The sequence below is a fragment of the Crinia signifera genome, chromosome 6, assembly GCF_055691185.1.
Source record: "Crinia signifera chromosome 6, ASM5569118v1, whole genome shotgun sequence".
NCBI classification, from domain to species: Eukaryota; Metazoa; Chordata; class Amphibia; order Anura; family Myobatrachidae; genus Crinia; species Crinia signifera.
In genome coordinates, this window is record NC_139222.1 from 49160115 (window position 1) to 49286198 (window position 126084).

At 46.0% G+C, this 126084-nt stretch overlaps 1 protein-coding gene across 1 annotated transcript; it reads left to right on the forward strand.

Annotated features, from left to right (window-relative positions):
• Positions 1 to 28137: 28137 nt before the first annotated feature.
• Positions 28138 to 119591, forward strand: TMEM72 (transmembrane protein 72). Its single transcript, XM_083145380.1, has 5 exons — positions 28138 to 28369; positions 75520 to 75586; positions 96860 to 96931; positions 116364 to 116503; positions 118388 to 119591. Exons 1-5 carry the CDS (start codon positions 28300 to 28302, stop codon positions 118861 to 118863), a joined length of 825 nt encoding a protein of 274 aa, XP_083001506.1. The 5' UTR covers positions 28138 to 28299; the 3' UTR covers positions 118864 to 119591.
• The last annotated feature ends 6493 nt before the right edge of the window (positions 119592 to 126084 follow it).

A 126084-nucleotide genomic window follows, 5' to 3' on the forward strand; every position in this document is an offset into this window, starting at 1 on the left:
TTGCAGGCTCCTGCCCGTCACGTGTTCCCGCTCCCGATGCTCTGCCTTCGGTACAAGGGGCTCTGGAGGTCCTCTTCCGGCCAGGAGCACACTAGTGCGGGCGCCGAAGCGTTGCCGCACTCCGTGGCTCCTCCGGTCTATCACCCGGCTCCTGCTCCCCTCTCCTTCGCGTGCGCCTCTCCTGGCGCGGCAGTGATGTCACCCCTGGCTGCTGTGTCCCGCTGCGCTCGTCCCGGCTATCTCCTGCTTCTCTGCTGAGCCGCGCGAAGGGGGAGAATTGCCTGTCACCCGGCGAGACTCCTCTGCTGCCGCACGGGTCTCCTTCCAGCCTGCGCACCCCCGCTCACCTCTCTCCTTCCTTCGCGCCAGTGTCCTTCTCCTGTCTCCTCCCTCCAGCCTGTCCATCCATCCTGGCGCGAAGCCCTGGGGAAATGTTAACCCCTGGCGCCCTGGAATGGGGATGCAGGTTATAGTTAACCCCCTAGCGTCCTGCATGGGGTTTAGGGGCACCACATTCACCCCCGCTTTTTCGGATGCGTGTCCCCGCGCATCATAACACAGCAGACAACTGTCCCTTTGCTCAAGGTACATATTTACAATGATAGTGCTTTGCAATTTACAATACTCATACAACAGGTTATAGGCAAAGATATCTAATTCTGGTACCGCCGGGGAAGTGTACCCCGAGTACTCCTTTCGGAGCGCCTTAGCTCAGGGGCCACCTCCACGGCCGCGCGAGGCGCGAGTAATTCAACTGGCGGCCTAGGCTGGGCTTGCCGTGGCATAGTGGACCAGCCCACCGCCATCAATAGCTCAAGAGGGTCAGTGGGCAGCGGAGGCAAGAGGACCGCTTCACTATTTGGCTCTTCATCCCCATCATCCTTTGATGCTTCTTTCAGCTTTTGATCCGGTCTTGGGTGGAGCCTGCGTTGACTTCGGTGGGCTGATACTGGGAGGAGCTTCGAGGTCTGGCTACCCGCCATCGTCAACATGGGTTCAACTGCGTACGAGTTCAGCCCCCGCTTGGGATCCACTTCGAATTGTGACCGCTTATTCTTCATTGGCTCACTCTGCACTCGACCCTGAGGACTCCGTTGGGGCGGATTTTTCGGGGGGTAATATCGTGTAAGGCTCCTGCGACTTGTGTAATTCCAACAGCGCTTTCTTCTTGCGGCATATTGGGTGCCTCTGACGGGGACTCCACCAGGGCCAGTGACGTCGGCTGCTCGGAGGCCCTTTCTTCCCTTGATGATGTTGAATTCCACCGTCTCTCCGGCCCCAAGACTTCGATAAGAATCTGTTGCATTTTTCTTCTCGATAGCTGTGAAGTGGACGAAGATATCCCTTTCTGCGTCAGCACAATTAATAAAACCGTATCCCCGTTGTACATGAAACCAGACCACTCTTCCCTGGTTCTTCATTCGGGTTGGAGGGTAACGATCCGATGTGGCAGGTAACTCGCTTGCACCTATATAGCATTGTCTGCCGTAACAAGCCTGCCCATCTTCGGGAGCTGGACCTACGCTTCCTGTCCTCCCCGAGGCTCGGCCCTTGACCTCGGGGCGTTGGGGTTTAAATCTTCGTCCTGGTGGCAACCTCTCTCTGTGTGTCCGGCCTCTTGGCTTTGGTGGTGCATCAGACGTCCCTGTCCCTCAAACTGGTCGGGAGGCTGCCATCCATACTCTCGGGGCGGTTCCCACCTACTTCGGGCCGGTCTTTGTCTTTCGGCTCTCCATTTTGGCTCTGAATAGTTCTGTGCCGACGAGCTCGCCATTCGGCGCATCTCCCTCTGCATCTCTGCCATCCCTACGGCCAACCCCTCCATTTGTTTCTGGAGTGTCTGCATCGCGTCCCTATCGGGCTGTTGGCCACCCTGTACCACCAAGTCGTGGGGCCATTTCACCTTCTCCGTGCCGCTGGCTGTGGCTCCTGTTGGTTTCACCCCTTCTCTGAAGCCAATCAGTTCCGGGTACTCTTCCTCCCTTCCTTTGGGGTTACCGACGATGGCGAGGGCAGCCGTCTTAAAGTCCCGGAAGGTCTTGTCTGGCATCTGTGACTTCAGCAATCGCAGTTGAACCTTAACGTTCTCTTGGGACGCTCCTTCAACGAATTGAATCGTTAGTGCTTCGTCAGCGTTTTGTACTTCCGCCGGGTCTACTGCCATGATGGCCTTTAGCGTCTCCTGCAGACTCAGGGCGTAGTCCCGTAGGGACTCATTTGGCTGCTGCTTGCGGGCGTACAGTTTCATCTTCAGCTCAGGAATGTTCATCGTTTCGAACATGGTGAAGATTTTCTTCAGCATGTCCGTCGCACTTTTTCTCTCTTCCATCGGCCATGAGGCCACTTCTCTGCGTGCCGACCCCGTTAGCTGTCCCATCAGGATTTCCACCTTCTGCTGCTCGCTAGGGTTATACATCCGGAACGTGGATTCGATGTTGTTCCTGAAGTCTGCAAACAAGGTCTTCTGTAGCTGGTCATCGTCTCCACTATAGGTCGGGAGCCACGGGGCCCCGAAGTAGTATAGCAGGGTTATGGCCGCAGCCGGTGTTGTGTCTTGGACGTCCTGTTGTTCTTGGTTTTGCGGGTTTGCCTGCTGCACCGCTTCTCCGCCTTGTTGCTGCTCCATCTTTCACCAAGTTGTCGCTCTCCTGATGCACCCGGATCCTGTTCGTGACGCCAAAAGAGATGTGGTGGCCGGTGTACGAAGGGAACGGGTTCCCCTTACCTTGCCTCTTCAGGGTGACTCAGGTTCGTCCGCTTCTCTGTTATCCGGTGGATCGAAGGGGGACACTTCAATGATGGAGGACACGTTCTGCAGTACAACTCAGGTTTATTATGGGATAAAGACGACCGGTGCCCACTGACCCTCACGGCACAGCAGTGGATAAGGGCTAAGGCACGTTGGTAAACAATAGACAATCGCAAACAGTTATCCTGACAATCTGTAATTCTCAGGTACAACAACAAAGAAGGATAAGGCTCTACTAAGGCACATAATTACCTATCAGCCTAAGTGACGACAATCACAGGTAACTTCAACAAATTGCATATGAGCCCAATAGGTTTTGAAGGCTTCACGTGTTAACGGTACCGTAGCGGCGCTCTGGGCCAAACACCCCTACTTTCCTCTTACTACTGGGTCGAGTCGATATGGTACCGCCAACACTGAAGGCTACCTTTTAAATATTCGCGCATCACATCTTACACAGACAGGTCACATCAACAGTGATAACAGTAAGCAATAATTTATATAACTGGTGCACCAGTGTACCTCCTAACTATGAACCTGAGGTGACGTCACCTTAACTGTAACTTAGTCCCGGACAACTTGTGCACAGGGCGTTGGGAGGAAGATCAGACCTGCCGAGGATCCGGTATCAACACTGGCTTCTATATCCTTTAGGGCAAAGGGCCGTTAACAGGGAGTCGGTTAAACAAGATCCATGAAAAAGTTACGCTTGCTAGCAAAAGAGGGGGTAATCCTTGGCTGGCCACAATATGGCGCTGTCCTCTTACAAACTGGAGGATTCCTGTTACCACGTGTGTCCTGAACAAAGTACAGGGTCTGTTATGGGCAGTCAGCCCAGATAGGATGTCCTGGGAACCCTGATGTCTCTCCTGCGCAGGGGAGTATCCAATGCTGGCAGGCAAAGACAAAGTTGTACTTGGGGCACGCTCCCCTACTGGGCTGGGGACATGTTACTGCCTGGCACTGTGGGGTTGATGAGTCGCAGTGTGGGCACAGGTGTGATTAGAGGGTGGCTGCGTGTAAGGGCCAGGCTGGGAGTCAGTACCTTTTTACCGGACACAGTTGCAGGCTCCTGCCCGTCACGTGTTCCCGCTCCCGATGCTCTGCCTTCGGTACAAGGGGCTCTGGAGGTCCTCTTCTTCCGGCCAGGAGCACACTAGTGCGGGCGCCGAAGCGTTGCCGCACTCCGTGGCTCCTCCGGTCTATCACCCGGCTCCTGCTCCCCTCTCCTTCGCGTGCGCCTCTCCTGGCGCGGCAGTGATGTCACCCCTGGCTGCTGTGTCCCGCTGCGCTCGTCCCGGCTATCTCCTGCTTCTCTGCTGAGCCGCGCGAAGGGGGAGAATTGCCTGTCACCCGGCGAGACTCCTCTGCTGCCGCACGGGTCTCCTTCCAGCCTGCGCACCCCCGCTCACCTCTCTCCTTCCTTCGCGCCAGTGTCCTTCTCCTGTCTCCTCCCTCCAGCCTGTCCATCCATCCTGGCGCGAAGCCCTGGGGAAATGTTAACCCCTGGCGCCCTGGAATGGGGATGCAGGTTATAGTTAACCCCCTAGCGTCCTGCATGGGGTTTAGGGGCACCACAGCAGTAATGCAGCTTACTTTCACAAAACATCTGGCTATTGTATCTGTATTTTATTCCTGTCCATAGTCACCTTCTGCATTTCTTAGTAGATCAAAAGGTGGGGATCATATGTTTGCACCTGGGCCCATAACTCGCATGTTCTGCCAATGGAGAGCACCATTTCAATTTTCACCTACCCGCTAAGAAGGGAGACTTACAGAAGCCGCTGTAAATAAAGCCTGTGATCTTTGTGTGGCTCACTGGAATTGGATATGGCACTGTAGATCTCAGCAATTTCTTTCTTGTGCATTGTTTACTTCATACTTGCCCACCTTTATAGTCTTCTCTTCGGAAGAAGCCCGGAGAGGAGACTCCCCAGATTTTCTGGGTGCGGGGCTTGTCAGTATTAAGCACCACCTTGTTAAGCCACGCCCCCAGCACTGTAAATGGCGTGATTCACAGCTCTGCGGTAAAGGTTTAGTACTAAATGATGCAATTTGCATCTATAAGCCCGGCCCAAAAGAGCCATGAATGTCGGTATTTTATCGGCAACTGCTGGTCAGTGCTGCCCACTGGTGGCACAGCGGGACAGTCTGCGAATATTGGGACAGTTGGGAGGTACTGTATGGTGAATGAGCCCAAATATTGTTCAAGCTCCATTCACATCACATACTTAATCCACCCTTCTGGGGGACCCGATTTTAGAGACCCTCCCGGCCATTCCGTATGACTTAATTTCTGCTGGATCTTGTTGCTTAACTCTTTGTGCAGTTTGTGCTGCAGGAACTTCAACCTAGCACCTCACAAGCTCATGTCCGCTTCCCTCCTCTCACATAGAAAAGAATGTGGCCCATGAAAAAATGGCTGGTGGGGGCACTATGATGACACTCGCTGCTTTAATATCCTTAGATGGATACCATTAAAATATAAACATATAAAATGATTGGATTGACTTCACAAAATGTATTATAAAAAATAGTAATATCAGTAATATCCCTTTCATGGGAGTGGAGCTCGCTTACTCTGTTCCTCCAGCATGGAGGAGTAAATCGCTGGCAATATGGATGATCTCCAGTGTGCCACTTGCAGATCGAGCATAAACAGAGACTTTGCCTTTACTCCACCTGCAGTACAGTATTTGGTATGCAGCTTTAAATGGCTTCGGGAGGTCTTAACCCCTTACCGCCGCAGCCTGTTTTTGCCTTCCTGACAGAGCCCTTTTTTTCAAATCTGACATGTATCACTTTATGTGGGGATAACTTTTTATTGCTTTTACTTATCCCAGTGATTTTGAGATTGTTTTCTCGTGACACATTGTACTTTAAGTTAGTGGTAAATTTTGGTCGATACAGTCTGTTTTTTTTGTGAAAAATACCAAAATGTCGTAAAAAAATTGAACATTTTGCAATTTGCAAAATGTTAAATTTTCTGCTTGTGAGACAAATAATCATACCACTCAAAATAGTTAATAACTAACAAAGACCATATGTCTACTTTATTTTACCATCATTATTTCAACCTCCTTTTAATTTTTTTGGACACTAGGGGGCAGCAGAGACAAAATTATACACAGAACACAGAAAACGCTGCAATTGGCTGTTCACATTTGAACAGCCAATCGCAGCGATCGCCGATGGGGGGGGCATCGCTGCCCCCCCTGGGCCACGAGGGAAGATGTCTGCTGTCAGGGACAGCAGCCATCGTCCCTCTGTCACCGCGTCTATAGACGCGGTGACACTTTAAAGTCATGACGTACATTTATGCCATGCGTCGGGAAGTACATCCCGACCATGACGTAAATGTACGTCAAATGTCGGGAAGGGGTTAATGGAAGGATTTCCCAGGGCTGGTTTTTGTAGTTGTCCACCTGATCGGTAACAGTAGGATGCAGTGCAATCTCTCCACAATGTTTTAAGTGGTTCACCTACGGTGCTTGAGTGTATATTTATGATCTGCATCTGGTTCAGTGTTTGATTTTATAATTTTTTATTACATTTTTTTGTGACGTCAATCCAATCGTTTTTATATGTTTATATATTAATGGCATCCATCTAAGGATATTAGCGCTGCCCTATTGTGTTTTCTCCTCTCACATAAGCTCTTTGCACTCAGGCTCCTACTTTTCAATTTCAGAGCGCCAACTTCACAGCTTTCTTTGCCGCCCCACCACCTTGCAAACATGCTGAGGCTTCTGTCTTCTCACAGCTCTGTGCTTTCCATATGCTTATTTTACTCCTACCCAGCTCCTTTTCCTTGGGCTTTCCAACTGCTGGTCAGTGCTGCCCACTGGTGGCACAGCGGGACAGTCTGCGAATATTGGGACAGTTGGGAGGTACTGTATGGTGAATGAGCCCAAATATTGTTCAAGCTCCATTCACATCACATACTTAATCCAAATCCTGGTTATCATTTGTCTTCTTTTGTGTGTTTGTCTTTATCTTTTACCCAAAACATTAAACTATATTTATGCAGGGCCAGATGGAGCTGCACCTCCAGGACTCCAAATAAAAATATGCAGATCATCATGGCAGCATTATGACCACTGGACAGACACCATCTGGCCACATGATTGGCCATATATCGTAAGTCTTAAAATTGCATTCCTACTTGACACATTTATGCAGTTTTTGTACTTTTATATATATTTAGGTAGACACTGGGGCTTATAGTGTCATTAGAGCAGCTCCTGACGATTCTATCGCCAATCGCCGTCCCTACCAGCCCACAGAATGGGGCGCATGCACAGGAGATGCACGCGTGCCCCATTCTCACGGAAGCCCTGCAGCCGTTACCCGCTCCCTGTCCGCCTCCCTGATCTCTCCCCTCTCCCTGCCCGTCTCCATGAAGCAGAGACGGCAAGGAAGCACCCGCTCCCCAACGCATAGCTGACGGGGACGCGCAAGCGAGTGAGCCGCTGCCTACCAGCCTACGCCGTTAGGGGGATCTGGAGATCAGGCAGGCTGGCTGATGGCAGGTCCATCGTAGGTCTTTCATGCCTACATGGAATTGACCTCATCTCCTCCGTTTCTCATAATAGGCCCCTGAACATTTTCAGCTCCAGGCCCATGAGGCCCTTATTCCAGCCCTGGATTTATGAGGAGTAAGATAGGATGGAAAGCAACCTTGCTAAAGATTACAGGAAAGCTGAGACGGATGGGAAGCACAAGGCTCACACACTTCAGAAACACAGTATTGTTTTCCTCAATGAGATTTTACCTTTCAGATGCCTTTGGGAGCAAAGAGGTTATGACAGGTTGATTGGCTGGGAAGTTTAGGAAAGTCACTGAGCCAGTTAATGCCATGTTAATGCTGCACTAACGTATTCTACATACCCCCAGGTGCATGTACAAGTGCTTGTGCTTTACTTAATTCTTTCCAGCCAGCAAACCTATTACTTCACAGGCGTGCCTATGAAAATCATGAGACCTTTTGCCCTTTCGGGAGAAACAAGTTATAATATGGGGGTTGTGAATGTCAACGGAATACATTCATTTGCTAAGCTACCTCTCAGTCACTGAAACTTTGGGATAAGCAGAAAGTTTTATGGTAAATTATTGGCCAATATGAAAGAGTAAATCAGTGGGATCAAACATTCTTGATTTAGGGCACCCTAAAGTATCAGCATTTTTATTCACGGCACACCGAAGATTTTTTAACTGATATATTTGAAAAAAAAAGAATTAAAATGTGCCTACCGGTCATCCATAAGGTTAGTTACAGTATGTGGCAGTGTACCACTGTGCTTCTGATTGTCTACATGTTTTATTACTGGCAGCCACTAGCACTGGATTTGATTATCTCTTTGACTATACATAATACATACATATATGTTATGAAATGTAATTAAAATAAGAGAGAGATAGTGTTAGTGAGGGAAAAGTGTTAATAGAATGTAAGGGCATGCCGCACTAAAGCCACCCAGCCCAACCAGTCCAGGCAGGGCCGTCTTAACAGCAGTGTGGGCCCCTGGGCAAAGCAATGTAGGACCTGGAGCAGTAACTTCTGCTAATTACTCCTTTACTGCACAGGTGGTGGGAGGTGCTGGGAACTTGGGGATCAGAGATCAGGAGCCAGAGCAATCCATTGACAAAAATATAAAACTGTACACCAGACGTTTGGAGCTGGAGCAGGGACCGGCTGCTGCAAGGCGGATATCTCTGGTTTTGGGCATGATAGAGACAAGCCGCTTATGTCGACAGAAAGGGGAGAGTCCAAGCTTTTGGAATATACTCTAAGAAAAACTCTAAGTCTAAGAGAGAACCTGAGAAATATGACTGGGAATTGCAATTAACAGGTCGGATGTGGACTGCTGCTTTGAAGTTGGATATCTCCAGTGCCCCAGGGCCGATTTTCAAAATTCTGGTATCCCTGGAAAAATGGTATCCTCAGCTATCAGGATAGGGATCTTATACACCTGGGGCCCCTAGGCAAGTGCCCATTAAGCCCATACGAATAGACGGCCCTGAGTCCAGGGGCACCGCACCCCACACCACTGTTACCCTAAATTGGGTCTACAATTAGTCAGCAAGGAGCCACATGATAATGGCTCCTTACTTGGTATATCTGAACTAAGATATCTGTAAGTATGAAAAGAGGGTTAGGGGGTAAAAAAAAAAAATTCAAATGATTCCAAAAACCACGGTTTTTGGAATAATTCGGATAATGGATGCACGGATACAGGATACTCAACCTGTATATATATATATATATATATATATATATATATGTCTGTTATGAAATATATACACTGCTCAAAAAAATAAAGGGAACACTTAAACAACACAATGTAACTCCAAGTCAATCACACTTCTGTGAAATCAAACTGTCCGCTTGGGAAGCAACAATGATTGACAATCAATTTTGCATGCTGTTGTGCACAGGGCTGGCGCCACCACTAGGCAGCTCTAGGCATTTGCCTAGGACGCCGGCACCTGGAGGGCGGCAGTTCGCCCCTCACCCCCAGCGAACTGTGTAAAAAACTTGCGGCCCCGGCGTCCCTGCAGTGCTGGGGCGGTCAGGGGTGTCCGTGCCGTAGGGGTACCTGCGGCGCCGTCATGTGTGTAAAGCTGGCTGCGGCCGGCGGGGTCCCTGTAGTGAAAAGAAAATAACTAGCGCTATGCGCGCTGCGGCGCGGAAAGCGCTAGTTATTTTCTATTCACTACAGGGACCCCGCCGGCCGCAGCCAGCTTTATACACATGACAGCACCACAGGTACTCCTACGGCACGGACACCCCTGACCGCCCCAGCACTGCAGGGACGCCGGGGCCGCAAGTTTTTTACACAGGTACCACCCACCCCCCCTCCCCCCGGCACCGGGGCACCCCCACCCCGACTCGCCTGGGGCGCTCCGGTGCCTTGCACCGGTCCTGGTTGTGCAAATGGAATAGACAACTGGTGGAAATTATAGGCAATTAGCAAGACACCCCCAATAAAGGAGTTATTCTGCAGGTGGTGACCACAGACCACTCCTCAGCTCCTATGCTTTCTGGCTGATGTTTTGGTCACTTTTGAAATCCAGTTGAGCACATCTGGGACATCATGTCTTGCTCCATCCGCCAATGCCACGTTGCACCACAGACTCTCCAGGAGTTGGCAGATGCTTTAGTCCAGGTCTGGGAGGAGATCCGTCACCTCATCAGGAGCATGCCCAGGCATTGTAGGGAGGTTATACAGGCATGTGGAGGCCACACACACTACTGAGCCTCATTTTGACTTGTTTTAAGGACATTACATCAAAGTTGGATCAGCCTGTAGTGTGTTTTTCCACTTTAATTTTGAGTGTGACTCCAAATCCAGACCTCCGTGGGTTAATAAATTTGATTTCCATTGATAATTTTTGTGTGATTTTGTTGTCAGCACATTCAACTATGTAAAGAACAACGTATTTAATACGATTATTTGGTACTTATATGTTAGTTGGGCACCCACTAAGCCATTTGCTTAGTTATCGTGTACCCATGCGGGGCACGCTACGCTCGCCATGCTTCGGGGTCGGTGGCTCGCTGCGCTCGCCACACTATATAATAACAACTCCATGCCGACATGGATAGTGGGGTTATGAGCATACTTACTATAGTGGCCGCCCAACTAACATATAAGTGCCGAATATTTCATTCATTCAGATCTAGGATGTGTTATGTTAGTGTTCCCTTTATTTTTTTGAGCAGTGTATATATATATATATATATATATATATATATACTGTATATATATATATATATATATATAGAGAGAGAGAGAGAGAGAGAGAACATATATATTTCAGAACTCAGCCACAGAAGCGATTTTGATGGATTTCATTTAATAAATGTAAACTTGCACGGGAGGTGAGGTGCCCCCTTGAGAGCAGGAGCCTGGTAGCAGATGACTCCATTGCCTCCAAGAGTTATTTCTGTGGTCAGTAGTCAATCCATCCGCAGCCCGCGTATGTAATGTACAGTATGCCTTAATAAATGCAGATTGAAGTGAAGCATTTACAAACAGCTGCCAGCACAAAGGCTGCAATGTAAAAAAACTCTGTCATGTGAGCAGTGAAAGCAAGATGAAAGCTATGTTACACCAGAATTGCTTATTAGCAAACATTGGCAGACACAGTACAGGCTTGTTATGTAAATACAGAGTGAATCCTGCGCAGCCTGGGGTGACAGTGTACAGTACTGATCGTTTTCCTCCTTATGATGCTAATCTAATGCTGTGACGGATAAAGCTCGTACTACCAGTAAGATAATTTAACAAAACTTTGAACTGTATCCGTCAATGATAGTTATAGCAGGAAATGTGATCAGCGTCAAACAGAAGAGAAGTTACATTTATAGAATGTAACCTTGTAAATCACAGTGCTCAATAACCTAAATAAAACCTGAGAGAAGAAAGTGAATCAAGAAGTGAAATATTTGAGCAAAGTGTTGAGTTATAAATTCAGTTGTATTGTTGTTAAGAATGGCTGTAAAGTTAGTGTCAGAGTTAGTCATAGGTCTGGGATATATCACGGAACATTTTATTTAGCACAGATGTCCCTTGGTGTCCTCCAAACACATACACAACATAAAGTTTTGTTTTTGCATACTGCAGTTAGACTGAATTCAACAAGGGCTGCCACCATTTACAGCACACACGTACTGTATGGCCCTAACGTGCATGACATTTTAAGGGGCCCGAGTCTAACGGTCCATACAAACTGCCAATTTTTCGCCCACTTCAGTGATTTTCCCTGGGGTGGACGGCTTTCCATAGTGGACTGCTATGGAAAGCCATCCACTCCCTCACTCATCTGCTTGTAATGCCAGCAGATGAGCGGCCGGGGGCAGCGATGATGCGGGAACGCACATCATCGCACACTGATCATCACTGCCCCGTACACACTGGGCGGCTTTCATGCTGAAAGTCGACCAGTGTATATGGGGCTTATGGAACAGACAGGTCTGAATGTGAATGTGTAGCAAACAGAATACAAGCGCAAGTATTCCCAGATGCGAGTATCCCCATAGATTGTGAGACGCACAGAGCTCTGAGACTATACTTGAATACATTTTTCTGTCCACGGTGCGGCTGTCATCATTAGCAGTAGACCTACACTTACCTCACACTTGTGCTAGATATTCATCTGCTATGGTGTAGACGGCAATACCACCTACATGCCACGACACTGCCGCGAGACATTACTATTATGTGCGTGTACCCAGAAAGTCCTATTCACCAAGATAAACACCTGAGATCCATTCAAATCATGAAATCGATCAGAGATACACAAAGATGCGTATATTTGCTAAAGAGTTCTGGGCATGGTCCCATAGTGACAAAAGCAGGAGATGTGGCTGATGATCGTGGGCACTCCCATAAAGCCACGCCCCCTTTCCTTTGAGGGCACACATACCTAACAGGAGTCCCAACTTACTTCACAATTTTTGGAGGTATGCCAAATGCAGGTCAAAACAAATACAGAATTTCAGCACAAGTGTATTGCTGTTATGGCTCATATACAGTCCTTTTACCACCATTACATGCTCTCCAAGGTTTAAACCAGGCATGTCCAACCTGCGGCCCTCCAGCTGTTGTGAAACTACACATCCCAGCATGCCTTGCCATAGTATTGCTATTAGGGAATGCTAAAACTATTGCAAGGCATGCTGGGATGTGTAGTTTCACAACAGCTGGAGGGCCGCAGGTTGGACATGCCTGGTTTAAACCATAAATTCCATTCTTACATCTTACATGTTCACTTGCCCTCCTGCCAATATCAAGATTAGTGACTGAGATAAAAGATCTAGGGGGAAATTTTATAGGATGAGAGATTCGGAAAGTGAGAGATTTGGTAAAAAATCACCAGTTTTTTTAAAGCGGCAATCATTTACACTGCAGAACCAGTTTGATTTTGACATGTAAATGATTGCCGTTTTAAAAAAACAAAACGGGAGATTTCTTACTAAATCTCTCATCCTATTAAATTTCACCACTAATGTTTTTGTGTGTGAAAATAACCTTTAATATACAGTATACTGCAGCATATTTCAAATGTATTTCCTTCATTTATGAGCTGGCCATACCCCCTGTGGCAAGGGGCCACACCCCTTAGACATTAGCCTGTACCAATGCATTCCCCCAGTGTCCCTTTCATGCACCTTTCTGTCTCTATGCCAATCCTACCTCGTCTCAACCATTTATAGTAGAAGCAAGAAACATTAATCTTCTTGTTCATCCGATTTGAAGATTGAAAGCTTTTCTATTCCAGCTGTTCCTCTCCGCATCAGCTTTTTTCCTTATATGATGTGTAAAAACAATTTGGCACTTTCCTTGTATTTATACTAATATTATGAGTTTTAATAAAGGCAAATGTTCCATGCTTTATGGACAGAATAAAATGGGACAATAATTAAAGTATTCGCTTGGCAGAGTGCTTCTTGTCTTACAGAAACTGCCATTGGTTCTTAAACAAGGCATTTCAAATGATGCGCTGGGAAGGAAATTAACTGACTTCAACTACAGTATGTTTAAGCATCATTGAAAAAAAACAATGGTACAGCAGGTGTTTGTAAGTACATATATATAGAGAGAGAGAGAGAATAGGTAACTACAAAAGGTGAATACAGAGTGATGCAGTAGTTGGGGAGTGGTGGCAGGGAGATATTAGCCTTCTTTAAAAAAAAAAAGATAAAAGTAGGAATAGAGGGGTGGGAAGAAGCATGAGGTAGGTATAGTATATAGATAACTAGCTGAGATACTCGGGTTTTGGTTGTGCAATTAGCATCACTTGAACTTTATCCATCTTTTGTTTTAAATATAAACGCTCGCCATGCTCATGGTGTGATCGGCATACACCTGTCTGTGGTGTGCTGGATCTGAGCACATTTTTTTTCTTAAACCTTATGTCCTCTACCCCCTTTATTTTATGCAAATCAGCCATATTTTACATCCCTGACACTTTGTCGTGGACGTATCCCTTTTTGGGACCCAGCCGGTGTTTGGATTGTGGTGTTAGTGGCTGTGAACCTAATACGGACCAAATGAATTTTCTCTACCCCTCTCTATGTTATGCAACTTTGCCATATGTTGCTTCCCTGGCCCACTTTTTGTAGTGGGAGTACCCCTTTTTGGTCCCATGGTGAGGTTGGGATTGGGGTCTAAGTGGCCATGAACCCAAATCTGAAACCAATCAATGTCCTCTATCCTCTGTATTTTGCATAGTGGCTGGACCCCTTTTTTGGCCACCAGGACCCCCATGGGGATTCAGTCGTATTCTTAATATGACTCAATGTAACTGGTTACAGCCGTATTTTTAAAGAAAAGCTGTCCTATTTCTGAATTCGTATTTAGCGGCCATATATACGGCCGCTAAAAACAAATTTGTATCACCAGGCTGCATGGATCAATCAAATCTGTGCAGGTTGCAGTGTAAAAAAAAATATAGAAAAATAAATAAATTATTTAAAAAAATGGCGTGGGGTCCCCCCAAGGCCATAACCAGCCCCAGGCTCAAAGAGCTGCTCCTGGCTTTAAACAATCATGGAACCAAACAAGTAGGGTTTCCCTGTATTTCTTAAAACCAGGCCCAAAGGCCAGTCCTGGTTCCTAATATAAGGGGCACAAAGGAGTAGGGGTCCCCCATATTTTGGGAACCAGCACCAGGCCCAACCAGCCAGCAGGGTAATGCTACAGCCAGGGGACACTGGTCCCGTGGCCAAAGCATTACCCCCTGACCGGTCAGCCTGAGCAGGGGGAGTGGGGACCCCCAATGAAGAAATCCCCCCTCCAGAACTTTCCTGCCCAGGCTGAAGCCTGGGGCTGTCCCAGGTATCCCTTAAGGTATAGTTAAATAAATACACAAACACACCAGATAAGTAAAACTTACATTATTAACTTACATACACAGCCCTTTCATACAGATTCATACGCTTCCCTATCTTGATAGTACATTGGTCTACTTCTCCGGTAGAAATCCACTGTGGGTACCTGTGGAGGGAAACCATACTTACATCCTCCTAGGCGTAGATCGCGTCCTCTTCGGTCCATGTAGGCATCCACTGTCTCGGCAAAATAACTACACACATTACCCAGAACGACCTGAGGAGAAGCCGCGGAATGTCTGTGTTAACATCCTGCAGCTCTTTCTCCAGTTGTTTTTCCTCCCACGGTTGTTCAAATCATCTAGCAGGTCTTGGCCTTGTTGAAAGGCAACTGCTTGACAAAGGAAGGCCGCACAAAGAGAATTGTGAGCAGCGGCTGAATCAGATGTGAATACTTCCAAGGAGTTCAACTGGTTCTCATGGTGGGCGACATCTGATTGGATCGAGGCAATTTCTGAACAAACTGTTTTGTGAAGCCTAGGTTCTAGCTGCTCAAAGTCCTGCTTCGTCGGCAATGAGCGGAGTAATTGCGATATTTGAAAGACACCTCCTGACTCCAAGACATGGGCTGGATCAAGGGAGTACTCTTCTGGCTGTGATGGAGAGCCTGAAGCAGGAGAGAGATTGGGAGTAGAAGGGACAGAGGCATCAGCAGTTGGTACTGTGCATGTCTGAGGCGGGAGAAACTGCTGCATATTTGACAGTGTTGAGGTAGACAAGTGCAGAGTAGAGTCGCCTTCTGAGACTTTCTCCCATCCATTTGGGAGGATTTCTTGCCTTTCACCATGAAAAAAGACCACACAGGAGCAATGACCACAGGTAAATGTAGAGTTATGTCTAGTAGTGAAATAGAGTGCAAAGCTGTCAATGCAGCCTTTGTCACATTCCCCCTAAAAAGCAGCAAGGTCAGCATCACGTAATTGTGGTGACATTTATAATTTAGAGTATCCAGACATTATACAGTCACAAAGTCGGAGCATCCAGGAAAGGGCAGAACAGACCAAAGTAAAATCGGAGGTGTGTAGGGTGCTGAGGATGGGAGAGGGAGAGGTGATGATCCCCTATGTTGTATAGATGAGGTGGTAGAGTATTATATTAGACTCTGGTGTCAATAAAGAAAGAGCTGTCTGTAGGGAATAAGCTCTGGAGAGGTACCTGTCTGGAGGTGCAGGAAGGATATGACCAGGGACCCGGATGAATCCTAGATGTCTAATTTTTGGTGTAGGCCACTGGGTGCATGCAGGTTTAACCCTGTGGGGGCTAATGTGTGTGATTTTTTTTTTCCCTGTGCGGACATTGTGGTTTTTTTCCACCTGTGTGGGCTATTGGTTTTTTCAATACAATGTGTGTGCGTCATATATATTCTATATATATATATATATATATATATATATATATATATATAAGGTACTTGTTTCCTAGCACGGCCACCACGATTTCTATTGTGGTGGTCGTGTCGGAAAAAATCGTGTCGGTCGCGTCGGGTGCATACCAAAACGCACACGGCGCGATGTACCCAATTTCTCCATAGGCTTCAATGTTAAATTATTTTAACATTGAAGCCTATGGAGAAATCGGGTCCATCGTGTCCATAGGCTTCAATGTTAAATTTTTTTAACATTGAAACTGAGTCTATTTAACATAGTAAAAAATGGTAAAAGGGCCAATATGGGCCATTTCTCATTGGGTATGGCCCCGTCATGTGTGTAAAAAATAATGGCCCCCATTGTGCCGCCACCCCCACGATTGACGCGAACCCGAAGCGTGGCGAGCGCAGCGAGCCCGCGAGGGGCGGCGGTGCGCGTCCTCCGACCTTTTCATTCCCCTACTATCCACGTCGGCGTGGAGTTGAGAATAGATTAGTGTGGCGAGCGCAGTGAGCCACCGAGCCCGAAGCGTGGCGAGCGCAGCGAGCCCCACGAGTGGACGCTGATACCTTCACAGATCCCTGCGTCCCCTCGCGGGCTTCACAGGTATCAGCGTCCCCTCGCGGGGCTCGCCACGCTTCGGGCTCGGTGGCTCGCTGCGCTCGCCACACTAATCTATTCTCAACTCCACGCCGACGTGGATAGTAGGGGAATGAAAAGGTCGGAGGACGCGCACCGCCGCCCCTCGCGGGCTCGCTGCGCTCACCACGCTTTGGGTTCGCGTTAATCGTGGGGGTGGCGGCCACAATGGGGGGCCATTATTTTTTACACACATGACGGGGCCATAGCCAATGAGAAATGGCCCTTATTCGGCCTTTTCCCATTTTTTACTATGTTAAATGGACTCAGTTTCAATGTTAAAATAATTTAACATTGAAGCCTATGGACAAATCGGGTCCATCGCATAGGCTTCAATGTTAAATATTTTAACATTGAAGCCTATGGGAAAATCGTGGGCATCGCGTCGCATCGTGTGCCTTAAAGTTAAGGCACACGATGCCCGCGATTGTGGCCGTGATAAGAAACAAGTACCATATATAAGATATGTGCCGTGACATGAGCTTTTACCAGGTGCCATGGCTCCGCACTACGCCTCTGACTATAGGCTTCACATGTAACATTAGATCTCAAACCCCTCCTTCCCCCTATTCCCATGGGCTTTAGATTTCCATGTGGTAAGAAATCACCCAAAGTGGCTTTAACCCGTACTTCCCAATGGTAAGAAATCACCCAGTGGCATCGTCCCCTTACCCATAGTTTCCATAGGTCCCTTTGCTTATATTAATATGGACACCAGTTATGCAACAAGAGATAATGAGTTTTCTTAAGACATCAAACAGGTTCTATGTTAACTTAATTTTATTCATTTAGCATAATATTTTATAGGTTTGATAACGGCTAAAGTTACATGCCAGCAAATACTACTGCAGAGGCAGATTGGAATTTAAACATACACACACACACACCGTACATACAGTGTATATTGATTTACAAGCGATACACTGTATAATCTATGATCTCTGGAGATGTGAGACCTTCCTCCTCCACTCTATTTTTCTGACAGGCTGTTGTATGTGTAAAATATGGTGGAGGAGTCTTCAAAAGATGGTGACCTTGAATAAGAGATGTATCATACTGTCTCTGTATTTACATTAAGATGTGAACAAAGACTGCAAAATGGATAGAAAGCAGAGTTTCCCCTGCACACTGTACTAAAAGAAACCCTTAAAGGGTGTACTGACTGGAGAAAGTGATGGAGCTTTCCAATAGCAGCATTTATGAAAACATAAATGTATCACACTCCTTTTTATACTTAGGGCAGTATTCAATGAGAAAAATTTGCCGTGTTTTATGGCGAGTTTGTGCTTTTCTCACGTTGGACGGAGACTTTTGCTCTCAAAAAGCGAGCAACCCTATTCAATGTGCACTTCTCGCCGTCTTTCTGAGTGATTTTCGCCGTGTCTCTCCGTGTAGCAATTCTCCATCTTTTCATGGAGAAGTGGAATGTGAACTTTTTAAATAAAAGGTTTTTTGTTTTAATTTTGGTGTCAAAAAATCAGGAATTTTATTCTGTGAAGGGGCATGTTATTTTTATTCATGTGCTTATAGCACATGAATATATATTTTAATTAAAAAAAATATATATATATTTTTTTTTTACTCAGAGCTGCCAGCAGGGGGCCGGGTGCCGAGCCGCTCATTAGATATTCATATATTCACTGCACCCGATCATTACATATGCATGATACCCGGTCCCCTGCTGGCTCTGGGGGGGGGGGGGCAGCTTGTGCTGCCTGGGTCCCGAGGAGCCCACCTCCCCCCACATACGTTCTGGGGCAGGCAGGGAGACTTCAATATCCCTGCCTGCCACCGTCCCACGGCTCCCTGCCGCGGACGCTCGTCCGCTGCAGGGGTTAAGATTCGCCGCGAGGGGCTACTCGCCCCTCCAACATTGAATACAAAGAGAGCGAGTGGCAGCCAGCCCTCCGGAACACAGCGAGTGTGCAGCGAATCCTAAACAGGATTCGCTGCACACGGCGAGATTTCTCATTGAATACTGCCCTCAATATAGGTCATCCCTAACCTGAAGAATAGCAGTGCAAAGTGAAATTGGTTCTGGGGGTCTGTTTTGTGGTTATCTCATTTCTTCAGCAGATTTGATCACAGTCTTTGTTGTGAAGGTATTTACTTACAAAACAGTATGTGACCTTTAATTTGGCATCAGGTATAATTTGTTGGCTATTTATGCAATCAACATGTTGTGCTTCTGTTGTGTTCTATCACGTGAAGCAACGTTCCTAGGTACAGGCCTAAATGTCTTGTTTCTCTGGTTAACAATTAAAGTAGAATATATTACCACTAATACATAAAATAATTGATGTGCTGAGGCACTTGTTTACAAGAAGAAGTAACCATACACAGATCGCAACATCAAATGTAAAGTAGAATTTGCATCTTAGTAAATTTCCCCTTAAGTGTTTTTCCCCAGCGTGTATGCACAGCAATGATTGCTAAAATCGCTGGGATGAAAATCGCTCAGTGCATACTGTGCGTGTGCTGTGAATGGCTTTCCACAGCAGGACTCTAGAAAGCCGTTCGGTCTGCTGGTAATACAAATAACTAGACAATGATAATACAAATGACAGTGGACAGGCACCCCTGTCTTTAATACAATGTATAAATGGTCAGTGTCAATGACCTTTCTGAGACCTGCAGCAAATGGGGGGGGGCAGGTTGCCACTTGCCCCCCAGGCGTGTATACGTTTAGGCATTTGGTGCCACAACCAGGAAGAGGGGCTGGCCAACATTCTGTTGTGCCTCCCAGCCACTAGCTATGCCCTGGCTATACACCATTCTACTGCTGGCCCAGGTACTGTCAGTGTCTGTGGTCACATTACGGTATAACTGCTGAGCCATCCACCAATCACCATCGTAGGAGTATCTAAGTACCAATTGGTGGATGAATGGTGCGATCTTCTAATCGGATTAAATGATACTGTGAGCATGCTGTCACTGAAAGGGAGTGCGTTACTGCAGCACAGGAGGTTTTCTCTTTCAATGGTCCTGGTGACACAGCTCAACACTGGGGATGTAGGAGGGTCCGAAGGAGCCAGGCACCTATCCTAAAGCTTTTAGAGGGTAGGCTCCTCCCCTACTGCATCCCGGACTCTTCAGTTCGTGTTAGGTGCCCACTGGAGTGGGTGCTATTCTAAAGGGCTGCCGGAGCAGCCGAAGGAGTAGAGTTAGTTAGGGTTTTTCATTATTTTATTAACTTTTACACTAGCTAGGTAGGCACAGTGTGAGGATTCTCATTAGTGAATCCTCACACTGCTAGCGCAGCAGGAGCTGACAGAAGCGCGTCCTGTCAGCTCACTGTGCACAAGGGAGACGCTGTCTGGCCTCCCTGTGCAGCGCTTACAGCTTCTTTTATGAAGCTGCCTGGGCTCCGGAGCGCTCTGAAACCGGCTTTACGCTAGGTGGGGATCATGGGGGACAGGCGCTCCGTGATGGCGGCGGCCATATTCTGCGGAGCTTACACACTGAGCTCCTGTTATGAGAGGACAGCAGTGTGTTACAGGCATGTTCCAAGTGGTCCCCATCCGAGGGGGAGATACTGGAACTAGGAGATCCTACTAAGGGAGCGGCTGTCTGGGGGTGGTTGGCGCCAAAAGTCACGGACCCCGCAGCAGCAGGGACTTGGTCTCTTCCCTCACTCTGTTTTGGCGCCATTCGAAACACTTGCAGCGGAGCTGAGCTGGCTTACAGATCCTGACAGAGTGTTTGGATTTCCTGGGCATCGTTTCCCCGCATCTGAAACCGACAGACAGATAAGTGGCTGGGTGCATTGACTCTGTATAAGCGCTGTTGTACATTGTATGCACTGTGTGGTTACTTTACATCATGTCTGAGCAACAAGCTGTGGTTTTGGGGGAGGGAGCCCTTAATACACTGAGAGCTTGTAATGTTTGTACACAAAAATTTGTACCTGAGCAGATGGCCAAGGGGGGTTTGTTTATTGCTTGCGCTGCTGTGAGACCCATGGGGAGTGAACCCCAGAGGGCAGAGCAGATTGAACCCGCGTGGGCTAGTGCCCTGGGCAGGTCGGTTAATGCTTTAGTGCAATTGCTGGACAGACAGGGTGATGCCTTGGTAGAATCTCAGAGACCTATGTCATCATCTCAGCAGTCCTCTGGCTCCTTGCCTCTTACCCAGGCAGATCCTGCCTTCATACAGGTGATGCAGGATACTGCAAAGGGGATCAACAGGTTTAGTGACTTGCTAGACAAAATTGATGTTGATGCTGTAGGGACCCCTAAAAGGTCTTACTCGGTGCCTTTATTGGTAGATGAAGAGGAAGGAGCATATGCAGACATTCCCTGGGAGCAGGGTGATGATTCTGAAGATTCCTCAGCCACAGGAGTGGAGGATTTGATTACAGCTGTTAAACAGGCTTTAAAACTTTCAGTGGAGGATAAAACTCCTGCTAAAGGTCTATTTAAACGGCAGCATAAGGAAGCTGTTACTTTTCCTTCTGATGAAGGTTTACAAGAATTGTTGGAAGGGGCTTGGAAAACCCCTGATAAAAGGTTGCAGATGCCAAAGAGATTCTTAAGTCTGTACCCCATGCCAGAGTCTCATGCGGAGCTCTGGGAAAAAGTGCCAGTAGTTGATGCTTCTGTGGCGCGTCTGTCAAAAGCTACTGTATTACCAGTGCAAGGGGGCGCAGCTTTTAAGGATCCTGTGGACAAAAAGCTGGAGGGTAATCTCAAAGCTATATTTGAAGGGGTGGGATTCACCCTACGTCCCCTTATTGCTTCAGCCTGGGTCTCTAAGGCCATGATTGAGTGGGCCAATGATTTATGCACCATTTTACATGCTGATCCTTGTGTGTTGTTGCTGGCGGAGAAGCTTAAGGCAGCTGCAGAGTATGTGTTGGAAGCGGAAGAGGAAGCTCTGAAAATGGCGACCAGAGTTTCCACAGTGTCTGTCAATGCCAGGAGAGTACTCTGGCTTAAGGCCTGGGAGGCAGATAATGAGTCTAAGAAGGCCTTAGAAACATTAGCTTTTAAAGGAAAGCTATTATTTGGATCTGAATTAGAAGAGATTATTAAGCAGGCCACGGGTGGCAAGAGTACCTTCCTGCCTGCCCCCGCAGCCAAGCAGACATCAAGATTTTCTGCTTTTAGGCCGTCCTTTCGGCCCTCCCCTAGAGGTGGTGCGTCCTTTTGAGGACAGTCATTTAGGGGAAAGTTTCAGTCCTCCAGGGGTAAGGCCCCAAAGTCAAAATTTGGTTCTTTTCACAAGAAACCTATCACCAAAGGAGAGGACAAACCCTCCGCATGACTGTCAGGGGATTTGCCAGGCAGTGATAAAGGTGGGGGGTCGTCTATCACAGTTCAAGGACGCCTGGGCTTCTCTAGACCAGGATTCCTGGGTGTTAGACATTATAACCCAGGGATACAGAATTCCCTTCAAAGGTCTTCCTCTGAGAAGATTCATTCCCACAGCTTTACCAAAGGAAGCTTGGCTCCGTACAGCTCTCTTAAGAGCAGCTCACTCTCTGTTAGAGAAGGGGGTGGTAATCCCGGTTCCCAGGGCAGAGTGGAAGAAAGGCTTTTATTCCACTCTGTTTCTGGTACCCAAACCAGACGGGTCTTTCAGACCAATACTGAATTTAAAGTCACTGAATGTCCATTTGTGGGTAGACCATTTCAAAATGGAGTCTCTACGGTCAGTGCTGCTAAGCCTGGACCAGGGAGAATTTTTGGCGTCCATGGATGTCCAGGACGCGTATCTTCATGTCCCTATACACCCAGAACATCAGGCCCTGTTGAGGTTTGCGATAGGAGACCTGCACTTACAGTTCCAGGCATTGCCCTTTGGTCTGGCCACAGCACCAAGGGTATTCACCAAAATAATATCTGTAATGGCGGCTGTGCTTTAGCGGAGGGGAATCACAGTGATAACTTATTTGGACGACCTGCTGTTCAAAGCAGAGTCAGCAGACAGGTTGCAGAGTCACTTGGCAGAAGCCATCAGTTTTTTGCAGGCTCACGGCTGACTGTTAAACTCACAAAAGTCTCAGTTGGTGCCGTCACAGAGACTCCAATTCTTGGGAGTCATTCTGGATACCCATCTACATCGGGTATTTTTACCGGAGGCAAAGGCCAGGGATCTGGTTGCCTTCGTCCAGGAGATTCTCAGCTCTCGGAGCACATCAGTGTGGAGGTGCCTCAAGCTGCTGGGGAAGATGGTGGCGTCTTTCGAGACGCTGCAGTTTGCCAGGTTCCACTCTCGGGTGTTCCAGTGGAACATTTTGACGGCTTGGTCAGGAAACACACAGACCATGAAGTCAGAACAGATAGTGCTGTCTTCGGAAACTCGAGCCTCCCTGAAATGGTGGACAGACGTGGATTCCCTTCAGTGGGGTCGGTCACTGCAGTCCTGGAGCTGGCTGGTAGTAACTACCGACGCCAGTCTCAGGGGCTGGGGGGCAGTAGTCTTGGACCTGCGGCTGCAGGGTTTGTGGACGCCAGAGGAGTCTGCTCTACCGATCAACATCTTGGAACTGAGAGCTGTCTGGAAGGTGATTTCTCTGGCGGGAGACAGGCTACAGAGACTCCCTTTAAGGATTCAGACCGACAACGCCACAGCTGTGGCGTATCTGAATCACCAGGGAGGCACACGCAGCAAACTGGCCATGTGGGAGGTGTCCAGAATCCTCCTGTGGGCGGAACAGAATGTTCCAGCAGTATCAGCTATATTCATACCAGGAGTGGAGAATATAGAGGCCGACTTCCTGAGCAGGGAGGAGCTGAAGGAAGGGGAATGGAGCCTAAATCCTCTAATATTTCATCAGATTACCTTGAAGTGGGGAACTCCGGATGTGGACCTGATGGCATCCAGGTTCAACCATCAGGTGCCCACATTTTATGCCAGGACAAGGGATCCACTGGCAGAAGCAGTGGATGCCATGACTATCCCCTGGGAGGGGAATCTTCTTTATGTTTTTCCGCCAGTTACAATGCTGGCGAGAGTGTTGAAAAGGATACAGGCCCAGGCAATCCCAGTGATCTTAGTGGCCCCAGATTGGCCAAGGAGGTCCTGGTACTCGAGGCTTTAGAGATTGTCTGTGGACTCGTGGCGTCTACCTCTGAGGTCAAACCTTCTAAGACAAGGACCGCTCAATCATCTGGATTCAGCTTGATTAAATTTGACGGCCTGGCTGTTGAGACCGCCATTCTAAGGAATAAAGGATTCTCAGAGGCAGTGGTTAACACCATGATAAAAGCCAGAAAGTCAGTGTCTTCGGCAAATTATTATAGGGTCTGGAAGACCTATATTCGATGGTGTGAGAGACGGAAGTCACATACATCACGTTTTAAATTGACAAAAATTATGGAATTTTTGCAGGATGGTTTTTCATCTGGGTTAAGCCTTCAATCTCTAAAGGTGCAGATCTCGGCCTTGTCCATTTACTTCCAGAAAAGGATTGCATTATTGCCGGAAGTACAGACCTTCCTACAGGGGGTGTCTCGGTTGAAACCTCCCTACAAACAACCAGTAGCACCTTGGGACTTATCGCTGGTTTTGGAATGCCTTCAGAAGGCACCTTTTGAACCATTAAGGTCGGCTGACCTTAAGTTTCTTACTTGGAAATTGGTATTTTTGTTGGCAGTGGCATCAGCGAAGAGGGTTTCAGAGTTGGGAGCATTGTCATGCAAGTCTCCCTTCCTGATATTTCACGATGATAGGGCGGTTCTTCGGACGGTACCCCAGTTTTTACCTAAAGTAGTCTCTGCTTTCCATCTAAATCAGGAGATAGTTCTGCCTGTGTTTCAACCCCCAGAGGGTTCTAGAAAAAGGGACAAATTGAGGAATTTGGATGTTGTGCGTGCCTTACGCATTTATGTGGACAGAGTTAAGAGTGTCAGAAAGACTGATACCTTGTTAGTGTTGTATGACATACACAAAATTGGTTGGCCTGCATCTAAGCAGACCATTGCTAGGTGGTTGCGCTCTGTTATAGCGTTTGCATACACTAAAGTTGGTGGGCCTGTTCCGGCCAGGATTAATGCGCATACCACCAGGTCGGTTGCCACCTCTTGGGCGGTTCGACATGGGGCAACAGCTGAGCAGGTTTGCAGGGCTGCCACTTGGTCATCTGTTCATACTTTTGCCAAATTCTATAGGTTCCATGAGTTCGCGTCGGAGGACGCATCATTCGGGCGAGCAGTAATGAGAGCTGCAGACCTGAGCGTACCCACCCAAAGGACCGGCTCTGGAACGTCCCAGTGTTGAGCTGTGTCACCAGGACCATTGAAAGAGAAAAAGGGATTTTTGTAAGAACTTACCGTTCGAATCCCTTTCTCTGATATGGTCCTGGTGACACAGCGATCCCTCCCTTACGCTGAGTAAGTATGCCAGGTTCATGATGTTTCATGTTATTTGGTTAAAAGTTATTGTTGAAGAATGTGCATATAATATGTGCAGGCGTTTGTACTGAGTTAATGTATTCCAGTGGCTTTGAAAGATTGAACTGAAGAGTCCGGGATGCAGTAGGGGAGGAGCCTACCCTCTAAAAGCTTTAGGATAGGTGCCTGGCTCCTTCGGACCCTCCTACATCCCCAGTGTTGAGCTGTGTCACCAGGACCATATCAGAGAAAGGGATTTGAACGGTAAGTTCTTACAAAAATCCCTTTTTCACTGCCCACAAGAGGGAGAAGACAGGACTGACGGCGGCTCTGCTGTGTCAGATGCCTACTCAGCAGCCCACGGGATGGCTCTGGGCGCATGTCTTCATATCATGTAGGCTGGATTTAATATTGGGATCCCATATAGGCTCTTTTAAAAAAATATTATTAACAGGGGAGGATCAGCATGTGCGATGTATGTAGAATATGGGTATGGAGGGTAGAATATGGGATCTGTATCTAGGATATAGGGGTGATGGATGTCAGGCATTGGAGGGCAATGTATGTATGATAATGGGGGAGCTGTATGTAGGGTAGTAGGAGAAATATATGTAGAGCAGTAAGCGAGGGAGATATATATATATATATATATATATATATATATACATATGGATGACAGGAGGTGGGGATGCCAGCTTTTAGGAATCCGACGCCAGCATCTCCATTCAGGGAAATCTGACAGGGGTCAGGTAGATATACCTGACCCCTGCCAATCAGAACTTGCGTACCGGAAGCCGGAGTCCTGCGTTGAATACGCCTGGGCTCCGGGACCTGCTTTGTTCAGAGTACTGAGTGCAGCGCAGCGGAGGCAGTTGGAGGGGGTTTGCAATGGGCAAAATGAGTTTTCCGGCCCTTCCACCCACCTATTGGCGGCCGTGCTCATGAGCTGGCCGAGGGTGAGACAGTCAGCAGTGCATTGAATGAAAAACCAGGGTGGGATCCCTCTTCATAGTACCTGATTCTGAGTTGCGTTGTGTCTTTTACCATACCTCCCAATATGACTCTCTCCAGGAGGGACAGAATGCTCTGTTCCTGGACTTCCCTCTCAAGGTATGATAACCATCGCCGGTGTTGACACACCTTTCTTATCACTTTACCTGTTTAGAACAGGTGATGGCAATAATAAATTAAGGGGGCAGTCCAGGAACAGATAAATGTGTTCTTCCTGGAATGGGTCCTGTTGGGAGGTATGCTTTTACTGCAGTTGTATCTGTGACTTTATACTAATTCCATTACAATTCCTTTCCCTGGTGTCATGGGTGGATTAAAGTTATAAAGTGGCTATGGAAATTTTCCAAATATTGACCCCCTTACATGCCCTCATTACCAGCCTGGCATCTTCTACCCTCAAACACACCCATGCCACTCTCTAAACAATAACACCAGCAGTTGTCACACGCTCCCCTCTCACAGGCAGCCCCACAGACATGTTGGCCAGTGGTGTAACTATAGCCCCGCAGCCCCCGCTGTGGCAGGAAGGCCAGAGCCGAATTTCCCATTAGGCACGTGAGGCACCGGCCTAGGGGTGGCACATGTTTGGGGGCGGCACTTGGATGCCTGTGATAGTAATGTCAGCCCAAAATGTACCAATAACTGCAAAATATCCACTGTACTGTACTATATTCCATCTTAAATAGAGTGTAAATGGATAGGACATGCAGATACTGCCCCTATAAACTGTCCTACTTAGTAAACATTATTGTTATGCCTAGGGGCGCCCTCATCCCTAAATCCGCCCCTGAGGAAGGCGCTGAGAGACTGTGGGCGCCGGTCTGTGGGGCTATAGTTACTACTAGTATGTGTCTGTCTGTGTGGCCGGGAGCAGGACATATCGGCAGCGCCCCCCCCCCCCCCCCCCCCCAGCCCAAATAAAGTTAAACACCTCCCGCCCAAGTAAAGTTAAACACCCCCCCTCCCAGGTCAAGTTAAACACCCCCCTTACCCCTCTGCATGCCGCCACCGCATTCAGGGTCCCGCAGCGCAGATCTTCTCCCAGCTCCGTCTCCAGAAAAATAACTATAAGAAAATGGCTGCCCCCTAATAGCAGACAGTTTTTAAGGATGCTAGAGGAGACCCGCGCCTCCTCTAGCATCCCAAAAAAACTGTCTGCTGTATGGGGGCAGCCATTTTCTGAATGCGGCGGCGGCATGCAGGTGTAAGGGGGGGGGTGTTTGACTTCACTTGGGAGGGGGGGGGGCGCAAATATTCTAGTTACGCCACTGGTGTTGGCCCATCTTGCCTGTGGCTTTTATTTCCTATCCACCCCTCTATAAGTTGTACAAAATCTTTCTAAAAACATCTAATGGGGCACTTTCAGCCCATTGTCTAAACAATCTGACTATAGCCCCTAGTGCCACCATCAGGCTAAGAAATGTCCAACTCCCAGTGAGAGCTCCATATCTACCTCACAGTTGATACCATAGCTCATAGGCTACAGGAGCAAATGCCATCTGAAAATGGTGTTAACCATCAGGAATAAGCTTCATGATTAAATGATCTAGACCTCACTATTCATTAAATATAATGGGTAATGTGGTATTTAGTGTTAATTTGTTGCTTCACTGCTATGATGTTTCTTATGGGGCGTACACACGGAGCGAGGTGAGCTCAGTAACATTGCTCAGCACACAGGGATGCACCAGTGATGTGTGCTGAGTGATCTGGCAGGGCCAGTGTTCTCCGGTGAGAACACTGATCTCACTAGATTGATACTGCGCATCGCTATGGCCCCTACACACGGGGAGATTTTGTGTCATTTTCTAACGATCTGGACAAATCTAATCAGATCACTTAGAAAATGACCCAAAATCGCTTCGTGTGTAGGCCACATTAGTCACCTTTGAGTGAGTCACCTTGCAGACACAAACAACAACCGAAAATAACATGTCAAAATAACTAAAGAGTTAAACACATACAGAATTAAGCCTTCCAGCGTCAAGGGGTTTAGATGCCTTAATCACATTTCTAGATTGTATTCAATGAGGGCACCCTCCCTGCAGCCTGGTGCAGGTAATTATTAAACAGAACAATGCCACTAGCCAGCACACACAGGGGGGCTGGAGTCATGGAATGTACTCAGGAGGTGAATGTAGCAGCAGGGACTGGATTTGTGTGGACAGGGCTTGTTGTACAGCCACAAACCCTGTGGAAATCTTGTTTTCAAAACATCCAGAGCACAACTTTCCTCAGCCTGTGGTGTCTGTGATGCTAAATTCCATGACAGAAGTGTGTCTCTAACCGAGGAATATCATGCAGAGCAAAGCAGGCTGGGTGGTGATAGAAGTCATCTCAAGGTTCCTAGGGGTAGCTACAACTGCAGGTAAGTGTCACATGTTTGCCTTGTTCTCACATGTACTTAGTGGCAAGGTGTAATCACTAAAGGTTGTGGTATAGAAATGAGAGTGAATGTTTTTAGCACACTTTCACATTGAATGAAAGTTCTCTGGTCCTGATAAGTCTCCTGGTAGGTCTAGAATGTGTCCAATACATGTTGTAGCTCCTTCTAGCCCCAAACATCAGCAATACAATGGGGCCATTTGGAGATTTGCAGATGATTGTAGAAATAAACCTGCACTGTATGGGTTTAGAAATCACAGATTATAAACAAAAAGTGACTGCAAACGGCAAATCTGGTCGGTTTTAACTTATAAGTTGGGGCCATAGATTGCTAGTATATGGTAATAATCAGCATATTTGCAGACCTTTCAAGATTGGCAAATCTGTATTTGCTGAATACTGTATGATCTGCAAATCACTGAAAACTATCTGTAGTGTATGGGCGCAAATCTTGCAATCATGGGTGAAATTGCAAAATCTTCAAATCATGGATTGCAGATTCCAGGTTTACAGTAAAGGCCCCCATACACTAGTGCAACTTCTGGGCTTGAAGTCGCATGCAATGTCCCTCAAACTCAATGGCATTATCGTGTTCGATGTGCCGCATGCAGACCTATTGCATACACTGTATCGTATGTGATCCCGTCATGGCCGTGGGATCTGAGAATGGTTATGGCAGCCATAGCGATCTCCGGCTCCGATGTGATGCGCACGTGGCCGCGCATCATATCGGAATCGGAGGTAAAACACATGTGATATGACACCTGATTTTTTGGCCCGATGCGTCAGAATCTGGTGAAAAGAGCACAAATCGCACTAATGAAGGTTTCCCTTCTGTTAGGGCAGACATATTAACCTTTTTTTTTACTAGTTAAAGTTAAGGTGCATACACACTGTACAATTTTTTTGACCAATTTCGGCCATTATAAACGAAAATATCTTTCAGTGCATTTGCGAAGAACGACAAATGATGATGTGCATACCCACCAGTTGTTCATCCAGGTTGGTCGTCAACTGTGCATGCAGCTCAATTTGGATATCTGTCAAAAAGAGCCCATAAACTGTTGCTAGATCTTTCGTCTGTCGTCAATATCTTTTGTCCAGTACACTGGGTTCAAGGGAAATGTCTTTCAACCAAATTGGTCCAAAAAATTGTATAGTGTGTATGCCCCTTTATTGTTGTGCGTTTGTTCTACTTGTTATTTATTGTAATTAAATTAATCTGAATCGTAATACAAAATGAAAAATGCAAAGCTTTTCAGAGACAAAAGCTGGAGTTAAGCATTAGCATTTCTGATAAGTTAAGCATTAGCATGTCACTTGCATTAACCATTTTGAATAAAAACACACATTTTTGATATAATAGGCTTTTTTTAAGAAGTCAAGGAATAATACAATAATTTTTTTTACTTATTTAAAAAAAAAAAAACATTTGGTTTTAAACCAGGCATGTCCAACGTTGGCCCTCCAGATGTTGTGAAACTAGACATCCCAGCATGCCTTGCCACAGTTTTGCGATTAGAGAATGCTAAAACTATTGCAAAGCATGCTGGGATGTGTAGTTTCAAAACATCTGGAGGGCCAACGTTGGACATGCCTGGTTTAAAACATGGTTTAAACCAGCCCACCCTGTAAAAAAGAGTGTTTTCACGCCCTTTTATCATTATTTTTGGATTGCGATAAATCTGCTCCTTTTATTTCTCGAAATATGGGTTTTTGGGGTATCCAGCAATATGCTGGTACACCTAGGTGGCGCTGCTTAGCCAAAAATAATTTACCCAGTCAGATGTCTGAATTAGATAGTATACATTTATTAAAAAACATAATTTCATAAATTAAAAAAGATTTCATATACAAACATGACATACAACATACAACATGTAACAATTGCTATCTTAGGCAAAGCTGGGTATGGTTTTAAAAGTCTATGTAGACAGAGGCTTAGGTTGGAAAATGGGTGTTCATTATAACACAGAGGCTTTTTTCATCATTATAGAGGCTATTATAGTTACCAGTCCATATGGCCATGTGCTTTGAATGTAATCTTTGCAGGGTTAGCTGTAAGGTCACAACTGGACTTCCTCCCTTTATCTGAGCCGAGTTGGAATTATTTGTAATCCTTATGGATGGTCTACCTCTTTGCAGAGGGACCGGCTCCAGGTGGTGTCCGTCCAGTTGATGAATCTGCTTGTATATTAAATTTTAGGGCTGAATACCACTGCAGCAGCGGCACTGGGCTGTTTTCCGGGCTTGACGCTTGGCTCCCAATACGCGTTTCTCCGCCTAATGTTATCTCAGCGGCTTTATCAGCTGGTGAAGCCGCTGAGATAACATTAGGCGGGCCAAATTATCCTATGGAAAAATCGGGTCAATTGAGGCATTGAACAGGAAAATCGGGTCAATTGAGACATTTAACATTGTTCCCTATGGGAAATCGCAGGCATCGCGTCGGTCGCGTCGCACCAGATTTTTTAGTGCATTCAATGCCCGCGATGGCCGCGATGGGCAACGTGATAAGTAAAGAGTACCCATGTTTGTATATGAAATATTTTTTAATTGATGAAATTATGTTTTTTAATAAATGTATACTATCTAATCCAGACATCTGACTGGGTAAATTATTTTTGGCTAAACAGCGCCACCTAGGTGTACCAGCATATTGCTGGATACCCCAAAAATCCATATTTCTTGATCCATAAGAGGTACACAATTCCTCTGAATAGGAGGCTACAGCTTGGCTAAAAAGGTTATCATCCTCATATATCTGTAGGAAAACCAGCGCTCTTGTAGTGACCCTAGTGGTCACAAAAGTATTGTTCCTTTTATTTCTCAACTGTGTAAAAATCAATTCACAATGAGCCACTAGAACAAAATGGCTGTAATTGGCATACCACATGATTGTGATCAGTATTGGTGACCAATAAAGTAAAATGTAAATATTTATTTTCATTTTCTATTAATTGTATCTGTGGCAGGATTGATAAAGCTTTGTGTGAAGTGTCATTGTGTAAAGTATAGGGCACATTTGTTAAACACCGTATAATGTACACTAAAAGATAAGCAAGAACATGAGATAAATGGTTTTGTTCAAAAGTCCTTTCATCTTTATATGAAAAACAGGGCCAAGTACTAATTTTAGGAAAATTGGTTCATTGTGACGGAAGAGCTAGGACCATGTGCTCCCTTTCATAGACAGGGCCACAATTATGAATGAAATGTTCCCAGATTATTTACTTGTTTATGGTATCTGTCTGCTGCTCCAAAGGTAATAGAAAAAGCAGGCAATTTCCTGCTAGAACATTTTGAGACAGTGCTTAGACAGGGGTGGCCAAACCTGTCCTCAAGATCTACCAACAGTGCATGTTTTCCAGGCAACCTGTGGATCTTTAGTAGGAATGAATGCAGCAGGTTTTAAAATGTGACAGTTAGTAATGACTACAGCTGTGCAGCAGCTAGGTAACCTGGAAAACGTGGACCGTTGGTAGATCTCGAGGACCGGTTTGGCCACCCCTGGCTTAGAACTTAGAATATAGTATTAAATGTATCAACTCATTCTGATTATTTAGAGCTAGCAATCATTCAGAGTGGGGAAGGATAGCACTGGATTATGCAGCACCCAGTGAGTTTATGTATTCCTAGCATGAGAGTTAAGCTGGGTACACATATGTACAATTTCATTTTTCTTGCGACCGTTCGATCGACCGAATACACGTTCGGCCGTCCGAAACATACGACCGATCTGCGCGTACACATATGTACAATTTTACTTGCGACGTCCGATGTACTCCCGTCCAAACAATCGCAAGAAAAAGATTGTACCACCGTACACACTCTCCCGTTCTGGCTATTCGCACGATAAAAATGTACACAACATTATCATAATGGGCTGGATTAAAAAAGCATACCAAAACGAGGCGTGATCACTGAACAAAGAATCGTTCGTGTAGTACAGTGAATAGAGCCGTGACTATTCAGATCCATTGCTAGCTGTGCAGGATATACGTACGTTCGTTCGTCTATCGGTGCATTTGGGCCTTTTTAATTATGAGCTTGAGGAGAAGGAAGGCTCGTGCGTGCATTTTGGCTGCTATGGCCATTAGATTGCAGGCTATTAAAAAAAGAAAAAGGACCAAGAATCGGAGCTGCTGGACCAGAGACTGGCTTCTGAGGAGAGACACCTTCTCCCACATGCCATTGCTACAGGAGATACGGGAGAACAATCCTGATGATTTCAGAAATTATCTCCGTATGGATGACGCTACCTTCATGGAGCTGCTGACACTGGTTACCCCTTTAATAGAGAGAGAGGACACCTATTTCAGGAGGCCTATTTCTGCAGAGCAGAGACTGGTGGCAACGCTGCGTTACCTGGCAACAGGCAGGACCCTTGCCGACCTGAGATTCACCACCGCAATATCATCTCAAGCGCTGGGGTTGATAATACCAGACACCTGTGATGCCATCGTCCAAGTTCTACAGGACAAATACATGAAGGTAAATATGGAAATTACATACATGTCCCCCATATGTATAGCTGTGCACATACCTGTACCCTATATGTATATCTTTACAATGCCTGTTAATTTAAACTTTTACACCAGTGGGTGGGGGGTCATTTTGATAAAGCGGGTAATAGCTTTGAGGCTGCAATGGGGGAGGGCTGATGGGTCTAAAATCAACCCAACAGATTATTAATACGCATATACTTTTATATTGCAGTTTCCATCGACCAAGGAGGAGTGGCAAAATATTGCACGTGATTTCCGTGATCTTTGGAATTTCCCTAATTGTGGTGGAGCTATCGATGGCAAACACGTCAGGATCATGCCCCCTGCAAAGAGTGGATCTTTTTATTATAACTATAAGGGGTTCTTCAGCATTGTTCTAATGGCCATCGCTAATGCTCGATACGAGTTTATATTTGTGGACATTGGGAAAAATGGTAGAGTTTCAGATGGAGGAGCCCTGGAGAATACCTTTTTCCACGACCAACTGAAAAAAAATGAACTGAATCTGCCAGAGCGGACTGAAAATGAGCACGGTTTAAACTTTGTTTTTGTGGCGGATGAGGCCTTTGCATTGCACCCTAATGTCCTTAAACCCTACCCACAAAGGGCACTGAACAGGGAACGGCGCATTTTTAACTATCGCCTGTCATGTGCCAGGCGAGTGGTTGAAAATGCGTTTGGGATTCTGAGTAATAAATTCAGAATTTTTCACAGTGCCATCAATCTGCGCCTAGATAAGATTGACAAAGTGGTGCTGGCCTGTTGTGTGCTGCACAACTACATGCGCAGAAAAGCGGTGCACACACAACAACTGGGGGCTACAGTGGACGACAGCCAAGTTGTTGACGAGCCTATTGGTCTGACAGCTTTGGCAAATAATTTAAACACCAGAAATGCATCAACGCAAGCAAAGTTGTCAAGAGACGAGTACTTGAATTATTTCAATGGTGTTGGGGCTGTGGAGTGGCAGAATGACATGATTGCTTGAAAATATACGTTTTTGTCATTGTAAATATATTGTTTTTTGGTGTGTACTAATCAATATTTTGCCAATAAAATTTGTATACTCACAGTTCTACACAAGTTGTCCTCTGCGTCTTCTTGCAGCAAGGAGGGGGAGGTGGAGGCCGAATCACGGCAAGTGAGTGGTAGTACTCAGGTGCCAGGCATTCCTGGAGGGCACAATGCCACGACACCTGGAGTGCAGACTGTACCCAGTACTGGTGTTTATGTACTAGCAAGTAGTTGCTCCACCACACCTATTTCTATGCCAATTTCTCCTGGTACTTTTGTACAGTCTCCAGGAGCAATACATGAAGGTAAATATTGAAACAACATGCATGTACCCCATATGTATATCTTTGCCCTATAGTCAACCTGCATGGTAAATGATATTTTCACACGGACACCAACTAGATTAGAGAATTTTTAATTTTTATATAAATTATTAACTTATAAACTTATAACAAATATAACATAAATAACAAGGAAATAAATAATAAAGAAATACTTAAACATAAAAATATTTAAACTATATTATTAAAACAATAATGCAATTAAATAAACTATATAAAATATTTACATCTGGTGGTAAACTTGTCCCACCCCATAATCCCCTGTATCCATCGGTGGTTGGGAGGGAGATGGACTTTCCACTAAACTCTGGAAGGGGCCACCAGGTGGACCTGGTGGGAGTGTATTTGCCAACGTTGCCGGTTGGTGCTGCCTTTGCCCAGTTGGTGGCTGGAAATGTTGGTAGTGCGGATATTGCACCGGGTGAAATACCGCTTGTTGGGGTTTAGGGGCAGGGCTGATGGGTTGAAATTCAACCCTAGGCAGAGGGGTCTCATCGGTGAGCCGTGTGTGCCGGGACAGAGTCCCCACACGGGCCCGGTACAGCGTTTCATAAAATATGCGCTCTACCTCCACCCTTGTAGCCGGGTCTAACTTTCTTAAATTGTCAGCCAATACACTCCCCACCCGGTCCGCATCATCCTCCTCCATGGTCATCAATCTGTTGGCAGACTCCAGGATCTTGGTGGTTGCCACGTCCGCAGCATCTGGAGTCTGCCTCGGCCTTTTGCGCCCTCTTCTTGATGGCGCTTCTGCTGGAGGTTGAGCGCTTGTTTGCGGTTCAGCGCTGGTCGTGGCGGTTGGTGTGGGGGTGGAGCAGAGGGCCGGTGAAGGCAGCTGTGATGCCACCTCCAGCGATGCCGAAGATTCCTCCTCGGCAAATAGCGATGGCTGTAACAAAACAAGATGACAATGATGTATCACTATCGATTTTTAAGACTTCCATATATTTTTATATCTACGCAGAAGAACGCAGCCCACACACCACCATGTTGCTGCCATGGATGAAAGTGAGCTAGTTGAAGAGGCGTTATGACTGGCATCTCTGGAAACTAATTATTTAGATACCAGACATACCAAATACTAATTTAAATACCAGAAATGCATCTATGCGTGCTAAATTAACCAGGGATGAATACATGCAGTATTTTATTGGTGTTGGCGCTGTGGATTGGCAGAATGATATTATTTCGTTAATTTTAGACAACAAAAAAATATTACAATAATCCGCGCCAGAAAGACTACAACAGTGTAGATACCAGGGATTACCAATGCCAACCAAAAGTTCCAAATACAAAAAATGTGGTAAATGCACTTGCGATGTCTGAATATTGATCACTGTGTTCTCAGGCGGATAACAGTATACCTCCACCACTGAGAAGAACCAGAATTAGGGCCACAGAGAAGGTCAAATTGACGATGTATAACCAAAAGGGGGGGTATCGCCCCCTGCAACTGACCTCTCTGTTGTGCCCAACAGAGAGGTCAGTTGCAGGGGGCGATACCCCCCCTTTTCATTTTACATGTTCACAATTTTTATACTGTACTTGCTGTTATATTTATCTGGTTTAAAAAAATTTTTTAAAATAAAATACGTCTACTTACTGTGCCGCAAATGGTGTCATCAGAAAGCTCTTGGTTGCACGCGGAGGTGGAGGGGGCAGGCTGGTTCCTTGTAGTGTTGCTGACCGAATCCCTGGGCAGCTCCTGGTCCACCGTGAAGGCCAGCAGGTCGTAGTACCACAGCCTGGGCACATAGACTTGGTCTGCCCCTGCCCCAGACCGCTTTGAGGACTCCACCTTATTTAGTTCCTTTTTAAATACGGTCCTCATATTAGCGATCCGAGTCCGGACCCACTCTACATTTGCTGTGGGGTAGTAGGTCTGGCTCACCCTCACCAGCTCCTCCAGAGCAGATAGCCTCTTCTGCCGATTGGAATGGTCTTTGGATTTGGTATTCCAGAGACAATTCTGATCCCTGTAGGCCTCAATGAAGTCCTTCATAAATTCGACATTTTTTTCTGCCATGGTTGAATTTCTGTTCCAAAAAAATAAAATAAAAAGGCATATTATTTTCTTGATACACAAAGCACACCATAAACCATTTAATGTACAGGTGTTCAGTCTGTGGGCCACTAGATATACTGTAGCTATAGTACAGGAGTTGAAACTCTGTGGGACATAGGATACACGGTCACTACAAGCCCCAGCATACCCATGGCCCACAGATTGAAGTCCCTGTCATAGAAAACTACACATTTTGTTTTAATACTCACCGAAAGAAATGTCGATAAATAGTCCGGAAAATTCGCAGCGCAGCTCCGATCACTCGAACAGCAACGACGGAATATTCTTTCGTGCTGAACGTGGCTTGAAACACAGTGATTGGATGAGCGCAGGAATCTCCGCCCCACTCACGTGCTTCGCGTCACACAGACACGGGACATCGAGGAGCCATGTCGGAGGGTCTGGCGCCACCGCATATGGGGGAGGCCAGTAAAGCACCTTTGTTTTCCAATTCAGCACTGATAACAACAGATAAAGAAATCGCTGAGAGACAGGACAACAAGGAGAAAAAAGTGACGCGCGCATCCGCCATGTCATCTGCAGAGGTGGAACTGATGGTCAAAATGCTGGATAGAAGGGACTACGATTGTTCGAGAAAAACATACCCCAAGACAAATTATAGAAAAGAAATTATTATGCAGCGTGTATGCAAGGAGATAAAGGAGAAGTTTGGGAAAAGAAGGTCCAAATACCAGCTACAAAAACGGTGGTCGGACCTGAAGCACAAGGAGCAGGCCAAGCTCAAGAAAATTCGTGGAATTATTAAAAGAAGTGAGTCCAATGCCCTAGGTGGCTTTATTAATATACTGTCTTGATCCATTACATTTTGTGTGTTTTGCTGACATGTTGCTTGTTTTTACTCAGAGGAAATCCAATCCAGGAGAAGACATGAGGAAGGCAGAGACAGGGCCTCCAACCTAAAAATAAAGAAGGAGAGTACAACAGGTAAGGTTTTGTACCAGCACACCAACAGAACAACACATGTTTTATACACACAACAAGGGGTAGTAATATGTCACTTTACCTTGTCACTATAGATGATATCCAGGCTGCGCAGCCGATGGAAGGGACCACAGAGGGCCACCAAGTGATTGCGATCACCAGCAGTGTAGATGGTGAGTGTATACTGCAAATCATCTTTATGGGATAGTGACGTATCATTTGTGGAAAGGTAAACATTTCTTTATCTGTACTTATTATAGATATCATCGAGATTTCAGATGTCAGTGCAGAGGGGGAGAAGAACACACCATCACCTGACACGTCCAGCGACGAAAGCACAATGCAAGAAAACATGACACAAGTCCATAAATGTCTACAAGAACTAAGCGGGAAAGTCCATACCGTAGCCCAAAAAATTACGAAAATCCAAAAAGGCGTAGCAGTAGTACACTCTTTATATGAAAAAATTTATAACGGTTTGCATTATAAAGTCAAAAAATAGTTTGTGTACTTTATTTAACTTTTTTCTCCTTCTTGTTTATTTGGAGGCCAGCAGCATGCACCTTAAAATGGTGCATGTCATGGCAAGCAGTCCCACGGCAGCAATGCATCACATGTGAGCAGGCCGGGATGTTCCCATGTGATGCGTTGCTGCCGTGGGCCCGCTTTCCACTACATACACCACCATGTTCAAATGTGTTTTTATGTTTTTTGGGTGGGTGGGCTTTCCTGCTAAACCTTCACACGTGGCACTTATGTCATGGCAAGCAGTCCCACGGCAGCAATGCATCACATGTGAGCAGGCCGGGATGTTCCCATGTGATGCGTTGCTGCCGTGGGCCCGCTTTCCACTACATACACCACCATGTTCAAATGTGTTTTTATGTTTTTTGGGTGGGTGGGCTTTCCTGCTAAACCTTCACACGTGGCACTTATGTCATGGCAAGCAGTCCCACGGCAGCAATGCATCACATGTGAGCAGGCCGGGATGTTCCCATGTGATGCGTTGCTGCCGTGGGCCCGCTTTCCACTACATACACCACCATGTTCAAATGTGTTTTTATGTTTTTTGGGTGGGTGGGCTTTCCTGCTAAACCTTCACACGTGGCACTTATGTCATGGCAAGCAGTCCCACGGCAGCAATGCATCACATGTGAGCAGGCCGGGATGTTCCCATGTGATGCGTTGCTGCCGTGGGCCCGCTTTCCACTACATACACCACCATGTTCAAATGTGTTTTTATGTTTTTTTGGGTGGGTGGGCTTTCCTGCTACACCTTCACACGTGGCACTTATGTCATGGCAAGCAGTCCCACGGCAGCAATGCATCACATGTGAGCAGGCCGGGATGTTCCCATGTGATGCGTTGCTGCCGTGGGCCCGCTTTCCACTACATACACCACCATGTTCAAATGTGTTTTTATGTTTTTTGGGTGGGTGGGCGTTCCTGCTACACCTTAACGCAAGCACCTGTATGTGATACTCTGTTCAGGTCCGACCACCCAAATAAACAAAGTGTTCACAGTATTTTTTGTCAGTATTTCTTAATAAATGTTAAGTGTTTATGCAGAACAATGAACATCACATATCTATCTATCTATCTATCTATCTATCTATCTTCTATAACTATATCTGTCAGGAATGCACACACAACGATTATTTATTTCAAAAGGAATGCACACACAACGAATATTCTTTAACAGCATGGCGCGGAAAGTACGGGGGAGAAGACTTCCTGTTGTTTACATGCTGCGCTGATGGAGGGATGACGCAGCTAGTCAACACCCACATGGGCGTGCTGCTTTTGGGAGGAATGATCGCAGGAACGGGCTGCATATCGATCGAATGTGCGTACACATGTCACTTTTCTTTCGATATGGAGCCGTCCTGTCGGAAGAATATTAAGCAGCAAAGAACCTGCGACCGACCGACCGTGGACGGCCAAGAGCGTTTTTGGCCGTTTATCGATCGCAACGAAGGGATCGGGACAGCGTACACATATATACAATCGAACGGCCGTTCGTCCGCAGATCGGAAGAACGGCCCGACGATTGTACATATGTGTACCCAGCTTTATACAGGAGGACAGACAATAATGGTTATATAAGGGCATCACTGGTGGTGATGATCCCAACATTTCTCTTATATTGTAATGAGAACATCTGGCTGATCAGGATACTGAGTAAAGATGAATAATTTATATTATACTACCTCTTTGAGAAACGTCATATTATAATCATCGTTATTATGTTTGGCACATCATTTCATTGTATTCATTATGTGAGAACCGTCTGCTTCTCTGACACCTGAAAAGTTAAAAATGTGCTACTGGGTCAGCAATGTGTTGAATGTAATGGTCCACCACCAAAATAAGTTCGGGGTCTGGTACTTGTGAGATCCTAGTCACAACACTTTGTGATATTCTGTTCCTTCTATTAAGCACTGTAGAACGCCGGAGAGGTGTACACCCACCATTGTCGGAGTGGCATGACTGGCAGGCCAAGATAGGCCATTACAAAGGCCCTTTCCCCTTGGCAGCCTAATAGAAATTATATAAGGACCTCATAGCGTGCTCCCGGTTGACTTCTGTGTCAACTTAACACCAGTACAAAAATGTCTCTTTCTATTATGTGCAGTGGTGTTCATACATAGCATGGAGCAGCCTTTGCAATACGCTTGTCTACATTTAAAAAAGCAATTCAGGGAGACTGTAAAAGCAACAAATATGTTAGTGCTGATTAGGGAGAATATTGTATTTCACGTCTGGGAGATGTATTAGACTCTTTAGGGAGACCACCAGTGTTCTGGCCATTATGGATTAGTGCAGGGCAGGGGGGGTGAGTGGATACTAATTACCCGGGCCCAGGCTTGCTGGAGGGGCCCTGGTCTGACCCCTCCCTTCCCCCTCCGTCCCTCCCAGGTAGCAACAGCAGCACACACTTCTACAGCATGTGCTGTGCTGATAGCATGCTCAGCATGAGCATCTCACTGACAGCGTGTGAGCTCATGCTGAGCCTACTGTCATCACAGCACATGCTGTAGGTGTGTGCTGCTGCTGAGTTTAGAGTTTTCTTTCACCCTCCTCTAAACATTTTGGGGGCGTGGCCTAAGTGCGGGAGGTGGCAACACCTCCCACACTTAGGCCACGCCCCCAACATTTTACCAGGGCCCAGCATTCCTCTCTACTGCCCTGGATAAGTGGTTTCTATCCCCGTAACGGAGGTTATGTGCAAGGTGATATTGCACCAGCCACATCAGCTACAATATGTAAATTGACAGTGAGGAGCTGATTGGCTGGTGCATCATCACCTTGCACATAATGGGCCTTATTTTGGTTCATTCTTTCTGTCAAAATCCTTCTTAGATGGACAAAACCATGTGCACTGCAGGGGGGGCAGATGTAACATGTGCAGAGAGAATTAGATTTGGGTGAGTTATTTTGTTTCTGTGCAGGGTAACTACTGGCTGCTTTATTTTTACACTGCAATATAGATCTCACTTTGAAGTAAAACCCCACCCAAATCTAATTCTCTCTGCACAAGTAACATCTGCCCCACCTGCAGTGCACATGGTTTTGTCCATCTAAGAAGGATTTTGTCAGAAAGAATGAACCAAAATAAGGCCCATAGTTATTTATGGGGATAGATACCACTTCTCAAAGCTTCATACATTTACCCCTCATGTCACATAACATATTTAGTTGCAGGCTGTCATTCATAAAGAAAGTGAAAGCATAATTGTACTTGTAACTGTATATCGAATTAGTTCAGTGTGATATATAACTTAGTTACGTAACAATTATACGGGTATACTCACCCTCATGGTGGAGCGAACCGAAGACGTTGGCTCCTGCAACCCCATCTTTTGCTGAGACATACAGTAGGGCCTTATTCTAGTTCACTCTTTCTGACAAAATCCTTCTGAAATGGACAAAACCATGTGCACTTGCAATGGGGGGGGGGGGGGGGGGCAGATGTAAAATGTGCAAAGAGACTTAGATTTGGGTGAATTATTTTGTTTCTGTGCAGGGTAAGTACTGGCTGCTTTATTTCTACACTGCAATATAGATCTCACTTTGAATTAAAACCCCACCCAAATCTAATGCTCTTTGCACAAGTAACATCTGCCCCACCTGCAGTGCACATGGTTTTGTCCATCTAAGAAGGATTTTGTCAGAAAGAGTGAACTAGAATAAGGCCCATAATGCTGGGCCTATCTGCACACACAGTGGAGGTAATTTCTTTGCATGAACAGAGGTATTGTGAGCCAGGTCAGAGTGGCTGTGGATGTAGGGGCAGCATGCTTTCAGCTCACTTATACTAGTCGGAGAAGTGGTAGGGCTTAGGGCAGACTGGCAGGGGAAAGGGATGTTTACACAGCGACAGGAGGCTAACAGACCAGTGGGGGTATACAGAGCAATGGTGGGGGGTACAGAAGCGGTGGCTGGAGAACAGAGTGGGGGCATTAGAGAGTCAGCACTGCAGAATGAAGTGACCTGGCATAAATAGGGAGTGGATAGAAAAAATGGCACCCCCTTGTGGAGGGAACTGAACACACGCAGTATGCACAGTTGCAGAAGCATCTTCTGGCAGTCCAGGGACCTACAGAAAGAAACCGCACAGTTCATTCTTACCAAACAAATATAACCCTTTATCTGCCAGAATTATTACATATAAATTATTACGTACATTTAATGACTGTAGCTTAGATCGTTTCTAAAAGATTTCAGTGATGAGGAAGGTTTATAGCCGTAAGGAACTATTTGTGATTGACTCATTGTGAATGCAACAGTTGTGCTGATAGTGGCTTTCTGTGTTAATCTGTTATAAAAAAAAAAAAGGGGTTTTGGGAAAAAAAAAACATTATTTATAAGCAAGGTGGGAAGTTGTATTTAATGAATTAGAGTATTTTTAAATACATGTATATTTCATATGGAAAATAAATGCATCTCCCACATCCCAACCACTTCCTGTTGAAGTAGGCAGGATGAGGAAGAGGTGGGGCCAATATGATGTGATAATTACATAATTTTAGCCTTAATCCTGCCCCTTGGACATGTGATTTGTGACATTATTATGTTGATGTGGCAAGGACCTAATTTTAGGAAGAGATACGTCCGGCCCCTGGAATTATCATCTAAAGCTCCTCCCCAGGTTTCTGGAGAGTAGGAACAAAAAGAGTGCAAACTATGGTTTAAAACAATGTGCAGTTGCAATAATGAACAAATCTTACCATGCAATTAACGGTGCTCTAGCTCTGCCCATATTTGCCAACCCAGGGAGGGGGCAGTTAGGTGGATGTTGTGGGAAGTATAACACAGCCAAGGGGCAGAGCAATGGCTTGGTGCAGCAATGACATCATCATGGCCCTGCCCCCTCTATATAGTGTCATAATTACGATCATTGTAAAGCAGGGCGCAGATTCACAATCAGGCTGCCCTGCCCGTCCACATTCTGACTGCAGGAGACAGCCTCAGGGGCTTCCAGGAGACCTGCCTACCTTTGTGAATCATCCGGAAGTTCCAAGATTGGGCAAGTAATCATCAGTCTTTGTAAAAGACACAGGTAGAATGCTATTGTATATTGTAAAACATGTTTCTAAATATACTGTTTTTGTATATATCTTATTAGGTAACATTATTTGAATAAATAACATAACATAGGATAATATGTTTTTGTTTATGCTTTTATTTTGAAATCAAGCATTTGGAAACCCATATGTACATACCGGCCAGCAGTGTCCCGCGGCGGGGGGAGGGGAGGGGGCTGTTGGGAGTCCCGCCCCTACTGTCGTCCGTGGGCAGCGAGAGGGGCTAGGGGCATAGCCAGCAGCTTACAGAGCTGCTGGGCATGCCCCCAGAGTGGCTCAAATGGGGCATGCCCTCGGCAGCTGTGCCGCGAGTACAGACCACGCCCCTCTTCACTAGGCCATGCCCCCCCAAAAAACGGTGCATGCCTGAGCACTCTCCTGCTGACCGGGATTCATATGTTGGGAGGTATGCATATGTAGATATCTTATGTTTGTCCCCCGACATTGGTCCTCCAATGCCCATCATCCATTCACTCTTCCTGGTCATTAACAGTACTGATGCTGTAAGCTGCATCTGCAGAGATCAAGGAATTATAGTGGTTTCAAGTGCTGGTGATGGAATGGCTCAGACCTCGATTACAGTTACCCACCCTCCCGCATCCAGCAGGAGGCTCCATTTTCAGTCATAAAACTCCTAATGCCCTGCATTGTACTCTAATCTGCTGTTTCTACCAAGGTTGCCAGTAAAGAGTTGCTTTGCTGTAGCTGCTCAGGAGTTCTTGCTGGCGACTCTCCTTACCCCTCCCTGTGGGAACCCCTGACAGGAGAGAGAGACAGTAGCACATGATGACACTTATCTGTACTGCGGTGCACTCATCCATTAAATGAATAACTTTATGTATTAATAGAAAGGAATATAATAGCTCTGGGACCATGTATAGCTGGACAGGACAGACAGATAGGCAGGATCATTTTATTTCGCTGATTTCAATACATTTCTATGGAGAACTACACGTCCTCAATTTGCTTGCAACGTGTTAGCACTATGCTTGAACAGACAACCGGAATACAGTAATACCCCTTTCAGACAGAAAAGTCTGAAAATCCCGGCAAATACACGGCATTTCAAATGCCGTGTCAATTTGCCGGGAGCAGCCTGACCCCCCTTCACACAGAAGAACAAAATTACCGGGTTGAAAATTTCTACCTGGTAATTTGCTGAATAATACCCCTTTCAGACAGAAAAGTCTGAAAATCCCGGCAAATACACGGCATTTCAAATGCAGTGTCAATTTGCCGGGAGCAGCCTGACCCCCCTTCACACAGAAGAACAAAATTACCGGGTTGAAAATTTCTACCTGGTAATTTGCTGAAAAACACGGGTAATTCTTCTGTGTGAAAGGGTCAACACGGGTCATAAATCCCGTGTCCTCGACCCTGGTCAATTCCCGGGTCGGAGACACGGGATTTACAAAACGGGTGTGCCCTTTCACACAGAAAAAGGACCCGTGTATTTAATGAAATTCCCGGGTGGAACTGCTTCACCCGGGTATTTCATTTTCTGTGTGAAAGGGGTATAACACGGGTATTTCTTCTGTGTGAAAGGGTCAACACGGGTCATAAATCCCGTGTCCTCGACCCTGGTCATTTCCCGGGTCGGAGACACGGGATTTACGACACGGGTGTGCCCTTTCACACAGAAAAAGGACCCGTGTATTTAATGAAATTCCCGGGTGGAACTGCTTCACCCGGGTATTTCATTTTCTGTGTGAAAGGGGTATTATTGAGTGATTTCAGGGAGTCCTACAGCATTTGGAGTAGAGCAGACCAACCTCATGGTTCTGCCCCCCTCTCAAGGAAAGTTAGTGGCCCCGAGCCTCGTGAGTATGTTCACCAAAAAATCTGTATTGCATCCTGTTCTGGCTTGTAAATGATGTGCCACAAAGTACTTTCTGCAAGCAGTGAGTCATGAGTTTTCCAGAAAGTCCTCCATTGTTACAAAATGTGTTCGTTCCAAATACTATTAATAATTTTGCTGCAATCAGTTTGTTTAACAGCAAAAAGGGTTAAAAGGCTACGAAGAACATTTCTGCAGAAGTAGAAAGCAAAGAGCTGATCCATTAATCCTTCAGTTTGAACTATGCAGACTCTTTAATCAGAGCAGGACAAAAGCTGGGGCTATAGATTATTCACCCTGGTGTGTGTGTTGGTTTAGCAGGTGGCATGTTCTGGGTAGGAAAATGCACATACTCGGCATAACTGAGAGCCCGTTTGTGAGGGGGTGTCACATTAGTCATGGGCTCTGTGCAGAATTTCATAGTCCACCGAACAGCTCCCACATTTATGTTATTAACCCTGTCTGGGACCCTGCAGAAGGTTGCACATTTTACATTTTAATGGGAACAGCTTGTTTAGATATAATGATCTTAACTTCTCTTCTGATGAATGAAGCATAGATAGCAAAGACTTGTAAAGGCATCTTCACCCAAAACTGTAAATGTAGCTTTTTAATATAAGCAAAAAAAAGAGCATGTGGGTGGATGTTTCCTACTCGCTTATTGAGTGGCATACATTGAAACAAAAACAGAAATGCAGTCTTTCCACATGCTTCTATAAAGGGAATGGTTGCAGCGCTCTGATTGGTGGATAGCTCCATCCATCTACAAGTCAGCATCACTGTATAGTTGTAGAGTGGGAGGAAGAAGCATAGCTGCTCATATTGGAGGTCATTCTGGTTGACACACAAAGCAGCGGAATTCGTTTTATTATTTTTAACGCTAAATGTTATTTAAATTTTAACGCTGCAAATATGTTGAGTGAGAGTTCCACCTCCCTCACCATAAATAGGAACAGTGCGTGCTGCAGGCACGCGGCAAAAGTTTACACCGTAATGCTTACTACATATTATGCCACACACCCTAATGCCTATTACACATTATGCCAAACACCATAATGCTTACTACACCTTATACCACACACTGATATGCCCATCACACATTATACCACCCTGTCGCCAGGCCTGCTGATAGGAGGCTATTCCTCTTATCCCATATTTCTTACTACCCTTTCTGTGAAGAAATGTTTACTTATATTTCTCCTTAACTTTCCTCCCTCCAGTTTAAGTGCAAGTCCTTGGGTTCTAATACGTATTTTCATTTGTAGACGTTTATCTCCTGGACCTTGGTAAAACCTTTGATATATTACATGCCCCCCTTACCCTTCTTTGCTCCAAACTATACATGTTAAGATATTTTAGAGCCAGATTTATCAAGCTTCAAAAAGTGATAAAATGGAGAGTGATAAGCAGCCAGCCGATCATCGTCAAGCCCAGCCTGTAACATGACAGGTAGGAGCTAATTGGCTGGTTGTTTATCACTCTACAATTTATCACATTTTGAAACTTGATACATCTGGCCCAGAGTCTTTCTGCATAAGTTGTTGTGATATAGGCCATGCACTGATTTAGTTGCCCTTCTTTGTACATTCTCTAATGTATTTATGTCCTTCTGCATATATGGACTGGGCACAGTTCTAGATGAGGCTGTACAAATGAGTTTTACAGTTGTATTATTACTTAATACATTATTAACTTATTTTTCCTGCTACTGATTCCTCTCCCTATGCAACCAAGCATCTGACTTGTCCTCGTTGCTTGCACTGACTCCCAGTCTATGAATCATTTTAAATAGTGATTCCTAAATCTTTTTGCTCGTCAGTGGCAGGGCCGTCTTTTCATATGGGCTTAATGGGCACTTGCCCAGGGGCCCTTAGGTGTATAGGGGCCCTATACTGATAGCTGAGAATCCCCTTTTTCCAGGGATACCAGAATTTTGAAAATCGGCCCTGGGGAACTGGAGATATCCAACTTCAAAGCAGCAGTCCACATCCGACCTGTTAATTGCAATTCCCAGTCATATTTCGCAGGTTCTCTCTAACTTAGAGTTTTTCTGAGAGTATATACCAAAAGCTGGGACTCTCCCCTTTCTGTCGACACTAGCGGCTTGCCTCTCATTCTCAGAACCAGAGATATCAGCCTTTCAGCAGCCAGTCCCTGCTCCAGCTCCAAACGTTTGGTGTACAGTTTTATATTTGGTACTTATTTCCTAGCACGGCGCCCGTCTCATGATTGTATGCCTTAAGTCAGTGGTTCGCAAACTGTGTGCCGTGGCTCCCTGGGGTGCCTCGGGACACTTGCAGGGGTGCCACAGGTTGGTGGTCCAGAACCAATTCAAATTATTTATGATCAATTATTTATGGACAAAACCAGTGCTGGTGGCTGCCAATCATAAAACATGTGTACAAACAGAAGCAAATCCTGCCCTTTACCACATAACTGACCCTAAGAAGCACATATAAACACAATCTACTTCATTTTATATATATTTTTTGGGGCTTAGGGGTGCCGTGGACAAATTCTTATACTCTAGGGTGCCGTGATTCGAAAAAGATTGGGAACCCCTGCCTTAAGTGTAAGGTACTTAAGGCATACAACCATGCAATGGACCCGATTTTCTGTCAATCACCTGCTAATTTGCCGGTGAAAGAGAAAATCACGTTGATCGCGTCCATTGCGGCCCATTATAATGGACCGCGATGCGACCGACGCGATCAACGCGATTTTCCCATAGAGAATAATGTTAAATTAGTTTTTCAAGTCAAAATCGGGTTGATCGCGTCGTTCGCGGGCCATTATAATGGGCCGCGATACGATCAACGCGATTTTACATAGGGGGCAATGGGAAATGGGCCAATATGGCCAATTTCTCATTGAGTATGGTTATAAAGTATGGTTAATGCCCCCCCATTGTTAACGCCACCCCACTATTGACATCAACCCGAAGCGTGGCGAGCGGCGACGGTACGCGTCCTCCGACCTTTACATACCCCCACTATCCACGTTGGCGTGGAGTTGATTTTATAAAGTGTGGCGAGCGCAGAGAGCCACTGAGCCCGAAGCGTGGCGAGCGTACGCGTATACCTGTGAAGTTATGGGCGTCCCCTCGCCGGGCTCTCTGCGCTCGCCACGCTTCTGGCTCAGTGGCTCGCCACACTTTATAAAATCAACTCCACAACGTGGATAGTGGGGGTATGAAAAGGTCGGAGGACGCTTACCGCCGCTCCTCGCGGGCTCGCTGCGCTCGCCACACTTTGCGTTGGCATCAATAGTGGGGTGGCGTTAACATTGGGGGAGCATTTAAAACATGAGGGGGGTTTTCTAATAAAATGTGGGGTTTGGGTTTTTTTTACATTGAAATCAATGTAAAATCGGGTCTCAGGGACCATTTTACATTGATTCCAATGTAAAAATCGGGTCGATCGCATTGCATGCGATTTGGTTGGCATGCGATCGACGCAATTTTTCCGACCCGATCAATACAATCAAAATCGCGGGTGCCGTGCTAGGAAATAAGTACCTTATATTTTTGTCAATGGATTGCTCTGGTTCCTGATCTCTGATCCCCAAGTTCCCAGCACCTCCTGAAAGTTGGGACTCTAGGTTTTTATACTATTGAAGGCTAAGAAATCTATTTCCAGAGAATGACGATATCTGCAGTCAAACAAGCTGCCCTTCCACCGGAAAATGACAAATATTAAGCCCACTCCATTATCAAACCCTCCCCTGTGTATAAAACACCCCCTACCTCCCTGGAAGTCATTTGCAAGGGACCCTTCATTCAGCTCAGAGCCCCCTTCCACACGTTAGTGTTCTCCCTCCCACCACCTGTGCAGTAAAGGAGTAATTAGCAGAAGTTACTGCTCCAGGTCCTACATGTTGAATGGAAGATAGAGCACCCCCTGCCACCCATGGGACATCAAAGCTGCTGCTGATAGCACCCCCACCCCTAGGAGGGGAGAATGGGTAAGGGCCCCAGTGCATTGCTTTGCCCAGGGGCCCACACTGCTGTTAAGATGGCCCTGGTCAGTGGTGTGTGTGTGTGTGTGTGTTTACACTTTAAATGCCATGCTGCCTATCCCATATACCTTAAACAGCAAGTCTCTACAATTATATAATTACTTCACAGAAAGAGTAGAAGATAAGTGGAATAGTCACCCATCAGAGGTGGTAGAGGCAAATACAGTAGAACAAGTTAAACATGCTTGGGATAGGCATATTGATATCCTTACAAAAAATAAGGATCAAATATGGTTTGAGGTAACATGCTTACAAAAAAGGGGCACAATAGATGGGCCAAGTGGTTCTTACTGTATCTGCCGTCAAATTATATATGTTTCTATCCCCATCCGTCTCCTACTGTACATCCTATTTACCTCATCTTCTACTTCCGTTAGTACTGCAGAAGATGGTCATCACACAGATAAATGCTGAATCTAAACCCTTCTCTCAGTAGTTACATATTTCCCTATTACTCCTATTGTACTTCACAATGTGTACATCCCTAGTTCATGTTTTCTATCAACTGGACTCGCCTAATCTGGTTTAATTGCTGTTTTTAAATAAGTGAAAAAATGTTTTTATACATTGATAATATGAAAGCAGTCAGAATATAGAAATTGTAAATAACTTGTTTCAGAAAATAGGTGTGAAACTAGCACCTGGAGGGGAGTGTGAGTGTGCTCTGCGCTGCGCTCTGCTCCTCTCCCCATAGAAGCAGCTGCACCGCTCCCCATCTCTCCCTGCAGCAGCAGCGAAGGCTCATATAAAAATTTACACTACAAATTGTTACTATATACAGTTAGTAGTGGGTGGCACCTCATGAGAGCCTCATACGAATTTAAAAATGTTATGAGAGGCATCTGGGAGAGTCTCAATTGGAGTACCCACCTTTGAAGGAACGCCACCTATCTAAGGTACTTACCTATGGTTTAAAGCGGAACCCTATATCACAGAGAATCCAAATCAAGGACTTACACCATCCTAGTTCAGATTTGGAGGACACTCTGCAAAGGGATTCCAGTCCCAGTGTCTAGGAGGACTATTCCACTGTCCACATTCTCCCTCTCTACTGGCCAGAGAATAAGGTGATAACATCCAGTACTGGACACAGCTTTTTCAATTTTCCATTTCCCGTTTTTGCATTTTTAACCCCCCCATGCAATTGCACCACATTTTAAGGTATTGTATGTATAAATAAATTGGTATTGTTACTTTTATACTAATCCTTGTTCTATCATCAATTCTGCGCAATCTCCCCCCAATTGTTTTTTGTTCTATAGGGACTGACAATCCCTGTTTTCGATTGCTGCAGGCCCAACCGCTCATACAGGCGCCCCAAGCAGACACCCAGGTGTCTGTTTATCTTTTTCGTAGGTAGCAAACATGCTGTTTTCACAACGCAAATGCCCGGTCGCATCCAGGATTTGGACATGGGTCCATCCCGGGAGGGACCCGGCATTTGCGCTAACTGGGGCTCACAGCCACCCGGCTGATTGCTGGGCCACTGACATCATCCAGTGGCAGAGCGGTGGCACATCAGGCAGGGATGGAAGCAACACTAAGATGATGTTGCTGCCTCCTCCATAGTAGTGAACTGGACCCTGGTTGTGTGACGCGGGTTACCCGGTCAAACTGCCCAGCAACCCGGGTCCGATCCAGTAAATTCCTTCTTTTTACCCAGGTCGAAAAACAGGGTTGGTGGACCTGGTAATTTTCAAAAGGCCCTTTCACACCGCGCAAGGATCCATGTCGACCCAGCAATAACACGGGTAGGATCCGGGTTATTTGTGTGGTGTGAAAGGGGTAATATTGTAATCCGTATACTTTAACATGTTCTATTATAAGTTGAATTTGATGGACTTATGACTTTTTTCAACCTCAAAAACTATAGTATGTTACCCCCCTTGGTTATTCCCATTATCATAGCAGGGATACGGTCATTGGGTCTCCAGCAAGTTGTTAGACAGACATTAGGTCGAAATGCATTTAGGTCGACTTGAGTCTAGGTCGACATGGGTTAGGTCGATAGTCAAAAGGTTGGCATGTGGTTTTTGACAGTTTTTTTTGAGCTGACGTGCCGACAGGTGGTATTTCATGCCCTACCATCCCCTACGGCGTGGTGGGAGAATAAAATAGTGTGCCGAGCGTAGCCCGAAGCATGGCGAGTGCAGTGGTGCACTTTAACCTGTATCAAGGATAACTTAAACAGGATAACAAATATGCTATTTTGATAATATTTGAAAAGTATAAGAGGTTTTATGTGAGCCAATGGGTTATTAGTGGTGGCAGTTGTATGTGCACATGGCAGCCAAGCACCCCACTGATACTATAGGCTCACACCACCAGTGTCAGCAGGTGTCAGTGTCAGGTTGGAGACTACAGCAATCAACCCCCGTTCATATGGGTAAATGTACTAATATGAAAGTTCTTTTGAAGATGGGATGTTGCCAAAAGCAACCAATCAGATTCTATCTATTTCTTTGGTACTTGTTTCCTAGAACGGCGCCACTGATTTTGATTGTATGCATCGGGTCGGAAAAATTGGGTCGATCGCATCGCATGACAACCAAATCGCATGCGACGCGATCGACCCGATTTTTACATTGGAATCAATGTAAAATGGTCCCTGAGACCCGATTTTACATTGATTTCAATGTAAAAAGCCCCAAAAACCCCCATTTAAATACTAACCCCCCTCATGTTTCAAATGCCCCCCCCCCATTGTTAACGCCACCCCACTATTGACGCCAACCCGAAGCGTGGCGAGTGCAGCGAGCTCGCGAGGGGCGGCGGTACGCGTCCTCCGACCTTTTCATACCCCCACTATCCACGTCGGCGTGGAGTTGATTTTATATAGTGCGGCAAGGGGACGCGGATACCTTCACAGGTATCTGTGTCCCCTCGCGGGCTTCACAGGTATCCGCGTCCCCTCGCGGGGATCGCTGCGCACGCCACGCTTCGGGCTCGGTGGCTCGCTGCGCTCGCCACACTATATATAATCAACTCCATGCCGACGTGGATAGTAGGGGTATGAAAAGGTCGGAGGACGCTCGCTGCTCTCGCCACGCTTCGGGTTGGCGTCAATAGTGGGGTGGCGTTAACAATGGGGGGGGGGGCATTAAACATCATTTTTAACCATATTCAATGTGAAATGGGGCATATTGGCCCATTTCACATTGTCACCTATGTAAAATGGTGTTGATTGCGTTGATCGCATCGCGGCCCATTGTAATGGGGCGCGACCGACGCGATCAACCCGATTTTCACTTTAAAAAAAAATTAACATTGTTCCCTATGGGAAAATCGGGTTGATCGCATCGCGGCCCCGATTTTGTCTTTCACCGGCAAATTAGCTGGTGATTTACATAAAATCGGGTCCATCGCGTTGATTGTATGCCTTAAGTGCCTTAAACTTAAGGCATACAATCAACGAGATGGGCGCCGTGCTAGGAAACAAGTACCATTTCTTTACTAGAAGGTGCTAAATAAATAAGAAGTAGATTCTGATTGGTTCCTATGCCAACATCCAGTCTTCAATAGAGCTCCCATCTTAGTAAATTTACCCCATAGAAACTAGTCAGCAGTTGCAGAGCACAAGGGTATGGGTCACTAGGGGGTTTATTCTAGTTCATTCTTTCTGACAAAATCCTTCTTAGATGGACAAAACCATGTGCACTGCAGGGGGGCAGATGTAACATGTGCAGAGAGAATTAGATTTGGGTGAGTTTTTTTGTTTCTGTGCAGGGAAAATACTGACTGCATGATTTTACACTGCAATATAGATCTCACTTTGAAGAAAAACCCCACCCAAATCTAATTCTCTCTGCACAAGTTACATCTGCCCCACCTGCAGTGCACATGGTTTTGTCCATCTAAGAAGGATTTTGTCAGAAAGAATGAACTAGAATAACCCCCTAGGTCATCCAAACTAAGCTCAACATACACTGGGTCAACCACTGAAGGTTGACAGATCTTATGTTGACAGAGACAAAAGGTCGACTCGCCTGTGGTTGACAGGGTCATACGGTTGACACATACATTAGGTCAACATTGGGAAGGTCGACAGTAAGAAAGGTCGAGTTTTTCAAAAATGTCCCAAATGTTGACACAGTCGACATGGACACCATGTCGGTGCACCACGTCTCCTCGCATGGCTCGCTGCACTCGCCATGCTTCAGACACTGTGCCTGGCTACACTCGGCACACTATTCTATTCTCCCTCCATGCCCTAATGGATGGTAGGGTATGAAATACCTCATGTCGGCTCAGAAAAAAGTGAAAAACCCATGTCGACCTTTTGATGGTTAACCTTCCCAATGTTGACCTTAGACATGTTGACCTTTTTCGGTGTCAACCTAAGGCCTGTCGACCTTCAGTGGTCTACCCAATGTATGCCTTCGCTTTGCAGCGTCCTAACAACCTTGTCCCAAACACAATTTGCTGTATAATATAAGTTGCTCTACTGCTCTTACACCAGGCATGTTCAAACTACGGCCCTCCAGCTGTTGTGAAACAACGAGTCCCATCATGCCTTGCCACAGTTTTGCTATTAAGGAATGCTGAACCTAGGGCAAGGCATGCTGGGATGTGTAGTTTCACAACAGTTGGGATGGTCGCTGATGAAAAGGAGACTCTGCCGGCGTAGCATCCTCATGTGACCTGGGGCTGAACACAGGAGCGCATTCCCGGCGATTTATTGTCGCATCGCTAACAAATTACTGGCAATATGGTCTCTCAATGACCATATTGCCAGCGTTATTGCACCATGTGTACACAGTTTAAGGAAAAGGTCAGCTTACTGGTCAGCTTACTGCAGGGTTGCCGACCCTCCCGGAATTTCCGGGAGTCTTCCGAAAATCGGGTACCCCCTCCCGGCCCCCGGAAGGGTGGGCAACCCTCCCGGATTCAGGGGGGACCCCCGCTGACCCCCGGATCGCGGCATTAAAATGCCGCAATCCGCGGGTCTCAGAGGAGGGGGCGGAGCTAAAACGGCACAATCGCGTCATTTTAGCCCCGCCCCCTCCATGGAGATCCCTGAATTCGCTGCTTTTAACAGTATGGGGGCGGGGCTTAGTGATGTCACTCGTAAGCCCCGCCCCCTGAGCGGCTGCTGAAACTCTCCTCTCCGGGCTTCTCCCGGAGAGGAGAATGTTAAAGTCGGCAACCCTGGCTTACTGCTCCCACCACAAAGCACATACCATTACTGACTTTCCAGAAACACAGATGAAAGTGTGTAGGTGGTATAACAAGTGCAACACCTGCCTCTCTGAGTCATCCATGATTTTATTATAGTAAAGGGTGCCCCCCAGGTCTGGAGCAGCTAAGCAGCGGCCTAATGGTAGTGCTGGCCCTGCATACAGTGCATAGTGACAGCGCATACCAGTCTTAAATATTAACCTTAGGGTTTAATGATAAACTTCATGAAAAGCAGCCTGTGTCGGTTTACACTAGGTTTTCATCTAAAAATAAATTTAATATTTAATCATTAAGGGGGTCTTATGTTCAAAATAAATCATGCTGCACCCTGTGTCTGTTCTGTGTATACTGACAGATATTCTGCCTGCCAGAAATCTACCCTTGTATAGTTACAGTCTTTGTTAAGTTTGTATTTGCCTCCACGCAGGGGCGAATTTAGGGTTCAGGCCGCCCCTAGGCACAACACTTTTGCCGCTGACACCCCCCCCCCCCCCCCTCCCATCCCCCATTTTAACATAGTCATTGCTCAGGCTGAAGTTTGATTATTTATATATATATATTATCAAACTTCATCCACAACAGTACGCACTTTTTTTAAAATTCTGTAGTGCAGTTCACTCGGGAGGGAGAGAGGGAAGCACACACACTATGATGCCCTCCCTGCACGCCCATTGACACAGCAGCCAATAGCGGCAGGGGGGCAGTGGCTCAGCATCAGCACACTGAGCTGATCCTCATGTACCGGACCAGACAGGGCGTCGCAGCGGCCGGACAGCACAGCAATCACACATGGGTAGCTGCAGCATGCCGTCTCCGAGTTGGCAGTGGTGAGTGACAAGCGGCGCCGCCGCTGATCATGATGTCACTCATCACACGCTGATGCCCGCTCCGCTTGGCTATGCTGCTGCCACTGCCGCCCATAAATTGTGCCGCCCCTAGGCCCGTGCCTGCCTCCACAGTGTTATTCCCTAGTACTCAGAATGCAAGAATTATACTAACTGCATGATGCTCATATTCCATCTGACAGTGCCTCCCCTACCTTTGCTGAGATCCCAACCCTTTCCTGACCAGAACCTCTTATTTATCTTGAATATTACTACAGCCTACAATTTTGTGGTCTCCAGACAATTGTGTAAGCCTCTACTGAACCTAGATAAGGGGTATGCTGTAGACGTGGTCTACCTGGACTTTGCAAAAGCCTTTGATACTGTTCCACATAAGAGGTTGATAAACAAAAATTTGTAGCTGGGTAAGAAACTGGCTGCAGGATAGAGAACAGAGAGTAGTGTTAAATGGTGCATTTTCAGGTATAGAGGAGAGAATACTATGCAAAGTATCCATCCTTGTAAATGACACAAAACTGCAGGGTGAGTAGAACAGACAAGGATGTCTCCATGCTACAGAGGGATTTAAAAAATCTAGATGAGTGGACAGGAAAATGAGGTTCAATGTTGATAAATGTAAGGTTTATGCATCTTGGGAGACATAACCATTGTGCTACGTACAATCTAAATGGGATAGAATTGGGTAAATCAGATTTGGAAAAGGACCTAGGAGTCCAAATTACAAGAAGTGCAGTGCTCAGTGTCATGTAGCAGCCAATAAGGCCAAAAATATACTAGCCTGTATATAAAGCGGTGTCTAGGGACACCAAAATAATTATGCCACTGTACAAGGCACTGGTTAGATCTCATCTAGAAGTTGGAGGACAATTCTGGGCTCCTCACTACAAAAAGGACATTATAGAACTGGAAAATGTCCAGAGAAGGGCAACCAAGCTAATAAAAAGTTTGGGGTGATTAAGCTATGAGGACAGATTGAGTGAAAGGAGACTTTTAAGGGGAGCCATGCTTAAAATGTACAATTAGGGGACAATATAACGAACTGTCAGACAGCCTATTTACTTTGAGGTCGGAGACTAGGACACGTGGACATACACTCAGGATGCAGAACAGATTTTGTACCCTCCATTTAAATTAAGGTTGGAAAAGCATTGATTGGATAAATCCAGAGATACAACCGATAAACATAATTTAGGTCAAAGTGAAATTGAAGAAAAAATGTAAATGGGGATTTAACATCTAGACAATATGCTCTAATGTGTTCTGAAAAAGGTTGAACTTGATGAACGGAAGTCTTCTTTCAACCTAAACTACTATGTTACTACAGATATAGTGCCACTCATCCAGTGCCGGGGCCTGCCAGAATGCCGCCGCTGGCGAGTGGATGCTACATCTGACACACACGCGCCCACGTACCAGTTTCCCATCGGCGGGGGACAGGAACCCTGCCCGTCTCCACTTCAGGGAGACGGGCAGGGTTAGGGGGGGGGGGGTCAGAATTGAAAAAGCCGCCCTGAGCGCGGTGAAACATGTTTTTGAGGACTCTGATATATCCCCACTACTGAGGATTAAGGACTGAAGAGACGTATCAATACACAGCAAATTGTTAAAACGTCCCATTCCCACCTTGGCAACATCGGCAGAGTGGCCACACAGCCCGGCCATTATCCCGGATACCGGAGAGGACGCAGCAGCTGTGATCAGCTTAATCTACCACCTGCTTCCCTTCCGCAATACAGCAATCCGGCGTGCAGTAAGCGGGCGCCGCGAGGTGTCATCGGACCCCGCACAACATACAGGAGCAGCCCTGCTGGACACTGTCATAAAGCCACGGACCAAAATCAACTGCGGGAAGCAGTAAGTACCACATCTGTGACTGTTATTCTTTCCCCAGACCTGGGACGCTATACATAAAAACAGCTGAGCACTTCAGTTACCTCACTGGGGGTTTCAAAAGTGGAATACAAATCATCCCAATGTGATGCTATACCATCTGATTGCGCACTGATGGGACATTTTCCCTATACCAGGGTTTATTTAACAGCAAGTTACTTTGTTTGCTACAAAATCAATTAATTTGTTGCACTTTTGGGATTATATATCCCTGATTTTTAGGTTTAATCTGCATGCATGCAATTAATTGTTTTTATTGTGATTTATTAAATTGTTATTAAATGTTCTCTTGAGTGTACATAAGGCGCCTAGTGGTATTTTTTCCTTGTCTTGTTTTATACGGCCTGGAAGCATCCTAAGTACCGTGTATACATAATATACTAAGGGAACTACAGACAGCTGTTAAATGGAGAAAACCCTCTCTAGGGCTCTGGTGTTCCCTAATAGTATGTACACACGGTTAGATTTGGCTTCCGATGTTCCCGATATAGGGAACATCGGAAACCAAATCGCATGCTCCCATGTGAGCGCATATCGGCAGCCAGATAGAGAGGGCAGGCAAGACTATATAGTGCAGATCTGCACTATATAGTCTAAATTGTGCCCCTCTAGTGAGATGCGAGTCCCGATGCGATCTGATCGCGTCGGGACTCGCATCTCACGGCAGCATCTGCCGTGTGTACACACCTTAACACTTATCCTGCAAATCAGTCGCCTATATAAACTTGCTTACTAAGTACTTGAGGTCTCTCTGCCATAAAACACATTTTTGTCTTTAAAAATATGTTACTATTTATACTGAAAGTCTGTGGTAAGAAACAACGAGAGGGGGTAAGTACTATTTATTCAGGTTTGTCTGGAGAGGAACCAGTGACCGACATGGAGCATGTGTTTTAAGCACAAAATGTAATAACTGCATCCCCCTAGAACCCAGAACCACCATACTGTATGTCTCTGCAGCTCTGAGAGTGATTGGCACAATGCTAGCAGTGGATTGCACTCTGCATACAAAATTATATGTTTGCACTGTGTATACTAGAAATACTGTAAGTCCATCATTGTTAGATTAGTTTGACTACAAAATATTACACAGTGAGAGGCGTTAATCCACATCCAGGTTGCTTAGCAGTTAATCCAGCCTCTGCATAAATTCATCACTCATCAAGTCTGCAGTAGTTGACAAGTAAAATGGGTATTTTCATTTTCATATACACATTAAGACCTCAAATTACTTTCTGGCTGAGATTTAGATAACCCTTGTGCTTGCCACCCTTGACACTGTTATGCTAGAATTGCTATTCTCACCATTATTTTTCTTGGCTGCCAGTACTGACTTAGCAACTGTGCACATTTTAGTGACTCGTTTCTCATGGGTAGAATGATGTGCACACAAACTATCTAGGTAGCTTTTCATTACAGTACAACCTTATTGAACCTTTCAGAAGCCTATGAAAACCTATAAGAGAAATATCAGAAGAGGATTGATTCAGTGACTTGTAGTTGTCCAATCAAAGCGCTATTATCACTTGTAATTATTTAATCAGTACAGCTTTGCATGGATACAGATGGGTCAGGTCCCATCCTGGCTGGCGGGTCGCCAGAACGTCCGCGCTGGCGACCCGCCAGCAAATACACTGAGACGCGCGTGCGTCTCACGCGCACGCGCGTCTCAGTCTCCGTCGCCAGCGCGACGGAAACCCTGTCCGTCTCCGCCTCAGGGAGACGGACAGGGTTAGGGGGGGTTAGGGGGGGATGCGGGCAGGCGGCGGGGACCCGGGGGAACGGATGGAAGCGCCGTCGGAAGGGGACGCGCGCGCCTCTCATGCGCGCGCGTCCCCTTCTCACCATCGCCATGGCGCTGGCGGGTGATGGCGGCTGGCGACGCCAGCACCATCCCCTGCCAAGATGGGACCAGACCCATCTGTATATCTAATGGGTAGATTAATGCTTGCAACCTGTGGAGGTGTCAGTTTGTATGCAAATTATGAGCACTTATGTGTATTATATATAATATTTAAATCTTTCCTACCCAACCCCAAATGCCTTTTCAATGCCACTCGACCAGAAATTGGACCACCCAAGATGCACCTTTAATGGCCACCTCAGGAACATTTCTGTGTGTCTCATCTTTGTTGTTTATACCAGCATGCCAGGTTTTCTGTTGTATCCCTTGTTGTGGAAAACCTTGATATTGGGGTCCCTTGACCCCCTCGTCAAGAGTTGGTACCGCCTCTGGCGGGTCTGTGTAAATGCAGCCTGACTCTTGTATTTGTTCTGTGTGCAGTTCACCTGTCACATAATTAGGCAATTAGCACTCTGTACTGTGTGTCAGACTGCTTACCTGCAGTGACTTTCCTCATTTAGGAGGTTATTCTGGTCGGTGCGTACATTTCCGAAATCTTTCGGAGCGGGCCGCACGCTATGCTGTGCGGACATCATCCGAAGAAACGCCCACCGGACCTCCGCATACGGACGGACTCACACTGGAAGAACAGGGCGTGTTTACGGTATGCACGGTCTTACCTGTTACACATAACTCTACAAGGTACTAAAATAGACAGCTTTATTAGTGTGAAAGCTATACACCAGAAACATAGCAAATAGTACAAGACCTTTTCCCAATATTAGGCCATGGTGCCATGTAAACACTTACCTTCTACCGGCCCACACTAGAGATGTGGAATGAAATGTACCTAGCATCAAGGCAGTATTGAGAGACCTTTCACATGTGATTTGGATGCAAGCACTGATTACTATTGCCTGAGTGGTGGACTGGATTAACATATGGAATGGGTTAGTGTAATTTGTTGTACATACCAAACAAAAGCACAGTACAAATAAACAATCACATATAGATTTCATGTCTGGCCACAGTTGTAGGTGTTTATTGGTGTTCAAATCTGCAAATAAGTACTAAATCAGACTTTGAAAGTATGCCTGGTTTTGTACTTTTGTTTGTCCGCTGGTATGGGCGTGGCCTATGCGCCGCACGGTGTACGCTGCTGTACGGAACGCTGCCGCAAAGAACACAGGGTGTCGCTGATGTACGCCAATGACAGAAATAGTGTATAAAGGTGTGCTAGACAACCAAAACTCTTTGCTCGCCTGGACTCCAGCACTCCCTCACCACAGACCAGCCAGTGGGAGAAGAGCAGCCAGCTGGCCCAGCAACATCAGCCCAATCTGCAGCTGGCCCATCTTCTGCCTCAGCAGAATCATTGGGAACACAGCAGGTGGCTTCCCAACAGAGTAGCCTGGCCAGCACTTCAAGTACAGCGACAGGTGGGCTTGTCCGAAAGAGGCAAACAGAGGAACCAAGCAGCAGGAACATGGCATTCGAACCGCAGGAGCTTGCCATACTGGTACCCCGTGCACGGGATTGGATAGAGTGTCCACAGGACAGGTGGACACACACAAGGAGATGGAAGATTTGGGAGGACATAACTGTGGAGATTAATGCGGTAGCTCCACAAGTTCGTGAGGCGGAGCACGTAAAGAAGAGGCAAGTTCATGTGTGTTACATTTGAGCAGTACAAGACCAGTAATGTTTTAATTAGATGTTAGATGGAGTTGGTAAATGGTCGGTCACGTTGCTAGGAGCAACAGACATGATTGCCATGTCACTTAGTCGATAGTTATTGTAGGGTGAGTGTGAATGTATCTTCTAAGGGTTGGTTTTATAGTTTCATATAATGTAAGTTACAGTGGCGTAACTATAAATTTTGCTCCCCCCTGCTAAAAAATTTGTGGCGCCCCCCCCCCCCTCCCACAGACAAAAAAAAATATATATATATATATTTTGCCAGGATGCATGTACTCACTAAGAGTGGAAAGAGACAAAAGGACAACAGAAAGAGAAAAGACATGGGAGAGCGGGACAGCAGAAAGAGGAGAGAGAGAGAGAGAGAGAGAGAGAGAGAGAGAGAGAGAGAGATAAGGACAGCAGAGAGAGAGAGAGAGAGAGAGAGAGATAAGGACAGCAGAGAGAGAGATAAGGACAGCAGAGAGAGATAAGGACAGCAGAGAGAGAGATAAGGACAGCAGAGAGAGAGAGAGATAAGGACAGCAGAGAGAGAGAGATAAGGACAGCAGAGAGAGAGAGAGAGAGAGAGAGATAAGGACAGCAGAGAGAGAGAGATAAGGACAGCAGAGAGAGAGAGAGATAAGGACAGCAGAGAGAGAGATAAGGACAGCAGAGAGAGAGAGATAAGGACAGCAGAGAGAGAGATAAGGACAGCAGAGAGAGAGATAAGGACAGCAGAGAGAGATAAAGACAGCAGAGATAAGGACAGCAATCATTTAGACAATCAGTGTACCGTAGAGGCAGCGGCCATTGCCCCATGGAGGCTGCAGTGGGAAGCAGGGCATCACATTAGGGAGCAGACCTTCCGGCGCCCCTGCTCCTGTGCCCCCTTCTCCTTCAGCAAGTGGCTGTGGGTCCCGGCTGCATCTTCTCCTGCCTCCTCCTGTACTCTGCCGGCTTGGGATGTGACGTGCTGGCATCACACCGCGCTCTCCCCCGCCCTGCGCTGTACTGACTCAGGAGGAGTACAGCGCAGGGCGGGGGAGAGCATGGTGTGACGCCAGCACGTCACATCGTGAGCCGGCCAGACGAGCATTGATATGGGTGGGTCGTAGGAACGGAACCTGGTCGTTAAGTGAGGAATGTCTGTACTTACTTTTTACAATTACTTATTCAATTTGATGCCCCAGGCAAGATTTTTGTTGGTGCCCCCTAGCAGGTGATAATACCATCAAACTTTAGTGGTTAGACACCAAAAATAACATGCTGGTTAATGACATTTTATACATGTACATACCACGGGTGGGCAATTATATCAGCTGGGGCACCACTTAACACTTCCAGCAAATATTCGAGGGGCGCACTCCAGCAATAGAAGGTGTGGTCACTCAAAAGGGGGTGTGTCTTTCAATGTATTGTAGCACACCATATACCCCTTTTACACATCATGCAACACAATAGCAGGCCCCTTATACTTGCCCCTTACATATTATGCCGCACAGATTGAGCCAAAAGTCACATTATGCCACACTGAATGTGCTAAAGTTCATATTATGCCACATAGAATAAGCCAAAAATCACATGGAATGAGTCAAAATTCACGTTATGCCATACAAAATGATCCAAAATTCACGTTATGGCACCCAGATTGAGCAAAAATTCACATTACAGCACAACGAATAATGCTAAATTCTGTTATGTGGTGGGAGGGGGTCTCTTCAAGTGTTAAGTCCCCATCCACTAGTGCACTTTGGAATGTTTTCATCTGATGCAGAGCAATCAAATTAAAATGTAAAATGGAGGTTAAAATCTACCTCCATTTTACATCCCCTCTCCCCAGGACACAGATAGCACCATCTTCTACCACAGATACTACACACACTGGCGCTGTCATGCATACATACTACACACACCGACGCTGTCATGCATACATACTACACACACTGCCGCTGTCATTCATACATACTACACACACTGACACTGTCATGCATACATACAACACACACTGCCGCTGTCATTCATACATACATACTACACACACTGACACTGTCATGCATACATACTACACACACTGCCGCTGTCATTCATACATACATACTACACACACTGCCGCTGTCATGCATACATACTACACACACTGCCGCTGTCATTCATACATACTACACACACTGGCGCTGTCATTCATACATACTACACACACCGACGCTGTCATGCATACATACTACACACACTGCCGCTGTCATTCATACATACATACTACACACACTGCCGCTGTCATTCATACATACATACTACACACACTGACACTGTCATACATACATACTACACACACTGGCACTGTCATTCATACATACTACACACACCGACGCTGTCATGCATACATACTACACACACTGCCACTGTCATTCATACATACATACTACACACACTGCCGCTGTCATTCATACATACATACTACACACACTGACACTGTCATACATACATACTACACACACTGGCACTGTCATTCATACATACTACACACACCGACGCTGTCATGCATACATACTACACACACTGCCGCTGTCATTCATACATACTACACACACTGACACTGTCATGCATACATACTACACACACTGCCGCTGTCATTCATACATACATACTACACACACTGACACTGTCATGCATACATACTACACACACTGCCGCTGTCATTCATACATACATACATACTACACACACTGACACTGTCATGCATACATACTACACACACCGACGCTGTCATGCATACATACTACACACACTGCCGCTGTCATTCATACATACATACTGCACACACTGCCGCTGTCATGCATACATACTACACACACTGCCGCTGTCATACATACATACTACACACACTGGCACTGTCATTCATACATACTACACACACCGACGCTGTCATTCATACATACATACTACACACACTGCCGCTGTCATGCATACATACTACACACACTGCCGCTGTCATTCATACATACTACACACACTGGCGCTGTCATGCATACATACTACACACACTGCCGCTAACATGCATACATACTACACACACTGGCGCTGTCATGCATACATACTACACACACTGCCGCTGTCATGCATACATACTACACACACTGCCGCTGTCATGCATACATACTACACACACTGACACTGTCATGCATACATACTACACACACCGACGCTGTCATGCATACATACTACACACACTGCCGCTGTCATGCATACATACTACACACACTGCCGCTAACATGCATACATACTACACACACTGGCGCTGTCATGCATACATACTACACACACTGCCGCTGTCATGCATACATACTACACACACTGGCGCTGTCATGCATACATACTACACACACTGGCGCTGTCATGCATACATACTACACACACTGCCGCTGTCATGCATACATACTACACACACTGCCGCTGTCATGCATACATACTACACACACTGGCGCTGTCATTCATACATACTGTACTACACACACTGGCGCTGTCATTCATACATACTACACACACTGCCACTGTCATGCATACATACTACACACACTGCCGCTGTCATTCATACATACTACACACACTGGCGCTGTCATGCATACATACTACACACACTGCCGCTGTCATGCATACATACTACACACACTGCCGCTGTCATGCATACATACTACACACACTGCCGCTGTCATGCATACATACTACACACACTGCCGCTGTCATGCATACATATTACACACACTGCCGCTGTCATGCATACATACTACACACACTGCCGCTGTCATTCATACATACTACACACACTGGCGCTGTCATTCATACATACAACACACACTGCCGCTGTCATTCATACTACACACACTGGCGCTCTCAAACATATATACATACACATACATATATACATCCCACCACACTACAAGTCAAGGCACATTCAGACCACTACCTTATGATATCCCCTGGCTCCTGCTTAGACAATTTGAACAGTCCGTCTCCCACTCTCGGCCAGTCGCATCCCAGCTACGTACTCGCAGGTGGCCATGCTCTGGGGCCCGCAGCAGGCTGCTGATGTCTGGGGAGCACTGGATGAGCTGACACCCGGTCCAAACAGTGTGCAGGAGGAAGTGGTGCTCCGCGCTGCAACCTCAGGAGACGCCATGCGTGGCCGGTTCCTGGCACGGTCAGCAAGCTCCGGGACCCTGGCTGTCTTCTGGTGGAGACCCAGCAGCAGAAATACGGCCCTGTGTTATAGGCACCCGGTCCCTGCAGTGGATGTGAAGTCCGCAGCGAGGTCCCTGCGGCGGATGGGGACTAGTAGTTCCCAATTCCCATCCGCCGCAGGGACCTCACTGCTGACCTCACATCCGCCAAAGGGACCCAGCGCAGCACCGATCCCCGCAAGGTACCTACCGGGGGGGGCATCATAATCACAGCAGGGAGAGAGCCTCTTCAGTACTGCTCCTCCCTGCTTTGCAGAGGTTGCCCTGGCCACCAATAGTAAAGGACGTTGCCGCCCCTAGGGCCTAGGCAATTGCCTAGTATGCCTAATGCCTATGCCTAGGGCCGGCCCTGCACACACACACAGGAGACACCCACATGCACAAACAAACTTTAGCATACATACACACAGCAGGTGCACACATCCATACACACAGCTGCAGCATAAAGACTCACACAATATACATACACTACAGTACACACAGCCGACATGTACTTTAAGCTCACCCATCCAGGATTAAAGATGCCCGCGCTCCTCCACCACCAGCCGCTATTCAGACCAGCTGTCAGTCAGGAGGATGTCTCTGCCCAGCCTGTCTCTGCCTCCGTTCAGCCCCTCTCTTCCTCCAGCCAGCCCAGCTCTGCCTCTGGCCGCGTCCAGCCCCGGATCTGCTGCTAAGCCCCATGGGAAGGGAGATGATGAGAGGAGCTGCGCGCTGCAGCTCCCTCAGCCTAGACGCCAGCCCTGCTCTGTACGGACTCGGGAGGAGGGCAGCGCAGGGCGGGGGAGAGGGAGGGGGAGCGCGGTGTGACGCCAGCGCGTCACATCAATATGGGTGGGCTAGCCACCAGCGCGGGCGGCGGGCGGGGTGGGCAGCGGCAGTATAAAGTGCTGGATGCCGGCGCCCACACAGACAGCGCTGCCACTCGCTCCCCCAAGCGGTGGCGGTGGCTGCCTTAGTGTAGTTACGCCCCTGGTAAGTTATGTGGAATGAAGCACATGTTGTAATCTGTTGCAGATTGCAATGGCTGCTACAGCAAACATCAGGAGTGACATGTAGTAATATGTAAACTTGGATTGCAGGTGGCATGACTTCAAAACTAACCTCAAGAGGAAACTGACCAAACGGTGGGAACACAGCCACACCTTTGGGGCTGGCCCCATGCCAGGCCGCCTGAAGCTCACCCCCCTGGAGAAGATAGCCGAGTGCTGTATAGCCATAGAGGAGGTCCGGGGGGTGAGCAACATGGATAGCGAGGCCCCAGCGGAAGTCTTTGCTGCTTTTGTTGAAGGTAATTATTTGCCATGGCATAAGTAGTTGGTACTAATTTTCTTGGAATGTGTTGTAATTGTAATTTTCTCTTTCACCAGCATCCCCACCACTTGGTCGAGAATCTCTTGAGGAGGTGGAGGAGTCAGTGCCACCTGCCACCAGTGCCAGGCATGTGCAGCAGCAGCAGGCAACAGCCGAAACGGATTACGACAGGTGGGTGCAGGTGCTTGGGCAGATTCACCAGCAGGGAGAGTTAGCATCAGAGCGGATGCGTAGGACCGAGGAGGTCATGCAGGGTTTGGTCAGCACCCAGCAGGCAATAGCTGGGAGCCAGCAGGCTATTGCTGAGACCCAGCAGGCCATGGCTGGCACCCAGCAGTCCATAGCTGCCAGACTGCAGGTGCTGGCAGATCAAGCCCTGCGCCAAAATGACCTCCTCCTCCACCATAATGAGCTTATGGTGGAGCTAGTTTCCAGCAATAGGGCCCTATTGTCATCCGTTTCTGGTGCATTTCCACCACCAGCACTCCCTGCTGGTAGAGGGGGAACACCATCCCCCCCTTCACCAGCATCTGCTCCACCTGGGCCACCATCCCAACGTGGCCGTGGCCGAGGAGCTGCTGCACGTGGCAAGGAGCCTACCAGGCCCAAACGTGCCTGAAAATGAACTTGTGTCCGCATTAATCTCCACCCTTATGTCTTCCCCAATCTTTCATTGAGCTGTGTGTGTCAGCTTCCTGTGTCCAAATCTGCGCAGAGGGTACCCACATTTGCCCTGGGTTCGAATGTCTTGTTTGGTTCCCCTGTTGCCCTCTTTCGGCTACCATTACTGTCTGCTGTACTTGAAGTGTTGTTGCTATACTTTTGTTGTGAAGCCACCTGATGTGTTCCTAATGATTCTGCTGTGGCTATGTATGTCAAAAATACATTGTTTTATTTTGTTTTATTTTTGTACATTCCTGGTATGGTGCCTTTTAATTTGTTGCATGTGTCCAAAAACATGCTTTTTACATTTTATGTTTGACGTTATTGTAATAAATTTATATTTTGATCCCCAAATGTGTGGTTTTATTGGTAAATGTAGAAGTGACATGTCTATTTATATTAGTGATAGTAAGTTCTGTCCATTGGTTGCAGTGTAAATGTGTGTCAAAACTGCAGCATATATTTGTGTGTTTAGTGATGGTCCATTTAAGCTGCAATGGTTCCAATTGAAGCAATGAGAAGAGTGTAATTAATGAGTAATGAGTAAAGGAGTGGATTGTATTGTGTTCAGCTGACATTGGTTGAGGTGCGCCCGTACTGATTGGGCGTTCCGCTTGCCTAGCGCATGACCGAGTGGTGTCCGCAAAATAATACTTGCTTATGGACACCGCATATTTCTTGCCCTTTGGTTCGCGTGCATTCGGTGTGCTGTCTGAATGCACGCCTACCAGAATGAGTGCACTCCCTCGTGTACGCCCATGTTTACGCCCAGTTTAGCCCACTTTGAAACTACGCCCCTGTGTAGTTCTGAAGGACGCCCATATTTCACGAGTGAATGCGGTGCACATTTCTGCACGGTGTTAGTGCGAACAAGTACGGAGACCATGCGTGGCACATGCGCATAGCGTTGCCCACGCATGCGCAGACGGCTAAAAAAACGCCATCCGAAAGAATTCGGGAAAGTACACATCGACCAGAATAAGGCCCTTAGTGAGCTTGTCCACTCCAGCTGATTGGATGTTGCTCCCAATATTAACCAGTCTGCCATAAAATCTTTGCTGGTTATACTGCTTGTTTCTAGCTATTGCTGCAGATCATACTCAGTCCTTCCTGACTAACCCTGATCCTGATCTAATCCTGACTAGCCTGTGTTACCCTGAGATATGCTAGCTTGCTATTTCCCTGCAAGTGTCTGATCCTGGGTGTTCCAGTTTATACTGGCTCTGTTAAGAGCTTCTGTTTATGCACCTGTGTTTTCACCCATTTGTCTCTCTGTAACCTGAACTGCCCCACACTCTGGTCCTGCTGAATGTCCGTTCATGTTGCTAGTAGCATCTACTCCGTTATGTAATATATATGTACCGTCCTTGTCGGTACTAGCAATCTTTCTTATACAGGCCCTGCCTGTCTATATCTGCCTGCATGTATGACGGCTCTGCTCCGCAATCCAGTCCTGTCCCTTGTCTGCCTGTACTATATTGTATTTAATCACTGCCTGGAGCTGCACCTTTAACATCTTTGTGGTTCAGTACCCAGTGCTTGGTAATTACATTTCCAGTGCTGTGGTGCTTGTGTATACCATCTGCCGCAGTGGTCATGTGCTGGGCACACACCATAGTGTGCCAAAGTTAGTATTTGTCTTGTGTGTCTGGTCCTTCCTCCTGCGTCCCACTGTTACTCCAGTCCTGTATTTGCCTTGCCCAGCCTCCTGTAGCAGCCTTGTCCACCTTAAGACCTAGCGGCACCCCAGTACCAATTGGACCTAATCCGCTGGTGAAAAGTGGCTGTTATAAGCAAAGCCTTAGCCTGAAGGAAGCTTTAAGGAATGCTGGGCAAGGGCAACAGTGCCACCTATACCACCTTGGTGGCATCCCTAACAATTCCTCTCTGGTGGAATTAGTGTATCTGATTAGGAACATGCCTCTCTTACAGCTGCCGGGAAGCCTGCTAGCCTGTGCAGTTTCTAAACAATATGGGTCCCTGAGCGAAGAGTTATGGTGTGTACAGACGGTGAGATATGGCTTCCGATATAGTCAACATCGGAAGCCATATCGCATGCTTTTTTTGGGCTTGCGAGCCCGATGCACTGCCGATGCGCGCTCCCGTGTGAGCGCAAATCGGCAGCCAGATAGAGAGGGCAGCCAAGACTATCTTCTGAGGAAACCGTCTGATCCCACGACGGAGAAACGCATTAAGACCGGGAGGACCACCCGGCACTCACCTTTACCCACCACTTTGCTTCAAATCACCAGATTTATTTCCTATCCTGGGGCTGATACCTGTGAGCAGAAGGGTGACCTGCGGCGATCCCGGACTTTACCATCCACAGGCTCCCCCGAGAGGTGTGACTCGCTCCAGACCCCGAGATCAAGTGCGACAGGTACCCCGTCACTCCCACCGTTGGCTCTCTTCCCCAGAGCGTCACGGTGGTAGATGAGACAGACTTCTCCAACATACACCTAGCCGCGCCGCTGGTTCACTATGGAGTGCTCCCGGCTCATTACCATCATCTGCCGGTTGTAGCACAGATACATCTATTTCCAACAGCGAGGCTGCTCTGCGAGTCACCTTTTCATCTCTACAAATCCCCCTCCGTTTTTTTCCCCCTAATCAAACATCACATAGGGGCAGATGTATTAAGCCTGGAGAAGAGATAAACTGGAGATAAAGTGGAGATAACTTGGAAGAGATAACGCACCAGCCAATCAGCTGTGTTTGAAATATGATAGTTGGGATCTGATTGGCTGGTGCGTTATCTCCTTCCACTTTATCTCCAGTTTATCTCTTCACGAGGCTTAATACATCTGCCCCATATTTCCATAAACTTACTGGATGGACTTTGTCTTCTCATATCTCATCAAACTCAATTCCAAGTTCCCCGCTACTGGACATAACATCATCCTTAGTGGGTAAGAGCAACTGGACATTATTCATATAGCATTGTGTGGGGCATCAGTGATTGCCCAGTGGTCTATAACTATTTTATATCATATTGATTTTATTGTTATATTTTATTAAATAATTGTGATCGTTTATATGAACTTTTCATCTATTGTTTTTTAATAAATATTTGTGCTTAATTCAGTGCGCTTTCTATAATTATTTGATTAGAATAATTATATCCCCTAGATTTTGTTTCATTGGATCCCCTGGTGGGAATCTATTGGGATCAGCCATTTAATATATTGTTTCTTATATTAATTATTTAATTAACCACTTGCGCCCGATTATATATTACATATATATTTTCCCTCAAGACTATATAGTGCAGATCTGCACTATATAGTCTAAATTGTGCCCCTCCATGCATTCCGTGCTATCTGATCGCATCGGGACTCGCATAGCACGGCAATCGCCCCCGTGTGTACACACCATTAAAATGTGAACCCTTCTTTCCCTGGATTTTATTTAGTATATAAGTTGTGTAAATAATACCCCTTTTCCACTAGCAACCTGGGTCGGACCCGGTAATTTGTACCCGGATCGATACCGGGTTGGACCTGGGTTTAAGACACATTTCCACTACAGTGCTACCCGGTAAATTGCTGGATCAGCCCCGTTTACACTTAACCCAGGTAAAGCCTGTTTTTTCCTACTGATTACATAAGAAAAGGCCTTTTTAAAGGGCTTTACCAAAGGGGAGGTCATAAAACAGGGCCACCATTACCCAAAAGGGCCACCATTAAACACAACATTTTCTGATTAAAGAATAGACCAGAAATATTTATTTGAAAAAGTTTTGCCTTTATTTTAGTCCCAAATATTCAATATGAAACCTTTTCAAAAAGTGTCTTCACACATGACACGTAAAACTATTGTGAAAACTGTTGTTTGCAGTATACCTGAGCCATTTGTGTACCTAGACATGTAAAAAGTGCACATAAACATATACAAAATGCACATAACAATACCCCAGAAGCTCCAATCAGCTCTGTTTTTCAAATATACCGGTTTGGGAGCGTTTCCACTAACCGTGAACCCAGGTGCAAACCGGGTGCTACCCTGATCATGACCTGGGTAGGATTGCAGGGGAATCCAAACCGGGTTATTTGACAGGGAGCATTTCCACTAGCAGAAAAACCCGGGTAGATGCGCGTTCCCGTGGAGATTACCGGGTTATTTCTGCTAGTGGAAAAGGGGTAATACTTAGAACAGGGATGGGCAACAAGTGGCCCTCCAGATGTTAATGAACTACACAACCCAGCATGCCTTGCATCAGTTTCACCTTGGCCAAATAGCAAAACTAAGGCAAGGCATGCTGGGATGTGTAGTTCATCAACATCTGGAGGGCCGCTTGTTGCCCACCCCTAACTTAGACATTGTTTTAATGTAAATAAGACTACCTTAAAATGATGTGTTCCTCTTTTAACAGCCATTGTGACAGAAACTGAAATATTCACAGAAAACTAGAGTGACCACAGCACATGTATACACCATAAAATGTGTAGCCTAATGACGTTCTAATATTTTTTACCCAAAATTTTGGTAAGCAAATGAAAGTAATAACATTCATTGCATATTTTTAAGAAGAATTGAAAATAATTTTCAAATTTTTTTGCAAAAATTGGAAAGTGGAAAATAACAGATTTAGAGATTCTTCTTTTGGTTTTAAATGGTGAGTATATTAACAGAAATAGAACAGTCAAAAATCTGGAAACGTATCCAATTATTTACATGTGAAGCATTACTATGCATGGAAACACAGGGTCGCATTAACTCCACGGATTAACTTGAATGTCCCATCAATACGAATACGACAATTCATATTTTTGGCATAGTAAATGCCAAAAATACGTACTGTATACGCCAAAAAAAAAATCGTATTTTCGTATAGAAATACGATTTTTTTCCCCAAATTTTTCTTAGTAAATTTCCCCCATTGTCTCTAGTCAAAAATTAACTAACATAAGTGTACGTGTGTGTGATCAAGATGTAGGCTGTCAGCTCCACCGGGCATGCACTAATATGAGTGGACAAATATTGGGCCTGGATTCAATCAGAAACTTCACAAAACAGCAACTGGCGGAGTGAGGCTGCGGGGTGGGAGCTCAGCACAGGGCGCCTTGTCCCGCTCACTGGGTCCCTCCCATGAATGCTTCACACTTCTGCGTCATCTCTGCTTCGGTACCCATTTTCTGTAAAGCACAGCAAAAATATGTATGCACTATATGCATAATATTTAATATATACATTTCTGTGGCCTGCGATCTAGCAGCATACTGTAACTTGAACCAGGGTTGCCGACCCTCCCGGAATTTCAGGGAGTCTCCCAAAAATCGGGTCCCCCTCCCGGCCCCCCGGAAGGGTGGGCAACCCTCCCGGATTCAGGGGGGACCCCCCCGCTGTCCCCCGGTTCGCGGCATTAAAATGCCGAAATCCTCGGGTCTGAGAGGGGGCGGAGCTAAGACGGCACAAATGCGTCATTTTAGCCCCGCCCCCTTCACAGAGATCCGTGAAGTCGCTGTTTTACCATCATGGGGCGGGGCTTAGTGATGTCACTCTTAAGCCCCGCCCCATGAGCGGCTTCTGAAACTCTCCTCTCCGGGCTTCTCCCGGAGAGGAGAATAATAAAGTCGGCAACCCTGACTTGAACCAAATTACAATAGTTGCTGTACTAGAGTTAAGCCCAGATCTTTTATGCATAGCATCATATATTTATCATTACCAATAACTGATGTCACTTTCTGGTACATCTGCAGCATGAAATCTCACCGTTCCTTAGATTAATATCCCATGATTTGCCTCATACCCAAGGTAGATGCAGTGAAGTACAACTTTCCACAATTAAAAACCAGTTTGGGCTTTTCCTGCTTTAGCTCAGTTTAATGTACACTTTGAAAACGATGTAATGAAAGACAAAATGTTAAGGTTGAATGACAGCGTATACATTACAGACTTGGGCTATCAAATCATTTTAACACACCAACAAAAGGTGTTAAGCTCTGCCGGATTCTAAACCACTTGTAGCGCTAAGAAGAACAATACAACACCGTCACCACTTTAGAACCTAATTGTCTGTTATTTGGGTCTTTAGAGTAGGGCTGTTAATTGGGGAGTGAAGAGAGAAGTCTGACTAGGGCCGGCACTCAAGTGTGAACTGCTCCATGCGACCTTTGCCCTTTTGCCTTCCAGCAGAAATATATGTAAGGATATTCAGAGATTACTTTCAGCCAACACTTTACACGTTTAGACTTGCACAGGAACTGGAAGTAAAAGAGTTTGCGGAAATGTTACGTATTAAAATATTATTGTTTTCATTTAAAAGACTTAAGTTCCCCTATCCACTAGTGCTATATGGCCACTTTTCATCTGACTCCAAGCTTTCGGAACGGGGGATCGGATGAAAATTGTCAAACTGCACATCATTTTCCTCTGACTCTGATTTGTGTTCCCGTTCTCCTCAGATTGGAGTCTTAGATCATCATGGCTGCCATGAATATTTATCGCATTCCACAGCCATGATTGGGATCGCATATTAAAGGACCGCAAACGATGTATCATATGCGGTCCAGCAGCAGGAGATTTTGGGGTATCACATGTGAGGTATCACATATGATACCTCGCACTAGTGGGTGTGTTCTGGTTGCCTGGAAACCCCCCTCCTCTTGGCAAGTGATTTAAATTGTGACAACAATAGCACTGGTATATAATCTGATCAATAAAGCTGCCACCACACCATGCCCAGTGTATTAGCTTCTTATACCACATTTACTGCCCTCAAACATCGCAATGGACCAGACAAGAGCCTTACCATGAAGTGGGAGATTGTGAGCATAGAAAGTGCGGTGCTGTTTCTATTATGTTTGTATATTTATTTATTATATGTTTAAGCTTTTCCTCATAACTTATCTTATTTAAATGTTTGAAACAGCCTATACTATAGCCCATCTGTACTGTTAGATATCAATACTGTATTCCATACAGTGGCCCTTATTCTGATCGGTGCGGTAATATCCGCGTGCGTTCGTGCCGCCGATGTTTTGTGTCTGCGCATGTGCAGAGGCGTCTCTGCGCATGTGCGAGCGGGGCGTACGGCCAAATCCCGCATGAAATGTGAACACTCCGAACAGGGGGTGGAGAGGGGCGTGAAGGGCTATTTGGGCTCATTACCATATGCATACGCCTCGCGTTTCATGGGCGTTCCCATGCAAACGCTGGGCGTACGTATGGTAATGCGGCCGTGACGCACGTGTAGGGGGCGGACATATGACATCGCCGGATGTCAGCTGCCCACCCAGATCCCTGCTTTTGCACGGAAAAATGTCCGTGTGGTCTAAGGTTGCGGGAGCTGGTGGACCACTTGGTCCTGCATTCGATGGTCTGCGACCATCGAATGATGGGGTAGGTTCCCTGAGATGGAGGAGGCGTATTCCGTGAAAAATACACGTGCGGTCCGTTCGGCCAGCTTCTTACCGCGTACGGACGGAGTTGGCGATCCGTATGGAAGGCGGGGTTTCGCACGCACGGTCCTGGCCGCATATTCGGATCAGGCCGCACCGATCAGAATAAGGGCCAGTATCCAATGCATAAAAAAGACCAATTCCGGGGAGGTTACCGCTCCCCCAGACTTGTGTACTCCAGTGGGAGATTTTGGATTACATTTGGAAACCCCCTCTAAAAACCCTGGTTTGACACTGGGGTAAACCATTCACAATTTTCAAATAATCATCTAAATGTATCAATTAACTGACCCAAAACTGAATACATTTTAGCTTAAACTCATTGACGCTAGTTTTTACATGTGAGAACCAGACTGAGTATGTGAGAACCACCTGAAATACAGGGTATAAATTACTTATAAGTTATTAATGAAATACACAGATCACAGTTGGACATATGCAGCCCTCTGACTAGCCAGCTATTGATAGTACCAATGTAACTGGTTCCAATTAGTGTATATTACAACTCCATTTCTGGGGGATGGGCACAGTGCAAAGTGGGTTCTCCAGAGACACTGCTCAGGCACAAAAGTGTTCATACAGGCTGATTGCTGTCACCAGGACAAGGAAATCCTGACAACTTATTAATTGACAGCATATTCATTTTCTCTCCTACACTGAACCCCAGCAGTGGAAGTCAGCACAGGAACTGACCACTACTTTCCTGTCTTGTTCTGACCTCAATATAGGAGAGGAATTACAGCTGCTGTCCCTCTACAGGTTGATATGAACGCTTTAGCTGGAGCATTAAAGTAGTCCAATTATTTACACTATATAAATGCACTTGCTATAGAGCGTAATATCTGTTATGCATTGGGCCACCCAAAAATATATTCTATACTCTAGATGCTAGATCGCTCAGCACACAGCGCTGCACAGCAATGTGCCAGCGCTGTGTGCTGAGCAATCTGTCAGAGACAGTGTTCTCTGGTGAGATCACTGACCCGCAATTAAGTAGATTTATCCAGTTTACTGGATATTCATTGGCAGGTATCACTATCAACACCAGGGCAGCGAATCACTATTGATATCACTATTGATATGGCTCCGCCTCCTACACACTGAGCGATGTAGGGGCATTTTCTAAGCGATCTGACTGAAATCGGCCTGTTTGTAGTCCCCATTAGAAAATAGGCAGAAATCACCCTACGCATAGGCTCTGTAACACTTTGAGCAGTTGGTAGAAAATTAACTGGAATTCAACTTACATGGAAAACATCAGCTGCATGGATGTGTTTTATGTGACAGCTACAACTGCTTCCTAATTCCCCATTAATCTCCATACTAACTATTCACAGAACATCAAAGCATTTTATCAATAAACTGCTTTAGCCTTATTACCCTTCACCTCCCTAAATTCTGAGAGTACTTAACACTGGTCAAAGCCACATATGGATTTAATAGTAAAGAAGTTACTAGCTGATGGTGTTATCAATGACGGACAAAGATTGTATGGTCTGTTACAATACCGTTTAATAAAAGTAGTTATACAGTCTTATACTGCCACTTGCTGTCCATAATGAAGTACTGCATGAACTGTATAAACGATAAAGTTACTAACTATTAAATATATGTAAGTTTGAGGGTTTTATTTTTAAGCTGTTTAAAGGAGGCTCGTCAAACTCCACACACTCCAAACAAATACCACACTGCATTGTTGATACAACATTTCAGTTATTGCGTTATCCGTAATACAAATTCTTTATACTTTGTTTCTTTCTTGTCATTCTACAGTGCTTGTTGGTGTTGGTATTGAAACTCTGCAGCAAGGACAGTTTCCAAGCCTGGCTTATTATTTATTGTGAGTATGAAATACACACTCTTTTAGGAACCATTCGCACTACAATTATATAGAGATTTATCAAATCTTCTAAAGGGGATCAATAGAGAAGGTGCCTACAGCAACTAATCAACTTCAAATGACCAAACTACCTTTAGAATGTAAGCTCCCACAAGCAGGGCCTTCTTCCCTCATGCAGTGGCGTAACTATAAATTTTGCTCCCCCAAGCCAAAATAGTTTGGGGCGCCCCCCCCCCCATAATGCCCCTTACGCATTGCGCCACGCACCGTAATGCCACTTACACTACAGTATATGCCACATGCTGTAATGCCACTTACACATTACACCACAATGCCCAGTACACATTATCCAAACACCATAATGCTCCTCACACTGACCACGTCCGGCAGGAGCCGGAGTGTGCGAATGTGAAATAGCCCAAAGGGTGTCAGGGGAGGAAGAGCGTGACAGGTAGATGAAAAGAAAGTGTCAGTGAGAGGCAGATGGTAATGTTAGGTGAATAGGAAGAGGCAGTGGGTGCTTAATGTGTGTTCCCCCTCCACAGACAAGTCCCATACTGACCACTGTCTGTGGTCAGTGCTCCCCATACTGCTGCTCCTTCTCCAACTTTAAACACCCCACAGCATAGGTCCCACATCCGCATCATGTCCCCAGGCTCACCTGCAGCAATGGATCAGGACTTAGCATCTGCAGCAGGACACTATCCGGAGGAAGCTGACACGGGCAGTGGGGAAGGCGCGCAGCTGCGCTATACGCTGAGCGCGCTGTCAGTCTGCCGATGGAGCGCACAGTCCAGGGGCTGCTGCCGGGAGCTGGCTGTTGCTAGGAGACGGATGCCGAGCACTCCGCTCCTAACACAGCGCACAGTACGGAGCGGTCCGGATAGCGTCGCGGGCCGCATCCCTGGTGCAGTGTGACAGACTCAGAGATGAATGTCTGTCACACTCACTCCGGCGCCCAGGCAGCCCCCGCTCCCCCAAGCAGCAGCGGGGGCTGCCTTACACTAGTTACGCCAGTGCCCTCATGTGCTTTTTCTTCTCCTACTTAAACCATCTTTGATGGAACCATATCCTCCGGTTTTCTATCACGCTGATATTTATTCCAGTGTTGCTTGCTGATGCAGCTATGTTTATGTACCCTGTACTTGTCCTCTATTGTATTCAATCATAATGGGGCCTACACACATAGGGGCAGATGTATCAAGCTTCCCTTAACGTTAGTATTTTAACGTTTCCCACTTCTCCTGGCATAACGCTCAGGAGCAGGGACAGTTTTCACCCATGTATTATGTTTAAGTTAGTGAGTAACGCTAATCGTTAACTCACCTTTTTTTCTGTCTGGTTTTTTTTTTGGCGTCTGCAAGATAACGCCTCTGGCCGCACCTCCCCCTCCTCCCTGCAGCAGCTTCCCCGTTCCCCTGGTAGGCGGCATAATTAATCTTTAATTAAACAGAATAAAAAATTAAAGTTAAAAATCACCCCACCAGCTATTGGAGCTGGCAGGGAATCCGTGCGGCTTTGTGTGGAAGCCGCGGCCAGAGGGGGTCCCTGCGGCGATGGGTATTAACACGGCGGGGTCCCTGCACTGCATTGGAACTAACTAGCGCTATCCCCCGGGCGGCGCCGCGGGAAGCGCAGCTGGGTTTGAAACCACTTGCCACAAGATGATTGGCTGAATCTCAAGCCAATCATCTTGCGGCAAGTGTTTTCAAACCCAGCTGCGCTTCCTGCGGCGCCGCCCGGGGGATAGCGCTAGTTAGTTCCAATGCAGTGCAGGGACCCCGCCGTGTTAATACCCATCGCCACAGGGACCCCGCCGAGTTGACTTGGTGCACCATCACATCACGAGCCCGCTGCAGCTTCCTGTCCCCCTGGCAATGGACACCTGCTTCCCCGGGCTGCTGCAGCTAGCATCCCCCTGCTTTGGCTGGTGCCGCCCATTACCCTGCCTCCGGTTGTAGCTCCCCGTCCTCCGGCCGCAGTACCCACATCCCCTTCTCCCGGCCATGGAGCTGCCGCCGCTGGTCCCACTGATGAAGCCACCGCAGGTCCCCTTCCTTCCCTCTGGAGCAGAAGACCTGCGGGATATGCTGCTTCCCCTCCGCCCCGGCAGCCGTCCCCCGTTCCTCCCGGCTGCTGTAGCCGCTTCCCCTACCCTCCTGACCGCGGCAGATACTTTCTCTCCCCCCTGCCTGCAGCATTCATCCCTGTCCCCCTGCTTATAAAGCTTTAATATAAGAAAAGAACTGTTTAAAGCCACCACAACGCCAGCCCAGGGCTGGCGAACAGGACAGCGGGCTTTTACGTCTGGGAAGGCAATAATACATTGCCTGAGACGTAAAAGCAATAGCTAAAAGCCAGAGGACAGCGTCTGAACGTTAAGTTCAGGGCTGCCTCAGGGGGACGTTAAAAGCCCCTTTCATAAATTTCATCAAAACGTAAAAAAGTCCTTTTACTAGCGTTAAGTGCTACTTAAGTACATCTGCCCCATAGCGATTTAGGGCAGGGTTGCCTACTTTCTGGCTGCCCTCTCCGGGAGAGGGCAGCCAGTTCAGTGAGGCAGGGGGGCGGGATCACCAACTGAAGTCATGTGTTGGGGGCATGGCTACCTCTCCTGAGGCATACCCTCCAACATGACCCATTCCATTAGGTAAAAAATGCTCTAGTCCTGGACTTCCCTGCCAGTGACAATTACACAGGTGGGACTGCACCACTGTCCAATATTCAAAAAGGAGAGCCAAACCTACTGCCACCTCAAACATCACTGTCCTGGACTCACTGGCAGTTGATGTGACCCCCCTCTTTGAATTTTCCCACCTCTGTAACTGCACACGGCAGGGAAGTCCAGGAACAGAGCATTTTGTACCTAATGGAGTGGGTCATGTTGGAGAGTATGCTAAGGCTGCTCCCACTCTTGAGGCCACTCCTACTCTCTGTGATGCGCTGCTGCTGCCAATGATACCATATTTATTTATTATTTATTCATTTACAGTTTCTTATATAGCGCAGCAGATTCCGTTGCGCTTTACAATAGTAGACAGTGATAAAACAAGCTGGGTAACAACAGACAGACTTGGAGGAAGGAGACCCCTGCTGCAAGCTTACAATCTATAGAGAGACAGCCGCCCCCTGCAATTTATTGGCAGGCCGCTAAAAACCGTGAGGATCCTGGGAAATCGCAGGAGACTGGGAGAAATATTGAAAGAGTGAGTGACTCCCACTAACAGCAGGGGGGCGGCAACCATGATTTAGGGACATTTTGTAAGCAATCTCAATAGAACATTGATGTTTTCATACATTTACCCAATAACCTCACATTGTTGAAGAGTAAAGGTGGCCATACACACACAGATTTATCTGCAGATCTGTCTGGTTGGAACAAAAACATGGTTATGGATGAGTGCAAATGACAGTTGACCATTTGCTTGGAAATGCTGGAAAACTGACAAACTGTCACTCATCCATAACCATGATTTTGTTCCAACCAACCAGATCTGAAGATAAATCTTACTAGTGTATGGGCACCTTAAGAGTAACCTGGTAGCCACTGCTTTCTATAGTGGCATATGTCATAATTATAGAAAAAACAGCATATTTGAAACCACACATAAATATATTTATTTTAAGTATTCCTCCATACATAACCGCAGAACATTTGCAGCTAAATCCTAATCCTATCTGCCCTCCCCTCCTGTGTTTTGGTCTCATTAATACATCAGCAATTTTGCAATCCAAACACTAAATTCAGATTTAAAATTCGAGCTGTGGAAAGATCCAAACTCTCTGGGTTAATGGTGTGTACACACAGTGTGATTTGGGCTATTTTCTATTTTATTTTGACTATAATGTCAAAATCCATAGCAAGTTCATGCAAATTTCACTGTGTTTGCTCACACTCGATCCCAATTTGAGCCCGATGTGCATCCCCTCAGCATCAGAAGTAGAAATAGACTGTGCAGAACAGTCTATACCAGTGGTCACCAACCCGTCGCTCGCGAGATACTGGTAGCTCGCGGCAGCGATCCGGGTGGCTCGACCACTCTGCACCCATTTGTCCCTCCAGCACCGCGGCCCGACCGCCTGTCCCTCCAGCGCCCGACACCACCTTCCTCTGAGACAGACGCTAGAGGTAATATTTCACTTCTAGTGTCTGACAGGGAGCACAGCGCTAAGTGCTCCCGGCATTTCCGGGTAATGCTGCACCCTGTCAGATGCTAGAGGTGAAATATGGCCTCTAGCATCTGTCTCCTCAGAGGAGAAAGTAAAGTCCTGTGCCTCAGCGCTACCACCATGCTTGGTTTACTCCGGGGACAGGTTCAGGAGGGGCGGCGGCGGGCGCTGTGTCGGGAGAGGAACATGAAGCCAGTGTCTGCAGCCAGTTAGGAAGGATGATGCCACATGCGGTCCAGCACCTAAGATTGCCACAGAACTGGAATGCACATCACATCTGTGGTAGATGATCTGCGCACTGAGGCAGTCTTCAATAACCTGGTAAGTTCCAGGCACCCTCTCCACTAAACAGTGTTCCTCCTCCCAGGCACCCTCACCCCTACAGCATACCTCCCAACATGACCCTCTCCAGGAGGGACAGAATTATCTGGTCCTGGACTTGCTTTTTAATGTGTTGTTACTGTCACCTGTATTGAAGCACCTTTCTTACCACATTACCTGTTCAAAACAGGTGATGGCAATCACACATTAACAAAGAAGTCCAAGGCCAGAGCATTCTGTCCCTCCTGGAGAGGGTCATGTTGGGAGGTATGCTACAGTGCAGTGTCAGGCAGTGCAGCCAATCTCTCATCAAATGCTAATTGTAGGTGCCTATGTCTGGCTGTTTCATTCATGACACTTCCCCATTAGGATCTATCCCACCTGCGCCTCTACCCCTTCAAATGTGTGCCACGTCTTATTTTACCATCTATTTTTTTTTTTTTAGTATTCTTTATTAAGATTTTACACATATAAAAGACAAACATACATCAATTCATAAAAAACAAATATCCAGAATCAGAGGCATGTATGTTTTACAAGTATATAAAGTTTTAGCAGTACATACCCCTATTCCCCTTAGTCAATATCGTACAGTACAAACAATCAATTTATTACATTTACATACATATATATGCCTTGTTTCTTCTGCTTCCTTTTCTCTAGCTCCCTCTTTTTGCTATCTCTGGTGCCTCTGTCTCTTGCTCATGATAGTTTTTAATAATTAGGTACCTCTTTTCTTATTCTGATCTTTTCTCCAAACCCTATGTCAGACTCATTGTATCCCTAACACCTGGAGGGAATGTGTCTGTATGGGATGTTGATCTATGCCCTGGTGAATCTTTTTCTCTTTTGGACATACCTCCTGTGGTTTAGTTGCCCCTTTCGGCCATATATTTTTACTCGGTTTCTGGTTGGAAATTAAAACAAAAAAAAAAAAAGGTATGATAATTTAGTGATTTTAGCAACATGTTTTAATATCTTTGTTTGTGAACTCTTTTTATCTTTGTGAAAAAAAAGTGCTTCCCCAATATAGGGAAAAAGGAGAAAAGAAAAGAGGAAAAAAAAAAAAAAAAAAAAAAAAAAAATTTTTTATTAGTGTACACCTAACAAATCCTCCCTCTATTAATTAGTGTTTATTACGTTATTAATTATATTCTATCGGTCAATCCACCGACTCCAAATTTTAATAAATTTGCTCAGTGAATTCCTGTGAGTGTAGATAAATTTCTCATGTTTAATTGTGTATTCCACCAGTGCTTTCCATCCTTCAAAATCTGGTCCAGTGTCAGCCAACCAAGTCCTCGCTATCATTACCTTGGCTAGGGCGCATACATTATTTATAAAGGCCTTATCCTCCTTCAATTGGGATATGTCCTTATTGATGTTCAACAGACAACATCTGTCCGTTAAATATACTCTGTTTATGCCTAGTTCCACCAGGGTTTGTATTACTTTTCCCCAAAATAATTCGACTTTGGGGCATTCCCATAACAGGTGAAAGAATGAACCTGAAGATAATTGACACTTCGGACATTGATCGGATGTTCTGGCTCCAAACTTAAATAATCTTGTTGTTGTCAGATATGCTCTGTGTAGTACAAACATCTGCACCTGCTGTACTCTAATAGAGTTTGTAGCACCCGGGATCGCCGCCATTGCTCTCAGCCAGTCGTCTGACTCTATAGGTCCAATGTCTTTTTCCCATTTCTCACGTGTGCCTTGTAAATCTTGTATCACACCCCCTTCCACTGATACTAACTGATCATATATGACTGAGATTAATTTGTGTTTTTTGTGTGACCTAAGCACCTTTTTAAATGGTGATATCCCAAATATCGGGGGTCCCCCCCTAAAGTAGGCCGCAAGGGAATTTCTCAATTGGAGATACCTAAAAAAATGTTTAGTGGGTATAGCAAATTCTGCCTGCATTTGATTAAATGACTTAAGTATTTCCCCCTCATATACCTGAGAGAGGTCCGTCACCCCAAATGGTTCCCAAACTTTTGCCACCTGGAGAAACTGAATCCCCTTAAGGACCTTCGGGTCATTCAGGGGGTGTTCAACATCCAGTGAGGAAAAACCCATCCACTTATTGGCCTCGCGCCATATTTTAATTGCTTGTACCACAATGGGAGGATCTTTTTTACTTATTTGGCCCCTGACTAATTTATGCAACGGCGAGATCCCTCTTTCCGACTGGGCCACTAATTTCACTATCCCCCTGTTTTCCACCTCTGGACTGATCCAATCTTCCAATAGAGCCAACTGGCTGGCCATATAATATAGTTTGAAATTGGGCAGTGCTAACCCCCCTTTATTTCTCTTTTTAGTTAAATATTGTAATCTTATTTTAGAGCGGGAGTTATTCCAGATAAATGTTATAAGCATATTATTTATTTTCCTAAAAAAACTATCTGATACATATTGAGGAGAATGATTTAATACATAAAGAAACTTCGGGAGCACTATCATCTTTATAAGATTTACTCTCCCCGAAACTGTCAATGGGAGTTTTGCCCACACCTTAATTTTATTGGCCAAATAGGTCACTAAAGGGTCCAGGTTTAGTTCTTTATATTCCCCCGGGGATCTTGAAATCCACACTCCCAAGTATTTGAAGGTGTGAACCCATTTCAAAGGGGTATCGACTAGGGGATTGCCTGAGTCTCTTTCTTTAATTGCAAAAATATTGGATTTGGTCCAATTTACCCTGAATCCGGAGTGGTCCCCAAATTTACCAATCTCCTCCATTACCAGTGGCGCGGCCACACCCCCATCCGATAAAAAAATTAGAAGGTCATCCGCATAAAGCGCTACAACATCCTCGAGGTCACCCATCCTAAACCCTTCTATTCCCGGGTGATGCCGTAGGATACAGGCTAATGGCTCAATCGCCAAAGCGAAAAGAGCTGGTGACAGGGGGCACCCCTGCCTAGTCCCTCTGTAGAGGGGAAAGGCCTGGGACACGTGGCCATTAACGGCCATTCTAGCACCCGGGTCCGAGTATAAAAGTTTAGTCCACCCTATAAACTCCGGACCCATTCCCATTGCACGCATAACCTCCCAGAGGTAATGCCACTCGACCGAGTCAAAAGCCTTGACCGCGTCGAGTGACATCACCACCGGGAGTGGACGCCCATCCTGAGAGGCCTGTAGGTGCATGAAGAGTTTCCGGAGATTCACTGCCGTTGATTTCCCCGGCATAAAGCCGGTTTGGTCCCCGTGCACTATTTTCCCTATGTATTTATAGAGCCTGGAGGAGAGCACTTTGGCCAGGATTTTTGCTTCAGTAGCAATTAAGGATATTGGCCTATAAGAATCCAATAACATTGGATCTTTTTCAGCTTTTAATATGATCACTAATTTAGCTTCTAGCATTGACCGTGGTAGCCTTCCCGCGCCAATACTGGCGTTGAAAAGCTCTAACAGCAAAGGGGCCATAAATTCAGTATATCTCTTATAAATCTCCGGGGGGATACCATCCAATCCCGGAGATTTACCACTTGGTAATGAACCAATCTCCTCTTTAATTTCAGTTAGACTAAGGGGGGCTTCCAACTCCTGACTATCCTCGTGCGCCAGTCTATTCAGGCCTATATTTTTCAGGTACTCCTCTGTTTCTACCTGAGAGAACTTTACCCTAGTCTTATACAGGTCCATAAAATAATCCCTGAACGAGTTCATAATTTCTTTGGTTTCACACGCCACTACCCCATTACTGTCTATAATTTTCGCTATGGTGTTTGGAGAACTCTCCGCCCGGGCAATATTTGCTAAAAATTTACCGGATTTCTCGGCCGTTGCATACCTACTATGTGAGTTATTCATCATCATTTTGGCATTTTCTTCTTTTATACACTCAATCCATTTCTCTTGGGCTGCCAACCAATTTTTTTTGCTTTCTGGGCCATTATCAACAATATATTGCCTCTCCCTGGCTACACACTCTGCTTCTAGCGCTGTGGCTTTGGCCCTACTAGCTCTCTTTAGATCCCCAATACTCTTTTTAAGTCCACCCCTCATGAAAGCCTTAAAGCAGTCCCATACTATATCCTCCGTCGCAGTGCCCTTGTTTGTTTCCCAATACTCTTTCCACTGGTCCTGAAAATTGGTGTTCTCCTCTATTTTATCAAGCCATCTTGCGTCAAATTTCCAAAAAGAATTCTCTCTTTTACGGTCATCGGACAGCTCTAAAAATACCGGGGAGTGGTCGGAGATACCCCTACTCTTATAATCTGTTTTAACAATATTGGGCATTAGGTCTCTAGATATTAATGCAAAATCGATTCTAGAAAAGGATTGGAAAGAGGCGGAGTAACAAGAGAATTGCACGGCATCGGGGTTTTTCTCCCTCCATGGGTCTACCCACCCCAGGTTTTGAGCAAATTCGTCAAGCCCTCTGTTATTCCTACGTCCCGCCGATGGCGATTTACTCCACCTGTCCATATGAACATCTAGGATATTATTGTAATCTCCAATACAGATTATCGGGGTATCCGGGGTCAGAGCCGCGAATTCCACCGCCTTCTTAAGTATCTCATATGTGAATGGTGGTGGTATATAGATCGCCATCAGCAAAATATGGTTTGAACAGACAGTGCATTCCAAGAAGATATATCGGCCCAATGGATCTATCCTCTTACGAATGCACACAAACGGAAGAGACTTTTTAACCAATATTGAAATACCTCTTGAGGTTGTAGTGAAAGGGGCGTGGAATATCCAGCCTACCCATGGTTTTTTAAGGCTTAACACCTTGTTGCCCATTAAATGGGTTTCAACTAGGCAGGTTATATCAGCGTTGTATTGTTTTACTTGTCTCATCACAAGCGATCTCTTAACCCCGTTGTTCATGCCCCTGATATTCCAGGACAGAATTACAACCATTTAATCACATAAATATTATAATCTATTTCGCATGTTATCTTAAGATCCCCTTTTATCTTCGTTATTCCCCACTTAATCACCACGCTACTTAAATATCTGATAGTTAAGCCACCACTACCCTCAGTCAGCCCATAAGAAAACAGACCCACATAAGCAAAATTTAGAGTTATACCGGTTTCTCCTGACAGTGGTCTACCTCCAAATACTCTATGGTACTTTAAAGCAGAAAATTTTCCCACATAAGTTACTAGAGATACATTTACAACAACAATTCATCTTTGAGCATGCTAGAGAGGCACGTTTAAATACTAGGCATAGGAAGCAAAATACATATATCACAAACACCCCCCCCTCCCACCCCCCCTCCCTCCACCCTGTATACCTAACCCACCCTGGCATACTTGTACCCCTACCCCCCCCCACCTCTTCAGCCCCCAGGGCTCTTACTCCTCTAGCTCACCAAAAGGCGGCGAGTTCCCTAGACCTTGAAAAGATATAACACATAAATCTTTATGCAGTACTATTTAGACATCTGACTAGTGCCTGGCATCCATTTATCCATCCATGCTGCGGCTTCATTTGTTGTCTGGAAAAAGACAGTCCCATTGTCAGTGACTATTCTAAGTTTTGCCGGGTAGACCATGGAGTATTTAACCCCCTTCTCCCGGAGTTTTCTCTTTATTTCCATGAATTTTGCACGCTCTTTCTGAATCTCAATTGCAAAGTCAGGGAAAAGAGACACTCTCGCTCCATTATGCTCCAATGGACCCTTTAATCTTGCTAAGCGGAGCAGATTATCTCGGTCTTGGAAATGTAAAAATTTTAATTTTACCATCTATGCCTCTGTCTCCCATTTCTCTTGTGTCTCTGCTTCTATTCAGAGAGGCTGGGGGCATGGCCAGCAGCTCTCAGAGCGCTGGCTATGCCCTCATAGCAGAAAACATGGGGGACGTGGCCTCGCAGGAGTACCACGATAGTAGGTCATGTCCCCCTAATTTTGGATGTCCCTTCTCCTCTGCCTCCAGTGTTGGGAGAGATGTATGTGGCATATTGCACATTGCAGTGTGGCATATTGTGTCAGGGGAATTGCGGTTTGTGGAATAATGTGTAAATGGCATTATTTGGTCTTTAGGCAGATTTTTTTATTTTATTTGTTATTTTAGTAGCTCTTCAGGTGGTTTTTTTTGCCGCAAGTAGCTCACACCCCATAAAAGGTTGGAGACCACTGGTCTATACTATGTCGAAACGAGGGCCATGCTGCTCAATTCACAGTATTTTTTATGAACTTGCTGATGAATGCTGCAGCAGCTCCAGTCCTGACTCCTGAGGACTAGGTAAAAGCCAGAACCACAACAGACCCTGGGGGTGTCTCTCTGGCAACAGATGTCACAGGCATCCACATTGGATTGGTGTTCTGGGGTCCTTTCCGGTTTTCGTTTTTACCCATTCCCTGAGGGAGAATTAGTAAAAATTATGGGAGCACGTCATGCATCATTTATAATACTGTGTCAGGCTTGGCTTTGAGACCTTTCTTATAGGTTCCCCGATGGTTGCCCACCCAGGAGCACTGCAGTGGTTTTGCCTATGGTCCAGATAGCCCCCCCCCCCCCCTTCTTTCCTGGTGGGTACATCCTGCCAACTTCTAGTTACAGCTCTACTTTACTGTTGATCTTTGCCCTTTTGAACAGCAAGTGTAATGTGGTATCTGCAGCTGACAAATTCCAATGTATCAACAGTATTTCTGGTTATTTTGAAGTCAGGGCTATTTTACCGCACAGGTTTACTGGACATCTGCCATAGGGCGCCACAATTCTAGGTGCCTTCTAGCAGGGGTTTGCTGGTGCCTCTGGAGTTTCTTCTCAGGCTAGTAGAGATTGCTCCTCGGCTGCTTTAATTATGAATTACACAAAATCAGAGCTGCTGGGAAACATTCTCTACCAGCCTGCAGCCAATCAGTTTCTGGCTGTAAGCATGCTAGTTGCTGGATGGCTGATAGCAGGTGTAGAGACACCGCAGGAAGTTACGATTTTTTTAAACTTTAGTAGGGGCCCCAGTGCATTGCTTTGCCTATGGCCCACCGTGCCGTTAAGATGGCCCTGTTTGAAGTGTCTATACGTTTGTCTCACATTATATTGTTCGCTAGGAAAATATTGCAAGCTAAAAATCTATTATTTTTTAAGCCACTCTGCGTGCTTTTCACATGGAGATCACTGATATATAATGTGCAGCATTGGGGTTCCTGCAAGAAAATGAGATATGTGGACTAGTGAGCTCTAATTGAAGAGTAATTCCACAGAGACACCAGAAAAAAAAGAGCAAACCGAGAGCAAGCAGAAAACATTCGGCAGCTTATTGCAACCTTACATGTTATCTGGAGGGAACGGCATCTGCTATCTATGTAAAATATACAACATATCTGAACATATGTCCTTCCTCTCCGACAGGCACCCTCCTAATTTGAATAATGTTTGTAATAAATTCTATTTAGTAGCCCACTGAAACAGGCACATTCCCTTCTAATCACAGAAGATGTGAAACATGTATATGTAATGTGTCTGACTAGGATACATCAAAGCTTCAGTCTAGAAGGCAATCTGACAATCGAATGAGGAAACAGTTTTCCAGCCCAGATCACAGTGCTGGGGACATGAAAGGCTGACAACTTAGAGGGAATTTCAAACTCAAAACAGAAATTTAAATCCAGGGATTCAAATTTATTACAACATTAAACATTTTAAGACAATTGCTGAACTTTGACCTGTGGTTCATGTCACAGTGTAAACCTCATCTTTGAACTAATTACCTGTGTCAGATCTAGAAGCATTTCAAATCCTGCACCTGAGTAATCTTTATATAGACACACATGTTCTTATAGCTCAGAAGATTTTGGCAAATTGGGCTAATATTGAAAAAAAAATTGGTAAATTAATTTTCAGGCATTTTTTAAATATGTCTGTTATATCAGCAATAAGCTTATGTAATATACAGTTAGTTACACGTTGGAACTAGAAGCCCATGTCTCAACAAGACAGATAATGCATGCACAGATTTCCACGTACTAGTAAATGTACTATTGCTGCTGCCAGCCTATACTGAAGGGGCAGCATGGTCGGTGTAATCGTTACTGCGTCACAGTGCTGAGGTCATGGGTTCGATTCCCACCATGGCCCTAACTGCAGAGTTTGTATATTCTCCCCGTGCTTGTGTAGGTTTCCGGTTTCCTCCCACAATCCAAAAATGTACTGGTAGTTTAATTGTCTGCCAACAAATTAACCCTAGAATGTGTGTGTGTACATGTGGTAGGGACAGGGGCGTAACTAACTATTTAGCGCCTCCCCCCTCGCCGCACATTTATTCGGCGCCCCCCCACACACACACACACACCTAACCTGCCCCCCCTTCTTACCCTCGGTCTGCGTCTCGCCCGGCTCTCTGTCGGGACCTTCCTGACGTCACGGTCCCGGACGGCCCCTGCTTCTACAATGAAAACGGACTCTTAGAAAATGGCTGCCCCCATACTGCAGACAGAAAACTGTCTGCAGTATGGGGGCAGCCATTTTCTAATTGTCAGTTTTCATTGCAGCAGGAGCCGGCCGGGACCGTGACGTCAGGAAGGTCCCGACAGAGAGCCGGGCGAGACGCAGACCGCGGGTAACTATAGCCCCGCAGCCCCCCCAGCGGCGCCCCCAATTTCTCTGCGCAAACATAGTATATAAGCATTTTGTATTTTGAGCTTTGTTTGCAGACTTTTGCTATAAGGGACTTCAGTCTCCCTAAAACTCTCAATATAAGCCGTATTTTTTTTCAGGAAGCACTTATTTCTTTATTATTACTATTATTAGGTTGGGTAGGTGTCCTTAGTGCTACATATGGGGGGCACTACCATTCGTACCAAGGGCCTTATTCTGATCGGTGCGGATTTCTCCGCATACGGTCGTCCCGCCGATGGTTATCGTCTGCGCATGTGCAGAGGTCACTTTGCGCATGTGCAGGCGATTTCGCCGCACGTATTCTTTACACGCCGCACAGGGGGCGTAGAGGGGCGTGACGGGCTACTTAGCCTCATTACCCTATGCATACGCCCCGCGTTTCATGGGCGTTCCCATGCAAACGCGGGGCGTATGCATGGTAATGAAGCCGTGACGCGTGTGTAGGTGGCGGGCATCTGACATCGCCGGATGTCAGCTGCCCGGCCCCATACATGATTTCACACGGACAAGTGTCCGTGTGGTCTTGGGTGGCGGGACCTAGTGGAGCGTGCGGCCCTGCATTCGATGTTCGGCGACCATCGAATGCAGGGGCTGCTCCCAAGACGGAGGAGGCGTATCCCCGTCCACTTTCATGCGGATCGCCACATATCCGCGTACGGACGGAGGTGGCGATCCATATGGAAGGCGGGATTCGCCTGCACGGTCGTGGCTGCATATTCTGATCGGGCCGCACCGATCAGAATAAGGGCCCAAGAGCAGAACTGCATTCTGATAATGCACTGTACCCAAATGCATTATCATCACGGTAGCCACAGTCTCTCAGTTCATCAATGCATCAGTCACACACGACACACCCCACTTCTGGAACTTCTGCACTGGTTCAGGACAGAAGAGGCAACGTACACACTGAACACAGGCCATCAACCAGATATCTGTTGACACGAAAATTGTATAGTTTGTACCTTTATGGTTAGACAGCGAATAGGGTTAGGCTGTAGTAAGAGTTACAGATACATAGCAATGGAAATCACATGGTGAGTATGCCGATCATCAACATTTTGAAAATGTCGACATTGTGAATGTCATCATTTCCTATGTCAACTTTCGGTACTTGTGTAATATCTGGGCGCCCGATTTTTTCATTGTATTGCATCGCATCGCATGCAATATAGTGCCATACAATTCATGTGATGCGATTTTTCATTGTAAAGACCTGATTTTTAATTGTATAGTCACCCATGGGTGATTCATACCCCCACTATCCAACTATGCATGGAGTTGATTTTATATAGTGTGGCGAGCGCAGTGAGCCACCGAGCCCGAAGCGTGGCGAGTGTAGCGAGGGGACGCAGAATACATGTAAAGTAATCCGCGGCCGCTCGCCACACTATATAAAGTCAACTCCATGCGTAGTTGGATAGTGGGGGTGTGAAATCACCCATGGGTGACTATACAATTAAAAATCAGGTCTTTACAATGAAAAATCGCATCGCATGCCTTAAGTAGTGGCATGCGATGAAAAAATTGGACGCCCAGATAATACACAAGTATCCAACTTTCTATTTATGCAACATTGTAAATGTCAACATTTTGTTCCATAACCTGTCACATGACATTAATCGTTATACTGATTAAACTGACACCTCACAGGATATTCAGCGCAGATCATGGTAGTGTGACTCATCTTTAGTATTGAATCTGGGCATTTTTTACTATTTTTATGAAATAATATATTTAATTTAGTTTTATAAAATGAACCAAACAAAGGGGCATATCCAATTTTGGATTATTGTGCACCTCCCCTTTAGAATGTAAGCTCTCACAAGCAGGGCCCTCTCTCCTCATGTGCCTTTCGTAAGGTCCCCTTACACTTGTCAAACTTATTGGACCTTATTGACTCAAGATTTATCCTATGTGCAGGAGAATATAATTTAAAAAAAACATTGGTCACAGGGTTTTTTTAAGACAATTTCAAGCAAAGTGAGAAAAAAAAATTGTGCGGGGTCTGGGCGGACCAGTGGTCTCAGCAGCTCCTGTCATCTGTCCTCCATCCTTCTACTGCAGAGAAGGATGCTGGGAGGGGTTTACACACGGGGGTCATGTGCACACCAGGGAGCACACCCTTGACAGGAGGTCACAGGGGTCTCACACACTCTAACACACAGGGTCATCTTCTTAACAGCATTGTGGGCCCTAGGCAAAGCAATGCACTGGGGCCTCTACTTAAGTTAAAAAATCATAACTTCCTGCAGTGTCCCTCCACCTGTTATCAGCCATCAATTAACATGCTTACAGCAAATCACTGTTTGGCTGCAGGCTGGTAGAGAATGTTTCCCAGCAGCTCTGATTTTGTGTAATTCACAACCAAAACAGCAAGGGAGCAAACCCCTGCTCGAAGGCCCCTAGAATGTTGGGGCCCTAGGGAAGCTGCCTATATGTTAAGATGGGGAAAAGAGAAAGGGGGGTAGACTGCGCTAGTATCCAATAATTTGCATAATTAATACTTGGATGTATCAAGTACCACTAAAATAGTTTTTTAATAAAAATAAACAATATAAACATCACAACATTACAAGTCAAATATTGGCCAATGAAAACCTTTAAAATAAGGAAAGGGGGAGGAGGAATGGGGAAGAAAAATTCACGTTTCTGACTGAACTGATGAAATAGTTATTATAAGTCCATACGGTACCGTATTTTTGATGGAACAAATGGATTTATTTGGGAGATCCGTATATGCAGAGTTGGTGTCCTTATTCTTGGATATCCTCACATAGGCCCTTATTCTGGTTGGTGCGGATATGTCCGCGTGCGTTCGTTCCGCCGATGTTTTGTGTTTGCGCATGTGCAGAGGCATATCTGCGCATGTGTGAAAGGGACATACGTCCAAATTCCGCATGAATTGTTTACACTATGAACAGTGGGCGGAGAGGGGCGTGAAGGGCTGTTTGGTCTCATTAACATATGCATGGGCGTTCCCATGAAAACGCTGGGCGTACGTATGGTAATGCGGCAGTGACGCACGTGTAGGGGGCGGACATATGACATTGCCGGATGTCAGCTGTCCGCCCAGATCCCTGCTTTTGCACGGAGAAATGCCCGAGTGGTCTGAGCTCGCGGGAGCTGCCTGACCACTCAGTCCTGCATTCGATGGTATGCGACCATCGAATGATGGGGGAGGTTCCCAGAGATGGAGGAGGTGTATACATGAGAAATCCACTTGTGCTCCGTGCGGTCAGTGGCTTACCGCATTCGGACGGAGTGAGCGATCCGTACGGAAGGCGGGGTTTAGGACGCACGGTCCTGGCCGCATATTCGGCTCCGGCCGCACAGACCAGAATAAGGCCCATAGTGTTTGCGTGAATGGGATGTAAGCAGTAGAGCCCCGCTGGCAGTTTTATGTTGGGGATCCGAATTCCTCCTTTGTATATTTGCCAAAAATAAATTAGGGGTTGCCTCTGGGTGATGGAGCTTTTTCTCCCTGGTGGAGTGAAACACGTTGGTGGTTTATCCTGACTGACTGATTGAACCCACAAGTCCTGAGACAAAGCAGAGTGTTCCTATCTCAAATCCTCTGAAGATCTGCACCATCGTGGACACTAACCTGGGCTGCACCATCACCCAGAGGCAACTCCTAATTTATTTTTGGCAAATATACAAAGGAGGAATTCGGATCCCCAACATAAAACTGCCAGCGGGGCTCTACTGCTTACGTCCCATTGTACTGCAGCTTGACAAGGCCATCCATACTTCTGCGCCTCCTACAGGTAACCCAGTTACCTACCCTTTTCTCTATGTGTTAAGATGGCCCTACGCATACATACATACATACATACATACATACATACATACATACATACATATATATATGCAGTGCTATTTTTGTAGGAAAACAGGTTCAGGAACTGTGGGCGGGGCAGAAAGTGGGCGGTGATGTGGGTGGATCTACCAAAGGGGTGGGGCATCAATTGTTGCATAAACCTTTTTTAACACATTATGCCCTCAGCAGTGCTTTATATACACAATGCTCACAGCAGTGCCCTATATACACATAATGCCACTAGTAATGCCATAAAATACGCAATGCCCCCCAGTAGTGCAAGTCTAAAAAAATACTCAGCGGTAACAAAGGCACGCACCACAAATTGTGTGTGGCCACATGCCACATGGGGGGTAGCCAATGAAAATGGGGGTGCCACACATATGCCCCCAATAGTGCAGTGCCAGATACACATATGCCCCCAATAGTGCCGTGCCAGATACACATATGCCCCCAATAGTCCCAGATACACATATGCCCCCAATAGTGCCGTGCCAGATACACATATGCCCCCAATTGTCCCAGATTCACATATGCCCCCAATAGAGAGAGGGGGAGAGAGAGGAAGAGGGAGAGAGAGAGGGGGAGGGAGGTGTGGGGAGAGAGAGGGAGAGGAAGCCAGGGGTTTGAAATGGATGTGAGAGCATGACAGCAGGGCCGTCTTTCCCATTGGGCTTAATGGGCAGTTGACCAGGGGCCCAAGGATTGTAGGGGCCCACCCCAATGGGGAAGACAGCACTGTCCTGGGGAATGGCGGCGGGTGACGGGAAACCAGGCAGCGACTGTCAGAGGTGACGCAACGGCGGCGGTGATCCAGGCAGCGGGGGGCTTGATGTAGCAATCTGGGTGGGTTGTGTCGGGGATTCGGGCAGCAGCTGTCAGCGGCGACTCAGCAGTGATCCAGGCAGTGGGGGGCTTGATGTAGCAATCCAGGTGGCTTATGTCGGGGATTTAGGCAGCAGCTGTCATCGGCGACTCAGCGGTGATCCAGGTAGCATGGGGCTTGATGTAGCAATAAGGGCAGCGTGTGTCTGGGATCCAGGCAGCAGCTGTCAGTGGCTGTCCAGGCAGCGGCTACTCAGACCTTGATGTAGCGCTATTTGCTGAGCGGGAAGCGCTGCTAATTTTGAAAAGTCTGGCCGGACGCTGATTGGCCGGATGCTCAGCCAATTAGTGTCCAGGCAGTCTTTTCAAAATCTGCAGCGCTTCCCGCCCGGTGGCAAATAGCGCTACATCAAGGTCTGAGCGAGCTGCCTGGATGTCCGCTGACAGTGGCTGCCTGGATCCCCACCACATGCCGCTTGGATAGCTAAATCAAGCTCCCAGCTCTCTCACTGCCTGGATCACTGCTGGGTCACCACTGCCTCTGCCTGGACGTCCACTGACAGTTGTGCCTGGATCCCCGCCACACGCTGCCCAGGTAGCTACTTCAAGCCCCCAGTGCCCCCCGATACTGCTGCACATAGGTGGGTGGAGAGGTGTTGTGAGGAGAGGGGGCCCTAAAAATTATTTTGCCCAGGGGCCCACTAGATGGTTAAGACGGCCCTGCATGACAGGCATCACTGACAGGACTAAAGGGAAGAGAGGAGAGAGACAGAGAGGGGGGGGGAGAGGGGGGGGAGAGAGAGAGGGGGAGGGAGAGAGAGAGGGGGAGAGAGAGAGGGGGAGGGAGAGAGGGGGAGGGAGAGAGAGGGGGAGGGAGAGAGAGGGGGAGGGAAGGAGAAGGGGAGAGGGAGAAGGGGAGGGAGAAGGGGAGGGAGAAGGGGAGGGAGAAGGGGAGGGGGAGGGGGGGTTTGAAAGGGTTGTAACACCCTGACAGGCTTCTCTTTTTACTTCAGAATCCCATAACCCTTGTCAAAAAAAATAAGTGGTTCTAGCCGCAACCATACCCCTTTTCCCAGCAGAGATGGCATTGAATAGCCTTGCTCTGCCCCCTCTCCTCCACGCTTCCCATTCAGATAAATTACCCTGAGCAGCAGCGCTGGGTCTCTCACGAACACAGTGCCGATCTCCCATGGACACAGTGCCGTGTCAGCCGCAGATAGAGCGCCAGGTCTCCCGCCGACACAGTGTCTGGTCACCTGCAGGCAGAGCACCGGGTCTCCCGAGGACACAAGGCCAGGTCACCCACAGACAGAGCGCCGGGTCTCCCGCGGACACAGCGCCTGGTCACCCACAGACAGAGTGCCAGGTATCCTGAGGACACAGCGCTGAGTCTCCCACTATCACAGCGCTGGCAGCAGGGTAGTTTTGATTTTCGCGCCGGGGCTGATCACTAGTTCATGATGTTAAGCCCCGGCAACAGCACCATCAGAGAGGGCATGGTAAAGGGGAGGGGAGAGGGTGGATCAGCTGGCCCTCCTCCTCCCCTTAATTCTACAACCTACAGCCGCTGACGGGGACAGTATTTTAAAACAAAAATGAAAAGGGTGCAGGGGATTACCTGCTGGGACTTTGGACTCCACCAAACCGTGTGGTGTAAGGCTGCCGGGTGGTGAGGCAGGTGACGCGGGGCTACATGCTCTGCCATCGGAAGAGGTAATGCGGGGGATAGCGGGACTTAGCACCGCTCCCTATCCTGTCTGCTGCTACCTCTGTCCATTCCCTGTCACGGCGCCTCTCTTTCCCCATTCTGATGCCCCTGACTTGTCCATCAATCACAGCTTGCGGGACGGTTCCTGATTGGCTGCAGTCCCGGGAGCTCTGATTGGCTCGCGGGTCAGCAGCCAATCAGTAGCCGGCCTGTAAGCTCTGCATGGATGACGGACCAGTCAGGGGCTCCTGCCGAAGGCAAGCCCTTTGACAGCGGCGAATATGGTGGAGACTGATGGGCAGGCCACAGAGGTCCCGGAACGCCGTTCCTGATGACGTAATTTTGTAAAAGAGGTTCAGGAACGGCGTTCCGGGGCGTTCCGGCACAAAAATAGCCCTGTATATATATATATATACACATACATACATACATACTTACATACATACACACACACACCGCTGTTGCAGTAGACCAGAGTAATCCGGAGCTTCAGAAGATGCATGAATGAAGTACTTCCAATTGTTTATTTAGGCCAGTGGTTCCCAACCCTGGTCCTCAAGTACCCCCAACAGTGCACGTTTTCCAGGTCACCCAGCAGGTGCACTCATTATTCAGACACATTTTAAAAGATCCACAGGTGGAGTTAATTATTTTGCCTGTGATTCTGTGTGGAGACCTGGAAAATTTGGACTGTTGGGGTAACTTGAGGACCAGGGTTGGGAACCACTGATTTAGACATTAGGGGGGTTCCACCAGGGTTCAAAAAGAAGTCCTATCATTTTTACCTAAAACTTTTCTTGCTATGTGGCGGAGAGAAAAAAGATGAAGTGCCTTCTACAGATATCACCACAGAACAATTTCTCTCCATCACTTGAATAGGAAATCTCTGCGGCTGCAGTTAAAACTCTCTGCCACAGGGTTTTATAAAGAATACATACACAATTAAAAATGCCCCTAAAGTCCCGTACACACGGGACTATTTCATCTGCAATCACCGGGGATATGGTCGTTGAGTGACTATATCCCCGTGTGTACAGGGCGATGGTTGCCGGGAGCGCACTTCCACGACCAGCCCTAAAGTGGTCGCTGGTCACAGGAGCATGCTCCTGCAACCAGCGGTTCCCCTGGGAGAGTGTACCATTTTCATCGCTGACACTTAGCAATTTCATCTCTGAGCGATATATCGCTGAGCGACCAATCGCTCCGTGTGTACAGAGCTTAAGTCTTTGTCTCCGTGATAGAAAGCATAGCTTTTCTCTGGGCTATAGTATCACACTATTATTTATTAACAGTTTCTTCTATAGCGCACACATATTACACAGCGCTTTACAGAGATGATTTGAACATTCACATCAGTCACTGCCCCAGTGGAGCTTACAATCTATATTCCCTACCACATGTACACGCACACACACAGACATTCTAGGTAGGGTGACCAACTCATCCCTTTAATCTGGGACACATATTAATTACACAGGTTCTGTGGCAGTTTAAAACCAGGTGAAATGGAGTCTTGAGGTGTGGCAGTTTAAAACCAGGTGAAAGCCAGCCACAGAACCTGTGTAATTAATATGTGTCCTGGATTAAAGGGATGAGTTGGTCACCCTAATTCTAGGGTTAATTTTGTTGGAAGCCAAAAAACCTACCAGTGTATTTTAAGAATGTGGGAAGAAACCGTATCACCCAGAGTAAAGCCATGCAAGTACGGGGAGAATTTACAAACTCTGCATGGTTAGGCCATGGTGGGAATGGAACCCAATGCTAATCATTACACCATCCGTACTCACTAGTATACTATAGTAAATACATCTGTTCTCTCTGTCTTTCCACAGGTTTTCGTCAGCGGCTGTTGCAGTCTGTGAAGGAGCATTCTTCCTGCATCTCTTTCTCACCCACTGTTTTAGGTAACATTATATCTGAGTCATTTCATGTTCACAGGAAACCTGTTCTTATCCCCAACATTCGCGATTCGCAAATGATTAATAAATGACACACTAGGAGGAATATTTACTAAAACTTCTAAAAATTAAAAGAGGTGATGTATTTCTTTATTGCATCCTAGAAAATGATAAAGGGAATATGATTGGTTGCTTTGGTTAGCATTTCTGCCTCACAGCACTGAGGACATGGGTTTGATTACCACCATGGCCCGAACTGTGCAGAGTTTGTATATTCTCCCCATGCTTGCGTGGGTTTTCACTGTGTACACTAGTTTCCTCCCACAATCCAATGGTAGGCTAATTGTCTCCCTGAAGTGAAGAAGAGAGGAGAGGAAGCAGATGGAAATCTAGAGGGGGGAGATTCTCTAACAATCGCGGCCCAGCTCCGCCCAACTTCGCCTCCCATCGCATACATAATCATTGTTCTAACATATGCAATAATTATGGCAAAGGACAGCTCTTGCATTAAGAGCTGTCCTTTGCGGTGAGAGTCGCCGGGTCCCGGCGGCTTCCCCCTCCCTCCCTTACCCGGCGCTGCTGCGCCAGGGTCTCCTCCTCCCTGCACCCGGAAGAGGATCATAGTGCAGGGAGGAGGAGGTCACAGGTCCGGACAGCACAGCTCTGTGCTGCCTGGACACAGGTGAGGGGGGGTCGGTGCGGGGCGGTGGTGGGTTGCGGTAGAAGCCCATAGACCGCATTTTTAGTTTAGAGAATCTCCCCCAGAGACAGATATGTGTAACTGGTTCTACTGCTGTTGGGATTATGGGTATAAGCAGTACGGCACGGGCCTAGGGATGGGACCTGTTACGGACGGCAGCCACTCGGGTAACTAATGAAGGTACCCTGCCCACCGGAGATGCCCCTCTGCCTGCCAGATACATCCCCCTCTGCCCCCCCCCCCTCTAGTGTAATGGTCACATGGATGGATTGATGTGACCATTTATACTATTCATTTTTTTACCAAATTTGTGAGTACTGCTGGTTTCCTTTCCTGATATTGTTTACATGTACCCATTTTTTTTTTTTGCCTTGAAAAAAAGAAAACCCACACAAACAAAAGATGTGTCAGTGTGGTAGTTACAGACAGTCAAAGAGGTAGGAGGGTCCTGCTCACACGTTTACTATCAAAATGGAAAAAGGTTTCTGCCTTCTTCCCCTATATACATGAATTATATTTTTTATCTCCTCCTAGGCAGCGGACATTTTTGTAGTGATATTTTCAGCAGATGGCCAGACAGCGGGTGCTTACTCGGTGGGGGCTCTAGCTGCACCACTAATGTTAGGACTATAAATAAAAATAATAATAATAAGTGCTAGAAAACAACACAGTATATTGACGATTTATAGTGGCACTTTATTCTGTATCAATGTTGGCAACTTACTGTCGCATAAAAACTTGCTGGTGCAGAAGGCTGACATGACCCAACATAGAGGTCGAGGTGGTACATGGGTGTGGCACTTGCAAACACTTCATTGTGGCTATGCCCCTGCTGCATAATGCTGATATTATAGGAATTGTACAGCAGGAAGTAGGGCAACGTTGACACAATTCAGCAAAAATCACATCATGGGACCACTTGTAAGTGTGCAACTAGGGGGGGGGGGGGCTGTTGTAGATGTGTCCACCTTTTTCGGAGGGCCAGAAGTAGCACCCAATTTTCATGTGCCTCCCAGCCATACCGGGAGGCTAGGCAAGTATATTCTGTATCAAGTAACATGGTTGACAGTTACCATGCTGACTTTCATAATGTCACTGGACATTAAAATGTTTTAAGATGTTGACAGGCACCATATTGACATCCTCTCAATGTTCATAATGTCAACATTAGCGTGGCACCCTAGGAAAAAAAATCAATCTACCGCCCCCTTTCCAGCCCCACACAGCCACCAATATCTCCTCAAGTGTGGAGATGGCATCTCAGCTCCACAGCCGTCATGTGCAGGAGGTCATAGACATCATTTATTTTGATAGGCAGACTCAGAGGCAGCACCCTCCAAGATCCCGGCACTCTAGGCATCTGCCTAAAGCTGCTTAATGGTAGAGCCAGCCCTGTCAGCATCTGAAATGACACCATTTGAAAGGTTAAGAATACAGATAATTTGGGTTATGCTGCAGGAAGGCGGGTAACTAAGGGGCTAGGGATAAAGGGATATGCAATAGAGGGGAGATTAGAGGTGCGGGTTAGGGAATAGGAAGGATACATTGGCAGATTCAGGGGGGGGCACCCTGGCACGTGCTCCCCCCTGTCATTATTTTTGTAGCTGAGGACCAGGGCTTTCCAACGAGCCCAGCCCCGTGTCTCTAGCCCCCTGGGAACCAGAGATATCGCCTGGCAAAGCTGTAACGTTTTTCCCCATAGGATAATATGGGACCGGTTAATTCCGACCCCCACCCAGTTCTGACGGCTGCCAGTTCCTCCCCTGGCATCACAGAAGCTTGTGGGCCTTCAGTATGATACCAGGCTGGTCCATATCGGTCAAACGGTTCCAGAGATATTGCGGATAAACCGATTTTTTTTTAATGTAATTTCATGGCTATTCATGTTCTTTGAGGGCAGATTACTCTGGAACCAAACGCTCCAGTTTCATTCAAAGCCCACTCAAAAGTTCTTCAATATGATATTTGTCTCATGTAAATGGGTCAGTTAGTTCCGAAGATGATGCATATTGAACAAGATTGAACAAGATGGCGTATAACCGGTTAAATTAGATAACTGGTTAAAGGAGGGGAGAGGTGGTTTTCTCTCCCCCTCACACCAAAAATGCAGGGACTAGGCTGGTGTAATTGGGGCCAACCTGGGAATGCATTTTGGTACTTGTGGAGTATCACGGCTCCCATCGCATGGCATCGCATGCCATATGTAGTGGCATTCGATGGCATGCGATGCGATTTCTATGTATTTTTTATGCATTTGTCATAAAAATCATATGCCATGGCATCGCATGCGATGCCATGGCATGCGATTTTGATCACAAATGCATCCAATTAGTATTAAACATGTTAAATGCACCCCAAATGTCATTTTTCACACTGTACCACCCCCACTATCAACGCCAACCCGAAGCGTGGCGAGCCCACGTGGGGCAGCGGTACGCGTCCTACAACCTTTTCATACCCCCACTATCCACGTCGGCGTGGAGTTGAGAATAGAAAGTGTGCCGAGCGCAGCGGATACCTTCATAGGTATCAGCGTCCCCTCGCGGGGCTCGCCACGCTTCGGGCTCGGTGGCTCGCTGCGCTCGCCACACTTTCTATTCTCAACTCCACGCCGATTTGGATAGTGGGGGTATGAAAAGGTCGTAGGACGCGTACCGCCGCCCCTCGCGGGCTCGCTGCGCTCGCCACGCTTCGGGTTGCCGTTTATAGTGGGGGTGTTACAGTAACAAATGCCCTTTGGGGTGCATTTAACATGATTTTAGCACATGTCAATGATTTTTGTGAAAAATGGCATCGCATGCGATGCGATTTTTTCCTGTGCGATGGCCATCGTGGGAGCCGTGATACTCCACAAGTACCTGCATTTTCTAGTGTGAAAGGAGTATTATTTCAAATAGCCGAGACCTGAATACAGCCAGGCTCTGCCGCGGTCAGTGGCTATCACTTCTGCCTGGCGGCGGCTGTCCCCCATTTACCGCGAGCATGTATTCCCCCTTGGCAATGAGCATGTAATCCCACATGGCAATGAGTATGGAACCTCTGCCAATGAGCATGGAACCCTTGGCAATGAGCATGTAGATAAGCAGTACTTATGTAACATCATTTTTAATAGGCGTTATGGCGTTTGGCATAATACATAATGGACATAATGGCGTGTAACTTAACGTGTAATGGACATTATGGTGTAAATGTTTAATGCGCACCTTTGGCAGACAATGTCCCTGTTTATGAAGCATGTTGTGAATTTTGGCTTAATCTGTGTGGCATTATGTGAATTCTGTCTCAATCCATGTGGCATTATGTGAATTTTGTCTCAATCTGTATGGCATTTTATGAATTTTGTCTCAATCCGTGTGTTATTATGTGAATTTTGGCTCAATCCATGTGGCATTATGTGAATTTTGGCTCATTCCATTTGGCATCATGTGTAAGGGGAAGTATAATGGGGTCTAGTATTTTGTTGCATAATGTGTAGAAGTTGTATATGGTGTGGTTCACTACACTCAAGGACACGCCCCCTGTTGAGTGGCCACACCCCCTTTTCCGGAGCGCTCCTTCGGCGCGCGCACAACCACATCCTTCACTTTTGTCACCATGGTAGGCCTGCATACTTGCCAGGGCCTATTTTTAATCCCATTCCTACCCTCTCTCTGCCGCTCTCTTAGCTCTCAGATGTAGCGGGATTCATCTTTGCAGGGGATGGCGATGGCGTCGCCATCCCCTGCCCCGCCACCATCTGTATGCCGGAACCTTCCAACGGTACTGCCCTCGGTCGCCCGGTGCCCACACAGGGCGACCTCACCCCCCCCCCGTAGCCTCCTCGGGTGGTGGACAGTAATGCGTCCGCCTCGCCGCCCGGATACTGTGATCGCCAGCAAAGACAAGGCATGATTCATCTGTACACTGGCACCATTAACACTGCCCCTCCCCCACCCAAACCCTCTTTTATCATGGTGCCCCCCCTGTCATTTTATCCTGGATCCGCCCCTGGAAGGATATACTTACCAGATGGTCACATGACCTTCAGGGCCAAAGACAAAATGCTGGAGATCGTGCTTCTGCCAGAACTAGGTAAATAACTAATGGGCCACCAGGGATATTGGGTGGACATTCTATCATGTCAACATGTCATCCTTTGTAACAATTTTTTTAGCTGTAAAGTTTTGTGTACAATAGCAATTTATTTAGTGACCACTAGAGGGCAGATAAGCTTAAATATAGAGATCCGGGAAGCTCACCCTGGGAATGAAAAATTAGTTTAGGAAATATTCCAATATTTGTAATGAAATATATTTTAGTTATTATTCAATATATAGGAGAGAACACATATATACTATATTAAGGTCAATTATTTAATTTTATAACAATTCTTAAGGACTGAAGGGAATCAACACATTTTAATAAAGTAATATTAAAGATTCATTATTTCATTTTGTTTTGTGTGATTTGTGGTCCATAATAATAGTTTATTAATAGGAATTGTATGGTATGTGCTCCATGCCTTTACAGTACTTCTCTTGCTCGTAAACTACTGGAGTTTAAGGTCCGTGTTAGATGTCTGCTGTTCAGAGCACTGGCACAAAGAGAACAGCAAATTTGATGTGACCCACAACACTAAAGGGAGAAGTCATATAAGACTTCCCTTGAACTGCCCAGCAGCTTCCCGGGTGGCCGGAACACATACAACATATTGTATGCGGTCCTTTTGCATACAATGTATCATATGCAATCCCAGCAAGGCCTGCGGGATCTGATAAATCCATATTGCAGGTCTTGTGATCTACAGCTCTGATCCAATGTGCACAGGACTCAGGGTCGGGCTAGGCCGGGAGGGCAGGGTGCCATGTGCCCCCCAGGCCGCTCTATCAAAGTCTGTTGCGGGCCGCTGTTCCCTGTAGCCTGTGCCCGTGGCCGCTTGTTCCTCCTGGTTCCCGGCGCCGGCAGTGAGAGATGCTGCGTGGGGAGCATGACAATGACGCCACCCGCAACAGCCCATGCGTCAGTGCTGACTGCAGAGTGCTCTGTGGAGGACAGTGGGACTGAGGACGGCAGGTGGAGGACGGGGTCTGTGGCACTCAGCGGAGTCAGCAAGGAACCAGCATTGCAGGGAATAGTAATAGTGGGCCTTATTCTAGTTCACTCTTTCTGAAAAAATCCTTCTAGATGGACAAAACCATGTGCACTGCAGGTGGGGCAGATGTAACTTGTGCAGAGAGAATTAGATTTGGGTGGGGTTTTACTTCAAAGTGAGATCTATATTGCAGTGTCAAAATAAAGCAGTGAGTATTTACCCTGCTCAGAAACAAAATAACTCACCCACATCTAATGCTCTCTGCACATTTTACATCTGCCCCCCTGCAGTGCACATGGTTTTGTCCATCTAAGAAGGATTTTATTCAGAAAGAGTGAACTAGAATAAGGCCCACTGTGCCTGTGGTGTCCTGTTGTTTATGCGAGGGAGCAGCCTGTGGTGTCCTGTTGTTTATGCGAGGGAGCAGCCTGTGGTGTCCTGTTTACGCAAGGGAGCAGCCTGTGGTGTCCTTTTGTTTACCCGAGGGAGCAGCCTGTGGTGTCCTGTTGTTTACCCGAGGGAGCAGCCTGTGGTGTCCTGTTGTTTACCCGAGGGAGCAGCCTGTGGTGTCCTGTTGTTTACCCGGGGGAGCAGTCTGTGGTGTCCTGTTGTTTACCCGAGGGAGCAGCCTGTGGTGTCCTGTTGTTTACCCAGGGAGCAGCCTGTAGTGTCATGTTGTTTACCCGAGGGAGCAGCCTGTGGTGTCCTGTTGTTTACCCGAGGGAGCAGCCTGTGGTGTCCTGTTGTTTACCCGGGGGAGCAGCCTGTGGTGTCCTGTTGTGTACCCGAGGGAGCAGCCTGTGGTGTCCTGTTGTTTACCCGAGGGAGCAGCCTGTGGTGTCCTGTTGTTTACCCGAGGGAGCAGCCTGTGGTGTCCTGTTGTTTACCCGAGGGAGCAGCCTGTGGTGTCCTGTTGTTTACCCGAGGGAGCAGCCTGTGGTGTCCTGTTGGTAACGCGAGGGAGCAGCATGTGGTGTCCTGTTGTTTACCCGAGGGAGCAGCCTGTGGTGTCCTGTTGTTTACCCGGGGGAGCAGCCTGTGGTGTCCTGTTGTTTACCCGAGGGAGCAGCCTGTGGTGTCCTGTTGTTTACCCGAGGGAGCAGCCTGTGGTGTCCTGTTGTTTACCCGAGGGAGCAGCCTGTGGTGTCCTGTTGTGTACCTGAGGGAGCAGCCTGTGGTGTCCTGTTGTTTACCCGAGGGAGCAGCAGAGTAGCCTGTGATATCTGGAGTTGATATAATCAACTCCAGGCCTAATCTTTTATTTTATTAATACATATTTTGGTACTTGTTTCCTAGCACGGCGCCCATCGTATGCCATCGCATACCTCTAATTAAGGTATGCGATGGGACCCGATTTTCGGGTCCTAAGACCCGCACTGTACAATTTTAATATCGCGTTGCATCGCATGCCATTACAATGGCATGCAATGCAATGAAAATTTTAATTGTACAGGCACCCTGATGGGTGATTACTATGTTAAATGCACCCCCATTGTTAACGCCACCCCCACTATCAACGCCAACCCGAAGCGTGGCGAGCAGCGGCGGTATGCGTCCTTTGACCTTTTCATACCCCCACTATTCACGTCGGCGTGAAGTTGAATTTATATAGTGTGGCGAGCCACCGAACCCGAAGCGTGGCGAGCACACGCGGAATACATGTGAAGTAATCCGCGTCCCCTCGTGGGGCTCGCTGTGCTCGCCACACTATATAAAATCAACTCCCCGCCGACGTGGATAGTGGGGGTATGAAAAGGACAGAGGACGCGTACCGCCACCGCTCGCTGTGCTCGCCACGCTTCGGGTTGGCGTTAACAATGGGGGTGCATTTAACATAGTAATCACCCATCAGGGTGCCTGTACAATTAAAAATCGGGTCTGATCGCATCGCATGCGATCCGATCGATATGATGGCATAAGATGAAAATCGTGGGCGCCGTGCCAGGAAACAAGTACCCATATTTTTTAAATGAAAAACCTGCATTTAACAATGCGCTATTACTTATGGGCCAGTGCTCTGGACTTGCCCCCCAGGCTAAAATTTGCCAGCCAGCCCCTGACAGGACTGTGCATTGGATTGGAATTAGAGCTGAAACAGAATTTAAAACACAAGAGATTTCACAATTTTCATCCATTTTCTTGTCCCTATCCATCAGAATCAGAAGAAAAGTGCCCAAATCGGATAAATGTTTGGGCACCTTAAGATAAGCAAAAGCCGAACTCAATCAGACACTTAGGGCTATTGGGTAATTGGGTTTGGTGTCCATAGCATTCAGCATGCTGTACATGGCTGTAGGATGGTTTGTCTAAAAAATCCAATATTTAGCACTGTGGAATGCTTCACTCCTTCTGGGCACGAAGAGTCCTTCTGCAACCGTACGATCACTGCCCACTTCGCGGTCCAGAATCCACTATCAGAGAGGATCCTTGTGGGGTTCCTTACGATCGTGCAGAATCAGTAAAGAAAGGTGGGGAAAAAGCGTGTGAGGGCTGCGAATTTAAACCATCAACCACCTTTCCTTTCTTTGGATAGCGCAGTTGCCCACAAAGGAAGAGAAAGTGAATTTGGGTCTTGCCGCTTTCACTGCCTCGCAGTACCTCTTACAGATGGCAACAAAGGTGAAGGTGATGTAGAAGATCCCCTTTAGGTAGTTCTGGATGCTGATTGTTTCAGCCCTTGTGAATCCCTGGACAACTATCATCTTCTTGCCAAAAGGGTTGATAGTTATGTCCGGCACCTGTTCGTCTGCCTCCTTTAGCTTCATCACCACAATCTATTTCGTCCAGGGCTCCATCAAGAGTTGTTCCCAGCTAAAATAGTGACATCACTCCATTACCAAGTGAGTGGTACAACAGCTTAATTTATAGAGGAACTCCGGGTCCATCACTCCCATGTGTCACAAAGCCATGCTCCCACAATCTTTGGAGGTATTCTAAAAAAAAGGAGACATTTTTACAGTAAGTAACTGAGAAATCTACCCAACCGCCTCTCTATTATGTTGGCGCAACTGCGGCTCAAAGGGAGATTTCGGCCACATTTGGTGGAATGGCCCCAAAATCCAACCCTATTGGACTAGTATTAAGGGGTAGATTTATTAAGCTCAGTGAAGTGATAAAGTGTCTTGTTTTTATCACTGGCCAATCAGCACCTAACTGTGAAGTTACAGGCTTGGTTTGAAATATGACAGGTAGGAGCTTATTGGCCAGTGATAAAAACCAGAGACTTTATCACTTCACCGAGCTTAATAAATCTACCCCACAGTCTCTTTTAAGCAAGATATTTCACCTACATCACCCTTAATCCATGGTCAGCATTATCGGGTTACCCAATAGAGGGTCTTAGTCCTCCCTCAGTTAAATTGTCCCTTCATATTCACATGTCGTTGGGCGCTTTGACCTTCTCACCCCCCTATACAAATTATACTTTCTAGGATATGGTTTATTATTTCTATTGAAAGAATGACCCACTCCCTACATGACACTATTGAAAAATTTGATGAGATGTGGTCCCCATGGTTCACCCATTCTGCTCATTCTCCTCCTGGGACCTGAGGAGCCAGGTTTAACTCAATCAAGCATTACTCCTGATATAATAGTCTTGCTATAGGCCCAAGTTTGCTTCGTTTACATCTTGGCTTGATGATCCCTTCCTACTTTTTTTTTCATTCTTTTCTCTCTTTGCCTCTATTCCCCATCTTCAACCACTTTTCTCTTTGCCTTTTCTTTATTATATGGTTTTGCAATTTAATTATTATATGCTAAAACTGCATTGCTTCTCTCGATGCTCAAGCTGTATATTTATACTGCCTCTAGACGTACTACATGTATGCACGAAGTTTTTCTATAAAAAAAAAAGTGACTGCAGTCTAAGGGACGACGGAGGGCATCATTGCACATGACACACAGCTTCTGCGGCTCAAAAATGGCCGCCTGGCAACTGGCTTCACATTTAGGCTGTGCAGCTGGGGGGGGGGGGGGGCTACTTTTAGTATGCGAGCGCTTTGCTGTATAGCAAAGTGCTCACATGCTAGCGATGCGTTCACAAAATGTTGTGATCACGGGGTGGGACCCTTCATACTGGGTAGTCTTGCCTTGTGCTGGGTAGAACTCCGCATTCTACTGCTGGGAGTTGTAGTTTTGAGAGTAATAACAAAATTAGGCCCATTGTCCTTATTCAACTGAATATGCAGGTTTACTGGCATTATATTTTGTTGATTAGGAGTGGTCTGATTGTTAATATGGGGTCAGGAAGGAACATTTTTTCAAAAAAAAGAAACCTTTATAATAAATACTTAGATAAATTCCATTGTGGGACTATTTTACTAGATATAGGGAATGTGTTACTAGATTTCCTGCGCTCCAGGGACCAAGGAATTAACATATACAGATAGAATGTTATGTGTGGAAGAATGTCCCAGCCTATAAAATGCTCACATCGACAAATATACACATATGTGGTGATCTTATAAACAGAAGGGGTTTTGGACATGTTGCAGATAGAGTGCATGTAAATCACTGCTGAAATATGTCATGGTGAAAAAATGTAAATCAATCATAATCAACCAATTCTTGATCAGACAATGCTGGAAGGGTGAAAATATCTTTATACTTCTAGTCACTGAAGGCGAGATGTACTAAGCCTTGAAAAGTGATAAAATGGAGAGTGATAAACCACCAACCAATCAGCTTCCTGCCTGGCATTTTTCAAACACAGTCGGTGGCATGTCAGCTAAGAGGTGATTGGCTGTTAATTTATCACTCTCCATTGTATCACTTTTCAAGTTTAGTACATCTGGCCCTGATTATTTCTCTCACACACTGATCTTTTCCAAGATGGCCCATAGTAAATTTAACGAATCACTGCTTCAGTGGTGAAAGCATCCAAGAGTGACAAAACTTGTGAGGGACTATATAAATGATACCCCTGCTCTAGTTACCTTAACCTCCAATTAATGAAGGATTTGGGCCAAATGTAATGGTTCCAATTTGGCTTCTTTGCTACAGGATTTAAAGCAGTGATTTTATTTTAACCCCTTCCCGACATTTGACGTACATTTACGTCATGGTCGGGATGTACTTCCCGACACATGGCATAAATGTACGTCATGACTTGTAACTGTCACCGCGTCTAGAGACGCGGGGACAGAGGGACGATGTCTGCTGTCCCTGACAGCAGACATCTTCCCTCATTGCCCAGGGGGGGCAGCGATGCCCCCGCCCATCGGCGATCGCTGTGATTGGCTGTTCAATGTGAACAGCCAATTACAGCGTTTTCTGTGTACCGGCGAATAACGTTCGCCGGTGACACAGGGATCGTTGGTGATTGGTGCTGTTAAGTACAGCACCAATCACCACCGGGTGCAAGGGTGACACTGGTGTCACCCCACCTCACCCCACCTGCCCCCAAAAGGCTGTGATTGGTCCGTCGGAACGACGGACCAATCACAGCCATTACACCACATAGAAAATACCAGAGACAGCTCTGCAGTCGCCATTCCGGTCAGGAACAGCGTGCAGAGCGGTCTCCGTGCCCATCTGTGCCCTATACTTACCTGATCAGCGTTGGTGGCATCCGTGCCAGCTCCTGTGACTTCCTGGTGCTTGTGTTGCTGCTGCTGCTGCTGCAGCAGCGTCATTGTGTCAGAAATTGTGTGATATCATTTTGTATCTGCTGCCCCCCTTTTGTGCTGATCAGTATAAACTAACTGATCAGCACCTTTTTTGGGGTGCAGGTTTTTTTTTTATATATATATACCCTGTCAGATTGCACCCACAGTTGTGTGCCTGCTGCCCCTCACTGCTAATCAGTTGCATCACTGATCAGCAGTTTTTTTTTTTTGGGGGGGGTGTTGTGGGGTTTTTTTTTTTAATTTTTTTTACACCCACTGTGATTTTGTGGGTGTCCTGTGGCCGCAGAGCGCTGATCAGTGACGTACATCACTGATCAGCATTTTTGGCACAGGGTTGATCTATTTTTTTTTTTTTTGATCAAATTACTGTTGCCTTTGACTCATCAGCATTTTTTTTTTTATTTATTTTTTTTGGACGGTGCTGTGGAGTCTTTTTTTTAATTTTTTTTACACCCACGGTGCTTTTGTGGGTGTCCTGTGCCCGCTGAGCGCTGATCAGTGACGTACATCACTGATCAGCATTTTTGATCTAATTTTTTGGGGGGGGTTAAATTCCAGTTGTCTTTGACTCATCAGAAGTTTTTTTTAATTTTTTTTTTTTTGGAGGGTGCTGTGGAGTCTTTTTTTAAAAAATTTTTTACACCCACGGTGCTTTTGTGGGTGTCCTGTGCCCGCTGAGCGCTGATCAGTGACGGACGTTACTGACCAACATCTGTGCTCAATTTTTGGCGCAGGAGTTTTTTTTTTTCTTTTAACTTACACGTGTTAAAGCACTACATACACACTACATACCCCCCGTGTTGAAATAAAGTTTGTACCCCCCCCCCCTACACTATACACGTGTTGAAACACTACACTTAAAAATAATAAAAATGTCCCAATCATCGCAAAGACTGTTTTCAGCGGAGGAGGCATATGCCCTTCTTGCCTCTGACACTGACACAGCCAGTGAAGTAAGCGATGAATTGGCATTTGTCTTAAGCTCCTCTTCCTCCTCTAGTGATGAGGGACCCCCTCAAAGACGCCCCCGTAGAGCAGCTGAGACCCCCCCCCCCCAATGATTGATCTCGTATGGACCCCACCACCAGACAATTTTGAGCCCCAGGTTCCTGAGTTTTTGGCCAACCCAGGAATCCAATTTGATAGTACAGGCCTCAAAGAAATTGACTTTTTCAAAGTCTTTTTCTCTGATGATTTTATAAATTTAATGGTGGACCAAAGTAATTTATATGCCCAGCAGTTTATTGCCCAAAACCCCACGTCATCATTTGCTAGGTGGACCCCTGTAGATGCAGTAGAGATGATGACGTTTTGGGGTCTGGTGTTACATATGGGCATAGTTAAAAAGCCAGAAATTAGGCAATATTGGAGTACAGATGTTCTGTACAGCACCCCACTTCATCGTATGGCCATGACCCGGACTCGTTTTGAGACGATCCTTAAATTTTTGCATTACAACGATAATGCACAGTGCCCACCCAGAGATGATCCCACCTTTGACCGGCTATTCAAAGTCAGGCCGGTCATTGATCATTTCAGCGCCAAATTTGCTGAGATGTACATCCCTGAAAAATTCATTTGTGTAGACGAGTCACTTATACATTTTAAAGGAAGGGTTAAATTCCGCCAGTACCTTCCCAATAAGAGGGCAAGGTATGGCATAAAAATGTATAAGCTGTGTGAAAGCACCTCAGGGTACACCCACAGGTTTAGGGTATATGAAGGGAAGGACACAAGAATTGAACCGCCAGAATGCCCCCCCTCCCTCGTAGGTGTTAGTGGAAAGATTGTCTGGGATTTAGTGCACCCCTTCCTGGATAAGGGTTATCACCTCTATGTGGATAACTTTTACACCAGCATCCTCCTGTTTAAGGCCCTTGGTTCAAGTGGTACAGCAGCTTGCGGTACTGTGCGCAAGAACCAAAGAGGCCTCCCAAAAACGCACGTTGCCCAATTACTGAGAAAGGGTGAAAGCAGGGGAATATGCACCGAAAATATGTTGTTGGTCAAATATAAGGACAAGAGGGATGTCCTTATACTGACAACAATTCACGGAGACAGTACCACCTCCGTCCCTGTACGAGGTACCAGTACCCACACCTCCAAACCTAATTGTATCCTGGATTACAATAAGTACATGGGCGGAGTGGATCTTTCAGATCAGGTACTGAAGCCGTACAGTGCCCTGCGGAAAACAAAAATCTGGTATAAGAAGCTGGCCGTGTATATCATCCAGATGGCACTGTATAACGCTTACGTACTATTCCGTTCTACCAGCCAGACGGGGACATTTATGCACTTTCAAGAGGAAGTCATAAAGGGCCTAATATTTGGGAACCAGCAGGCAGAGGGCCCCAGTACTTCTAGTACTGACCCCAGTACTTCTAGTACTTGCCCCCGTATTGTATCAGGGCAGCATTTTCCTAACGAAATCCCCTCCACTGGAAAAAAGGGCAGGACACAAAAAAGGTGCAAAGTTTGCTATAAAAAGGGAATACGAAAGCAAACTATTTTCCACTGTGAAACTTGCCCCGACAAACTCGGCCTATGTATGAAGGAGTGTTTTAAAATATACCACACATCTATGGATTATTAGGTTCATCATTTCACTGTGCTTCGGGGGTCTTGCTAATGCGACATAGCACCCACCATTCATTCCACCAGAATCTGTGCGGCAAAATCCAAATATCACTCCTTCCCTTCTGAGTCCTGCCATGCACCCAAATGGTATTTTTTGGTCACATATGAGGCATTGCCATACTCGGGAGAAATTGGGGCACAGATTTTGGGGTGCTTTGTCTCCTTCATTCCTTGTGAAAATGAAAAATTTTGAGCCAGAACTGCATTTTTGTGTAAAAAATGTAATTTTTCATTTTCACAGCCCAGTTGTACCACAATTGGTGAAACCCCTGGGGGTTTGAAATGTACACTATACCCCTAGATGAATTCCCTGAGGGGTGTAGTTTGCAAAATGGGGTCACTTGTGGGGGGGTTCCACTGTATTGGTGCTTCGGGGGTCTTGCTAATGCGACATAGCACCCACCATTCATTCCACCAGAATCTGTGCTGCAAAATCCAAATATCACTCCTTCCCTTATGAGTCCTGCCATTTTTTGGTCACATATGAGGCATTGCCGTACTCGGGAGAAATTGGGGCACAGATTTTGGGGTGCTTTGTCTCCTTCATTCCTTGTGAAAATGAAAAATTTTGAGCCAGAACTGCATTTTTGTGTAAAAAATGTAATTTTTCATTTTCACAGCCCAGTTGTACCACAATTGGTGAAACCCCTGGGGGTTTGAAATGTACACTATACCCCTAGATGAATTCCCTGAGGGGTGTAGTTTGCAAAATGGGGTCACTTGTGGGGGGGTTCCTAACTTTTAGCATCTTATGGTGCCTAGAAACCTACATGGTGCCTAAAAAATAATCTCATAAAAAGGAGGCTCCAAAATCAAGTAGGTGCTCCTTCTATTATGAAGCCTGTGGTTTGGTCAACGTGCACACTAGGGCCACATATAGGATATTTATGAAAACAAAAGAATTGGGGGAATCAATTTTTAGTCACATTTCTCTAGTAAAATCTACTGTGTTCCTTAGAAAAAATGTATTAAAATTGAAAATCTGCAAAAAAAATGAAATTTTCAAATTTCACCTACACTTTGTTCAAATTCCTGTGAAACACCTAAAGGGTTAACAAACTTCCAAAATGCTGTTTTGAATACTGTGAGGGGTGCAGTTTTTGAAATGGCATCATTTATGGGGGTGTCTCACATACAAGTCCCTCAAAGTCACATCAGAACTGAACTGGTCCCTAAAAAAATCAGTGTTTGAAATTTTCTTGAAAATTTGAGAATTTGCTATTCATATTTTAAGCCTCCTAGTGTCCAAAAAAATTAAAAGGAGGTTGAAATAATGATGGAAACATAAAGTAGACATATGGTCTATGTTAGTTATTAACTATTTTGAGTGGTATGATTATTTGTCTCACAAGCAGAAAATTTAACATTTTGCAAATTGCAAAATTTTCAAATTTTTTACGACATTTTGGTATTTTTCACAAAAAAACACAGACTGTATCGACCAAAATTTACCACTAACTTGAAGTACAATGTGTCACGAGAAAACAATCTCAAAATCATTGGGATAAGTAAAAGCAAAAAAAAGTTATCCCCACTTAAGTGATACATATCAGATTTGAAAAAAAAGGGCTCTGTCAGGAAGGCAAAAACAGGCTGTGTCGGTAAGGGGTTAAAGGTAAAACTAGGATTTGAATAGAAAAGTATATGGATTCAAGCTGGATCACTGGCAGGCTGCTTTCTGACTTACAGAATACTGGCAGACTCCCTTTTTTCAAATGGCGTCTCTTTCGCGGTCACTGGCCTGCTCCCTCTATGATTCTGGCAGCTGTCTGTAGTAAACCAGCAACTCTCCATGTCAGATTAGCTACTCTCTCAGGTGGCTCTTCTTAAAGGAATGTCCCATTCAGCCTCTCCATACTGACATTAACCAGTACTATTTTACTTTTAACATCATCATGCGTACATCTGCTATCTGCCATTGGATATATTATAGCAAATCTATGCTTAGACGGCCCAACAGTGAATGACCAGCGGTATCAGTGTCTTCCACAGTCTTTGATACTGGCATTTCCCTACACACTCTGTCATTTATGGGTATTTTTTTTCCTACTCTGCCAGGGTATGCAGTCAATTTCCAGACAGTCAAAATAGCAACGAACAAGCATTGGCAGACAGCAAAAATTCTGACATGTCAAAGAATTGGCATGGGTTTTTCATGTTTTTTTCATCAAAACTGACTTGTTCTTACTTCATGATCCAAGTGGGCATATAGTAATTTCACCGTCAGTATTTTGACTGTCGGGAAATCTTACTGAACCCACTGTGCTGTATCTTCATCTGGTGGGCAGCAGTCGTTAAGCTTATTTACATGGCTACCGCCCATCCAGGGCTCCCACAGCATATTTTTCTACCGTCACTCAGTGGATGGCAGCCTTTAAACTCTTTTTCATGGCATTCCCCTTTTTAGGACTTCCACAAACGCTGGGCCTAAGGCAGGCATGGCCAAACTGTGGCCCTCCAGCTGTTTTAGCATTCCCTAATCGCAAAACTGCGGCAAAGCATGATGGAACTTGTAGTTTCACAACAGCTGGAGAGCCATAGTTTGGCCATACCTGGCCTACGGGCATCCTCAACCTTAAAATTGCCCCTGCTCACACTACGCTTTTCTGAAATATAAAATAGTAGAGGGTTGGAGAGCATATCATCCCAGAAAAAATGACTCGCAGTTGCAGAGATTACTTTTTATTTCATAGTTTATCTTCCAAAGTGTATCTAATACATAAAGGGAAATGTACGATGCCAATCACAGCCGATTCGCCATATGAACGTGTACGACCAGGATCGGCAGTGATCGGTCTGAAAATATGACCTGAGAATAAGGCTAAGCTGCCATAGTATTAGGATTCAAATTTGTCTGCCATGTTTCCTGGCAGCCAAAAACAGACGAGGGTGAACCATTGCATGGATCTGACTGATGCTTCTATGTGTAAAAAGTACAATAAATAAAAAAATAAACGTTCCCCCCCCCCCTCCATGAGCATAACCAGCCCCAAGCTCTTTGAGCTGCTGCTGGTTGCAGGGGGGGGGGGAGTCCTGGGGCTCCCCTGCTGTATTTCTGTAACCAGGTCTTAACCGGTCCTGGTTCTCAAAATATGGGGGGACAAAGAAAGTAGGGGTCTCCCGTATTTTGAAAACCAGCACCGGGCTCAAACAGCCATTATGGTAAGGCGACAGTGGGGGGGGGCAGCACAGATGGTGTAATGGTCATTACCGCCTCACAGCACTGAGGTCATGGGTTTGATTCCCACCATGGCTCTAACTGTGCAAAGTTTGTATATTCTCCCCATGCTTGCATGGGTTTACTTCGGGTACTCCTGTTTCCTCCCACAATCCAAAAATATACTGGTAGATGAATTGGTTCCCAACAAAATTAACCCTAGAATGTCTGTGTGCACGTGTACATGTGGTAGATAATATGGATTGTAAGCTCCACTGGAGTAGGTACTGATGTGACTGTCTGTAAAGCGATGCAGAATATGTATGCACTATATAAGAAACTGTTAATAAAAAATATATATAAAAGCATTACCTCTCAGGCTGGTCAGCCTGGCCGGGTCCCTTGTGGAGTGGGACCCCCAATAAAGTCCCCTTCCAGGGCACCCCTGGCCTGGGCAAAAACCTGAGGCTGTCCTCAGTGCCCCAAGATGGTGGGCACCGGGCTGATTGTGTAAAAAAAAGAAGGTATTGGGTTTTGTAATACAACTACAAGACCCAGCAAGCCTCCCCCACATGCAGAGACTTGGTGAACCACAAGTCCCAGCATGCATACATTAATGAGCCCACTGGGACTTGTATTCCCACTACAGAACCAATAGCGCAATAACTGACACCCACACCAATAAAGTGTAATTTTATTATATACATCTTGATCCCCTTGTCCAGTAAAAATTCCAAAAGTGTACCTGTGAAAAAAATTATACTTACCATCATCTGGTGTGGATCGCATCCTCTTCGGTCCCTGTAGGCATCCACGAGATAAAAAAAAAACCTGCAAAAACACAATCCTTATGGACTGAAGGAAGCATATGTATACACATGGGCTTCCTTCCCCCGAATGCAGAGTCCCCCTGTGACTCCTGTCACTGCAGGATCCAGCAACCAATCAGGGAGCATCACGTCAGCAGTGCTCCCCTGATTGGCTGAGCTCTGCTCACCTGTCAGTCAAGTGGAGCTCTCTTTCTGTTTAGAACAGGGAACAGGGGTGGGGTGGAGGAAGGGAATCCAGATTATATTTTGCTCCTGTGTCCGTCACTCACAAGTTCTGCCACTGGGTGGGCAATATACTGGGAACAGATCTCATACTGGGAACAGATCTCATTGCTCAAATTGTTGAATATATTAAGATGTCTGAACGCATGACAGTGATGATGACACAAAGTTTTTAATATTGGGTGGCATTTTGACTATAAAGGAAAATATGTATAGATTTGATTGGGAACAGATGTGGTTTTGTTTCGTTAGCCAAGTAGCCCAAGTAGTATGTGATTTTTTTTTTTCCCCATGCAATGATGACTGTTTTCAGTGTGTTACTATTCGTAGTACCATTATTAATACTGCAGCTGAAGAGCTAAGAGGTTAGTCCAGTAATTATATGCCGTATTGTTAGGCGCTGCGGAACCTTTGTGGTACCATATAAATAACCCCTTACCGACGCAGCATGTTTTTGCCTTCCTGACAGAGGCCTTTTTTTCAAATCTGACAGGTATCACTTAAGTGGGGATAACTTTTTTTTGCTTTTACTTATCCCAGTGATTTTAAGATTGTTTTCCCATGACACATTGTACTTTAAGTTAGTGATAAATTTTGGTCGATACAGTTTTTTTTTTTTTGTGAAAAATACCAAAATGTCGTAAAAAAAATGAACATTTTGCAATTTGCAAAATGTTACATTTTCTGCTTGTGAGACAAATAATCATACCACTCAAAATAGTTAATAACTAACAAAGACCATATCTATACTTTATTATTACATCATTATTTCAACCTGCTTTTAATTTTTTTGGACACTAGGGGGCAGCAGAGTCAAAATTATGCACATCACACAGTAAACGCTGCTTTTGGCTGTTCACGTTTGAACAGCCAATCGCAGCGATCGCCCATGGCGGGGGGCATCGTTGCCCCCCCTGGGCAATGAGGGAAGATGTCTGCTGTCAGGGACAGCAGACATCGTCCCTCTGTCACCGCGTCCCTAGATGCGGTGACACTTTGAAGTCATCCCGACCATGACGTAAATGTACGTCAAATGTCGGGAAGGGGATAAACAACAACAATAATAAAACTCGCTGTCTCTGCAGAAAACAGTCATTTGGTGACTACCATTACATTAAGTCAATAACATTAAAGCAACGTCAGAATCCTGCAGTATAATGGATAAATGTGCTCTTTCCTCTATTTAAGGTGCCAGACAGAGCCTCGTCTATATGTGTCCTTGGGGAAAGCAGCACGGATGGGTGGATTCCAGAAATTCCTGGGATATGGCCTTCTGTCTGTGGCCTGCTTCCTTCACCCTGTCCTGGTTTGGCATGTCACCATTCCAGGTATGTCTTCCTATTGCTGGAGTCTTGTTAGTACATATGAGACAGATACAAATGTCATAATTCACATTTAAATGTCGTGGCAACCACAATTCCCACCCTTTGCCGGGAATTTAATTCCCCCTATATCATGTAGTAAAATAAGTATTCGAATTCACAAATGCTGCTCTTTCAGTGTACAATATGAGATCAGGGTTGCCGACTTTTAAATGCTCCTCTCCGGGAGAAGCCCGGAGAGGAGACTTTCCTTACCCGATCGGGGGCGGGGCTTGACTGTGACATCATTAAGCCACGCCCCCATGACGGGAAATAGGCTAAATGATTGATCTCCGTGGAGGGGGCGGGGCTAAAATGACACGATTGTGCCATTTTAGCTCCGCCCCCTCCTCTGAGACCCGCGGATTGCGGCATTTACGTGCCGCAATTCAGGGGACTCAGGGGGTCCCCCAGATTCCGGGAGGGTTGCCCACCCTTCCGGGGGGCCGGGAGGGGGACCCGATTTATCGGGAGACTCCCGGGAATTCCGGGAGGGTCAGCAACCTTGTATGAGATTCAAAGTTCCAGAGATATTACATTATTTTCTCTATCTAAATTAACAACATGACAAAATCAATAACTGACTGTTGCTTATTATCAGAATAGCAACATGTGTCTTTTCTAATGAGTGTCAGTACTGACAAATGCATCTCCCCAGACATGTGTTCTTCACCTTTCACCTTTCATTCACCTAGGGCCTCTGAACCTGATTCAGAAGTGGATTCAAATCCAATTGTAACTGAGAACCCACACACAAGAATATGCTAAATCCGTAAGCGCTGTATTTTGTCCAGAGATTCCCACCATCGACTGTCGCTAATCAGTCAGATGTGCTGTCTAAAAAAACATTCACAAATATCACCATTTCATTCACCTCTGAATGAGGCCCTGTGTCATGAACACTTGTCTACTATTAATGTTGAATATTATGGGCGGGATGCTATATAGCAGAAATGCGGTAAAAACCCCGTTTTCGGGGTTTCTACCGCATTTCTATATGCTATATGGCGCCTCCGCAGTGTCAGCGCTGCGGAGGGAATCGCCAGCTAAAGCTGGCGAATCCCTGCAGAAGCCTATGGGCTTCTTACCGCAGCGCTGTTTGAGGGATCCGTCACGGATCCCTTCCAGCGTGCCCTGCGGCCGGCGCCGGGGTCTGCGCATGCGCAGATGGACTCCCGGGTCACAGACCCGGAAGTCCAGTGCCGGCACCGCATCGCAAGGGACAGCTCTTACCGCAAGAGCTGTCCCTTGCATGAATAACGGCATATGTTATAGCATATGCCGTTATTAAAAATGCGATGTCCGGCGAAGGGGGGCCGCGGATGTTATAACATCCCGCCCTATGTAACTATACAGTGCATCCGGAAAATTTCACATTTTCCCAAAAAATTTTACGTTACAGTCTTATTCCAAAATGGAATAAATTAATTTTTTTAATCAAAATTCTACACACAAAACCCCATAATGACAATGGGAAACAAGTTTTGGGGAGATTTTATTGAATTTATTAAAAATAGAAAAATCACATGTACCTGTATAGCTGGTGCCTAATCCGTTTATTGGGGTGGGAAGTCTGTCAATATCCAATGTAGCCTCTTTCCACAATCCACATGAATTGAAAACTAGGGAGGGAGTGTGGCTTGTCAAGCAACCAAAGAGGAAGCACAATGCTCCAGGCAGCCTAAACTAACACAAAACACACCTCTAACCCCACCTATTACAATACTAACCAATGAACTAACAAACTACTAACAAAAGCATTAACCTTGCCTTTCCAGTGTTAGCTGAATCATCCATACCATTTAAATGGCCGCCAGTCCCATTGAATGCCTTCTGTCACTCTTCTTACAGGAACCATGCTAGTTGTTACTGGAATAGCCTATCTTATGTTGAGCAAGCGGAAAAAGATTATGGGAAAAGACTGTATTGTGCAGGCAGAGTGCTACACAGATCCTTCTACTACTGCCATTGCCATGACCAGAGCTGGGGACACAGAACAAACGTACACATTCACTGGCTCCTTAAGAGAAAAGAAGGAGTCACTGCTTACACAGATGAGGAGCATTCTCAAAGTAAAGAAGAACTGTCAGCTATCCAAGACCCCAAGTCTCAATCAAGGCCATGTAGATGTTTCTATGGATGTAAGTTCTAAAAAAAAGCAAGTGCATTTTGAGGAGAAGGTCATTAAAATCATCCCCATGGAAGGAGCTATCCTAGAAGACCAGGACAGCGAACTAGAGGAGACCAACTCAGACACTGCTCCTATAATACCCACTGAGACAAGGCATGTATCCAACACGGTACCTATGACTCCTGGCATCTTCTAAGGATGTTATACAGTTATAGCAACACGCACGACTATGAGTGCGGTCCAGGGAACAATATGCCAAACTTTAAGAGGCTTTATGAGGATTTTATGAGGATTGTGGGGACAATCAGAGTCAGTATTTTCCAGGCTGTCCAGGAGAAAAGGAATGCCTGCCAGCTATCGCATTACTTGATTACGTACCACTAATCTTGTAATATAATATGCTGAAGCCAAGATGTACTACATAATTATATGCTGTGATATACAACTAAAGTAAATGTAATATATTGTCTATTCATACATTTATAAACAAATCTCCTCAAAAGTTTATGTTTTAAATTTGAAATAATATTCAAATGACTATTGGTATAGCCTATTTTCTCCTAATAGGACATGTAAAACATTGCCACTAAAAGTATTATTATAAAGGCGGAACATAGGTAAAGATTACTACCAGTGCACTGTTACATTTGTAAGTACTGTGTTTAGTTTATATGTGCACTCACTCTGCAAAAGCATACTTGTTGGTTAGCTGTCTGCTGACAGAATGAACCTGTGTGTGTTAGGGAAAATAATGATTGATTGTAATGGGGCCAGGATGAAACATTCTCTGTAAAGTGTAATATGTATACACTATATACTGTAAATAAGAGTTAATAAATACTACAAAATCTATATCAGTAATTATCAGTAACATATGTACAAAAACAGTAATTGGTACCAGTGAGGAGTAAGGCTGGGTAGACACGGAACGATCTGAAGCCCAATGTGGGCGTTCCCGATCGATTGGAACGACAAATCGATCAAATAGTTCCGTGCATCGTTAACGATGCGCGTACCCGCGAATCGTTAACGATGGTCTATGATCTTTCCTGCATGCAGGAAGACCATAGACAAATCATGTGTCAAGTGTATTAAATTGTTCCGTGTGTACGGCCCTTAAGTAACACAGAAGATTTATATCACAGTTTCTAGAAGCTGTGTGTGTGCCTCTGTGTGTGTGTGTGTGTGTATATGTGTGTGCGCACACGTGCATGTGTGTGTGTGTGTGTGTGTGTGTGCATGTGTATGTGTGTATATGTGTGCTTGTATGTGCCAATGGTCTCTGATTTGTTAGAAAAAGGGCTATGTTTTAAACACCCATTTGAAGCCATTTTGGGCCTGATTCAGACCTGTTTGCTAGGCTGCCTGTACTCGCCAAACCCCTGGAACCAAACCAAATCCTAGTTTTTTCTATATTTTTAACATACCAAAATGGGGGTGAGGTCTTGGTCGGGATTGGAGACTCTGCAGAGGGGGGCAGGGCCTAGTGGGGTGGCCCCATGCTTTCGTCATTTTGGGGTTGTGCCCAGAGCTCCCTAAACACCTGTGCAGCCCCCGGCTCCCATCCCCACACTAAATACACACAACATCTATTCAGTGATCAGTGGCTGCTCTGCATAGCAGCGGTGATCACTGGCTTCACCCACTGTCCCTTCACAAACGGGACACTGAGACCCATGGGAGGGACAGCAGGGCAGTCTTCATTTAGCGCGACTGTCACAGTGTGATTGGGGCAGTTGGGAAGTATGTTTTTTATTCTGATAATTGTGCTTAACTCCCAACATTTTTGAAACAGAAAGTAGGACTGCCGCAGGCTCCCATAAAGGGGTGTGGCCTCCACAAAAGGGGCATGGTTTCATGGCAATGCCGCAATTACATTACACATCTTTGTTTTATCACTATGGAGGTATGGCCAGCACTCTGTGAACTTCTGGCCATGCCCCTGTCAGGAGTGAGTGCCAGAGGGCCTTCCTACCTTGCCCCCTCCTACTGTTGTACATTTGCTGCCTGCGGGTGGGACAGCGGGACAGTCACCAAAAAATTGTGACCTTTCAGCTTACTATATACTTTGAAAGTCCTTATATCCTAATTGCCCACTCTCTCGATTTTCTGCAGAAGACACACAAATTTTGGGGTAGTCCCCCACTCCACCGGGCACCCGTTTCGCATTCTGCCCCCTTCCTAGTGAAATGAGCAGAATGCCAAAGTAATTACATTGCCCCTGAAATCCCACAAAGGAGGTGGGGCTTAGTGATACAAAAATATAGTAATAGTATAATTGTAGCCATGCCTGTATGCAAAATTTGCCCAAATGCGGAACGCAAATGAGGAAATATTTACCAGTTACTGTTACATTTTTAACTGAAAGTAAATATGAAACATTACAAATGTCACCCACAAACAAGTGCTGCTGCTAGGCACGCACTCCACAACCCAAATAAAAAATTCACCACTGGTCACATATTACTTTAATTGGTTAACCTCACATTTCTTCTTTGCTCTGTCTTACCTACAGTAGAGGAATCATTTTGTCCATTCCAGCCCACCTGATAAATTGGGCCTTAGCTTTAAAACATTTCTTTGTAGTATAGAAATCTTTACACAAATTTTCGTCCCCCAGTGGCTGATTTGATGTTCCTATGAGATGCATGAAAGAAAGGGGAACCGACTTCATTGCTTTTGTATAGCTAAGGTTAACAAACATCACATCCACAGAATTATGAAGATGAATGGGATGTTTATATCATATACAGTAAAGATAAATACAGACAAAGGAAAACATAGGTCAGTCGCGGCATAACAGGCCAAACTAATTTATGCAATATAGACCTGTAGATCAATACTTGTTCAAACAAACAATAAGGTCTGGAAAAGCACTGCTGATATTACCAGGTCATTAATATAGTCACAAAAACTCAAATAATCCTGTGACCAGCAAAGATGGATGAAGCCTATCATGTCAGTGGCTGATTTATAAATGGTAACAGGATGCAGAAATCTGTCTGGAAAATGAGGAGAAAAAAGGCAGACATAGGCTACAGAGTTGTACGTGATCAATTAACTAAAATGATGCTATTTACCTCATTAGATTTGTCTGACTTTCCAAGGGCCCACCGAGAACCAGCCAGCCATGAAATTGAGCCACATGGTTCAATGTATTAATAGATGATGGTTCTCCTTCTTCAATGCACATTTTGCTATTAAATAAATATGTATATGCGTTCTAAACTAACTCAATCATATTCTACATACATGCTATGTAAAAAATTATCTATTGTGTGCATAAGGGCCCTTATTCAGATCTGATCGCAGTTCAAATTTGTTCTCAAAACCATATGTACCGCAGGTGGGGCAGAGGTAATGTGCAGAGAGAGTTAAGGTGGGTATACATGGATAGATTTGTCCAACGATTCAATCTCGTTAACGATTTCCTCTGAACCTCCTGCACAAACGATTTGGTGACAAATGATGAACGATTGAGCAAACGATTACACATGAAGGATTGATCTTTAACGATTTTGGAGGGAGAGGGAGCCAGTCAATCAGCCTTACCAAATCGTTCATCGTGCATACACATGAAACGATTGGTACACATTGTTAACGATTGGTCGCTGATCTTTCTGCATGCAGGAAAGATCAGCGACCTCTACCAACGACCGCCGGGTACGCGCATCGTTCGATATATCGTTCATACACACGGAACGATTTGAACGATTAGTCGTTTCAATCGATTGGGAACGCCCAGATCGTTGGCCAAATCTATCCGTATGTACGCACCTTAACATTTGGGTGGGGTGTGTTAAAACTAAAATCTAAATTGCAGTGTAAAAATAATGCAGCCAGTATTTACGCTGCACAGAAACAAAATAACACACAAATCTAAATCCAAAAGTAATACGTTTCACATACATGTATCACCATCAGTTGATAACTAGGGGGCCCTTAAAAACTTTTGCTATGGGGCCTACGAATATCTAGTTACACCCCTGGGTGTAATGTTTGCAACAATAATGCCTTACAGCACTGCCACTGAGGTATTGGGTTTGATTCCCATCAAGGCATTAGAGGTGCGTACACACTAGAGTATTTTGTACACGATATGGTCAAAAATGACAAATTACAATATTATTATTATTACTAATATTATGAATATCATTATCAATATTATTACATTTTATCAATGTGTATATCATTAGTGCTGCAGGCTCCCATGTGTCATTAGCGATGTCCACCATTGTCTGTACATGCAGGAGGATGGAGTATATCACTAGCAAGAGCCATGCTTCGGAATGCTACATGCCCCCCGCGGGAATCGCCCGCCCTTGCTCATCACATCTGGCCACCGATTTTGCGCTGGTTACACATAGTCTAATCCAGTGGTTCTCAACCTCGGTCCTCAGGGCCCCACACAGTGCAAGTTTTGCAGGTCTCCACACAGAATCACAGGTGAAATAAATAGCTCCACCTGTGATCTTTTAAAATGTGTCAGTGAATAATAAGTGCACCTGCCGGGTGACCTGGAAAATTTGCACTGTTGCGGGTACTTGAGGACCGAGGTTAACCCCTTCATGACAGAGGGCAGTATTCAATGAGAAAAATTCGCTGTGATTTCTGGAGAGTTTGTGCTTTTCACGCGGTGGAGAGAGGTTTTTTTTCTCCAAAGGCGAGCCACCCTATTCAACGTGAAATATTCTCCGTCTTGCTAAGTGATTCTCGCCGTCTCTCTCCGTGTAGAAATTCTCCATCTTTTGATGGAGAGCAGGAATGTGAACTTTTAAACTAAAAGGGTGTTTTTTTTAATTTTGGTGTCAAAAAATCAGGTTTTTTTTTCTGTGAAGGGCCATGTTATTTTTATTCATGTGCCTATAGCACATGAATATATATTTAATTTTAAAAAAAATATTTTTTTACATTTTTTTTTTTTTTTTTTTTTTACACAGTGCAGCCAGCAGGGGGCCGGAGCGCTCGAGCCGCTCATTAGATATTCATATATTCACTGCACCCGAAGCACGTTCGGGTACAGTGAATACTGGGTCCCCCGCTGGCTATAGGGGGGGCAGCCTGTGCTGCCTGGGTCCAGGGGAGCCCTGCTCCCCTCCCCATATCCCCTGCAGCAGCCAAGAGAGACTTTAATCTCTCTTGCCTGCTACGTCCCCCGGCTCCCTGACAGCTCCCTGCCGCGGACGCTCGTCCGCTGCAGGGGTTAAGACTCGCCGCGAGTGGCGGCGAGTCTTTAACACGTTGAATAGGGGGAGCAGGAGTGGCAGCGAGCCCTCCGGAACACGGAGAGTGCACGGCGAGCAAAAAAAAATGCTCGCCGTGCACGGAGAATATTATCATTGAATACTGCCCAGAGCCAGTTTGTGCCTTCATGACAGAGCCCTTTTTTTCAAATCTGACATGTCTCACTTAAGTGGGGATAACTTTTTTTTGCTTTTACTTATCCTAGTGATTTTGAGATTGTTTTCTCGTGACACATTGTACTTCAAGTTAGTGGTAAATTTGGGTCGATACAGTCTGTGTTTTTTTGTGAAAAATACCAAAATATCGTGAAAAAATGGAAAATTTAGCAATATGCAAAATGTTAAATTTTCTGCTTGTGAGACAAATAATCATACCACTCAAAATAGTTAATAACTAACATAGACCATATGTCTACTTTATGTTTCCATCATTATTTCAACTTCCTTTTAATTTTTTTGGACACTAGGAGGCTTACAATATGAATAGCAAATTCTCAAATTTTCAAGAAAATTTCAAACACTGATTTTTTTAGGGACCAGTTCAGTTCTGATGTGACTTTGAGGGACTTGTATGTGAGACACCCCCATAAATGATGCCATTTCAAAAACTGCACCCCTCACAGTATTCAAAACAGCATTTTGGAAGTTTGTTAACCCTTTAGGTGTTTCACAGGAATTAAAACAAAGTGTAGGTGAAATTTCAAAATTTCTTTTTTTTTGCAGAGTTTCAATTTTAATACATTTTTCTAACGAATACAGTAGATTTTACTAGAGAAATGTGACTAAAAATTGATTCCCCCAATTCCTTTGTTTTCAAAAATATCCTATATGTGGCCCTAGTGTGCACGTTGACCAAACCACAGGCTTCATAATAGAAGGAGCACCTACTTGATTTTGGAGCCTCCTTTTTATGAGATTTTTTTTTAGGCACCATGTAGGTTTCTAGGCACCATAAGTGCTAAAAGTTAGGAACCTCCCCCACAAGTCACCCCATTTTGCAATCTACACCCCTCAGGGAATTCATCTAGGGGTATAGTGTACATTTCAAACCCCCAGGGGTTTCACCAATTTTGGTACAACTGGGATGTGAAAATGGAAAATTACATTTTTTTACACAAACATGCAGTTCTGGCTCAAAATTTTCCATTTTCACAAGGAATGAAGGAGACAAAGCACCCCAAAGTCTGTGCCCCAATTTCTCCCGAGTACGGCAATGCCTCACATGTGACCAAAAAATACCAGTTGGGCGCATGGCAGGACTCAGAAGGGAAGGAGTGATTTTTGGATTTTGCAGCACAGATTTTGGTGGAATGAATGGTGGGTGCTATGTTGCATTAGCAAGACTCCCAAAGCACCAATACAGTGGAACCCCCCCACAAGTGACCCAATTTTGCAAACAACACCCCTCAGGGAATTCATCTAGGGGTATAGTGTACATTTCAAACCCCCAGGGGTTTCACCAATTTTGGTACAACTGGGATGTGAAAATGGAAAATTACATTTTTTTACACAAACATGCAGTTCTGGCTCAAAATATTTCATTTTCACAAGGAATGAAGGAGACAAAGCACCCCAAAATCTGTGCCCCAATTTCTCCCGAGTACGGCAATGCCTCACATGTGACCAAAAAATACCAGTTGGGTGCATGGCAGGACTCAGAAGGGAAGGAGTGTTTTTTGGATTTTGCAGCACAGATTTTGGTGGAATGAATGGTGGGTGCTATGTTGCACCAATACAGTGGAACCCCCCCCACAAGTCACCCCATTTTGCAAAGTACACCCCTCAGGGAATTCATCTAGGGGTATAGTGTACATTTCAAACCCCAAGGGGTTTCACCAATTTTGATACAAGTGGGCAGTGAAAATGAAAAATTACATTTTTTTACACAAAAATGCAGTTCTGGCTCAAAATTTTTCATTTTCACAAGGAATGAAGGAGACAAAGCACCCCAAAGTCTGTGCCCCAATTTCTCCCGAGTACGGCAATGCCTCACATGTGACCAAAAAATACCAGTTGGGCGCATGGCAGGACTCAGAAGGGAAGGAGTGATTTTTGGATTTTGGAGCACAGATTTTGGTGGAATGAATGGTGGGTGCTATGTTGCATTACCAATACAGTGGAACCCCCCCACAAGTGACCCCATTTTGCAAACTACACCCCTCAGGGAATTCATC

What these genes read in the sequence shown, in the direction of transcription:
- TMEM72 (XM_083145380.1), top strand. Translation starts at nt 28,300, where the DNA reads ATGCAGAGCAAAGCAGGCTGGGTGGTGATAGAAGTCATCTCAAGGTTC. An exon ending in TTTCTCACCCACTGTTTTAG is followed by an intron (nt 96,932 to 116,363) that starts GTAACATTATAT and finishes CCTCTATTTAAG; the next exon opens with GTGCCAGACAGAGCCTCGTC. An exon ending in TTGGCATGTCACCATTCCAG is followed by an intron (nt 116,504 to 118,387) that starts GTATGTCTTCCT and finishes CTCTTCTTACAG; the next exon opens with GAACCATGCTAGTTGTTACT.